This window comes from Puma concolor, chromosome F2, assembly GCF_028749965.1.
Source record: "Puma concolor isolate L17-30 chromosome F2, mPumCon1.1.hap2, whole genome shotgun sequence".
Lineage (NCBI taxonomy): Eukaryota > Metazoa > Chordata > Mammalia > Carnivora > Felidae > Puma > Puma concolor.
In genome coordinates, this window is record NC_141684.1 from 22,767,501 (window position 1) to 22,911,679 (window position 144,179).

The 144,179-nt window shown below is 38.3% G+C and overlaps 2 protein-coding genes across 2 annotated transcripts; one reads left to right on the forward strand and one right to left on the reverse strand.

Annotated features, from left to right (window-relative positions):
• Nucleotides 1-3,624: 3,624 nt before the first annotated feature.
• Nucleotides 3,625-9,238, reverse strand: UTP23 (UTP23 small subunit processome component). The gene is made up of 3 exons (XM_086694920.1): nt 8,951-9,238; nt 5,017-5,191; nt 3,625-4,108 (listed from the first exon to the last, which is right to left on the reverse strand). The coding sequence occupies exons 1-3, from the start codon at nt 9,136-9,138 to the stop codon at nt 3,728-3,730; spliced, it is 744 nt and encodes a 247-aa protein (XP_086551046.1). The 5' UTR covers nt 9,139-9,238; the 3' UTR covers nt 3,625-3,727.
• Nucleotides 9,239-19,833: 10,595 nt separating this feature from the next.
• EIF3H (eukaryotic translation initiation factor 3 subunit H) lies at nt 19,834-120,079 on the forward strand. The gene is made up of 8 exons (XM_025922487.2): nt 19,834-19,999; nt 43,085-43,241; nt 105,592-105,759; nt 107,272-107,371; nt 108,597-108,746; nt 116,174-116,294; nt 118,320-118,452; nt 119,860-120,079. The coding sequence occupies exons 1-8, from the start codon at nt 19,868-19,870 to the stop codon at nt 119,955-119,957; spliced, it is 1,059 nt and encodes a 352-aa protein (XP_025778272.1). The 5' UTR covers nt 19,834-19,867; the 3' UTR covers nt 119,958-120,079.
• The last annotated feature ends 24,100 nt before the right edge of the window (nt 120,080-144,179 follow it).

Here is a 144,179-nt window from a genome sequence, read left to right on the forward strand (position 1 = left end):
TCCATTCAATTAATTTGCTAGAGTGACTCACAGAACCCAGAAAAACATTTTACTTACTGCAAGTTCATTATAAAAGGCTATGAACTCAGAAGCAGCCAGATGGAAGAGATGTATAGGGAAAAGTACGGGGAAAGGACCTTGCAAGCCCCCTCCAGGTGGGTCACTCTCCCCAATCTCCACCTGTTTATTAACCCAGAGCTCTCCAAACCCTGTCCTTGTGGGGTTTTATAGAGGCTTTATTACATAAGCACGATTGATTGAATCAGTGGCCATTCTCCTCTCTCTCCCCTCCCCAAAGGTTGGGGGTGGGGTGGAGACTTAAAGTTCCAACCTTCCCATCACAGGATTGGCTCCAAAGGTAACCAGATGCCATCCTTATATGTTTTCCAAAACCATCTCATTAACATAAAAGACACCTTTAAGTTCTCATTACTTAGGAAGTTCCAACGGTTTTTGGGAGCTGTGAGTCTGGAACCATGAATAAAAAAACAAATATATATGTACTTATTATTAATAACAATATCACATTAAGCTTTGTTAAAAAGAGAAATACCTAATAGTTATGCATTTTAGCATATTGAAAATATCATCATTTCACCTGCTTTATCACTTTGTCTACATTTGACCCAGTAATCCTATCATTGTTGATGAATTTTTTTCTTCTTCACAGGAACTATACAGCTATATTCACTTTTTCCCAGTATCTTTGCCTTCTTTTTAAAAAATGTTCCTGTTAAGAAAAAACAGAAACATGAAAGGACAACCCAAGCACTAAGCTAGCTTGCCTACCCCCGTGTGTTGTTCCTACTGTAGTTAAGGCTAGAACTTCACTGTCGATCCAGAAAAGCATCTCTGAATTCAACTGAGAATATTTCTGTAGAAAAATTTAAATGGTCTCAAATTTAAGAGCAGTTATTTTAGTCATTAACAAGAATTTATTCATGATGTACTTCATACCTGATCATGACACTCTAACAATACAGGTTAAGAACCGCTACTCAGAGGTGTCACAGGCAGCACAAAGTCAGGGGCTAATGGGCAGATCCCACCTTTTCCATATTATACTTCAAGATCTCAGCACAGAAACACTGTAATTTTGGTCTGATGGATGATTAAAACACTTGAGAAAAGGGCTGAAAAAGATGACTTGGTTATTCAATTCCTAATAGAATCGGCCCTTAAAACATTTTATAAACAAAATACAAAATGTATTTACTACATAATCTGTTATTTTAAATTCTGGTGACCCTTTAGACACCTTTTTAAAAAAATTTTTTTAATGTTTACTTTTGAGAGAGAGACAGAGTGTGAGTGGGGGAGGAACAGAGGGAGAGGGAGACACAGAATCTGAAGCAGCCTCCAGGCTCTGTCAGCACAGAGCCCGATGCAGGGCTCGAACTCACAAAATGTAAGATCATGACCTGAGCTGAAGTCGGATGCTCAGCAACTGAGCCACCCAGGCGCCCTCCTCTTTAGACACGTTTTATTTATTTATTTATTTATTTATTTATTTATTTATTTATTTATTTATTTTTAAAGTTTATTCATTTAAAAAAATTTTTTTTAACATTTATTTATTTTTGAGACAGAGAGAGACAGAGCATGAATGGGGGAGGGTCAGAGAGAGAGGGAGACACAGAATCCGACAGGCTCCAGGCTCTGAGCAGTCAGCACAGAGCCCCACGCGGGGCTCGAACTCAAGGACCGCAAGATCATGACCTGAGCTGAAGTCGGATGTTTAACAGACTGAGCCACCCAGAAGCTGCTAGACACGTTTTAAATCAGATATTCATAGTCCATCTTAAAGAGAGTGTTATTTTGGATTTTTTACTCTTGAATTTAATATTTGCTTTAAAAGAAAATCACCCTCCCTGTTGGACAAATGAAACTCAAATCTGTTTGCTTCCCCTAGGGCCTTATAAACAATTAAGAGACTCCAGGGGAATTAAGTGAAATGATCTTCAATCAAGAATTATCGGGGCGCCTGGGTGGCGCAGTCGTTTAAGCGTCCGACTTCAGCCAGGTCACGATCTCGTGGTCCGGGAGTTCGAGCCCTGCGTCGGGCTCTGGGCTGATGGCTCAGAACCTGGAGGCTGTTTCCAATTCTGTGTCTCCCTCTCTCTCTGCCCCTCCCCCGTTCATGCTTTGTCTCTCTCTGTCCCAAAAATAAATAAAAAAAAAGTTGAAAAAAAAATTAAAAAAAAAAGAATTATCTTACTAGGGTGCCTGGCTGGCTCAGTTGGTAGAGCACACAACTCTTAATCTTGGGGTCATCAGTTTGAGCCCCCACGTTGGCTTAAAAAATTTTAAAGAGAGAATTATATTGCTAGATTAATGCAACAAATATGAGGGTAAACACCTGTGGAACCTCACAAAATGTACTTCCTACACACTCCATGCTTCACTACAGCAAAAAAGAAAACTGAGAGGAAAACAAAGAATCTAAGAAACAAAGTAAATTTCTGGATAAAGGCAAGAAATGTCTGGATGACAGCTGAGAAACATACTTTGAAAACTTCCACATTGGAGGACAGAGGGCTGTAGAAGTATCTCCAGGGGTGAGGAATTACCTGGTATTATATAGAAAATTGTAAGTTCTAGGGCAGCTGGGTTAAGCATCCAACCTTGGCTCAGGTCATGATATCACAGTTCATGGGTTCGAGCAACGTGTCATGCTCTGTGCTGACAGCTCAGAGCCTGGAACCTGCTTCAGAGTCTGTGTCTCCCTCTCTCTCTGCCCCTCCCCCACTCATGCGCACACGCGCGCGCTCTCTCTCTCTCAAAAATAAACATTAAAAAAAGAAGAAAATTCTAAGTTCCTTTAACAGAGTTATTAGAGAATGTGGCAAGACCCAGTCAGATGCTAAAAGAAAATGAGGACATTATTTTTTTTAAATTTTTTTTTTTCAACGTTTATTTATTTTTGGGACAGAGAGAAACAAAGCATGAACGGGGGAGGGGGCAGAGACAGAGGGAGACACAGAATAGGAAACAGGCTCCAGGCTCCGAACCATCAGCCCAGAGCCTGACGCGGGGCTCGAACTCACAGACCGCGAGTTCGTGACCTGGCTGAAGTCGGACGCTTAACCGACTGCGCCACCCAGGCGCCCCGAAAATGAGGACATTATTAACTTTGGAATAACAACATAGCGTAAGAAATAAATTCAATCATAGCATGCTACTTGGGTCAGTGGTGAACAAAGTTTATAGTCATAATAAAAAATACTTTGAGATGTATAAAGATTGAAATAATATATTAGAAAAATGAAGGAGTAATATAAGTAAGCAAAATTTCCACTTTCTGGTAGAAAGTCAAATAATGGATGGACCAAAAGACAGCACCATATTCATATTATTTGAGAATATAAATTCTACAACCACTGCATGAATGAGGAATGTTCCACTGTAAATGTGAAAAGGGACGCCCACTTTTTTTTGTCACAAGCCTTTTGTACGATTTGATTTTTTTACATGATTTGCATATCCTGGGGGTACAGGGCCAATGGTGAGATAGAAAAAAGACAAGATTTTTACATTGAAGAACAATCTCCAAAATGCGTAAACCCATCCACTCTGAGTTGTTGTTTTTATGAATAATTTTAGGTAAAGGCCTATGAGTCGATATTTATTTACAAAAATAATAGTCTTTTATTGTAAGTACTTCCACAGTTTTAAAAAGAAATTTATTTTTCACATTTAAATGTCTTTAAAAGTATTCAAAGGATTATCATTCTGCATTCTTCTTTTCAGAAAGTACTTTTGAGGTAGATCTATTCCGGATTCTTTTTCTTTTTCTCTTCTTTTCAGAGGCAGATGATTTTGTATCCTGTGCTCTTTTCTTTTTCTTCAAACAGCTAAGAGGATTGGGGCCACTTACTTTCTTGTGTTTTTTCTTTCTCCTCTGTTCAGGGTTTTTCACTAAACCCTTTTCTTCTTTGAGTTGCTTGATACTTTGTTTCTCGCGCACTGAGACAAGCTGACCTGACTCTACTGCTTTAACAAAAGCAATTGTTTTGGGAGAAGGTTTGTCCAAGACAATAGTGTTCTGAATAATAAACATGAGAGGGACTCCAGGCTTTTTCTTCACTTTCATAGACAAATTCTGATCCTATTAAAAAGAAAAATAGCACTATTCAGTTCAAATATGTCAATTAAATAAGATGCCTTAAGTGGAAAAAATAGAAGAGATCACAAGTTTTACTTTTCAAATTGGTATGTCTCACTAATAGAGTAAATTTTATGATAAAAAAAAGGAAGATAAACAAGAAATCTGAGCACAAAGAGATAAGTGGCAACAATGTGACACTGGATCTATCAAGATTCTACAACCAGGAATTACAAACTGTCACAAAGGTAAGAATGTTAGGCAATGCCCCACTTTCTACTCTAAGACATGCTTCAAAAAGGGTCAAGAATGTTCAGAGGTTGAAGGGATAGAAATAAAATAAGAATTCATGGACTCAGATTCTAGATTCAGCTCTGCATCTAATTTAGTGATTTTATAATTCTAAAAGAATATGTAACCAAATCTGTATGTATGTGAACTTCTTTGTTAATATCAACCCTGAAAGTCTCTCCTTCCCCTCCTGGTCTTGAAAAGCCAGAAACAGTTCTATACTGGAGGTACAATTTCAAATAATGTACAACATGACTTTTTGAGAACTAGTATAAAATACAGGAACATGCAAAAACACTATGAACACAGAATGTAAAATATTTGTTCCACTTCTCTTCAAGAATGCTGACACATATCATCACATCTTTTTGTCAATAACTATTAAAAATACTTCAGTAATTAAGAAGAAAAATCAATATGCTTAAGGTTCTCTCCTCAAATTCTCTAATGGCATGACAACTGCTTTTATTGACTGCAAATCAACTTAAAAGCCTGTATTTTAAAAAGTTGAAACATTCTATCAAACCACTTCCATCTAATTTTTTCTGATTATAAGCAGCTCCATATGAAATAGAAACAGAAATGATTAAAATTGACTCTAATTTTAAAAGCAGTATCACCTGTGTTGCCACAAAATAATGATGAGGATTTCCCTCTTCAACCATGGAGAGCAGACATTCTGATCCACTCACTGGATTCTTGAAATGGGGACAATTTCGGACTTGGCATTTTTGTGCAATCAGTTTTGCCCCATATAAGTCTTTTCCCAATGTTTCTAACTCTTTTAACACACACCTGAAAAAAAAATGTTATTAGCAGCTCACAATTACAACATACATTTCAGTGTTCACATAAGTATAGAAAAAGTCAAGTTTTTACGAAATTTAAACTATACCATCACGATCTGAATGTGTTATGTGTTGGCCCCAATCATATGGTAGCCGTATCACTCTTTAAAAACCTGGAAAATATTTGGGGCACTTGGGTGGCTCAGTTGGTTAAGTGTCTGACTCTTGATTTTGGCTCAGGTCATGATCTCACAGTATATCCGGGGTGTGGGCATAGGAGTGGGGTGACAGCGCACGGGGCCTGCTTGGGATTCTCTCTCTCTCTCTATACCTCTCCCCCCACTCTTTCTCAAAATAAATCAACATTTAAAAAATAAACAAAAACCTGGAAAACACAAACACCAAGTTGAAGGAAAAACAGTTAAATCTACTGAGCACTTATTATGTGTCAGGCAGCATGCTAATTGCTCTTTACATAAATTCTTGCTTCAATCTCAAAACAGCCCTATCAGGCACCTAACTTGAAAGTTATCCTTATTTTAGAGTACCTCACTCTGAGAGATTCCAAGTAACATGCTGAAACACAGCTCATAAGGGGTAGAGTCGAAATGTGAATCCAAGTAGTTGACAACAGATACATTGCCCCAACCTTAGCGCTAGATGCTTCTACTTCAAGTACAAATTGGTACACCTTTAAACGATTCTCAGTACAGAGAAGTAAAAATTTAAGTCATCGGTTTAATAACAATCACAACTTCCTTTTTCTCTCTGCGTTTTCATATTAATATAAGCCAATGTTTTTTAAAATGTCAGCTATAAACTACCCATATCAAAATGACACAGTGATAACAAATTCTATTAATTTCTACTCCTTTTCACATCCCCATTTCTGCACCTCTTGAGGAGTCAAATGTCAGCATTTTAATAAGCTCTCCGGGCACTTCTTCTATCACACTAAAGAAAAAATAAAATAAAAAATTATGAGAACTACTTAGTCAAAGATTTCTGAAACTCCAGGCAGCCCTTGCCAGACTCTACCTTGCCTCACTCCCTTTATCATCCATTTAGTTTTGTTTAAGACAAGAGATTTTGCTTTCTATTAATCAGTTTTGAACTTTTTGGAGTTTCGGGCCCAAACTCCCATGTATTTACTGGATATTTCCTACGGACGTACACCATCTCTTCAAATTCGTGTCTAAAATCATGAAGATTTAGATCACGAAGCTCCTGGGTGTAAGTCAGAAATCCTAACTGACCTTTTCTTCCTCACCCATAACCCTACCCCATCGGCTGTTGGTATCTGTCTCAGGAATGCCTCTTTGTAGAGCCCTTGGGCTCCAGCCTTTCTTCTCTGAAGTTTAGGCTCCCATTATTTCTTGACTGGACAACCACAAAACGAGTCCGCCGGTCTTCACGAACTTCTTGCTTCTCCAACTCAGCCCTCACACTGTTACAATCAGCTTCTCCAAAAGACAGTTATCAGGTCTGATAGCATTTATCTCTTCATGATGCACACCAAGAACCGACACAATACTATGCTTTAAAATAAGCATAGTAGGGGCGCCTGGGTGGCTCAGTCGGTTAAGCAGCCGACTTCGGCTCAGGTCATGATCTCGCGGTCCGTGAGTTCGAGCCCCGCGTCAGGCTCTATGCTGACCGCTCAGAGCCTGGAGCCTGTTTCGGATTCTGTGCCTCCCTCTCTCTCTGACGCTCCCCCGTTCATGCTCTCTGTCTCAAAAATAAATAAATGTTAAAAAAAAATTAAAAAAATAAAATAAAATAAGCATAGTATATATGTATATATATTATATATCATATATAGTATATTTTATATAGTATATTATATACATATACATATATATACATATATATATATATACACACATACATATATATATATATATATATGTATATATATATAAAATAAGGTGGGAGGGTGGATAAGGGAAACAAGATTGGCCATTTCAAGAATTCCCAGAGCTGGGTGACACACAATTATACTAGTCTGTTGTGTATGAATAAAATATTCTGGAAGTTAAAATAAATTCTTTAGGGAAAAAATGCTACAGAACATAATTCCATATAGCACTTGCCAGACTTTTTTGTTACAGCACCATGTTAAAAACGTTGGTATTTCTATGGCACAGGGATTAAGGGACAGGTGGTATGTAGCCAGGAGGGATGAACTCAGGGGCACAAGCTAACTAAGGACTTGTCTGGCAGTGCTGAAGGCTAGGGGTAACAAATTGTGGGGTACCTACAACCATTGTGAGGCACTACTTGACTATGGAAAGCAGTTCATGGAGTGGTATTATGTGCGAAAAGCAAGCCAATAATACTGTATTCCCAGTAGAGCCCATTCCTTTGTGTGCATGTGCAGGTCTAAAGAACTGGATGGATGGTACAGCACGTTAACAGTGGTCACGGGGTGGTATTACGGGTCATTTACATTTTCTTTTTTTACTTTGTTTTAAAATATAATTTATTGCCAAATTGGTTTCCACACAACACCCAATGCTTATCCCAACCAGTGCCCTCCCCCATGCCCATCTCCCACTCTTTTTTTTACTTTTTTAAAGTAAATAATCTACAAGGGGAACAACAAAACCCTTAAGTTTCTTTTTTTTTTTTATTTTTTTTAACGTTTTATTTATTTTTGAGACAGAGCATGAACGGGGGAGGGGCAGAGAGAGAGGGAGACACAGAATCGGAAGCAGGCTCCAGGCTCTGAGCCATCGGCCCAGAGCCCGACGCGGGGCTCGAACTCACGGACCGCGAGATCGTGACCTGAGCTGAAGTCGGACGCTTAACCAACTGAGCCACCCAGGCGCCCCGAAACCCTTAAGTTTCTTAATAGTTCCTGTCGTAGGTTCGATTTCCCTTCTTCCCAGCGTCATTTCCAATTACACCCTGTGCTCTCATCTCTTTTTCAGGCATTTTACAACTCCATTTCTTCATTTAGGAGGTCTTTATCTCTTGTCTGTCACCCAAACTAGTCCTTCCCCTCAGAACTGAAAGGTGTCTGGGCTCAAAAGTGACCTCCTCTATGAAACCTTCCATGATTCCATCTCCCCACCCCCACCCCCGGGAGGTTCCCAGGCTGAGGAAGTCACAACACACACGAGTCAAAACGCGCCCGGAAGGTTGGCCGTTTGTCCTGTTCACCAAGTTATCCTCAGTGGCTACAGCCGGGCCTGGCATGGGGCTGGTACTTAATAAAGACAGTTCAATAAATAAATGACCATGGGCAAGGCTCTTAGCCTCGAGCTGTGAATTATCTTTCTGGGATTCGGAGATGTTAGCTCGCAGGGCAGCTGTGACGCTTGAAAACTTTTCATTTCCACTAGAAACAGCTATGCGAATAAGAGCAACCACTTGAAGCGGGTAGATTTTGGATACCAGCAAGTGCTCTCCACACGTCTGATCCTTAAAGCAACCTTATTAGTTCACGGTCTTTTCCTTACAGATGAGAAATCCCAGGCTCACAGAGATTAACTTGCCGGAAGCCACAAAGCTGGCAGGACTGGGACCAAGACTCGAAGCCAGATCGCACTACATAAAGCACGGGTCTCATTCGCCGGGCCAACCACGCGAAGATTCGCAGTGCACTGTACTTTCTACCTACGTGGTAGACACTCGCCTGACCTCCTCAGTGCCTCCACTTCACTGTCAACTCCTCGTGGGTGGAGCGTTTTGCACGTCGTGGCCTCGTCTCTACCACACCCGCAGGATCCCCGGGCCTCCTCCCCGGACCCGCCGGGCCCACCTGGTGGTGCACAGCTGCGTCTCCCCCATGAGGTAGCGGGGCAGCTGCTCCCGCAGCTGGATCCGGCCGCGCAGCGCCGCCTGACAGAAGGTACCGTCCAGCAGGATCTGGTACGGCTCGCGGACTCCGAAGTTATTGCGGAAGAAGCCGAGATGCTTCTTGGCGTGTTTCTGCCTCGTGATCTTCATGCCTGGCTTACCGGGACCGAGACCGAGACCAGGGCACCAGAAGCCCGTAGGAAACGCTTGCCCTACAGCCCGCGCCTCCCGGAAATAATGCACCCTTTGCCCCCGGAAGTAAACGCCCCCACTTGTTGGGCACGCCCACTGGTTGCGCCACGCTCAGAGGAGCGCGCGCTTCGCTCCTGGTGCCCGCGCTTTAAGATGCGCGCCCTCCCGGCAATGCGTAAGCTTACTGCGTTATCGTGCGTGCAGTCAGCCTCTCAGAGATAGGCAGTGTGATGATAATCAACGATAATGTTGAAGCTTACTATGCTGCAGGCAGTATTCTAAGTAATTTACCATATATTAAGCCCTTTAATGTTGATAATTTTCAAGTGGGGAAAGGAAAGGGATTGGAGTATACTGGACAACTATGGGCAGGTTTGTACTAGTTGCCCTCCCTCAAAGAAGTTAGGCACGTTTGCTAAGGGCACGTGGTTCTATAGTGTTAGAACTGTCACTGGAAGCCAGGACTGAAGTTAAAAGCCGCCTGTGGTTCAAATGATCTGGCTACCCACCAGTACCCATCTCCGCCCCCCCCCCCCCCCCGCCCGCCGAGGAACTACTGTCACTGAGAGCCAAACTTAGGAAAGAAGATAGCCTAACCCTTCGTTAATCAAGAGTTAATCAGAAAATTTTGTTCCCTAGCAGCTAATTGCCAAGCATCCACTTCAATTCAGAACAAGCTAATCAGAGAATGGGGAGAATAGAATTTTGCATTTTTGTCCCAGGTCCTCGAATCTGTCCCAGATCTAGTTCTGGCTAACTATTGAGAGAAAGAAACAACACAGAAAATTGATGTGCAAAGTGATGGAGATGTATTATTTGTATTGGGGTTTTTATTTGAAGATATAGGTTTATGGAATTGGAACTAAGAATTTCTATAATGTGTGCCCTGACCTGATTCCCAGCCCATCACTTAGATGGCTGCTTTTATTTCACTGAAAATTAATTTAGGAATTGGAAGCTATAAAATGTTATTATGGGATTGGATGCATGGTTCTTAAGTATAATTGCTCACTGCTTTCCAGGTTGATTCCTCTTTATCTCTGTATGCCAACTCCTTACCCCAGCTATACTCCCACCACAGAAATTATACCACCCCAGCCTTGCAAAAACAATTAAAATATTTTTAAAAAATAGATTGACAGATTTATCTACCACCACCATTCCATTGGATCATATTTCACTTATGATAATTAATAAAGGGAAACCTCACTATAATGGAGATGGGAGCTGGGTAGAGGGAGCTCTCACACCCCACTACTCTTATTCAATAACAGACCCCACAAAGAAGAGACAGACCTTGTAGATGGATACCACTTTACTACCCCAGCAGTAGGAAAGAAGACTTTTCTTATCCAATCCCACCAACAGCCCAGCCAATGAGATACAGTCACAACTTAGCCAATGAGAAGCCACTATACTTCAGGTTTTCAGTTTACTCCAGTGGACGTTTTGTTTATATCAGCCTTCCCAACCTCTAGATTACATCTATAAAAGAGCAGTACCTCTTCTTTGTTCCCCAGACTTGCCTATGGTTTTGGTGTATCTCACTTGTCTGGTACTGTAATTGTTTGCTATTGCTGAATAAAACCATGCTTTTTTTCTTGGTGAAATAACGGGCTTAAAATAACTGGTTTGATTTTTAAGGTTAACTAATGAGAAAAATGTGGTGCAGGACTAGGGCTTTGAGTCCGAGTTGTTTTTTGTGTTTTTTTTTTATTTTTTCAATTTTTTTTTAACTTACTAAACTATAGCATAATTATTTTTCAAACTCTATGTGTATGACAGTGCCATTTGCATACTGGATCCTTATTTCACAAACATGAAGACGGTTTACAATGGTGATTAGCAAGTTTAAAACAGAGTTTTCTACTATAGCAGTGTTTCTCAAAACATAATCCCGGGATATGCAGAAAAAGCTCTTAGGATGCTTGTTTAAAATGCCCATTTCTGATTCTGAACAAGTATTGAAGGATAGGGATACTATTCAAAAAGGAATTGCCTTTAATTACAATCTTCCCAAGTCATTATTATGCATATTAATGTTCCTGAAGGTTGGTTTGCAGTAGAGCATCACTGTTCATCCAATAGGACATTTTCAGTAGGTAGTTCACCGAACACTTTCTGGTCTGAGGGTCAATGACCTAATATTAGAACATCAATATTTGGGCACAACCTAGGCACAAGACAAATATTGCCGTTATTTGTTGAACTAGTAAAGATTCTTAAATTATCTTATATCATCTTAAAGTATTCTTATAATATCTTTGCTAAAAATTTTAATAGCCATTGAAAATAATTTTGACCTTATGGTGCTGGAACAATAACGTCTCAGCATTGCTGGCTGCTAGCTCTTTTCTTAGGTCACTTTACTGGACATTTTCCATGCCAAATAGCCATTCAGCTCAGGTAGGGAATTAATTTATTTTTCTTTATTTATTTCATGCTCTTCATCTTCTTTATTATGTCTGGATCAAATATAATTTATAGTGCGATTTGTTGTACATGATTTTGAAGATTTTTCTTCATGAAATTTTGATGAAGCCAAGTTGACAGAATGATTTATTTTTGCAAGGTGTGACTAATTCCCAAACAAGACTTTTTCATGAAAGATTCATGGCCTAAATGGAATTAAGTAGGTAAACATTAAATACAATTCATAAAGGTTATTTTGTTTAATTTCATAAATGTTAGTATTCCAGATAATTCACAGAGATTTCTATTGTGAAATTATTCTGCCTTACAATCACATTTAAATATTTATAAACATTTGTTAACACCCACTAGTTCAAAAAGAATACAATATTCTAACATTATGTAGCTAACATATGCTCTAAATAGGTAATTTCCCTAAATAAATCATTTAAAACAACTTAGGTAAACTGGTTTGTATTGAGGGCCTACTAAGTCCTTCAGTAGGATCCCCTATGATAGACTCCATCCTCGACTTGCTTACTGTGAATTTTCATACATGGCAGGCAGGCAGTGTTTTGAAGTTCGGATCCAGAGGCCTCTCCTCCTTTTAAAACATGTTTTATGTTTTTCAAAGTACAAAAATGCCTTTTATAACAAGTGCAACAATGGAACAACACAAAGATATTCATCCCTTCTCTCCTTGCTCACATAACGCACTAACAACCTGCTGTCCTTCAGCCATTTCCCATATTCATATACTTTATACATCATTTGCATACATACATGGAGAGATTTTTGCTACTTATGTTATTCAAAAATGGCATCATATTTTGTCACTTCTATACATTTTGCTTTTCTCACCCAACAATCCTTGTGGAAATTCTTCCTGCCTCTACACCCCAAGTCAATTGGCATAGTTCTCATTCATTATTTTTAATGGCTGACTGACATTCCCCACAAAATCATCACATATAACATGATGTGGCACAGACTGTGAATCGTCACTCAATATCTCTTCTCTCTCTCTCTCTCTTTTTTTTTTTAGTAATAGAAATTTGATTTTATTCTGGACATTAATGTGCCCATGGAAAAGAATCTATTTCCCAGCCTTCTGTGTAGCTAAGTATAGTCATATGGTTAAGTTCTAGCCAAGGCTACATAAGTATAAATGTTACAAAGATCTTCTGGGAAGGCTGTTTAAAAGACACCAACTTGGCTCAGCAATTGGCACTTTTGTTTTTTTCCACTTTCTTCCTTCCTACTCTCTGGAATTTGGATGTGATGAATGGAACACTAGACGCCTATTTTAGTCCATGAGGTAACCTGGAGGATGGAGGCTATGTGCTAAGCTGGAAAGCAGATAAAGGAAGGAATCTGTGTCATTTCCAAATCTAGACTTTCTATGTCTGGACTTGTTTTACATGAGAAGAAAAACAAACTTTTACCTTGGTTTAAAAAATATTATTTTAAGTTTTTTCCCCACTTTTGAGACTTTATTTATTTTAAAGCAGCAGTAGGATTACAACAAAATTAAAAAGAAGATACAGAGATTCCCCATATACCTCCAGCCTCTACACATACACAGCCTCCCTCATTACCAACACCACTCACCAGAATGTTTTTGTTGTTGTTGTTGTTTGGTTGGTTGGTTGGTTGGTTTTTTTACCTGAGGGTGAACCTACAATGGCACATTCAGTTTATTTTATATGCAGCCGAACCCACTCCTAACTGATAAAGTTAAAACTACTTGCCAGAATTTTCTTTTGACAGATGTCTTTGATGAAACTTTGATGTTGCTTGGTGTTTGCCAATACAATTACCCTTTCTTTGAACAGGTTCAAAATCTCAGTTTCATATTTTCTGTAAAAGGTAGACTTTTTCCAAAGTAAAATAAATTAAATCCTTTTTACTTGCTATAAAAGCTATCTTGACATTTGTTTCTTTTGAAAGTATAAACAATTTGATTTGAACTGGATATGTCAGTGGGATGAATCTCCTGTTGAATAAAGTTAGTTAAATATGAAGAACCCCAACTGCTTGGGCAAGAAATACCAAGGAAATGTTAATGTCAACGTACTTGTCAATGAAAGCAAGCAAGCAGGATTTCTGTCTGTTGGCCCAGCTAGTACCAGTGAGCTCTCCCTCCAGGGTAAATGACAATAAAGAAACTGTCTCTTAGGAAAAAGTTTCAAGGGATTTCTGTTTGTCAAGGATATTTTTAAACCAGACAGTAATCAGGAAGTATCCACCATTGGTTATCAGATGGCCATAAAATTAGGCTAGCAAATTTGCTTGCTATAATAAATAGTCTCTTTGAATGAAATCATACAGAGAACACATATTGCCATGTGAATTAAAGTGAAAGGAATTTTCAACTTTTTACCGTTAACAGATCTGAATAGTGCTCTACATTGGGATGTTACTATAAAATGTTTAATGATTGTAATGAAAGTGGTAAAACCAAAAACTGGTAGAGAGGAGGAAAAGTTAAAAAGTGGCAGCAATGTGCAAACTGTTTTACTTTGATGCATAACAAACTGCCATTTGAAATTTAATTAAATCATAACTGAAAGTGGTAGAGAAGTTTGTACCGTACAGGGTCTTTCATTTTAACTTATCAAAGCATTTTAGATTAATGAATCCTTGTAAAATTACTCTAGGTAAACAAATATTATTACTGTTACTTAAAGGAGTTTAAAGGTCAAAAATTACGTCAGATTATAGCATTAAAAGGATTTTCTAAAAACACGATTTATTTACATTAAACCAAATGCTGAAGACAACCATTTTGCTCATGCTTTGGTATATATTTTTATGCAGCAGGAGGACTTCACAGCAGAAACTGAACTACTGGTGGCAAGAAATTAAACAAACTTTCAATAATGCAGTAGAATATTATTTCAAAGTCTCATATTTATAATTAAATCACATCAATACAAGGTATTAATTACATGATGTTATACAAAGTAAAAGTCACTCTTAGAATCCGTGCAAATGTTTTCAATACTAGATCACTTTGTTTTAATATTAGTTGGTAATTCATAAATCAAAATACTGAAATGAGAAAGTCAAATGTTGTTTCTAAAATTATTATTCTAGCAAACGTACAGAAAATGCCCACATGCTGGGTCTTATGTATAAATGAATATTATTTTCTTTTTATTGGCTCTCTCTTTACCCTTTCTATTGTTCCTTTCATAGTACTGAACAAATCACTTAGCTCTTCAAACAATAGGCTCACAGTTTCATTCCACATGTACACAGAAGGAAGCATATGATTTAAATTGATTCCAATAAGACTAAAGAGAAAGACCTTTTTTGGGGGGCGCCTGGTTGCCTCAGTCAGTCGAGTGTCCAACTTCGGCTCAGGTCATGATCTCAGGGTTGGTGAGTTTGAGCCCCGCGTCAGGCTCTGTGCTAATAGCTCAGAGTGTAGAGCCTGTTTTGGATTCTGTATCTCCCTCTCTCTCTGCTCCTCCCCTGCTCGTGCTCTGTCTCTCTCTCCCAAAAATATAAACATTAAAAAGAGAGAGAGAGAGAGAACTTTCTACCCCCTTGGTTGGGGAGAGGTTTTCTTTTTCTTGCAATAAACATTTAAAAAAATGAAGTGCATTGTGTCCATTGCTACTGGCAGCAGTTTTGAGTTTATAGGTAGCCAGTCTGTGGACAGAACTAAAACATGTCAGAAGCCAGAGTCAAGAGAATCATAATGACATGGAACTGGAGACTCTATGCTACTTTATTTGGAATATGTATTCCCAACCTAGACATTTACTTACATGATAGAGTACATTTCCTTCTTGTTTAAAATAATTAAATTGTTTTTTGGTGTGTACTTGTTTTTTGTTACTTGCAGCCCCAAGTGACCTAACTGATGTTTATTTGTTAAATCCAGGCCCCCCAAAAATGTATTTTAAAAGAAAAATGACACACGGGCACCTGACTGGCTCAGTTGGTAGAGCATGTGACTCTTGGTCTCAGAGTTGTGAATTTGAGCCCCATGTTGGGTGTAGAGCTTACTTTAAAAAATAAATAAGTAAAAGGAAAAATGATAGCATTACCTGTATAATACCTTGCTTTAAAGAAATTTAAGATGTTCTGCATATGTTCTTATTTTATCCTGGACAACACCATGAAGAGGCTGGGATGTGGAAATAACTGTTGCTATTAGCTGCTTTCAACATCTCCCAAAGGCATCTTTTCCACTCTAGTTAAATATTAAGCAAAGTGTTTTGTGTTTTAAGCCCGATGATTTTCTCTGGCCTAATGAATATTTGTGGACTTCTAAACAGTATACTAGCTTAATCCAGAACTTTAGTTTTTCCCTATTTATTTATAATATTTATATGTTGTTTTTTATATAATTTTGTATTGTAGACCTGGCTTGTTAATTATAATGGCACCATATAGTCTCTTGTGGAGGGGTAGAAACTTCCCTTTCCTCCCATTTCTGTAGAATAGGGGGTTTCTGATCCCTTCCTCATGAGTGTCGTTGGAGGTAGGCCCCTCTGTTTCTCTCCATTCTGTTACTTGTGACTCCTGAAAGAAGGAAGGGCTAATGTGATATTTTTGGAGATCTCATAACCATCACATAATCACATCTTCTTCCCAAGGGAAAAAAGATCTCTGTGCTTCTTTCCTAGAAAATAATGTATACAGAAGAGGTAAGAACATACGTTCTTTACAGAATTCTTGGCTGAAAGCTTTGCCTGAAATTTTCCTTGCTTCTTTGTTTCTAATGGACACTAGAAGAGGACAACCCCTGAGCTGTGCATCATGAATATACAGTTACTTCTGAGAGGGGCAGTAAATAGAAAGATCAGATTACTTTCTACCCTCTTCCTTCACACCAAAGCTAGAACAAAAGCTAGGTTGGTCCTATAGAGGTTATCTGTGAGCCCCGAGCAGGCGCAGACACAGAGCCTGCTCTCTCTGCCTATCTACTCCGTGACCAAGGGCACTGCTCAGCTCAGAACCCAAGACTTGTCAGATGATCAAAGGAAGCTTCTTTCCATAGAGGTCTGGAAGCAGGCACCAACTGAATAGGAATATATTTACATTTTAAAAAATGTTTTGGCTCCTCTGTATACCAAATAGGAATAAAGTGTCATTTAAAAAAATCCTTTGACTCATCTTTGGTGTCTTGACTGTCATTTCACACATTGAAAGGGATTTAAGAAAGCCTTTGCCAAGTGAGGGAAAGCGGCTCCAACACTGGCTGGTTCTGAGGCACGGACTGGTCACAGTCTGACATTCACTGGGCTGTGTTTTCCTAGTGGGTAGAGTTACTATGCCACAAAGGCAGAACCAGTCAGACTGTTTATTTTTTCATTTTTTCATTCAGGTATGACAGGCTATTCTTTGCTTCCTGTCCCTAGGTGGTAGTCACCCATGGGCACAGTCCACAGCTTGCTTTGGAAGGCCCTCACCATCCTCTCTCTTTTTGCTTCTGACTAAATTTGAAATATTTCCAGCAAATATAGAAGTATGCTAAAAACTTTAGTCCCTTTGACAGAAAAAACGAAGAACGTATTGCTAGGGATACAGGGTAAATTTATTTTCTCTGGTAAATGAATAGCCACAATAACTTAATACTCACAATATCAAACTGCTTTTGGCAGGGTGTGGGCAGAAACACAACTTAATGATTGCGACCAACCTTCTTTGGGTGATCAGTACAGAATATCCTGTGTTCTGCTGCAATCTGTTATTTAATATTTTCTGCAGGCTTTAGGTTTATTTTGCTCTTATTTTTCTAGTATCTTGAGGAGGGAGCTTTCGTTATCGATTTGAGATATTTCCTCTTTCAGAATGTATGCATTTAGCTATAAACTTTTCTCTGAGCACTGAGGTAGCTGTGTCTCACAGATTTTGACATTTTACATTTTCGTATTCATTCAGTTCAATGTGTGTGTGTTTTTAAAGTTCCCTCAAGACTTCCTCTTTGATCCATGGGTTATTAGAAGCGTGTTGTTTAGTTTCCAAGTACTGTATTTGGAAAATTTTCTGTTACCTTTTTGTTTGAATCCATTGTGGTTGGAAAACATACTCTGTGTGATTTCAATTCTTTTAAATTTTTCAAGTTTTGTTCATGGTTCAGGATATGGTTTATATGTTCCATGGGCATTTGGAAAGAACAAAATGAATGTGTATTCTGTTGTTGGGTGGAATGTTTTATAAATGTTGATTAGATCCTGTTGATGGTATTGCTGAGTTCCTTTATATTCTAGCTAGTTTTCTCTCTAGTTTTTCCATCAATTGTTGAGAGAGGGGACTTGATGTCTCTAAGTATGAGTGTGTATTTGTCTATTTGTCCTTTGAGTTCTAGGAATTTTTTTCTTTATGTAACCTCAGCTTTGTTGCTAGGGAATACACAATTAGAATTGCTATGTGTTATTGGTGATTGGCCATTTTATCATTATATGTCTCCTTCTGTCTCTGGTTATTTTCTTTGCTCCAAATTCTCCTTTATTTGATTTTAATATAGTCACTCCTGTTTTCTTTTGCTTAATGTTTGAGTGATATATTTTTTCCATCATTTTACTTTCAATATGCCTATATCATTATATTTGAAATGAGTTTCTTTTAGACAGTCTATAGTTGGGTGGACTGTGGTGGGTTTGTACTATATCAACTTAGCTAAGCTGGAATCATACTTTTTAGAATTCCCTTTTCTGTATAGTTCTGAGCTAGGGTTGGCTGTAGGGGTGTGAGGGAAACAGAGAAGTCAGAGATGACTCCAAGGCTTTTGGTCTAATCAACTGGAAGAATCGAGCTGTCTTTAAATCAGATGGGGAAGACCAAGGAGGGGAGGCAGTGTTTGGAGCTGTGGGTAGGTTAAGTTGCAGGTGCATGTTGAACATATAGTGGAGGTGTTGCATAGGCAGATGTGCATGCTGGTGTTGACTTCAGTTGAGAGATCTAGGGAAAAAAATTTTGGGAATCATCAGTTCTGCATAGACATCTATGGAATGAGTAAACATTTGAAAAATAAGCAATAGGCAAAGTTTGAAGCATAGAAAGAATGTCTTAAATTCCTTATATAAAATGATTTTTGACAGCTGTCAAGTATTGTTTTAAAGACTTGAGTTCTATATTTGAGAGAACTATGTTATAGGTCAACATGATTTTTTTTTAAATTTTTTTAACGTTTTTATTTATTTTTGAGACAGGGAGAGACAGAGCATGAACAGGGGAGGGTCAAAGAGAGGGAGACACAGAATCTGAAACAGGCTCCAGGCTCTGAGCGGTCAGCCCAGAGCCCGACACGGGGCTCGAACTCATGGACTGCGAGATCATGACCTGAGCTGAAGTCGGCCGCTTAACCGACTAAGCCACCCAGGCGCCCCTAGGTCAACATGATTTTTAAGGAGTGTTCTACATCATCCTGGAACACTGTACATAAAAATAACTTATTTGTACATTACTCATGTAAATCCTGTATGATTTACATAGCAGCAAAGGGCTATCAGTTCTGATAATTCTGATCAAAGTTCCCATGTTTTAATTAATTTCTGCATAATCTAAGTGGTTAGAGACTGCTATATAAAATTACATAAGACAAATAGCAATACCAGCTTGCCACTAATTAACAGAATGACGTTGGACAAATCATGTCTCAGCTTCCAAGCACGTGTGATGGGACTTAGTACAGCTCTTCATAGTTTTCAAGATCGGGAGTGGGTATTAATAAAAATGAAAAGTGAGGGGCGCCTGGGTGGCTCAGTCGGTTAGGCGTCCGACTTCAGCTCAGGTAATGATCTCGCGGTGAGTTCCAGCCCCGCATTGGGCTTTGTGCTGACAGCTCAGAGCCTGGAGCCTGCTTCAGATTCTGTGTCTCCCTCGCTCTCTGCCCCTCACCTGCTCATGCTCTGTCTCTCTCTGTCTCAAAAATAAATAAAAACATTAAAAAAAAAAAAAAGAAAAATGATTAGGCGAGACGCTACATAAAATGTGAAATAAAATGCTGTTATGATCAACTTACTTGACTAATGGACACTGACTAAACATAAGGTGCAAAATATTCTAAAAAGTCTACTTCTGTCTTGCAGCATTCAAACAGAAAGAAAAAGCCTCAAACACATAGCGCACATGCGCAGAGGATTACTTCGGCGAAGGAGGTGAGGCTGGAAAAGGAAAAGAGAGGCGGAGCCCCACTCCAGTTTTTCCTCTCAGCTCCGCCCCTCGAGCCCCGGACTGTGCATGACGTCACGTAAAGCGCGTACTTCCGCTTCCGGTCACTCACGTTTCTCTTTTTTCCTGTCTGTCTGGAAAGATGGCGTCCCGCAAGGAAGGCACCGGCTCCGCCGCCGCTTCTTCCAGCTCCACCACCGGCCCGGCGGGGAAAGGCAAAAGCAAAGGCGGGTCCGGAGATTCGGCCGTGAAACAAGTGCAGATAGATGGCTTGGTGAGTGGGGTTCCGTTTCCCCAGGCCCACGTGGGCAGCTCAGTTCTTAGTCCAGTCCTGCCCGACGTGCTGCTTGGCAGCCTCGCCACTGGGCCTGGTGAGACTGGGACAAGGTTTTCCCCTTGGACCTTTCTCTTTCGTCTTTACTTTTTGTTGGGAGGCGCGACAGCTTTCTCTGCCATCCATCGGGGGAGTTGAGGTCTGAGATAGGGAATAGAAACTAGGGGTGAGTGTGACAGATCTTTGAGGTCTTGAGATGCTTGGATTTGGAGAAGGACTCTTCGGGGAGACAAATAGGTGAAGGAGGTGTCCAGAAGGATCTAGGAATCTAGGGCTTTTGGAAGATAAAGTAAACTCCATTGCTTCCCTGCTGGGACCTGACATCTGTAACTTGCTAAGTGGAGATTTACTTTGTAGACACTTCTGAGTTTGTGGCTCAGCGTTTACCTGAAACCATGCAGTGGGAATGAACATCTTTTGTGTTGGCGTCTCCTTTCTTCATCTGTGAATGTTGGAGTTCCTCAGGATTTGCGTTTAGGCATCATTCTATCAGGTCTATGCCTGAGATAGTGTAACAAAGTAGGTAATAGCACACTGCTGGAGCCAGACTGCTTGGGTTTGAGTCTTACCTCCAAAATTAGCTGAATAATATTGGCCAAGTTAACCTCTTTATACTTATTTTCCTCATTTTAGTTGTTTTGAGGATTAAAATTGGCCGAAAAATGTGTCAATAACTAGAACAGTCTCTGGGACATTGTAAGTTACCATTTCATCGTAGTTGCTTAATTATTACCTGTGTTACAAAAAGTTACAGTAGTAGACACTCCTTAAGTTCCTTTCTTGTGGCTTTAAATATTACTTGTATTCTGATTTATAATTTTTGCCAGACTTGGTTTTTGAATGCCACGCTTGAATACCTTACTGCCTGCTTGACATCGCTATTTGGCTATTTTATAGGCATCTCAAATTTAACTTGTCCAAAATAAGATTATTGCTATCTCCCGTTCCTTACCCTCTCCCCCTCCTTGGTCTTACCTCAGTCTCTCCCATATTAGTAAATGGGATTACTATCTACCCATTTGAACAAATCGGAAAACTTCGGCATTAACCTATATTTGTTCTCCCCCCAACCGCCAGCATTCAGTCTCAGCACGTCCTGTTGGTTCCATCTCCAAAATATATCAAATTCATTTGCTTCTCATCTATATGCCATCAACCACATTCACCTGCAATAAAATACAGACTTCTTTATTTATTTATTTATTTATTTTTTTTAAATTTTTTTTCAACGTTTTTATTTATTTTTGGGGCAGAGAGAGACAGAGCATGAACGGGGGAGGGGCAGAGAGAGAGGGAGACACAGAATCGGAAACAGGCTCCAGGCTCCGAGCCATCAGCCCAGAGCCCGACGCGGGACTCGAACTCACGGACCGCGAGATCGTGACCTGGCTGAAGTCGGACGCTTAACCGACTGCGCCACCCAGGCGCCCCTATATAAAATACAGACTTCTTACCACATCCTTCAAGGTCCTGCTATTCTTGTGTCTTTCTCCAAGCTCCCCTCATTCTTTTTTCTAGGCTGCATTCACAGTGACATTTTAGTTCATTGTTTTCTCTTCCTGAAATACTTCAAGTATTTCTTCCTACTTGGTGGCTTCTTTTGTTCCTTTAGGTTGTTGACTTAAATGCCCCGTTTTAAGAAAGGTCTTACCTACCAACCCTGTCAAATGTTCCCTCCGCATCATCCTCCATCACACCACTCTGTTTCATAGCATTTTCCACTGCCTGTAACTGTCTTGTTTGCTTTCTTGTCTCCCCCACAGAAATGTAAGCTACTGAGGGCAGGCTAGGGACTGTGTTTATGTGGTATATTCTCAATACAGAACCTTTTAACCAACATAGACAGGATGAATGAATGAATACAATATTTCATTTTATTCTTATACTATTCCTAGTTCATGTTCTGATACCTTTTACAGATTATTTTAGTGGTATCTCGAGTTGTTCTCCTAGTCCTCTTCAGTCCATCTTTTGTACTTTCATTAAAACATTCACTTAATGTGAAAGTTTAGATCTTGTTAGCTTCCTTCCTGAAATGTTTTCAGTGATGTTGCCCTTGCTTTGTGTTCAGGTTAATTTTCCAAGCCTCTTAGTAAGTGTACATTCCAGCCACACAGGACTATGATTGACCTCATGTTTAATCACATTTGTTCTTGGCATTTTGTTAATGGACAAGACCAATTTTTCTTCTTGTATTGAACCCTTCCTTCCCTTCCTTTGCTCCTGTTTCATCAAATCTTCTGTATCTTTAATATTACCTTCCCCTTAACATGTAAATGTTGTCAGGACTCTCCTGACTTTTTCATTTAACAGTCTGTGCTCCATTCTTAGTCCCCACTTTTTTCCCTCTTGAAGTCAATGGTTAAAGAATTGTCTATAGTTGTATTTTTCCATTTTTGCTTCAACTCACTGTTGTTAGAATCTCTACTACTACTAATTCCCTGATTCAGTTTTCAGAAAAATCATTGATAGCATTAGCAAAGAACTATAAAAAATATCAAAATATATCATACGTGAAAAACAGTGCTTATAATACACAATTTAAATAATCACAAAATAAACATCCAGTTACCTGCCATTCAATGTGAGAAATAGGACATTACGAAAATCCTTGAAGCCTATTCCCTTATTTCATCCTTTCCTCCCATCCCTTCTTTGCATCCTGTAATCACTTTTGTGAACTTTGTTTCAGTGATTGTGTTTTCTTTATAGCTTCACCATAGAGTATTCCTAAATAATCTGTTTAGTTTTGCCTGTGTATATTAATAAAATGAATGAAATATGAATTAAATCATAGTACATGTTCTCCCATGTCCTGAGTCATATATATGTATATCTCACATTGTTTTTGAGATTAGTCCATTCTAGACTAAGTGACAGTAATTCATTTCCATTACTATAGAACATCTCATTGTATGAATGTGATGTAATTGTCCTCATCTGACTGATAATGGACAGCTATAGATGGCTTATTTTCCTTGTGTGAAATGATATCTCTCAAGAATCTTTTAATCATCCGTTCCATTAGACTTGTCAGTTTGACTTTTACTGTACCCTGCACAGAGTTGGTGCTAAGTGAATCCTCCGGGAATGGAAGAGTGGATTTTTATTGCAGTCAGGTGATCTCATTGTTCCTAGAAAAGATCAAACTAATTGTTCCTGTTGAACTTTTCCTGTAAAAGCTACCTTGTTCCCCCAGACCAGTTTGAATCTTTCCATGGGCCAGCAAGACCAGTGGAATTGCGCTTACCTGGTACCTTGTTAGAAATGCAGAAATACAGTATTTCAGAATCTCAGGGCCCCTTCTTGATCTACTGTATAGAATCTTAATGTTTGAAAAGTATTGTTCTTGTTCACATTGATCTCTTCCTTTATCTGAACTTTTTATGACAGTTTGTATCTCTCATCCTGGCACGTGAGCATAGACTGTTAATTGATAGTTTATTGTTTATTTTTCCTTTCTCACTGAGATGATCATTTGAAGGTAAAATTGTAAAATACTTGTACTTTTCATAGTTCTGGTGCTTAAAAGTGATTACCACTGAAATTTACTTCCTTTCAAATTTTGTTTTTCTGTTTTATGCAAAAAGTTACCTTATTTAAAGTTGTTGGCTACCTCATTTCTCTTTTATTGGAAGTAAGGTAGAGGATGTTACTAGTAAATGAAAAAGTAAGAGTTCTGTATCCTTTGTCATTCAGGTGTCAGCTCAGATGTTACCTCACAGGTACTTTCTGACTACTCTAAAGAGGCTACATCAGTTCATTGACCCTTTTATCTGATTTTTAGGCCCTTGTTACTGTTGAAAGTCTCTTATTTATTTGTTGCTTGTTTGTCTTCTCACACTAAAAAAATACACTAAAATACCAGCTTCTGGAGAGCAGGACCAATGTCAGGCTTATTCACTGCAATATTTACAAGTGTCTAGAACAGTGACCGACCCATAGAAAGCACTCAGATATTGTGAGTGGATTAATACAGTTCTGTGGTACAAGAAATTTTCTTGAAAATAAATCATGAGGAAACTGGGTCAGTAAATACTTTGTAGAGATTAATGGTGTGTTGGTGAGAAACACGGGAGTGAGACCAGTGAACTTTATAAACTTGCCCATATTTCTTCCTCTTTTTAAGCATCAGTGTCTTACCTATAAGAAAAATCTCTAATGTTTTTTGAGCACCTGCTATTTACAAGACCCTGTGAAGGAAGGTTTGGTGAGACTATGTCTGATTCTCACAACAGCTTTAAGGGTTGATGTTATCTGCCTTATTTACCTGGTGGTGATTCAGATCTAATGAGAAAATGTTGGTGGAAGTGCTATGTGAACTGAAATGAATAATTCAAATTTGTAAAGGGCTTGTACTGTGCTATGACATGTATGTCTGTACGTTGTGTGTGTGTGTGTGTGTGTGTGTGGGAGACTACATGAAGTTATAAAGACTAGATAACAGTTTGTTAAACTATGAAATGGAAGCTCTTGTCTAAAGTCCATGGCTCAAGTAAAACACAGTTTGACCCCCCAAAAATTGTGTGGCTCTTGGCTTCTTCTTTCAGTTTTCTGACTTTAGTAAAGAATAAATAAGTTGCTTTTTATGTATATATTTCAGCCAGATAACTTGAAAGTCTTTCAAGCACCAAAATGTTTACATTTTAGACATTTTAATTATAAATCTTTTTGCAGTGTATTACGTAAATTTCTGACTCTTTAGTCAGAATAGTGAATGTGGCTTGTATCACTTAGCCATGTTTTGATGACTTAGTAGTATCATTAAAAACATAATTTATTGCCCCATACTGGACAGTAGTCCTCCAGAATCCCTGTGGGTATTCACATGTGTTTATTTCTGTGATGTCCCCTGTTTTTGAATTTTAGGTGCCTTGAGTAATTTATCTTTCTAATTGGCTGCATTTTTTTTTTTTGGTTTTGTTTTTGTTTTTAAACTTGTATGGCTTTTACCCTTTTTATTTCCAGCTTCTCATTTGCTACAATGGAAAACCAGATAAGCAGTCTTGTTAGCATTATTTAAAAAAAATTTTTTTTTTTTTTTAATGTTTATTCATTTTTGAGAGACAGAGAGAAACAGAGCATGAGTGTGAAAGAGGCAGAGAAAGGGAGACACAGAATCTGAAACAGGCTCCAGGCTCTGAGCTGTCAGCACAGAGCCCGATGCGGGGCTCGAACTCACGAACTGTGAGATCCTGACTTGAGCTGAAGTTAGACGCTCAACCGACTGAGCCACCCAGGCGCCCCAGCATTATTTTTAAAGTGAGACCAAACACACACTCTGAATGAGATTCAATTAAGTGTGCAGTCTGACATTTTGACCACTTAGTTGTATTTTTGCTTTGGCAAGTAAGGTGTTCCTAATAGAAAGCAATAGCTTTTTATAGTAGATAAAAAATTTGACATACATTATTATATTTTAGGAACTCCAGGAGCTGATAGAACCAGGATTAGCTGGATTATACATATGATTTAGTCACTCATAGAAACTGAGTGGCTTTTCAAGAGCATACAGTGAATTTATTCTAGAGCTTGGACCCATATCACAAATTGGCATCTTTGACGCATTTTGCTTTCCATTATTACAACTACTTCATACGTTGTAAGGACTCAGTAGATGTTTGCTCTTATGTGCCAGGTACTATTTAAAGTACTTTATATTACAGCATTGAAGCCCTGTAACAACTCTGATTTGGGAACCATTATTATCCCTGTTTTACAAATGAGGAAGCTCATATACATATAGATTATGTGACTTGATGAATGTCAGGATAAGGGGAAATAGAAATACAGTGTTCACAATATAATGAATCTAGTGTTCCTGCTCAAGCATCAGGAAGTGTATTTTCTAAAACTTGGGTCTCTTACAGACTTAAAACGCACAAGAAAGCTAATGTATTGGAATCTTTAGATTTAATAATCTGTCATATATATATATATATATATACATTTTTAATGTTTACTTTTGAGAGAAAGAGAGACAGAGCATGAGCAGGGAAGGGGCAGAGAGAGAGAGAGGGAGACACAATCTAAAGCATGCTCCAGGCTCTGAGCTGTCAGCACAGAGCCCGACATGGGGCTCGAACCGACAAACCGTGAGATCATGACCTGAGCCGAAGTCAAAACGCTTAACCGGCTGAGCCACCCAGATGCCCCAATAATCTGTCATATTTGAGGAGATAATTTGTAGCTAAAAGAAGTCAACTTAGTAAATAGTCTTGTTTGGAAAAAGGCAGTCTTTAGCCAACCAGTCACACAGACTTAAGACATTGGGGAATCAACACTGAAGAAAACAGGAGGAATGTTAAAGAGAATTGAGAGGAGTGTTGGTAGGTATTCCTAAGTAAGGTAGTTTACTTTCCTTAGGGTAGGCAGATCGAAGCCTGACTTCTCAGGATGCTTTTAAGATTTAGATAATCTTGCAGACATCCTGGACTTTTGTTCCTTTCCCTTCAGGTCCCAGGGCTTATTGAAATCCATGTTCTTTTTGAAAAAACTTTCTGACCATGATTTCTTAGCTTATGGTGTATACATTAGTGATAACAAGCTGTATTAATGTTGTTTCTTGTAGCTGCCTTGGGATAGTTTAAGGAGCCCAGCTTACATGGTATTTCTCATGGAGGTGATCCATGAGATCGCCTGATTTAATAACTCATTTAATAAATGAGCATCTCTGGGCCTTAATTTCTTCTTTAATATGAGGATAACACATGGCTTTCTTACTGTAATAAATAGCAGCTTAATATATATAATTTCCTATTGATGTTTAATTATTGCTAGTGACAGTTTTTGTAGTTGGTATTGATTTAAATAGTTGGTAGTAGTTACAGTGGGATTCCAAACTCCATGTGTTACCAAGTAATGGAAGATAAAAGATTTTAACTTCAGTTGTAGCATATCTGGCCCAGATGAGATGGCATATGTTAACTCTTCAAATGCCTGTTTTGACATTAATTTTTTTTTTTCAACGTTTTTATTTATTTTTGGGACAGAGAGAGACAGAGCATGAACGGGGGAGGGGCAGAGAGAGAGGGAGACACAGAATCGGAAACAGGCTCCAGGCTCTGAGCCATCAGCCCAGAGCCTGACGCGGGGCTCGAACTCACGGACCGCGAGATTGTGACCTGGCTGAAGTCGGACGCTTAACCGACTGCGCCACCCAGGCGCCCCATGCCTGTTTTGACATTAAAAGGCTGTGGGTGCACAATATTTACTGGTTTTTCATCTTTTGTTTTCTTGTCACCTTTGGCTCCAGCTAGCCCCTATATAATTATAAATTCTGATCTTCAGCTTAATATCCGAGATTTCAAGAGCTTTGCTGAGCAACACCAGGTATTTTAAGTCTCGGCAACATTTTTCTGGGCTTTTAGCTCAATCCTAGTCTTCATACTGGGGAGACAAGCCTCTACAAAGCATTAGGCTTTGGTGAGGGTCTTTGCCACTCTTATTTTGTGGTCAGATATTCTCACCTGTACTTTACCAAGTCTACCTTAGTTTCTTAAGATGAAAGCTTCTGACTTCAGCACTTAACATGAAAACTTGGTGGTATTTGCTTTTCTCTTGGACATTAGTTCATAAATGTTTTTTGTAAAATATCATTTAAATTATGGTACTTGGATATTATTTCCTTGGGCAAGATATAAGAAAATATACTTAAAGAGAAAATAGCCTTAGTTGTTCCCATAAAGGACTGTTATACTGTAAAATGGTTATATCCCGTAAAGATTAGATTTAATAGGAAAAGTACAGTGTAATGTACATCTCCATCTACATGGTGACAAACTGTATTTGTTTCAATAAAACTGAAAGGGCTGAAATGGAGACTGGCTTATGCCAGAGTAGTACCCTGTATTTTTGTTAACGTTGGTACCAAGCCCAAAAATAGAAGAGAAAAAATTGATTTAGTAAAATAGTGGTAATTCAGTATTAACTTAGTCAAAATATAAAACTTTTACTGTTTGAGTCTGAATAGCCACTGTATTTTGGCATAAAATTTTATTTTTTACCCCAAATAGTACCTAAACATCACAGGTATTCATTGTGTCCTGATGATAAATAAGAAATTTTTTTTCTCAGTACCTTCTATACTTCTATCCTTGTCCCCAACTAGCTTCATTTGATGTAAGTAGAAAATGTTTGTTTATCCATGGGACAATAGTAATGTGCTAAACTATGATTATTTTAACCAAAAACTGTATATATTCGTTGTAAGGGAAGTTTGGAGAAATTACACACAAAGAAAACCCAGAAAGAAAATTACTCCGTTTATAAGCTCATAATATGAGTATAGGTAGCACTGTTAGGATTTTGGGGTTTACTTTTCTAGTGTTTTTCCTGTGCTTTAATAAATACCTGGAGCTGAAGTTAATGGCTTGAAGGTTATGCATGATTTTAAAGCATGTTGCCAAATTATTCCAGAATAGTTGTATAGTACAGTTTCTTTTCCCATGTACAGAGTATTGGAGTGCTGCTTCTTGGCACTGTTACTAATGGAAAGTTAAGAGTTTTACAGATCTTAGTCTTTATTTTTAAAATTAAGTGTGCAAATTAAGTGTGCATGTTAGTATGCTAACATACTTGTTACTATGATTCAAGTCAATAAAATACTTCCTGTTGTCTGTTAGTGCCATCACCATCTGCCCAAGTCACCCAGGCTTCTGGTATCATCTTTGATTGCTCTGTAGGCTTTCCCTCGGATTCTCTTAAGATCACTCACTTACATAGTGAGTCTGTAACTGTGTTGTCTGCACTATTCATTTCTCACTTTCCTTTCTGAATTACTGCAAAACTCTCATGTGACAGGTCTTAAAGAATCTATTTTGTACTTGGCCATCACACACAATAATGCTGAGTAGGTAAAGGATAGTAATGCAAAAACCCTTTGGAAAATCCCCATTACAAAATAAAATCCAAGTTGATAGCCTGACTATTAAGATCTTCTTTACCTTTTGTTGTTAGCCTCCAAATGAGGGCTTGTAGTACTGTTTTCAAATTTGGTTTAAGAGTAGCCTTTAAAACAGTTAAAACCAAAATCTTTTCTTTTTGGATAGAAGAAAACCCCTGTTTTATATTTTGTATAGAAATGCATAATCTTCAGTTCAGTTCTGAGAGACCTCTTGAGAAAGAAGGTGAATAATCACCTTCTCCTGGTATCACTGTGGTGTATTTTTTATACTGGAACACTGAAGTCCTTTTAATATATTAAGCGTATTTAATTAAACAGCCATTTGGGTGCATATGGTATACAAATTAAAAGACAAAAAGAGTATGTAGTAAAAGAAGCTCTCACTTTTCATTCCTATCTTCAACCACCCTCTTTGCAGAGGCAGTCACAGTTACTCTTTTTAGTGTTTCCTTCTCAACTTGTTTTAGCCAGCACTGCCTCCTGTTAAGGAAGCAGAAATAGATAGTAATCCAGGTGCCCCTAGATCACTTAAAGGCCTTCTAATTAAACTGTGGTTTCTGCTCCCCAGGATAACAAACGTAAATGTGTTAGGAAGTAGAGAACAGTTTTGAAATTTTTTGGTTTGTTTTGTATGTGAGAAGACATAAGTTTATTCTAGCTTAGCTTTTTTATCACTCATTTTACTTTGGAAAAACTCCTTTCCAGCTACACGTGGGAAAATTTGCAGATCAGTTATGTATATTGAGTTGGTAAAGTATAAACTTAATGTTAAAAATAAAACCTCATCATTTAACATTTAATTGTGATTATACTTTTGTATGTTTGATTACATCATTGTACTCTTCTCATGAGTAATTTTTGTGAGGAGAGCAGTGTTACTCTGCTAAAATTCTTGAGACTGCTTTGCCCTTCTCCCCCTTTTCCCAAGTTATTAGATTTAACTTCAAAACTGTGGACCATCGATGAACATTAGATCCAAGAGAATAATAATGAAGTATGCTCTTTCAACTGAAATATTATAGAGGTGATATTGATTAAGTGTTTTGGAGCATTGCAACTAATCCCATATATATCAGGAGCAAAAAAAAAATTTTTTTTTTTTTTTTTGCTATTGAAGTTACTTAAATTTCTTTCACATCAAAACTGAACAGCAGTGATTTAAATCCTATTTATTATTTGACTCAGCCAGTTATGAAATGGAACCCCTATCCCACTTGAGCCATAAAATGTGTTAAATTTAAGACTAATGCTGCTTTCTGCTTTTTGAATTTACATTTTGGCAGTAACTACCTTCTTTGTTCAGTGTTAGAAAAAAATGATCTAGGCTTAACCAAATAAGAAAACTGCCAAGTTCACAGGTCAGTCAGTGAAAGAAGCCAGAATTAAATGAAAGTCTAGTTATTGACTTTACAGAATATGCTAAGGGGAGATTCTGTGGCATTACAGTTTCTTTGAGACTAAAATTCTTCTATGGTACTAGCTGTTCTTTGACAGTGATTGATGTGAGTAATTCAGGCTGTGGACCTTACCTCCCAGAATCTATAAAACTGGAATAAAGCCAGCCTAGGAACGCCTGACCTCTTCTCCAAATGGCCAGCAACTGGTGCAGTTGGGCCTTGCCTTTCTATTTCAGACCTAAGAAACTCTTATGGAGGGGATCTAGTCCTTACTTTTAGCAGGATAGTGATTTTTTTTTTAATTAAAAAAATTTTTTTTAATGTTTATTATTTATTGAGAGTGAGAGAGAAAGTGTGCATGGGGGGAGGGGCAGAGAGGGTGAGACACTGAATCCAAAGCAAGTTCCAGGCTCTGAGCTGTCAGCACAGAGCCCATGCGGTGCTCGAACCCACAAGTGGTAAGGTCATGGCCGGAGCCCAAGTTTGTTGCTTAACTGACTGAGCCACCCAGGCGGCCCCACGGATAATGATGTTTTTAAGGGAACCTCTGTACATAAACACATGCATGCACCGTTTCTTTTTTTTTAATTTTTTAAAAATGTTTTTATTTATTTTTGAGACAGAGAGAGACAGAGCTTGAGCAGAGAAGGGGCAGAGAGAGAGGGAGACACAGAATCTGAAGCAGGCTCCAGGCTCTGAGCTGTCAGCACAGAGCCCGAAGCCGGGCTCGAACTCACACACTGCGAGAACAAGACCTGAGCCGAAGTCGGACGCTCAACCAGCTGAGCCAGCCAGGTGCCCCAACATGCACCGCTGTTTCAAATAAGTCAATTTACTCTTACCTTCGCCTTTTTAAAGCAGATTTCAAAAAATCTTCTTTTGAAACCTTGTGGTATATACAGATAGCTCTAGATCAAGATGACTGATAAGTCAACAGAATTAGAACTTTGTTGTCAGGTAGTTGATTTTTAATGAGCTATATTTACATCTTACTAGACTGAAAGAAGATCTCAGGAATAAACTGAACAGTCTGGGGAAACCAGTGTCAGTGCCATGAAGATACCTTGCATGTTCTAGTCACTAAATATTTGTGGGATAGGTGGATGAGTGAATGGGTTAGGTGAAATGTTTATTATAGTAGTTGAAGCAGTAGCTAACAAGTTTTACCGAGAATTTGCTAGGCCTGTGGGCTGGGTACTTTGGGTGTATTGTTTTTTAATCCTTGCAGCAGTGCTGTGAGATGGGCACTGACTGACTGACTTATCTCCCCAGGAGGTAGGTGATCCTATCTAGTTAACTTGCCTAAGGCCACAGAGCTGGCACTCAGACTTTGAGTTCTAGTGCCCCAGCCTCTCAACTGTGCTATATGATTTTTCTGTTTGTACAGACCAGAGGTTCACATTTGTGTATACATTGATACGAATGAATTTTTAAGCTTTTACTAAAGTTTTCTCTCTCACTTGAACATTTTTTTTTGAAAGAAATAAAGGTTAGTTTTAGAGTTACTTTGTACAACAAATGGAAGATAGCAAATCAAGTGTGAATGTCGGGGCTTCAGCTGGGCACAGTCTCTGGGTAATTTACTTTCTTTTGTCTTATAGAGCTTACGATTGAAAGTGGGCTCCTGCTGCTGAAATAGATTTGTTTTTACCCCTGTTAGAAATATATTGTTCAGAGTGGAATCAGAACTGAGAGAATAGTGGTTTGACGCCTGTTCTCTCCTATAGAAGCAGCATGGAGTGGTAGAGAAACTATGGGTTTGATAGCCACACAGTTTGGAGTTCCCATCTGTTGGAATACTGTCATATTTTGAGAGGCTTCATATCAGTGACATAAATTAAGAAGTGTTTGGTTATAAAGTCTGAATTTCCAGCTTCTGGAGTTAGGAGGAAATGGTCTATCTTCCTAATGTTACCTCCTCTGTAAACCCAGTGCTACCTAAAGTAAGAGTATGGTTTGTGAACTGTTTGTGGTTTGTGTGAGATAAGCACAGGATTGGGATTGTTTCGAAACTTGTATCGCAGCATGATGTTGCTGTGATAGCCAGAGTATGATCCTTGGGCTTGTATTTTCTGTGGCTTTGTTTAAAATGTCACTTTCCGGGGCGCCTGGGTGGCGCAGTCGGTTAAGCGTCCGACTTCAGCCAGGTCACAATCTCGCGGTCCGTGAGTTCGAGCCCCACGAGTTCGAGCCCCGCGTCAGGCTCTGGGCTGATTGCTCAGAGCCTGGAGCCTGTTTCCGATTCTGTGTCTCCCTCTCTCTCTGCCCCTCCCCCGTTCATGCTCTGTCTCTCTCTGTCCCAAAAATAAATAAACGTTGATAAAATGTCACTTTCCTTACAAGTTTTATTTTTTTACTACAGTATTGGTCTGTGAGGGACTGGAGGAAGATGAGTTCTTCACCACCAATTGCCTGAGAAGCCCTGTTACAAACGATTTGCATACCTATTTTATTTAGCTAATAGCATCTTCCTATAACCAGAGTCTAATTTATTTAATAGTACTGTAGCTAAAATACTACTGTGATTATTAAATACCACTAGCTGTTTAAAAGATGAACTAGTGGATTTAGTGTTTTCTTATTCTAGGTACACATAATAGAGTTTGCAGCCTGTGAACATTCCTTATGAACTTAACTTTATAAAGGAAGGTTAAACATGATGGTATAGTTCTAACAATTTAAAACTCCTTATGTCCCTAATTCTAGCTGAACTTTAAACAGATCCTTTTGATGTCTACTCCAGGGACAGTGGGAAACATGCTGCTTTTCTTGGTGAAGCTTTATTGCTATTTGCTCAAAGTTTGAATTGATAGTTTGCTGATTTGTAATTGGTTTACATTAGGTTTCTCTTAAACAGATCTGCTTGTTGAAAACCAGTCTGTATATCCAGAAGTTACTTCTTTCACTTTGATGGTGTGTGTATATGCATATTGTCCAGTCATTTGTGTATGTGAGTGCAATGGCATCTGTGAATAGAGTTGAAGTGTAACCATATCAGCAAGAGATTAGAATTTAAAGTCAGCAGGTGCTCAGGCTTTATAGTGTGTATTTTTTCATCTTCTTTCAAAGCCACTTATTCAGCCCAACTCCCTCCCTTTTTAACATACCTAAAAAAATATACTTAAATCAAGATGTGTCCATATTGTGTCAACTCAGTAGCACTGTCAAAAAGAAATTAGGTTTCTTTGGTGAGACTTCATGTAGTAAATTGCAGTGACTGCTGGATTTTAAAGTCTTTTCTGTTAACTTTTTCTTTATTTGATGTTTTTTGAATTGAAAACAAATGCATGCTTATTATAAGTAAGTAAGCAGTAACAGAAATTCATAAGAAAAGATACGTCCTTCCACACCATTCTTGTTGATGCAAACATAAAAGCATAACTGCATGTATATAATACCTTTTTAATTAATTTTGAAAACTCTAACTCTTTGTGTGTCATGGGCATCTTTGGGAGTATGATGAATGCCACAGACCTTCCTTCCAGGAAAATGCCTTAAATATGTAGAAAATATCTCTTAAATACCTAATTAATCTCATTAAATTTCAAAATATTTTAAAATAGTGGGAAAATTTTAAATATTATACTTTTTTGGCTTCTAAAACAGTACAGTTTAATTCTTGATTGCCTGGGCTTATTGTAAACATGAGTTGTTATAAACTTGAGTTTATATATAGTTATATAAAACTTATACATAATGCAGGGATATAGCAGTGGTTTTTAACCTAGCTCCTTATAAGCATTTCAGGGGATCTTTGAACTCTAAATTGAGAAAAAATTAGTAGTGGGTCATATGAATTGTTTCTTCATCAGACTTTTACAAATGTGTACAGGTTTCTAAAGTTAAGGTATTATTTATGCAGAATAAAATCCACTTATTTTAGGTGTATAGTGTGATGAACTTTTGTAGCTGTAAACAACTACATAGTCCCCACCACATCAAGGTGTGAAATAGTTACTTCACCCTAAAGAGTGTGTCCTTTGGCAGTCAGTATCCTTCCCTTCACCTTGGCCTCAGGCGATTAACTACCTAGGGGTTTTGTTTTGCCTTTTCCAGAATTCCATAAAAATGAATCTTACAGTACATAGCATTTTGTTTGACTTCTTTCATTTCATATAATGTTTTTGAGATTCCTCTGTATTGTACTGATCTTTTGCTGTTTTGTTTTGCTGAGTAGTAGTACATAGAATGGATATATTGGAATTTGTTTATCTAAGTTTGGTGGGCTTTTGGGTTGCTTTCAGTTTTTAGCTGTTATGAGTAATGCTGTTATGAACAGTTGTGGACATATCTTTGTGTGGATGTGTTTTTATTTCTCTTGAATTCCTAGGAATAGGAATTTGGGTTATGTAGCAAGTAGTAAGTTTATATTTAACTATAAGATAACTGCAGTTACTGTTTTCTACCTTTCCACCAGTACTTTGTCATGGAGCTATAACTGTTTGGAAAGGTCTTGGTTTCCACTTTCCTGACTTGGAAGTTCAGGACACCATCTTACGATCCAGGACAGAGGTTGGATTGCAATTCAGCTCCTAGCTCTTGGGTATTAGACCTAGGTCTGATGCACCTTTGGGCACTCCTGTGTTAACTCACAGGTTAATGCTCTGGTTGTTGATTTCTTTGTCTCACTTGGTTGGTTATTTACACTTTTTTAGAAATATAGCATATTTAACATTTCTACATATCTTTCATGTACTCAAATTGGCATATTCAGGTTCTTCAAATTGGCATATTGCAAGGCCTAACAGTTCCAGATATAGTTCTTAAGTAGTTTACTTTTTGACCCTGAACTTTCTTAGAGTTGCTACCTTTGACAGAGGAATTTTGTGTGGTAGCTTCATAGACAATAATTTTACCAGGTAAAGATCACCTCTGACACTGGTATTATAAATATTGCTGATTAAAGTCTTGGTAATATTTCTTGAAAGGATTTTGTTAATATATTGTTTTATAATTAACAAAAATTAATTGAAATTGCTCATCTTGAAGTATGTAATGGTATCTTAAGACATAGCTGTTTGGGTTTATTATTTATATGCCAGTGCTTTTGGTAAAAACACGCAAGCGTGCTACTACAGTGCTAGTGTTCATCCATCTCTGGGCCTTTTTGTTCTGCTGAAGTATGACTTGTGTGCTTCATGAAAAGTAAATATTAGCATTTCTGTTTAAACTATTATTTAAAATCCATAGCTCGCAAATATTGGCTTCACCCAAGCTCACTTGCTTGTTCTTCAGTTTTCTCTGCTCAGGTGTCATCTCAGAGAGGCCTGTCCTGGACCATGCTCTTTAAGGTTACCTACCTTTTACTCTCCTTTTTATTTTCTTCAGAGTGCAATTCACAATCTGTAATCACATTCACCTTAATGGTTGTTCTGGTTCTTAAAGTGGGGGAAGCCCCTACACTTTTATATAGAGGGCCTCTGAAGTCTAAACTATTTTCATAGTAATATTTAAACATTATTTGTCATTTTTACTCTCACTCTTGAATGAGTGTTTAATGGAAGTTTCTGGATGCTACATGATGTGTGATATTAAAAGATTGAATGCAGAAGCAGATATGAGAATCTTGTTGTCTTTTATTAAACTAGACATTAATAGGATTCACAAGAAATGTGAAACAATGTTGTTCTTCTATCCTGATTAAAATTTCTTTTTGAAAATGTGAATGTTACACAGAAATGTGAAACTGTCATTTTTTATATCCCGATTGCTTTTATTTTGGAAAAGTTATTTTTCTAACAAATGTATTCTGTAATAGCATGTAATACATTTGTTATTGTTGTTTTTATTTATTATTATTTTCTAAAAATTTTTTAATGTTTATTTATTTCTGAGACAGAGACAGAGCATGAGTGGGGAAGGGGCAGAGAGAGAGGGAGACACAGAATCCGGAGCAGGCTACAGGCTCTGAGCTGTCAGCACAGCCTGATGTGGGGCTCGGAACTCATGAGCTATGAGATCATGACTTGAGCCGAAGTTGGTCGCTCAACTGACTGAGCCACCCAGGCGCCCCGTTATTGTTTTTAAGTGAATAAATTATTTTGAACATTTTTCATTTTGAATTTCTAATATGTAAATATCAACGTAAAAATTCTTTCGGGTCCTCAGTAATTTCTAAGAGTGTTAAAAGGAACTTTAGGATTAAAAACTTTTGAGATTTGCTATTCCAAAATATAAACCCTATCAAAGTAAATACTTTTTTATGTGTTTGATTTTAGTTTCATTTTCCCAGTTGGCCTGTCAGAGGTAACTGGCCTGTAGAAGTCATTCAGCACATACCTAGGTGAATGGATAAATGAGTGAATGAAAGAAGCCCAAAATAACAATTCTGGTAATTCTGTGCACAGCTTCCAAATCTGTCTGTAGTAACTGGTCTTTGCAGATATCATATTTGATAGAAAATTACTCTAATTCATCAGACAGCATAATCTTTATTTTGGTCAGATTTAAATTGTTCCCTGGTATGAAATTGAGTTTGGTAAGATTTTGATGGGTCTTAGAGATTGTGCTAAATGTTTCTTTTCAGGGAGGATGGAAGATTTTATCCATCATACTTATTACTCAGATTTTAGGTTTGTGGGCTTCTGGTATAATTAATTTATTTGCATATTTTAGATTGTTCATATTTTATCCTATAATATTGAGAATACTTTGTTGTGTATAACATTTTGGGCAGAGTTAGGTTTTTATTTTTTTAGAAAGCTAGACACTTTAAATTTTTTTTTTTTTCAACGTTTATTTATTTTTGGGACAGAGAGAGAGCATGAACGGGGGAGGGGCAGAGAGAGAGGGAGACACAGAATCGGAAACAGGCTCCAGGCTCCGAGCCATCAGCCCAGAGCCTGACGCGGGGCTCGAACTCACGGACCGCGAGATCGTGACCTGGCTGAAGTCGGACGCTTAACCGACTGCGCCACCCAGGCGCCCCGAAAGCTAGACACTTTAAAAGTTAGTATTGTGTTCATTAGAGATGATGAAGTAGTTTACTTTGCTCTTTCAAATTATCTTCACTGAATAATAAACAATAGTAGAAAAAATGTTTCCTCTAGGGTAATTTCAGCAGACGAGACATCTGTTTACTATCTTGCAAGTTGAGATTCCTTTCTAAGATCCACCCAGCTTGAGAATGTGCAAACCTCAGAAAGCTGGGAGACCCATTCTAGGGAGAGTTGTCATATTCAGAGACCAGTACTTACTTCGCAGGGCAAATCAAGTAGGTTATTAAACACTTAGACCCAGAGTATGGCAAAGTTTGGGGGTGTAGAAGAATTTGGTAATTCTACTGGCCAATATGTTTCCATCCTTTAGACTTAATTTGTAGGAAAATTTTTATTTACCCATGAATTTATAGGATAAACAAACCTGGTCAACAATAGCCCATAAGCAGGGTTTTTGTTTTTCGTTTGCTTTTTTTTTTAAGTTAGTTTATTTATTTTGAGAGAGATGGAGACTGTATGAGTGAGGGAGGGGCAGAGAGAGAGCGAGAGAGAATCCCAAGCAGGCTCCGCTGCAGGCGACAGAGCCCTGTGTGGGGCCCGAACCCACAAACCTCCAGATCATGACCTGAGCTGAAACCTAGAGTCAGACTCTTAACCAACTGAGCCACCCAGGCGTCCCAGTTCATATGCAGTTTTAAGTATGGGGCATAGGTCTTAGAGAACACTTGATACTTCTTGCATGGATTGTTGGCATTACCTTCCTTCCTTCTCATCTCTGTGCTGTAGAGATTCTTCCAAGTAGGGCTTGAGTTCCTCTTATTGGGAGGATATTTCTCCTTTTTATATTTGTATTTATAATTTATATAATTTATATATTTATATAATTTATGATTTATATGTATAAATATATATGTATTTATAAAATATATTTATATTTTATATTTCTGCTTTTATAAATAAAATGTTCACTTTTGGGTCTGTGTTTCTCAGTATTCTCACTGTTTATCAACACAGGGAGTCTTAAAACAGGAAAGGAAACTTTGTTTTAACCAGTTGTGTGCATTTCAGTCTTCTGAGGAACTAAAAAGAGGAAGCCTGGCCCATACTTCCACATTAAAAGTTAGAATGAAGTAGGATGTTAGAATCACCTGGAGAATCTAAAACAAAACCATAAAGAAACAAAATCCCCACAAATCAATATATGAATCTCAGCCCAGATCAGTTAACTCAGAGGCTGGATTCAGGCATCAGCTTTTTGTGTCTGTGGTGGTTTTTGTTTTTGTTTTTTTTTTGTTTTGTTCTGTGTTTAATACTGACGGCTCTAATATGTAGCCAGGGTGAAGACTTCTCTTCATTTATTTAAAAAAAAAAAAAACCTCACGGGCCATTTTGGTAAGCTAAGAACAAGTGATAATAGAGCTCTTGAGTATGTGGGGTCATTTGTGAACACTTAATAAACAAAATATAGGAGTATGTTTTTGTTTTGGAGAATATTAAGCTTTCATGTATCTGTTTTTAAAAGTAAGAGGAAGCATGACAAACAGGGTTAATTAAAAATATACCAGCACTGTTTTAGGGACAGAGGCATATGGTTTGGTTGGAGTGCAAGGAAGTGAAAGGGGGATGAGCTTGACTGAAACAGGACTTTTGTGGTAGAACATTCCCATCTTGTGGCTTGTGAGAATAGTGCTGCTAAAGATTAGAAGCTGTATTGCATTCTAGCAACTAATGGCGGTTTCCTGTTGATGCTACTTCTAGTGATCAGGGCACAAAACATTTGACCTCTAACACCATTCTTTTAGAGTCTTTTTGCTGCCTGACCCTGTAACCTGACACTGAACTTTTCTACTTCTTGCACAAAACTCTGCTTCTGCAAGGGGGTTCCTCAAGGGGCTTCCTCAAGGCTGTTGCCCCTGCATTCTGTCTGTTTCAGCCTCGTTACTACAAAGTTACTCACTTATTATGAAGTAATTAAAAGTACCTTGAAATTCGAAATCCTATCTCCTCTCCCTGATTTAATAATTTTGTGTCAGAATATCTGTTTCCTCATCTGTCAAATAAATGAAGAAATATTACTGACTTCATAGAGTACTTTTAGGGATCGAGTCATTGCATGTAAGACACTGACTGGAGTGTTTGATAGAAGTGATTGATAAATGTTCAGCATTCAGTCCTTCAGCAGATCTTTTTGAGTTATCTTTTATGTGCCAGTACCTGTTTGGATGTTGAAGATGGGCGAATAAAACGTCTCTTCATTTTTATGAGAATATTTAAGAGGGGAGACCATGAGCAGAACATGGATTTTTGTGTTGTAAATACCAAAAATCTATGCAACATTTTTATTTAAACAGTAAATTCTTGTTATTTCTGTAGAATATCAAAAGCTTGTATGTAAATTTGTATGAATTTGCTGCTTCTGATCAGGGATTTCCTTTTGACATCTCCTCTCAAGTTTGAATTGCAAGTCCATTACATTATTTTTTGAACTAAAGAATTGAGATTTTAGCATGTGTATAGGAAATAAGAGCAAAAAATGTCAAAGTGGAAAATGAGTTAGCTTAGTTTTGATAAAATTTTTTTTTTTTTTAATTTTTGAATGCTCTCTTTTAGGAGATTATATTACAGTGGCAAGATGACAGATACTAGAGTTGGAAATTACTTTAGTGATCACCAAGCCTTTCCTTAAGTCTTTTCATTTTGGATAACCTTAAATGTTAGAGAGAATTCACCCTTAAAATTTAAGTCTTGTTTCCTGATACTGTCATCTGTGGCCCTTATTTTGCCTTTCAAACTAAGACACATCCTCTAGTGCCTCACTGTTTAGAAAGTGCTCTTTGTGATTGTCCCTGCTGTGGAGAGAGATTTGAATTTATTGAAGTAGTTCTCATCACAGGGTTTTAAGCTTTCTCTCTTAGAATACCCCTTCCTGTGTACACTTACTTATGTTGATCATCTTTAGCAGGTAGTTAAACCATGTGCTTCTCCTTTCTCTCAGTTGGATACTATTACTGTAAATTTTCTCTCTGATCATATAGAGAAGTGAATAGAATAGGTCAGTGATGCTGAAAAGAGATGATAGTTTCTCTTAGTTGGAGCACTGTGCTTCTGTTGATGCTGTATGAAGTTGCATTGACTCTTTGGCCAGGCATATCAAGCTGCTGTGCTGTTTGGTTACATTGCCCTCCTACCCCCCATCCCTTTATAGTTCATTATTATTAGCGTTAAGTCAGTGTTACAGTATAAGTTATTTTTTAACTGTGATAACTCATTTTCAATTATAATAATAATTTTTTCACATCCCAGTTTTATTTGTAAAAGGAAATAAGGTTGTTTTGGCTTGGCTTCTTTGTGAAACTGCTGGGTACTTGTCAGCAACACTCCTTTTTGCACACACACGAGCACCAGCTGTTTAGGAATCAGCTCTGGAGTTTGTCCAAACATCTACATTAAGCTTTGCAGTCTTCTAGCATCTCTCATTTACTTTGATTTCAACAGTGATTCAGCGATCTCATTAATAGGATTAAGTGTCTACAACCTAGGCAACCTAGACAAGTTGGTAGGTGTGTTTATAATAACTTTTTATTAGTTCTCTTTATCCCTTCTTGGTCATCTGTGTTTCTTTTTTAAGTGTGACAATAATTGTAGCCAAGAGGTAAGTTGAATAGGAGTTAAATAGTTCTCCTTTTTTTTTTTTTATTTTTTATTTTTAATGTTTAGTTTTGAGAGAGAGAGAGCACGCACATGAGCAGGGGAGGGGCAGAGAGAGACACACACACACATAGAATCAGCTTCAGCCTCTGAGCTGTCAGTACAGCTGGGGCTCGAACCTAGGAACCATGAGGTCATGACCTGAGCCGAAGTCAGATGCTTAACCAGCTGAGCCACCCAGGAGCCCCATAGTTCTGCTTTTTTTTTTTTTTTTTTTTTTTGACAAAAATCAATAATATTGATCATTTATTACATGTCAGACCCTGTGTGAAGTATTTACTATACATTATCTCATTTTTAATGGTGTCAGTATTGCTTTGGACAGCTCCATGTTGCAAATTAGAAATCAAAGACTTAGGAAGAATAAATAGCTTTTGCAACATGACAGCCAGTAAGTGTTGGAGCTGGAACTCCTACCCATACCTGCACGACTCTCAAAGCTCATTTTGTGCCTTTTAAGTAGAGAGGTCTTTTCTAAAAGAATGTGTAAAATTGTGCACTTTCTTCATTTCATACTCTTGAAGGTCTTAATCAGTTGAGGTTCTTCCACATTAAATTCTTTTCGCTCCTAGGGCGCCTGGGTGGCTCATTCGGTTGAGCATCTGACTTCGGCTCAGGTCATGATCTCACGGTTTGTGAGTTCGAGCCCCACGTTGGGCTCTGTGCTGACAGCTCAGAGCCTGGAGCCTGCTTCGGATTCTGTGTCTCCCTCTCTCTGTGCCCCTCCTCCACTTGTGCTCTGTCTCTATCTCTCAAAAATGAATAAATGTAAAAAAAAATAATAATAATAAGAAAAACCTCTTCTCCCTCCTGCTTGCGATCCTTAAGAGGTCTGGATCTTGTTGATATGGTACCTTTATGGGGTCTGTTCATCACAAAGTCTATGACTAATCCATTGTTTTAATTACTGAATTATTGCTATGAACATAAGTCTCCTTGTGATTAAAGTTAAAATACACAGCTTTGGAGTTTGACTTGGTTTAAATCTTGGCTCTTCCACTTCCTGGATGTGTGACCTTTAGCTATTTCTATTTTTGTATTCTTATTTGTAAAATGATTATAGTCCTTTCTCCTAACATAATTGTGGGAATTACTTTCTAAGAGTTATTATTAATGATTACTGATACTGTGAACCTTTAAATTAATTGCCTGTCTAACCTTGCATTGTTACCTCTTTATCTTTATGGAAATGTTAAAGGAGAGAGTAATGCAAGAGCCAGTATTCTATTAGAGGCTATTTGGTATATCCTTCTGGTTGAGGAAAATTAGGTAGTGCTGGAGTCTGGGTTCTCTTTGATTTTTCTGTTACCAAACAGATCCTTCTTGGATACATGTTCCCATTGTTGCTTCCCTTGACTTAATGAGATGTTTTGTTCAGGAACCATCTTGAGAATTTAAGAAATTGTCAAGGGAGTGGCCTGCTTTCAGGTTTTCAGGTAATTGAGGACTTCATCTCTATGTTATTGATGGTTTTATCATCTGTGTCAGGAAATTATCTTCCTGTTAACAAAAGTTAATAGGATCACTTCCTCTATAATGACCTTGAATTGAGGTGATACTGTTTGAAGCTGCTCCTGGATTCCAGACCTTTCGGAGCGATGACCTGAAGTCAAAAATGGACATTTTGGACATGTCTTCAGACTCCAGGAGTTTCAGGTGTACGTTTAGATTATGTGAGCTTATTATTTGTGTCAGAGTAAGAATTGATTTGTAAGAAAATTGGTTCTATTATATAATTCTGTGTTTTTTGCAAACCTACTTGTATGGTTCATTTTTTTCCCCTTGAAATAAAGGAAATAAAAACTGTAAGGATGATTTTTGAAAAAAGTTTTTTAATGTTTTTTAATTTTTGAGACAGAGAGAGACAGAGCATGAACAGGGGAGGGGCAGAGAGAGGGAGACACAGAGTCTGAAGCAGGCTCCAGGCTCTGAGCTAGCAGCACCGAGCCCGATGCGGGGTTAGAACTCACGGACCGTGAGATCATGACCTGAGCCGAAGTCGGATGCTTAACCGACTAAGCCACCCAGGCGCCCCTGTAAGGATGATTTTTCAGCTCACTTCTGTATTTTCTTTTAGGTGGTATTAAAAATAATCAAACATTATCAAGAAGAAGGACAAGGAACTGAAGTGGTTCAGGGAGTGCTTTTGGGCTTGGTTGTAGAAGATCGTCTTGAAATTACCAACTGCTTTCCTTTCCCTCAACACACAGAAGATGATGCTGATTTTGATGAAGGTAAGGGTACTCATTTCAAAAATCTTTGCAGTGCACACAAATGATTTTTAACACATTTCTCAGCATAACCTTTCATTATCTCTTACTGCAAGTCTATCAGGCCAGTCTAGTTCGCTTGATTTCAGAGTTTCTTGAAAAAATTAGGCAAATTTGGGGCACCTGGGTAGCTCAGTTGGTTAAGCATTCAACTTCTGCTCAGGTCATGATCTCATGGTTCGAGCCCCGAATTGGTCTCTGTGCTGACAGCTCAGAGCCTGGAGCCTGCTTCAGATTCTGTGTCTCCCTCTCCCTCTGCCCGTCCCCCACTCATGCTTTTTCTCACTCAAAAATAAATAAACATTAACAGATTATGCAAATTCTTTGAAATGAGGATTTATATCAAAAGATTCATTAGTTTGGCCTTGTTTATAATTTGAGATTCTGATTTTAGTAATTTGGGTAGAAACTGTGTTGTTGTTAAACTTTCCCATTATGAAATCAGCTTGCAAGTAACTTACATCGTGAAGGGCAAGGATCATCATTATGTGTCCAGTATCCATTTTCTTCTGTAGTATTTTGATTTAATGTTTGAGAAGATGAACTTAGCTATATATTTCAGAAAGAAGATACTCCTTAAGCATTTCAGGAGGTTTTTGGGGTTTTTTTGGTGCTACAGGTATAATAGCTTTGTTAGCAAAAGCCAGTAGTAGATAAAACTTACACCAAAGGCCAAGGTCAATAACCTGAAAGATTAAAAAAAAATCTAGTTGAAAGTAATTTCTCACTTGTCTCAACACTCAGGGATCATTTTCTACATAACTTTTTTTTATTATGATAAGAACAAGTAGCAAAATTTACCATTTTGAGTATATAGAGTGTTAACTGTGTGCAGGTGTCATGGAACAGATCTGTAGTACTTTTTCGTCTTGGAAAAACTAAAACTCTATATTCGTTGACCAGTTGCACTTTTCCCCTTTGCCAGCCTCTGGCAACCATCCTTCTGCTTTCTGTTTCTGAGAGTTTGACTTCTTTATATCTCATATAAGTGAAATTAGCAGTATTTGGCTTTTGGCTTTTTTGAGACTGATTTATCTCACATAACTTAATGTTCTCCAGGTTCGTGCATGTTATAGCATATGACAGGATATCATTTTTTAAGGCTGAGTAATATTCTATTGTATGTAATGCCACTTTTTCCTTATCCATTCAACTGTTGATAAATAGATTGTTTCTGCGTCTTGACTGTTTTGAATAATGCTCAGCTATCTCTTCAGGGTCTTGTTTTCAGTTCTCTTGGATATATTCCCAGAAGTGGGATTTGGTGGATCATATATTAATTCTATATTTAATTTTTTGAGGAACTTCCATACTGCCTTTTAAGTGGTGACACCAGTTTACATTCTCCACCAATAGTTTGCAGGGGTTGCAACGTCTTCACATTCTCACCAACATTTGTTATTTTCTAGTTATTTATTTTTTTGATGGTGATAGCAACTGTACTAACAGATGTGAGGTGATATTGTGGTTTTGATTTTCATTTCCCTTATAGCAATGTTGAGTATCTTTTATATGCTTATTGTCTGTATGTATTCTTTGAAGAAATGTCTATTAAGGTATGTTGTCCATTTTTAAGGATTGTTGTTCAGTTGGAGAAGTTCTTTGTATATTCTGGATATTAACCCCTTATCATATGTATGATTTGCAGACATTTTCTTCCATTCCATAGGTTACTTTTTACTTTTTCACTCTATTGATTTGTTTCCTTTGCTGAAGCTTTTTAGTTTGATGTAATCCATATTGTCTGTTTTTGCTTTTGTTGCTGGTACTTTTGGTATAACATCCAAGAGATTATTGTCAAGACCAATGTTAGGAAGCTCCTTCCTTATATTGTCTTCTAGGAATTTTATGCTAGTACCATTCTGCTTTGATTACTGTTGTTTTGTAATATGTTTCGAAATCAAGATGTGTGAGGCATCCAGCTTTGTTTTTCTTTCTCAAGATTTTGGCTATTTAAGGTCCTTTGAAATTTCATATGAATTTTAGTATTTTTTTTTTCCTATTTCCGTAAAAATACCATTGGGATTTTGGTAGGGATTACATTGAATCTGTAGGTCAGTTTGAGTAGTACATTTTAACAATATTAAATCTTCCTAGCTATGAATAAATGCCTTTCCATTTATTTGTATTGTCTTAACTTTCTTCCAACTGTTTTATAGTTATCAGTGTACAAGTTATTCCCAATTGTTTTTATTCATTTTGATGCTGTTGTAAAATTTTTAAAATATTTCCTTTTTTGTCATTTTTTTCTATGTAACTTTAAACTGATGACTTTTCACTTGGATAAAATGTTATGTAACATTTCATATACTCATGGTACCTTGAAGATATTAATAGACACCAAATATAACCTTGCTAAGGTTAGTACCTTGATATTGCAATTTGGTCGACAAAAATCCTTTTTTTCATTAAAGTAATACCTTTAGAAACCAACCAAGGCTATTTTATTCTAGGCACTTGAGTATTTGTGCAGTATGTGTCTTTTTTTTTTTTTTTTTAAAGCTGACTGAGCTTTCCTTGTTTCATCTGAACTACTATAAAATTTTTTTTTTTTCAACGTTTATTTATTTTTGGGACAGAGAGAGACAGAGCATGAACGGGGGAGGGGCAGAGAGAGAGGGAGACACAGAATCGGAAACAGGCTCCAGGCTCCGAGCCATCAGCCCAGAGCCCGACGCGGGGCTCGAACTCACGGACCGCGAGATCGTGACCTGGCTGAAGTCGGACGCTTAACCGACTGCGCCACCCAGGTGCCCCGTCATCTGAACTACTATAAAATACTGGATTACGGTTGGAGATTCTCTGCAGTAGTAGATATCTCAGTTCCTCTCTTTACCAGCATATCTGGAGGGTGCTTAATTACATTGCAGTCATAACTTTTTATTTTTTTATTTTTAATTATGTTTATTTATTTAGAGAGAGAGAGAGAGAATGCACGTGCATGCAAGCTCCAGGGAGGGGCAGAGAGAGAGGAGGGAGAGAATCCCAGGCAGACTCTGAGTTGTCATTATGGAGCCCAATTTGGGGTTTGAACCCATGAACCATGAGATCATGGCCTGAATTAAGATCAAGAGTTGGATGTTTAACTAACTGAGTCACCCAGGCTCTCCTACAGTAATAACTCTTTTAGAGCTGGAAGACCAGGGGAGAAGACAAAAGGATTGTTAACATAGTTTTTTTGGTTTGCAAGTGAGGAGTCTGAGAGGTTCACTTGAAGTGACATACTCAAGTTACTGTGTTAGTGGCACAATTGGGAATAGAATCCATTCCTGTAGAGTTTATACTGTCACATAGTTTTCGCAGGTAATTTATTTTGTCTTATAAAATTCTCAGTTTTATGTGCAAGGAATAATCAGTGCAATTATGGTAGATGAACAAAGCAAAATATTAATTTTAGATCTTGATCATTGGATGCTGACTTCTCTTATGGGCTTTCAGGTAATTGACCAATATGCTATTTCATTAACATGTACTTTAAGAAGCTCATTAAAAGTTATGTTAACAACCTGGAGATAAGAAATTTCAATTTAGCGTCAAATAATAAAAAATTTGTTGGGAATTGTGTGCTGTGTACTGTATGTACATTGCCTGTAATTAGTTGTTACTCTGCACATTTGAAGGTTTTATCAGTCTCATTTTCTAAATTAAGAAACTGATGCTCAGTAAGACAAAGAACTTGTCCAAAATCATTTAACTGGGAATTTATAGAATAGGGATTGAAATCTTTGGCTGTCTGGTTCCAAGTCTCATGATTTTCCTGCTGTATGTTGTTGCTTTTGGACACTTAGTGAAGTGGAAGCCAGTGATTAAAAGGGTGTAGAGTGGGGAGCATCATTACTTTATGTCTGAAATCTGCTTTTTGGATAAAACAATTAAATTTGTTTTTCTTGATTTATCTTTAGAAGCTGGTAGGATTTCCCATTTTTCTTATATGTATGAAAAGTCTTAAGATAATACTTTATATTTCTGCCTAGCCTTGTATAGGCAGTCTTGAATTTTAGGTTCTCTCACATAATTCATTTAATTATCTGAATAGGCATTAGTATGTAGTCACCATTAGATTTTTATCATACCTAGATACAAGCTAAGTTTTTTCATTTTATGGATGTGTCTTGGAATAGAATTGTCCTGAGTATTATTTTAAATCTTTAAATCTTTCTAAACATCCATTGTTTTGCTTCTGTTGTTGTTATTTTTTGCCTACTAAAACTAATATCTAGGGAAAGATCTTTTCTTCTGCCCTTCACCCTTTGGAAGTAAAGTACTCACAAAATATTTCATAATTTTAATGGTTACATATTTTGAGTTGCTTAGGTGTTTGTTTGTTTCTGTGTTTTTATTTGGTGCCTTATGTAAAGTGGAGAGTTTTAATCTGTGGTCTAATGTGAAATGTTTTAAATTAGGGGCTGGCAAGCTACAATCTGTGGGCCTGCTTTTGCATGTAAAGTTTTATTGGAACACTGCCATGCCCATTCATTTATGTATTTTCTTCTGTGGTTGTGTTCCTGCTACAGTGGCATAGTTGGGTAGTTGTGACAGAGACCATATGGGCACCAAACCTGAATTTTTTTTTAAACTGTTTGGCCCCTTAAGAAAGTCTGACCACTTCCTTCATACACACACACACACACACACACACACACGAATATATATTCATTCATATATGTGTGTATATATGTACATATACACACACGTGCATCATATATGAATATATAGTCGCATATATTCATACATATGTATATGTATACATATATACACACATACATATACACACATACTTTTTTTGTTATTTTTTTCTGTCATAAGGTTAAAGAATAAGGTAGTAAATAGTACTCTCTTTCCATCATAAATAGATGACTTTTTTTTGTTGCTTATTCCTTCTAGATACTGCTCTTAACATTGACTCTTAAGTCTAGAATGTATTATGAGCACTGTAATAAAAACGTTGATGGGGTGCCTGGGTGGCTCAGTTGGTTAGGTGGCTGACTTCAGCTCAGGTCATGATCTCATGGTTCATGGGTTCAAGCCCCTTGTCGGGTTCTGTGCTGACAGCTCGGAGCCTGGAGCCTGCTTTGGAATCTATGACTCCCCACCTGTCTCTGTCCCCTTCCCAGCTCATGCTCTGTCTCTCAAAAAATAAATAAACGTTAAAAAAATTAAACAAACAAACAAACAAACGTTGATATTATTAGGTATTTGTTTGTGCATCTGGAAAGTACCAGAAAATGTAGTGTTTCCTTTATTTTAACGCAGAGTACTCCCCCCGCCATACCGAGCTCTTGGTGTTTAGGGGAACTGTGTATAGATACTGGGAAGAAAGACATTCAGTTCACGGTTGTAGACTTGTGAATCAGGTACAGGTTTCCGCGAAAGTGGAGTGTTTCTGTGAAACCTTTGTCACAAAACGAAGAAGCAGTTACCATTAATTTAGATGGAAAAAATTTTGAGCATTCCCAGACCCCAAAAATAACCTCTCTTAGGCTTTTCTGATACCTGTATCAGAAAAGGCTTTTCTGATCTGTATCCTTGCTAATGGATACACAGAATAAATGAAGATGAAGCACAGATGCTCACACAGTTCTAAGCCATGGCGACTTGGTGCTTGGGGAGGATTGGCGGGGCCACTCTCACTGCTTGCCTTGTATGCTGCCTCTAACAGTTCACTGCGAAACAAATACTGAAAGTTGTTTTCACTTTTCGCCATTTAAAAGTGGAAACTGTCTTTGGATTTCTTTCATTCAGTCTTTTGTAAAAGTGAAGTGGTGTACTGTCTGGAACTGTGAACTTCCAAAAGCAGGGTATGCCGGTATTACGGAAAGGTAATGAATGGTATGAGGCCAGAAAACTTGGGTGGGAACCTCAGCTCTGTAGAGATCTGTGTGACGCTGAGTGACTTTAGTTCTGAATTAGTTTTTTCCTGACTGTGTACTATCTTTTAGCACATATTAATTGCTCACTTATTGAGTACTAGAAACATAGCTGAAGGATAATTTCTTTATGAGATTAATGCCACCTTGGATTATGTTACAGTAGCATGATTCAAAACCAAGAAAACTTGTGGCATGAAGTTTTTCTTTTTTGTTTCTTTCCATGAATTCACCTTTTTTTTCACATGTGATAACTTTTCCTTTAAGTGGCTTAAATCTTGATATACTTTTATATTACAGGATTAATTTTCTAGTTAAAAGTGAGGTAACTCACTCTCACCAGAGAACATAAGCTTTTTAAAAATTGAGTGGAAAGGCTCATATTAAAATTCCCATTAGGGGGCACTATTATCAAGCTTAGGAGAACTGGAGACTAATTTGTTTTCTTAGACATGCAACCCGAGGCTTGCTAAAAGGGAAAAATATTTTCATCTGATAAGATTCAGATACTGTTTTATACAACCGAATTCCTTAAATATGTTATAAAGTGCACTGAATTAAACACAGATCCAATAACTCACTGTCTTGTTTTTTAGCCGACTAAATCAGTTTAATATTGCAGGTGATATAAGAAGCTTACTTTTTTTCTGCTTCAGAGCCAAATCCATAATTTTCATATTTGGAGTGGACAAATTTTTTATTTTGCTCTCTTTAAGTCCAAAGGATGATCCTTGGACTTCAAATAAGTTTCTTTCAAAAGCGAAGCATGAAGACTGTGTTGTACTACTAAAATGCAGTTAGGGGAATGAAATGATGCCTAATTTACTCAGATAGTATGAACATGTGCAGCTTGCATAATTTCTGAAGTAATTCCACACATTGACGTGATATTATATACACACAGATAGCTTATGGCTTTTTTGTTCATTTTCAGGTACTTGAAAATTATTTTTTATTACTCATGTTTGGTGTTAGAGCAAGAAATATTGCTTTAGACTGTTACACATAATTATTTTGTTATCATTAGCCTCCAAAAGAAAAGCAGTGGTGTAGAGTATTAAACAGACTTTTCAAAGGCTAAATAGGAATTGGCAAAAATGTAATTACAGTAAAACGCATTGGGAATAATTTTTCACTGCATAGGTAATATTTTTGTACCACTGGGTTCAGAGAGAGTAGGTTTTGTCTAACTACATTATTTGCAACACTTTCCACATAACTAAACCATAGTTTGCATTGGAGAAAATCTCTGTTTAATCACTTGCTTCCTGAACTCTCACCTTCCTTCTCTTTCTTCTTAGTTTGCCTGCAGCCCACACCCAGGGCAAAACTGCTTGAAACGTCCTCCATAATTACTGTTTTGGCCTTGTATTGCTTTTGAGTTCAGGGAAGAGTTGAGTCAGGGTAGAAAAAAACTTTCATCTTTTTTTTTTTTTTTTTTTTTAAATAAGATGGGGACATTGTGTGACAAGACTGATATTTATTATTTTGTATTATCTTCTCTCTGTGTGAATAATCAGTGATCATTGTGATCTGTTCGACAGATTCATTTTTTAAGAAACCCTATTTCTTTTACTGCATTTTTCCTAAGGAGCTTTCCTTGGTGCAGATCTGGGAAATATATACAGACAGTTTTGGAGGGTGTTTTGAAACTTATTGGAGAAGTAGGAGCATGTTTACTTTGTGACCTCAAATCATTAAGAGGTATCATAAAATGTTTCAAATATCTCAGGAAAAAAATTAGTTCTTAGTAATTCATTTCAGCATTTATTGAGCAAATTACATTGAATGGTTGGTGGAAAAGATCCAAAGATAGGAAATCCTGGTTACTGCTTTGAAAGATTTTAAGTGGGAGAGAAATATGTAAAGAATTGTGAAACAGAATTGATGAGTCTAGAGTGAGGAACGACAAAAAGTGATGGGAACACTCAGATATGAGCTACTAATTCCTTTTGGGGGATGACTTAACAGGAGAGGTGAAGCTTGATTTTGTAGATGGGTATTGCTTGTATTTTAAGTAATTTTTAAGGAAGTTAATGTCTTGTGAATTTGTTCTAATTATTGACATTTCTGGGCCCTCGTAAATAACACAAGCATCTCTAGAAATAAAGAACAAATTATTTAGTAGGTATTCAGCTTGGCATCTTTATTGTTCAGTGACAGTTATGTTGCTTGACAATATTTTTCAAATTTTGTTGCTGATTCTATATCCAGGTATAGAAGCTGTTTTTGACATCTAGACTCTTCTGATACATAAAGGATTCCTGATGATAATTTCGTGCCATGTTTATAGAAATCTGGGACCCATGCTGCACTTAGCTCTGTTTAAAATAATAAATGTTTAAATGTGCTATTTAATGAATTTTAAATATTTAATAAAAACATTTCATGTATGTTTCGTTTTATTTTTTTTAAATTTTTTTTTTCAACGTTTATTTATTTTTGGGACAGAGAGAGACAGAGCATGAACGGGGGAGGGACAGAGAGAGAGGGAGACACAGAATCGGAAACAGGCTCCAGGCTCTGAGCCATCAGCCCAGAGCCTGACGCGGGGCTCGAACTCCCAGACCGCGAGATCGTGACCTGGCTGAAGTCGGACGCTTAACCGACTGCGCCACCCAGGCGCCCCTTATGTTTTGTTTTAAATGAAACTAGGTATAGGTAGGTAACTAGAGAGAATCTATACACTGAATTATGATATAATTCTCCTGGGTACTCATCTCTTTGTTGTTATTCATGGTAGTATTTTGAAAATGTTAAACCATTCACATTTAATGGCTTATCACTGAATCTTCAGGGCAATGAACTTTAGGTTATTGCTTGCTTAAATTATTTTGATTGCTCAGAAAGCCTATGGTTTGTGATTTGAAACTAACTTGAGAATCTTACTTTATAGGTTTAGTCTTTGGTTTACTAAAGTGATTAGAATATGAGCCATACAATCCAGATATGAAGCCTCAATTCCAGTGTTTTTATGCCCTTTTTGTTCTTTTCGTTTGGATATTTCAAGATATTAAATATAAGAGGATAAAGTCTAGCTTCATTTTAAAAGTTTGACGAAATTTTGCTCATTTGTTTAATGTTTCAAAATTTAGGTTTTTTTCCCTTTTAAATGAGTTGAGGAACTCTTACGTATGGAAGGATATATACTATTGAAAATGTGGTCAAGGTAAAAGATTTTTCTGCTTAAAGAAATTAAAGTGCTTTACACTATACCCTCCCTTGGTCCCTAAAGTGTAAGTGCTATGGTTTGGAAAGGAGCCAAGTAAAACGTGTTCAAATTTTGTGCAGACTTAAAGTAATACTTTAAGATTTGAAAATTACAGGTGGATACAGTACTTAAATAGTATTTAAAATTCCTAAGTTTCCCAAGTCTAAAAGTGTAATCCTTAAATTACTATTCCCAGTGGTTTACATTTTAATTAAATAAGAATTGTCTTACTTTTGAACCCAGCAACTTTAGGTATAGATATTTGAATTTATTACTGAACTTTAAGGTAGTAACCATTAAAAATGAACTGTTTGGGCACTAATTAAAATGTCAAAAATCTACAGTTACAGTGTGTAACCAAAGACCCTTGCTCTTTCTATTTTTCCAAAAATTATCCTAAGCAACACAGTTCAGGCTTGCTTCCTATCTTGCCCAGAAGTGCTAACTAGCTTCCGGCCCCAATTAAATATATTATGCCTGATTTGCAAGTTTTATAGAATGATAGATTAATTATAATTAGATTTGATGTTTTGGTGCTAATGCTGAGTTTTCCAAACTGCCCTTTATATTAGAAGAGTGGTATCGTCATCATGCCGTGCTGTTTTACGTTTGTCTGTGTAGGTGAAATTTTCATAATTTTCATACACCTTGAAACTTTTACTCTTCATGACTTACGTTATTACCACTTTCAGAGTGGTGTTCTCCTACCTTTATCTATTCCCACCTTGAGGGTTATTTGCTGCTGCTTTTTTTTTTTAAGTAGTAATTTTCACTGAGTGCATTTTAGATACTTTCTGATATATTTGAAAACAAAGGTAATCTTTATTTTGGCGTAAGTAACCATAATAGTATAAGTTTATAATGCAACCCTACATTTCCCCACTACCCTCACTCCCAGACACATTCACCCTTTGTTTTCTCTAATGTCGAACCTACAGACATTTTATTATACCGTATAGACAACCTTTCTTCCCTGCTTGATTGGTGAGAAGATCACAAAATTATTCCAGTGGTCTTTGCAGAAATATATCTGTCAAATGCCTGTTTTGTAGAATTGGACAGTGCTGACCTCAAAGAGGAAGTTTTTGATGGCAGGACCCCTCCACTAGCAGCAGTGGCTGTGGGAGTCCGGCAGCACAGAGGCGTAGGTGGGGCTCTTTGGGCTTGCAGCAGCCTGCCGAGGAGAACCCAGCAGGCAGCAGCAGCCCTGTCCGCAAGCCGCTGGGGCTTCCAGGCTCCTCTGCTCTCACTTTACCTTCTCCTTTTTTTGTCTTTATCCCTTTGTTATTCATTCATCAAATCAGTATTGCTTTGGGAACTATGTGCCAGGCATGTCCACCGGCTGTTGTGTACTTCTGCTAAGGATGTTTTCTGAAGTGATCATTGTTTAAAGAATTTAACTATTCTAAGCAGTATGTTTGACCTAAAGCATGGGAAGATTTGTTAGCACGTTTTTTTAGGGAATTGGATTATTAGTATAAAGTCTAGATTATGTTACTATTCGGGTGAAAGTATCCAGAAGATATTTTTGTGTAGTTGGAGAATGACTTGGGTTTACAAGTATGTATCTGCAAATCTGTACATCTCCAGGTTTGCAACTCAGAGATTCTGTTGCTTTGTTACAGTAATTTTGTTCCTAAAAATGTGTAAGTCATCATGTATTTTTTACTTTCATAGTAGAAATATATATATATATATATATATATATATATATATATATATATTAAATCTCAGTAGTGACTCCCAAGATTTTAGATGAAAGTTTTTCTGTCAATAATTTTAATCTATAAATAAATGTATGTGGTTTTAAAAGTCTGTTACCGAGACTCTTTTGGTAATGTGAGTTACTTCTCCTTAGTTTTAAAATTTCTTCTTCTCCTATCACTCCCATCACCACTCCTGTCCTGAAAATATAGTAAGTTAAGACAAAACACTAAAAAAATTTAGTACTAGAAGAGAGTGAAAGGCTTTATGAAGAGAATTAACCATTTTCTGTGATGATCACAAGAGGAATGGGATGGTGTGGACATAATGTGAAATATTAAGATCGCTGTAAGCTGTATCTGGGTTGTTTCTGTGCTCCTTTAGGAGATATTTGACATAACTAACAGTGAGACTATGTTGTTTTGTCAGAATCCAGGCTTGAATTTCTTTTGAATTGTCTGTTTGTCCTGTTGGGAGCCTGGTAAAAAATTTTGTAGCCAGTTTCACATATGTGGAAATGATGTGTGCACACATAAATACCATTATAGTCTTAGTTGAGAGAATTCCTAAAATCATTTATAGACAGATCTTGCAAACTTTTCTGAAGGGGATAGAAGGAAGGACATTTAGACTGAGTTCTGGCTAAAGTTTTGGTAAAGTTCTGGCTTACTACTAATTGAAGTCATGGGTCTCTCTAGCCTCAGTTTTCCCATTTACAGAGTGGATCACAACAGGAACTTTTGTAATTCTTTTAACAGATGAGAAACTGAGACTCAGACCCAACTCTAAAATTAGTGGCAAATTCAGAACTAGAAACCCCAAAATGAAATGTGTAATCCACTGCAATTTGGGAGTGTTGTCAGTAATCTGAGTATTTTGTCAAAACCACTATGAATAAATGATATAGGTGCCTGCAATTGTGACTTGTAAGCATGATGTATTTACTTAAAAGTTTACTTCTTGGTGTTATCAGTTAATGTTAACACTACTGGAATCAAATGATTGTTGAATTTAACACTGAACATCAGAGTTTCCCAAGTTTGTGTTCGTATACTCAGTATTAAATAAAAATAAAGGGCAATTCTAATCTTCAGGTCAACAGAAAGTTAATGGTGGTTTGATATATCCACTCAGCTCGGACACTGGAAACCCATTTAAATACTGAAAGTACAACTTCTAATATTTTGTTACATGGAATGAAGAAAGTAAGTATAGATTAATCTGGGTAGATTAAGGGACACAAATGTGTTCTTATGAAATGCCACTGAATGCAGTTACAAACAATAGGTTGAATAGATAGTTTAATTTGACTTAGGAAATCAGTGTTGACTGACACAGGAAAACTTTCTAGAATACATTGCTTCTTTGCAGATGACTTAAACAGACAGGAGTGATAAAGACTGTCATGTGAATTTCCTTCTTTACTGAGTACACAGCATTGTTAAGTGGTATATTGTGCGATGTTTCCAATCTGCTGTAACTGCCATCTGCACAAGCGGAATGAAAGACAAGAGAACATGGAAAGGAAATGGATCAGTTAGTTGTAAGGAATCTGTGTGAACGCTGGGTGCCACTCATGAAACACTGAGCAGTTAGTGGTTTTCCTTTGTAACCAGTGCAACTAGCTGTCTGTAAACTGGAGTTGTGCACCACGTGCAGCTCTCACAGTTCACCTTTTGGATGTCCTGGTGTGCACCTGTGGTTGAGAGCAACTAGGAAATCCAGGACTGTAACTGTGCTCATGCTACCCTTTTCTTATTCTTTATCTTTGGATGTAATCTTTTTGCTGCTTTGGTGTTTGGTACCACTGTTGAGGTAGATGTAATAATCCTAGAATGTTTACTGTACCTAAATAGAATTTTTTTAGAAACAAATTATGCTGTAAGACATGTTTCCTGAGAAACATTTAAGTACTTCTGAAAAAAGTAAGACCTATAGATAAGAAAACAGCTTCAAAATCTTACAAGTTATAAGCAACAGAGAACCATGTGAATGATGGAGAGGTTTTGTATGGGTGAGAGGAACTGACTGGTAGAATCTAACCTGTGTGCCTATGTAAGTGGATAAATCTCTTATTTGAATCTGAGGTTTATAACTTGTAAACAGTTCTTTTTATGTCTGTATGGTTACCTTTTTGATGTAAACATGTGAGCTCTTATAGTTAGTTATGAGTCATCTGGTACCTACTTAGGAATTAACATATACTTATATAGATGACTAATAATACAAAGCCACCGTGGTTTCTGTGGTTCTGTGGAACCAACCATGGTTCCAGTTCTAAAACATTTAAAATGAGACTGCTGTCTCTTTTTAAATTTTTTTGGACAAAGAGTTGTCTTATCAGAAAACTGCAGTAACTTAAGCAGATCCATAACTGGGGGGGATTAATAACAGAAAGTTTTTGTTGACACCAGGAAGTAGATTAAATAGTGCAATTGTGGTAATGAGTACCATATATGATAAGCCTGAGCCACCTGGGTTTTATTAGGCTGCTTGATACTTTGATCACAATATTATTTCAAGGCTTGTCTATTTAAATTGCTAAGGTTTCTTGTCATCTTTGTGATTTAGACCATAATTTCTTTCACTGTGAAGAGATTTTTTTTTTTTTTTTAAAAGAAAGACTACTCAAGCCAAAATTGTAGGGAAGTGCAAGTTCAACAGCTAAGCAAGCTATAGAATGAGAAAACCTGTTAAACATAAGATTAAAAGCTTAAAAGTATAGCAGTTGAATATCAGGTTCATCTGACCTTGCTTTTCTTTAGCTTTTCGCTTGGATCATAATTACACTTTTGTTTATCATATATGGTAGTGGAGTATTATAAGGACATTTGGCATAATTAAATTAATTATTGTTTGGTATAAATATGTGCATTTAAAATACATGTTTCATGCTTTGAGAATGTGGTACTGCTATCTTTTTTCCTTAGATGATAGTAAGTGGTTTTGATGAACATCTTTGAGAATTTATGGAAAGATTTTAACTACTTCACCCAAATGAATGAATTATATAATAATCACAGAATTTAATTTGTTTGATAAATTATCTTGTTTTGTCTTTGAACTTGAAATTTTAAACTTTATAGTCTGATACAGATGAAAGAAATTTTTCGTTACCACAATCAACAGACTTTCCATCTACTAATTTTCTTTACCATAGAAATAGTCTTTCATAGGTATTTAGTGGTATCTTTCTTTTGTATTTAAGCAAATATTTTGGCTTGGGAAAATAAATACTCATTTTGACTAGTAAAGGGAAAGGACAGGGATGATACAGTAATTTAAGATATTGTTGTTCTTAGCTTCATATAGAATAATCATTATTAAGTACCATTTTGGAAATTTACATTTAAAATGCTTTATACGTGTATTCATTAATTTTCACTGTTTGCTTTTTGAATACTCTTAAAACTGTTGTAATTTGGCCTGAAGTTTCCATGTCCCAGTGTAACTTTTAAGCCTGGCTAAGGGCACTTAAGAATATAATGGTCTTCTTTTAATATATCTGATTTGCCTTTGGCAGCGAAAGGAGTATATGGAAGTGGCAATTAACAGCCTTTTTCTTTTCCTTGATAAGACAAAGGAGCAAAGTATTAAAAATAGGAAAAAGATGTGAACGTAGGAAGAGTTGCTTACCAGGAGTTTGTAACATTCTTATTTTTGGAAAATAAGGGAGGTACTTGTAAGTTTTAAGGATATGTGACTCATTGATTTGGGAAAGGTGAACTCATATAAGAAGCAGAGAGGCAGGAACAGGCATGTGATAACAGGCTTAGAAAAATGAGAAGGTCTGTCAATTAGAGCAAAAACTTATTTCAGGGCAATAGTATGAAATAATAGATAGGGTCAGATTATGAAAGACTGAATGCTTGAAAAAGAAGCATAGACATGAAGCAGCTGTTACTCATTCTAGGTTCCCCAGCAGAGGTATGATAGTATAACATCAATATTTTATGGCTTGAGGCAGGAAAAACAGATGGATAATGAGGGTTTGAATGAAATATGGGCAGTAGCAGTAAGAATGGAAAAGTGAATACTAAAGAGATGGAAGAAATGGCAAATGATTGAGATCAAGGGTATACACACATTTTGAGGATTTGACTTCAGGTACCAAATAACTTTAATATCTGACATATTCTAGAACTAAATTTCTTATCGTCATCCCTTTCCTTCTTGCATAGTTTGTAAAAAGCACTAGTTCTGTGATAATGGTACGTTTGACAGAGCAGATGGGTATAGTAAATGTAAGCCGTTGTTAGCCAGCAGGGGGATTTCTGCTCTTATTATAATTATTATTGCTATATTTAACATTACTAAAATATTAAATAAGATTTTTCAGTTGAGAGAGTTGTTTGGTCCATTTTGAAAGTACATACATTGTTTGGAGTAGTCAGTGTGAGATAAATGTGAAATGATATTTTTAGTTCTGTCTTAATGTAACCTTAACCAACATGAGTTTGCTCTTTAGTGAGTCACGGGTAAAAACTACACCAGGTGGAGTTGTCGCACAAAGGAAACTTTATTTGCGTCAAATAAGGAGATCACGGGGAATAACTTTCAAAGTCATGACTCCCTGAGCAAGGGTGAATGGGTTCATTTTATTTAGGATTAGGATGAATATTTAGATAGAGAATCCTTGCCATCATGTAGAGATGGGCATGAGGCTGCGCCTGCGCCATAAGGAAACGTGCCTATACGTATATTGTGTGTTATGTAGGAAAAGCTTATGCTCCTCCTCAGGCAGAGATTTTAGTATTAGATGAGGTAAAGGTAGTTGTCTGTCATTCTAGAAGTCACTTCATGGTCCATCTCTGCAGGTGTGAATTAGGGTTTTACCCTCAAACTGGTCTGGGCCAACTGGTGGGAGGTCGTTTAAGGGCGGTCGCTATCACTTGAGGTGTGGGTTTGGTTTCCATTTGTCTGTTAAGAAATTAGCTGGAAAGAAAAGCTTAAGGAAAAATGTGGGACAAAGGTCACTTTGTTAAAGCAGGTGGGCAGTAAAGGTCAGGTCTAGGAGTCTAGCTGGTGACATTGAGAGGATTGATCTTTTTTATTATAAAGATCCAATGGACAACTAAGATCTACTAAGATCAACTAAAAATAGAAATAAAGTAAATCTACTTCACTCTTTAAACAGAACAGTTCATTCATGGGATGGGATTCCTTAGACAGTTGTGCTCTGACTTAATGATAGCTTTGTAACTTGTTGGGTTCATTCATTTAACAGATATTTACTGGGTGCTAGCTATCTCAGGAGCTTTGCCAGATATTGAGGAATAAAAAAAATGAACAAGTGGAGGAGAAAGACATTATTAGTCTAATTACAAATAATTACAAGTTGTGCTAAGTACCATGGAAGGAATAAACAGATGCTTTAATGGGTGGTGTCCCACCTTAAACGGGCCTCTGCAAAGAGTCTCTGATATGGAGGTAAATTCAACTGAAGGATAAAGTATATTCAGTTGAGGTGAAGGATAAGGAGGAGCTAGCCGGGTGAAGAGCCTGGAGTAGAGGAAAGCCAAGTGCAAAGGCCACACCTGAGGTGGGAGTGAGCTTAGCATTGTCCAGCAACTCTCCAAAAGCTAGTGTGCCTGAATAAATCCTGCTAAATGAGAAGCAAGGGGCTATGTCATTGAGAGCCTTTTAGGAGTTTGGGTTTTATTAATTAAGCAGCAAGAGGCTATTGAATTGAAGATTCTTAAGTATATGCAGTAATCTAGTTGAATTGATGATTATCATATTCTTTGTAATTCTGTGACCTAATCAAGACTTTCAGTACTGCGTTTGAAATATTTGTGGAAACATAGCTTTGTGACTGGATTCATTAGTGATAGTGTTTATTCCAAGAAAGTTTATCCATGGCTACTAGATAACCTTCACAAACATAAAATACAAAGATAGTCTGCAGTCTTTATGTTTTATTAAAATTTGCATTTTGGAATAGTTTTCGATATACTAGAAAGTTTCAAAGATAGTGCAAAGAGCTCCTCTGTAGCCCTCAACCAGGCTTCCCTAAAGTTATCATCTTACATTACTGTGGCACATTAATCTAGTTAAGAAACCAAGATACGTAAGATACATTACTGTTAACTAAACTCCAGATTTTATCCAGATTTCACCAGTTTTTTCCCTTTAGTCATGTCCTGTTAGTACCCTCTGGTCTGTGACCATTTCTCAATCTTTCTTTGTTTTTCATGATCTGGGTAGCTTTGAGGCATACCCTGCAAGTGTTCTGTAGAACGTCCCTCAGTTTGAGTTTGTTGCATATGTTTTTTTTTGTTTTTTTGTTTTTAATTTTTTTTCAATGTTTTTATTTATTTTTGGGACAGAGAGAGACAGAGCATGAACGGGGGAGGGGCAGAGAGAGAGGGAGACACAGAATCGGAAACAGGCTCCAGGCTCCGAGCCATCAGCCCAGAGCCTGACGCGGGGCTCGAACTCACGGACCGCGAGATCGTGACCTGGCTGAAGTCGGACGCTTAACCGACTGCGCCACCCAGGCGCCCCTGTTGCGTATGTTTTTATGGCTAGACTAGAGTTACAGGTTTTGAGGGAAAACCCCACAGCGATTAAGTGCCCTTCTCATTACATTCTGTTAGAGGGGAGAAGGATACCCACCCGACACCACTGGTGATGCTAACTTTGATCTCGTGGTAAGGTGGTATTTGACATCTTTTTTGAATTATACTGTCTTGGAAGTCTGTATAACTTAAGGAATAATCAAAACACAAATGTTTTGGTTGAAAAATCAGAGTTTCTCTCTTGGAAGAAATAGCTTGAATAATTTTCCTCCTTATAGTGTATTGCTAATAGTTTAATATTTAAACAACATGGGTGAATGTTATATGTTATGTGCCTTACTATGTAATTTTTCACAGGGATCAGATGAAAATTTTGCTTGTATACTATACCATCTTGGACATACTGTTGGGTATCTAACTTCGTACAGGTGGGTTAGGATCTTTCTCTGACTGAATCTGAATTAGATGTTGGAGAACATTCCTTGTATCTTATCAGCACTTCCATATCAGGAATAGTTGATAGCAGCAATTAACAGTTCCCATTTCTCATGCTACAGAGTGTTATTGGCATAGTTTGTTTCCACTGTACGCTGCCTTTTATACAAACGAACTCTCCGGAGGTTTGCATTTGGGGTAAATATACCTAGACGCTGTCCTAGAGTATACTACCAACGTGAGAGGTACACACTGGCATACAATATGAGAAAGTAAGAGATGAAGAAAAAAATGCTTGAAATAGTTTGCTTAAAAATAGCCTTAAATAGCTTCATGTTTCTTTCTTGGATATTTAAAACATTTCAACTTTTTAAATTCTTAAAAGTTAAAAAAATAGGAAAGGATATATTGAAGTTTTAGGGACATCCTTTGGTTTCCTTTTATGCAGTTCTTAAACTTTTATTTGGTCTCTCTTCATATTTGTTGATTAACCTTACTCTTCAATGTATGGAATAAGACAGCAACTGTACATCCAAATTTTATTTGTTAGTAAAGCAGAAATTTTTTATTAGCTATCAGTAAGAACATAACAGTAAGGAACTTTCTTTTCCCTCTTTTTAACCGGGAAAGTAACAGGCTTGAAAGGTGGTGGTGGGGAGGCGGTAATCTTTGAATGTTGTCATCGTCGTCATCATTACCGTTATTGTACATGTCAGCCACATTGTAATTCCTCACATTTATCGAGCACTTGTCATGTGCTAAGCATTGTGTCGGGCACTTGGCATTCCTTCATTTAATCCCTGTGGCTGCTTTATGAAGTAAGTACTGTGCGGTTGTTCCCAGGCAATACATGGTGGCTGGTATAGGGAAAGATTTCAGAAGAGGAAGAGTCCTCAGCACTAGTTTGAACAGTGGGATGAAGCTCGTGCTTGAAGATAGGTGACTTCTGCTTCTCTCTCTGACCTTATTTCCTGGCACTACCTTTCACCCTCCCCCCCATTAAGCCAGCTGTACTAAACCACTCCTTTCCCACCCAAACCAAATATCTATCTTGTTGCTGTTGCCGGATAATCCATTATCCTGTTTTGTCCATTGTCTTTACCACCCTAGCTGATTAACTTCTTGTATTTCAGGACTCAGTTTAGACATTTTCCTCAGATCCCATACATATCCCTGAGACAGAACCTGGCTGCATATTCTCATAGGTCATATGTTTATTCCCTGTAAAACTTATTAGACTTTCGTGTATTTAAGCCTCTTACTTGGAAATGATTTCAGTTGCAGTTGTATACCCTTCATCAGTTTCCCTTAATATTAACATCTTATATAACCATGGTGTATTTATCAAAACTAAAAATTGATACAGATTTTATTTAGATTTCTTCAGTTTTCCTCCTCGTGTTTTCTGTTCTAGGATTCGACCCAGGATACCATGTGCTAGTTGTCCTGTCTCTTTAGTCTCCTCCAATCTGTATCTTTTCCTTGTTTTTCCTGACTTTGACATTTTTGAAAAGTACTCTTAGCTGTTCTGTTGTCTGTCATTTTGAGTTTGTCTGATGTTTTCTCATGATCAGATTAAGATTTTGAATTTTGAGGAAGAATACATGTCAAGTTCCTTTTTCATCTTATCATAATAGGGGGTACATTAACTCCACATGTCTTAGTACTGATGATATTAACCTTGGTTATTTGGTTTAGGTGGTGACTGGCAGGTTTCTCTACTGACAATAGTGTTTCCCCTAGAATGAATCCTAAGTCCAGTCCATACTCAAGAGGAGGGGAGTTCCACCCCCCAATTGGAGGAGTATCAGAATTTCTGGAGTATGTGAAAAGCACCCCAGTAATTAACAAATATTATGAGGACTGTCACACTATATCTTTTTTTTTTTAATTTTTTTTTTTAACGTTTTATTTATTTTTGAGACAGGGAGAGACAGAGCATGAACAGGGGAGGGTCAGAGAGAGGGAGACACAGAATCCGAAACAGGCTCCAGGCTCTGAGCGGTCAGCACAGAGCCCGACGCGGGGCTCAAACTCACGGACCTCGAGATCATGACCTGAGCCGAAGTCGGCCGCTTAACCGACTGAGCCACCCAGGCGCCCCTGTCACACTATATCTTAATTATCTTTTCAGTTACTATTATTTTTACCGATCTGGCTGCTCATCGATGTATTGTTTCCCTTGAAGGTAGAACAGTGGCATGTGGTAAATAGTAAAATCTTTGTTGGATGGCTAGAACTGAAACAGGGAGTTTGTGAATTGCTTACAAAGCTGAAGTAGTTAAGCTTGATCATGTAAGTAGTGAGCGGAGCAGTTTAACAGTATTTGAATGATGTGATAAAAAAAATTCGTTCTTATTTCCTTTATTTTAATTTTGTTTGTGATTAGGGAATGTATTCTTCCCTAATTTTAACGTATTTAGAAAAAGGTATTTTTTCTTCTTAGCTTTGAAGGAATACTGATTAGAGTAAAGCAATTTAACAAAATAAATTTAGACCAGAAGTCTTATTTTATGATTAAAGGTACCAGTTGAATGTTTTCACCATACCCTATGTTTAGAAGGGTGGACTTAACTTGGGAAAGCATATAATTCTAAGTAAATTAGCAGTGATAGAAAAATCCCTTCCCATTTCTCAAAAAAGGTGTTTAGAAGTACCAATGTTATGTTTAACCTAGCTTTTGCATTCAAAATGGACTCTGAACCCTAAACATGCTAAATTTAACTTCCATATTGGATGGAAGTTAACTTCCATATTGGATAGTTTTACTTATGGATGCCTTTCTAGGTTCCTTTCAAACTGTCTAAATCTTTGTGTGTTTTTTTTCCTTCTGGTTTTAAAAAGAATGTTGGTCAATCCACTAGAAACCAGAACAGTAAGCCATGCTTGCATTTGACCATTGGCGTTTTTGCTAAATGGTAGCTAAAGAATGAAGAGTAACTTGAAAGCGTTAGGAGATTGACAGTTGGCTTTAATCTTTTGTTTCAGCTGCTGTTGCCACTACCCCACCGGGATGAGTGTTCTCTTTTCTCTAGGAAGTTAAGCAGTTCTTGCTCTAGGGCCAGATTATCAATGGCTGTTTAAGATTGTTCAAATCTGAGCCTTCGTGGCTCAGTTGGATGAGCATTAAGTGAGGACTCTTGATTTGGGCTCAGGTCAAGATTCCAGGGTTCTGGGATGGAGCCCCACCTCGGACTCCACGCTGAGCACATGGAGCCTGTTTAAGATCCTCTTCCCTGCTTGGCACGTGTGTGCACTCTCTTTTTCTAAAATTAAAAAAAAAAATTCTTCTACTTCATTATTGCCATTAGAAAAAAAATCTGCATGTCATTTGCAATTGACTCAAGGTCCTTACCTTTAAAAGAGAATGAATAATCAGCACCTGTGTGTTCCTTTAAATTAGCAATTTTTGTGAAAAATAAGGAAAAAGTTTGTGGAATTTAGAGGCATCAAATATCCAGTGTTACTGATGACAAAAGTTGGGAAATAGAACTGTGAAGTGGGTGGAAATGTAAATCGGTGCCATCAAATCATTATGATTTTTGTAATCCATAAAATGATACAGTTGGATGACTTAAGAATGGGGGACCTATAACTCATTTATATAACATATAAATGTGTGTATGTAAAATTTATATCTAAATTCTTAATAGCCATACCTCTGTTACTGATAACAAAAATGTCTTCTATCACTCAGTGCAAAAAATCTAAAAACAATGAAATTTAGGGGAAAACAGCATTAAAGAGGTAGGAATTAACATGAGAGATTAGGATTTCTCAAAATTGGGGAGAGGGAAGAGGTAAGTGGTGGGGAGCCTTTTGGAAATAGAGGCTGTTGCATGACCAAAGGCACTAAGTGATGCAGGATATGTACAAGTTAGTGCTTCAGTTTCTTCATTCGTAAAACGAAGACAGTCGATACCTATTAGTTGTGATCATTTTGCTCAACACTTTGGCCTTTATAACATTGAGAGTGGGCAACTATGAAGGCTTTTGAGTATTATGACAATGTTCATATCTGTTTTAAGAAAAAATATTAGAGTACAGGAAGATCAGTCAGAGTATTGGTAATGAGAATGAAGAGAAGGGATAGATATGAGAAATTTGATGTCTTCTGAGTTAAAAGGGGTAGTTTGTATTAGTGACTAATAGCTAACTTGATTTACAGGCTAGGCTTATGAGGATCTGGAATATTGTGGCTTAAACTTATTTTGAATGAAATGTGTATAGTTTAGTTCTTTGAATAATCAGCCTTGTCAAGTTTATTTTTATCAGAGTGATCAGTTTATTAAAGCTGTGGTAAAAATAGCTGCTATTATAGTTATTTGGTGTGTGAAATCATAGCTGCCTAGGTAGACATGATAGTGGCCCTCTGGTGGAGAGGTCAAGAAATAGGCTCTCCTGTTAAACAGACTGCATTTGAATCTGATCAAATCGAGTGTGATACCGTTTGCCATTCATGGTTGTTCTGGGGATTAAGTGAGAATGTGTGAGGGGCACCTGGCTGGCTCAGTCAGAAGAACATGTGACTCTTGATCTCAGGGTTCGTGAGTTGGAGCCTGACATGGGATGTGGACATTACTTAAATAACAAAATTAAAAAAAAAAAGATTCATGTAAAACATTAAGGTGCGGTACTTGGTTCCTGGTAAACAGTCAATGAGCAGTAGATATTGCTGTTACTTTTCACAATTGTGGGTACATTCGGGGCATGATTTTGGGTTCACTGTATGAAATACGTAGTATTTGTCTTCCTCCATAATTTAATTTAATCAGTTGAGATTCTGCTTATCAGATTTCAAGATCAAACCTTATTGAGTAGACTAATTTGCATTGTATAACATATAATACAAAGTAACCAGGGCAAGTTGAAATTTAGATTTTTAAACAGTATGATATTTAATAGGAACAAATAAAGGCTTAGACCCTAAGGGAAGAAACATAACTATTACTAATTCAGTGCGAGGAGGACAGGCTTCCCTAGAGGTTTCTGGTAAAGGGGGGTAAAAAAGTTTGTAACATAATGCAATGTGTACCTTTGTAGTGGCTTTACACCTTTTGTAGTGGCTTTTTAATAGGGACAATGGCTTGAGTACAGATGGGGAAGGTTGTGCCAGTTTAATTCACAGGCTCACTGGTGGAGTGAACTCCACTTTGTTCCCAGTGTGTGGGAAGATATTTATTGGTAGTAGAACAGAAGAGAACGGGGAGCAAATCTGTCAGCATTGGGGATGGCTGGTGAAGGCAACAAGTCTTCAGTATCCTGTATATTTGCAAAGAGGCCTGCATTTTTAAAAAATAAACTTTTCTAAAAATCTCTCCTTTCTTTTAAAAAAGTTTAATCTAGGCCCAGTATTTCCCTTGGGGTGATCTACAACCTGTTGGAAAAGCCATAGTGAGACTACTACTTCTGTGCCCTTACTATATGAATGTGTAATAATATAGGGAGGGTTGGTGTCCTAGCCTTTTTTGTTTGACTGCATGTACAATCTTAACTATTTTGTTTTGTTTGATTCTTTAAAAATTTTTTTTGGTCTCTGTGCTTTTCATTCTGTTTTTAGAGGGAGGCTGTTCTTTCTATATGTTTTTTAGTAAGATTTACATACCTCACAAATTACTTTGATTTTTGTTTCTCAAGAAGACTAAACATGATACAGGGATTAAATATTTGAGTATATAATAGTAATTCAGTATCATTCAAACAACAACAATACACTGAATTGTAAATATTCTGAAGCCCTAGTTTTGGAACCCTATATTTGAGACAGCAGTAACAAATTATTTCAGAAATAATTTCTGTAGTGCTTTGGAATCTAATCCTTGATGTAGTCATGAACTGTGCTTATTTTCTGTTAAATCTTAATCAGTATTCCTAATTATCAATTATAGTAGAACTAGCAAACTTTGAATAGTGTCAGGCAAGAACCATTTACTAGTATTTGGCTGAAGGTAAGGAGGGATATTTGGACACTTTGTCAGCATCCTATTTAAAAACTTTTCAATTTAATCATGTGTACTCATGGCTTCCTTTTTTATTCAGTGGGTTATTAGATGTTACTATCATTATTTATTTTGATGTTCATTTTATCACCAGTTTGATCAGCAGGATCCCGCTCAAGGTAGCTGTGGCCTTTTGCAATGTCTCCATCAATTATTTGAGCATCATTCCCTTGCTCTATGATATAACATGGTATTCCAGACTCATTTTGTACTTTTCCTGTCACAACTTTGAATTCAGTCAGTCTTTATTCTCCTTGAGAAGGATGGTATTTAGGTGAGAACGGGGCCCTGAGTGTGCTCATTGCTGCTGGAGTATCACTACTTTTATGCTGATGGAGTTAGGGAACGTATGTATTTAAGTACACAAGTAATGTACACATCAACACATTTAGATCTATACTTCTGTATTGATCTATATTGAAAACTATGCGTTCACACTGAAATGGCCCAACTCTAGTGTACTAATTTATACTCGTTTTCTCCCTTTCCATGTTTGTAATCCCTTCTCTGATAGTAAAAAATTGGCCTATGTTATTCTTAATACATTTACTTACCTGGTTAATTTCTCCTTTATGTAACTAATCTATCTCTGTTGTCATACCTTTTCCTGTGCAGATGTCCTCACCTTGCTCAGACTCTCACTGCACACACCATCTCCATCCCCCACACTCATGACACCTTCCTCACCTCCATTGGGCTCTGATACTGTATGCTAGATCACCCATCTGTGGGGTTTCCTGATCGGATGGGGCCACCAAATGTGGGGTGACCCAGTTGGGTAGAGGCCGGCAGTGCGGGCTGTGAAAGAATTCACTCAAAGCAGAGCAAAGGAGATAGAAATTTATTGAACACACTGTCAGAAGACCGTGGGCAGGATAGCAAAGCAAAAACTGTCTGCCACAAAGCGGTGGTGGGGGGCTCTAGCTAAAGGGGGAAGGTGAGGAGGTATGGGGACGTATAGAATTTTTCTTTTTTGGTACCTGTGTCTGGGTGTAGGTAACCCATTCCTTGGCTAGGGCTTGTGGATATTTTGAGGTGGGTCACCTATTGCCTGTTTGTATTCAGTCAGGGGTGTTGGGGGGGGGTGTCACCGTGGACCCTCTACCTTACTCAGGTTTCCATTGTTCAAGTTGGTTGCCTAAAAGTGGCCTCTGTACCATCTATGAGTTGCCTTGCCCTTCCTTTCCCTGCTCAGAAGTTGACTTTTTATGCTGTGTTTTCTACCATTTTCTACCCTCCTCACTTTACTGAGTCCCTCACACTCCATGTCAGCCATCCTCTTATGGGGCTGCTTTTTTTACCCTGTTTAGGCTTGGACACCCTCTTCACCTGCTTGGGCTGTAACACTCTGCCTAGGGCTATTGCACACCCCTCTGCCCCCAAGGTGTGGACTTTTTATTTAGAAAAAATGTACTGTGCACAGGTAAGCACAAAAATTTATGAGGTTGATCCTACCTTTTAAGGCCTTTGCATTAGATGGGATTTTCTTAGTGTTTAAAGATAGTGTGGCCATGATCGCGGGATGAATAGAGGAAGTATGGAGAGAAACTTTTATTTTCTCATTCCCTGTTACTATGTTGGAATACACCTCCATGAGTTAGTTTTAGCTCATACTTCTTTATTTGAATGACTAAGCTGTCTGCATCACATAGTATATTTCATCTGAACATAGTTTAGTTTTAAGAAAACTTTTAGGGAGAGGTAATAGAACTACTTCTCAAGAATAATTTACATATAGGCCAAAGATTTCAGTATAATAAAACAAAAAATAAAATCATGAAAGAACTAAGGAAAACATGAGTGAATTATTTAATATGCATTCTAAGATTAGATAAGGTCTTCCTGTGTATGACACAGAACCCAGAAGGCATAAAATTGGTAATTCAAAAAAGTAAAAATTAAAACATCTGTATGGCAAAGTAAAAATATTTATAGTTCAGCACTGACAAAAAGCTAATTTCTAAATTAAGTATAAATCACTTTTACAAATCAGATGGGTGGGGAGAAAGAAAACATGTAGATCCCTGGAAACAATGGGCCAAAGATGGTTCAGACAGTTCGCAGGAAAAGATTGCAAATAGCTTAACCTTATTTGTAATGTAAGAGATGCAATTTAAAATTACAGCGAAATGCCATTGTTCACCCTTCAGATTTCCAAAGATTAAAAAGTTTTGTAGCACACTGAGTTTGACAAGACTATGTAGGAAAACAGGCACACTTACATTGCCGATGTGGGTGTAAATTGACTGTATGAAGAGAAATTTGGCGGTGCAAGTTTTTCCCTCGTCTCAAAGTAGAGTGTTACATGAAACCTTTTGTAAGCCTAAATGATCTGAAGGGAAAAAGTAATTACCATTAATTTATATGGAAAAACCTCTGAGTGTTCCCATACCCAAAAAGTAATCTCTTAGGCTGTTTTGATACCTTAGGACACATCTTGCCAATGGATGCATAAAATCACGATATAGCCTAGATGCTCACACAGTTTAGAGCTAGGGCAGCTTGTTGCTGAGATGCTCCATATAGGTCCTGAGGAAGGAGCTTGGAGGTCCCACTCCTGCTGCTTGGAGTGCTTGCTGCAAAACAAATTCTGAGCGGTTTTTACTTTTTGCCTTTTTTCTGTAGAAGTGACAGTCTTCTTCAAATTTCTTTTAGTAGGTCTTTTGTAAAAGTGAATTGGTATAACATGAACTTTTGAAAAGTGGGGAATACCAGTATCAAAAATGGAAATATTTGCTCACAGTTCTTTACCTTGAAATATCCCTTAAAGGAATTTGGTTTACCTATTCCCTTACACATATGTGAAATGATTACATAAAAGAATATTTCATTATAGAAATGTGTAATATCAAAAGACTGAAAAATACTTTGTGTCCACCAGTAGGAGAATATTTAAAAATATTAGTTAAAATATTTGACATCCATTCAGTGGGATGTACAGAAGTAGGAAAAGCTTTATGAACAGGTGTAGAAAAAGTCTCTGAGACTTTTTTTTTTTTAAGAGAGACAGAAAGCGTGTGTGCATGCAGGAGTGTGGGAGAAAGGGGGTAGAGGGAGAGGGCTTGATCTCATGACTGTCTGAATGTGACCTGAGCTGAAATCAAGAGTTGGACACTTAACCATAAACTGAGCCACCCTGAGACATATTTTTATTTTTATTTATTTATTTTCTTTTAAATTTTTTTTTTTCAACGTTTATTTATTTTTGGGACAGAGAGAGACAGAGCATGAACGGGGGAGGGTCAGAGAGAGGGAGACACAGAATCGGAAACAGGCTCCAGGCTCTGAGCCATCAGCCCAGAGCCTGACGCGGGGCTCGAACTCACGGACCGTGAGATCGTGACCTGGCTGAAGTCGGACGCTTAACCGACTGCGCCACCCAGGCGCCCCTACATATTTTTAAAGGAATAGTTTGGAAGGCTCTTTTTGGTGGTATGCCACCATTTGTATTGAAAATATATGAATTTAGTATCCTTATGAGTAATAGGCTTGTATAAACATAGACTGCCCCTATAAGGATATATACACTGGAAAGAAGGTGAAGTTCGAATGAGGGGCATAGGAGCATGAGGAGGACCTAACTTTTCACTTTGTACGTACTGAATTTTGAAAGATAGGCATGTGTTATTTAGGGGAAGACTACAGAATTAATATAGTGGGCAAATAATTTTACGTTGACTTATTCTGATGTTGATGCTTGCATGCTGTTTCCTTGGTAAGTTATTGCCTAGTGTCTATCTTAAGTGTAGATGACTTTGCGTTTGTTGGTTGAACCTCTTTATTTTTTTGAATCTGTGTCTTGGGAAGAGGTTTAATAGATAAAACAAATTTATGTAAAAAATAAATAATTCTTCCATCATGGGTTCAAGGTGATTTAGTGAATTCTCATAGCAGGCTGCCCAGTTTAGTATTCAGCATCCACTTATCAATGCTGCAATGTGATTCTCTGCTCATTATCATGTTGTGGATGATACCATTTGAAAAGCATTACAACTTTGTTTCTTTCTAGAAAAATGGCTCTAAAATAGTCATCCCTTACTCTTTAGGGAGCCTGTTCTATTAAGCCATCACTTATAATTATGAACAGTTACTGAAGTTTGCTGATATAAATGATGTTAATGTATTTACATTTAGTTTTCCACAAACTAAACATTCACTATATTTTTAGATATACTTTACCTCTATTTGGTTATGTACCATAACCAAATTTGTTATTTTGACTTCCCAATAAATTCTTGCATCATTATTACTGATGCCAAAAACTTACCTAGCTTTCAGGATACATAACATTTTGGTTTAATTGCATGCTTTTCTGGGCATGAACTTTGAATATTTAAAGATTTGGGCCTTAAGGAATCTTCTTTACAAAGTTGGTTATGTTGGCATATACATTAATTTCACTTTATTCCCAAGTAGAAAGAGGTAAGAAGGAATTATGGTGTTGATGTAAGGATAACATTAATTTAAGCTTTATACCAGATAGAAGAATTTGGTATTTATTAAGAAGAGATGGTAGAAACCAGTTGAAGACTTGCTACTCTCTCAATGTCTCTTAAATTTGATATTGAACTATTTTATTTTAATACTTTACCTCAATAAATTTATTAAATACATTATCATAAACAGTATTTCTAAGTAAATGTCCATCACAATATAAAATGAAAATGCAGTGAGAGTGTCAGGAAAAAGGTTTCTTTTCTGAAGAACAGATTGTATTTTTTCCTGAGTGCTCCTTAATTGTGTTTAATTCTTACTGTTGTACTGAAACATTCTGTAAATGTTTTGCCTAAGTTGGAGTTAGGCTAAATGTTAAAACAATATTTTTTTTGGTCAAAGGTAATAAGCTAGGTGGTCTTTTGTATGAATCATTAAATTGGTCTTTACTGATGGTTTAAAAAATATATATGTGTGTGTGTGTGTGTATGTGGTCTTAAAATATATATTTGTACTTTTGTAAATTTCATGGTATTTTAAAATGTACTGAGAATTTGCTGATAAGGAATCTCGGGTAAGTCTTTATGAAGTGAATGATTTGTTTCCCTCAGTTTCTTAGTTTATTTCATGTTATTGAAATCAGTTGAACTTTCATTAGATTTTTTTTTTTAACTTTTATTAGATTTAAGGAGCCTTTCAGAGTGCTTGCAAAATTGTGTGTAAATGTTTCTATTCTTATCATTGTAGTCTGTTAGATATAGTTTACTCCAGTAGGTAAAATACATGGTGCTAGAGTGGGATCCCAGGGAGGATTCATAGGAGGTTGTTAGTCTAGAAAGCAAGATCTTATCCACCAGTGTAAAACAGTGAGCACTGGGAAAAGGAAATTCATATTCGTGATTTCACTAGTTATGAATAAACTTCTCATCCAAGAGGAATATTATAGAAATTGTTGTTTGTTCTTATATCAGATGAAATAGACTTTAATACTGTAATAAAAGAAGGACACTAAATAATCACAAAGGGAACATTCCAACCAGAAGATAACAGTTGTAACAAAGGAATAAATCCAAATCAGCCAGGAGGAAGTCAAACTTTAACTCTTTGCAGATGGCATGATACTCTATATGGAAAACCCAAAAGATTCCACCAAAAAACTGCTAGAACTGATCCATGAATTCAGCAAAGTCACAGGGTGTAAAATCAATGCAAAGAAATCGGTTGCGTTCCTATTCACTAGTAATGAAGCAACAGAAAGAGAAATCAAGGAATCGATCCCATTTACAATTACACCAAAACCCATAAAATACTTAGGAATAAACATAACTAAAGAGGTGAAAAATGTATACGCTGAAAACTATAGAAAGCTTATGAAAGAAATTGAAGAATACACAAAGAAATGGAAAAATATTCCGTGCTCCTGGATTGGAAGAACAAACACTGTTAAAATGTCAATATTACTCAAAGCAATCTACATATTCAGTGCAACATCTATCAAAATAAAACCAGCATTCTTCACAGAGCTAGAACAAACAATCCCAAAATTTGCATGGAACCAGAAAAGAACCCGAACAGCCAAAGCAATCTTGAAAAAGAAAACCGAAGCTGGAGGCATCACACTCCCGGACTTGAAGACATTACAAAGTTGTAATCATCAAGACAGTTATGGTACGGGCACAAAAACAGACACTCAGATCAATGGAACAGAATAGAGAACCCAGAAATGGACCCACAAACTTATGGTCAACTAATCTTTGACAAAGCAGGAAAGAATATCCAATGGAATAGAGTCCTTCAGCAAATGGTGCTGGGGAAACTGGACAGCGACATATGGAAAAATGAACCGGGACCACTTTCTTACATCAAGCACAAAAATAAACTCAAAATGGATGAAAGACTTAAGACAGGACGCTATCAAAATCCTCGAGGAGAAAGCAGGCAAAAATCTCTTTGATCTTGGCCGCAGCAACTTCTTACTCAACATGTCTCCAGAGGCAAAGGAAACAAAAGCAAAAATGAACTATTGGGTCCTCATCAAAATAAAAAGCTTCTGCACACCGAAGGAAACAATCAGCAAAACTAAAAGGCAACCAACGAAATGGGAGAAGATACTCGCCAATGACATATAGGATAAAGGGTTAGTATCCAAAATCTATAAAGAACTTATCAAACTCAACACCCAAAAAACAAATAATCCAGTGAAGAAATGGGCAAAAGACATGAATAGACACTTCTCCAAAGAAGACATCCAGATGGTGAACAGACACATGAAAAAATGCTTAACATCACTCATAATCAGGGAAATACAAATCAAAACCACAATGAGATACCACCTCACACCTGTCAGAATGGCTAACATTAATAACTCAGGCAACAACAGATGTGGGCGAGGATGCGGAGAAAGAGGATCTCTTTTGCATTGTTGGTGGGAATGCAAGCTGGTGCAGCCACTCTGGAAAACAGTATGGAGGTTCCTCAAAAAATTAAAAAGAGAACTACCCTATGACCCAGCAATTGCACTACTAGGTATTTATCCAAGGGATATAGGTGTGCTGTTTCGAAGGGGCACATGCACCCCAATGTTTATAGCAACACTGTCAACAATAGCCAAAGTTTGGAAAGAGCCCGGTTGTCTGTTGATGGATGAATGGATAAAGAAGATGTGATATATATACACATACACACACACACAATGGAGTATTATTTGGCAATCAAAAAGAATGAAATCTTGCCATTTGCAACTACACGGATGGAACTATGCTAAACGAAATTAGAGAAAGACAAATATATGACTTCATTCATATGAGGAATTTAAGATGCAAAACAGATGAACAATAGGGAAAGGAAGCAGAAAATAATATAAAACAGGGAGGAGGACAAAACATAAAAGACTCTTAAATATAGAGAACAAACAGAGGGTTATTGGAGAGGTTTGGGAGGGGGGGATGGTCTGAATGGGTAAGGGGCATTAAGGAATCTACTCCTGAAATCATTGTTGCACCATATGCTAACTTGGATGTAAATTAAACAATAAATAATAATAATAAAAAGAATATAATAGTTGTAAATAATTATGCACCCAACATGGGAGCACACAGATACAAAAAAGCAGTTAGTAACAAACATGAAATAATTGACAGTAATACAATGCTGGTAGGGAACTTTAAGACCTCACTTACATCCGTGGGTAGCAGAAAATCAGGAAACAGTGGCTTTGAATGACACATGGAGCAGTTGATCTAGCAGAACATTCCCTCCTAAAACAGTAGAATACTCCCTCTTTTCAAGTGCACATGGAACATTCTCCAGAATAGACCACTTATTAGGCCACAGAATTAGTTTCAACATTTGACTGGAACACTATGAAACTAGAAATCAACCACAAGAAAAAATCTGGAATATCACAAATATATGGAGTTAAATAACATGCTATTAAACAGTGAATGGGTCAACCAAGAAATCAGAGTGGATATCAAATATATGGAGACAAATGAAAATGAAAAACAATGGTCCAAAATCTGTGGGATGCAGCAAAAGTGGTTCTAAGAGGGAAGTTCATACAATACAGGCCTACCTCGAAAAGCAAGAAAAATCTCAAATAAAGAATCTAACCTTACACCTAAAGGAGCTAGAAAGAGAAGAACAAACAAAACCCCAAACCAGGAGAAGGAAGGAAATAATAAAGATTCAAGCAGAAATAAATGAAATAGAAACTTTAAAAATATAGATGAAACCAGGAGATGTTACTTGGGAAAGATCAACAAAATTGATAAACTTTTAGCCAGACTCAAAAAAAAAAAAAAAAAGAAAAAAAAGAAAAAAAAAGTCAGGGTGCCTGGGTGGCTCAGTCAGTTAAGCATCCTACTTTGGCTCATGTCATGATCTCGCATTTTGTGAGTTCGAGCCCCGTGTTGGGCTCTGTGCTGACAGCTTAGAGCCTGGAGCCTGCTTCGAATTCTGTGTCTCTTCCTCTCTCTGCCCCTCCCATGCTCATGCTCTGTCTCTCTGTTTTTTAATAATAAACATAAAAAAAAAAAAAAAGAAAAAGAAAAGAGACTCAAACCAAACTAGAAATGAGAGAAGAGAAATAACAACACCAAAGAAATACAAAGGTTTATAGAAAATATTATGAAAAATTTACATGGCAGCAAATTGGACAACCAAGAAGAAATGGATAAATTCCTAGAAACCTACAGCCTCCCAAAACTGGAGGAGGAAGAAATAGAAAATTTGAATGGACCAGTTACCAGCAGTGAACTTGAATCAATAATCAAAAAACCCCAACAGAAGTCCAGGACCAGACAGCTTCTTAGGTAAATTCTAAAGATTTGAAGAAGAGTTAATACCTATTATTCTCAAACAATTTCAGAAAATAGAAGAGGAAAGAAACCTTCCAAATTTATTCTGTGAGGCCAATATTACCTTGATACCAGAATCTGATAAAGACACTACACAAAAGGAGAACTACAGGTCCATCTCTCTGATGAACAACATATATGCAAAAATCCTCAATAAAATGTTAGCAATCTGAATCCAACAATACATTAAAAACATTATTCACCATGATCAAGTGGGATTTCTTCCTGGGATGCAAGGTGGTTCAATATTTGCAAATCAGTGAATGTTACGCATCACATCAACAGGAGAAAGGATAAAAAAACCATATGATCATTTCAAGAGATACAGAAAAAGCATTTGACAGAAGTACAACATCCACTTGTGATAAAAACCCTCAACAAAGTAGGTTTAGAGGGAACATCCTTCAACATAAAAAGGCCAACATAGGAAAAACGCATAGCTGACATCATACTCAATGGGGAAAAGCTCAGGAACAAGACAAAGATCACTCTTCTTCAGTAAGTTTGCAGGCTACAAAATCAATACACAGAAATCCATTGCCTTTCTATACACTAATAATGAAACATCAGAAAGAAATTAGGAAAACTATCCCATTAACAATTGCACCCAAAATAATAAAATACGGAGGAGTAAACTGCACCAAGGAGGTGAAAAGACCTGTACTCTGAAAAGTATAAAACTTTGATGAAGGAAATTGAAGATACAAATAAATGGAAAGATGCTCATGGATTGGAAGAATTAATGTTGTTAAAATGTCTATACTGCCCCTATCAAAGCAGTCTACAGATTTAATGCAATCCCTATCAAAATACCAGTAGCATTTTTCACAGAACTAGAACAATCTTAATTAAACTTTGTGTGGACCCACGAAAGACCCCAAATAGCCAAAGCAGTCTTGTAAAAAAAGAACAAAAGTGGATGTGTCATAATCACAGATTTGAAGTTATACTACAAAACTGCAGAAGTCAAAACAGTATGATACTGGTACAAAAATAGACATATAGATCTATGGAACGGAATAGAGAGCCCAGAAATAAACCAACAGATATATGGCCAATTAATCTTCAACAAAGCAGGAAACAATATGCAATCTGGAAAAGACAGTTTCTTCAACAAAAGGTGTTGGGAAAACTGGACTACATGCAAAAGAATGAAACTGGACCACTTTATTACACCATACACAAAAATACACTCAAAATGGATTAGGGACCTAAATATGAGACTTGGAATCATCAAAATCCTGGAAGAGAGCACAGGCAGTAATTTCTCTGACCTTGGCCATAGCGGCATTTTTTCTAGATATGTCTCTTAAGGCAAGGGAAACAAGCAAAAATCAACTATTGACTACATCAAAATAAAAAACTTTCATACAGTGAAGGAAACTGTCAGTAAAACTAAAAGCCTACAGAATGGGAGAAGACATTGGGTTAGCATCCCAAATATATAAAGAACTTAAACAACTTGACACCCAAAAAAGCAAGTAATTCAGTTGAAAAATGGGCAGAAGACATGAGCAGACATTTCTCCAAAGAAGACATCCAGATGCTCAACAGACACATGAAAAGATGCTCAGCATCAGTAATCATCAGAGAAATGCAAATCAAAACCACACTGAGCTATTACCTAACACCTTTCAGAATGGCTAAAATTAAAAAACAAAAGAAACAAGGTTGATGAGGACATGGAGGAAAAGGAACCCTTCCTTGAGCACTGTTGGTGGGAATGCAAGCTGGTACAGCCACTGTGGAAAACAGTATGGAGATTCCTCAAAAAGTTAAAAATAGTACTACCCTGTAATCCAGTAATTGCACTACTGGGTATGTACCCACAAAATACAAAAATTAATTCAAAGAGATACATACACCCCTATATTTATTGCAGCATTATTTACAGTAGACAAATTCTGAAGCAGCCCAGTGTCCATCAATAATAGATGAATAAATAAAGAAGGGGTGTTTTATATACATACATACATATATGCGTGCATGTGTGTGTATGTATATGTATATGTATACGTTACTGAGCCATATAGATGAATGAACTCTTGCCATTTGCAACAACATGGATGGATCTAGAGAGTATAATGTTAAATAAAATAGGGCAGTCAGAGTAAGACAAATACCACAAGCTTTTACTCCTGGAATTTAAGAAAAACAACTGAAGAAAAAAGATAAAAAAAAAAAAGATACAAACCAAAAAACAGACTCTTAATTATAGAGAACAGACTGTTGGTTACCAGAGAGAGGGGAGGTGGATGAGGGATGGGTGAAATAGGTAGAGATTAAGAGTATACTTGCTTAATGAGCAGAGTAATGTATAAAATTATTGAATCACTGTATTGTGCACCTGAAGCTAATATAACACTGTATGTTAACTGTACTGGATTTAAAATAAAAGAAAAAAATGTACTGTGCCTAATCTATTGAACCGTAAATTTCAAAATAGAAACTGTATACACCTCCCCACTTTTAAGATGGGTATTTCTTTTGTAATCTTTTGATTTATTACTTTTTATGTTTCGGAGAGCCTGGGTGGCTCAGTTGGTTGAGCATCTGACTTTGCCACAGGTTGTGATCTCATGTTTTGTGAGGTTTGTGAGTTGAGCCCCACATCAGGCTTGCTGCTGTCAGCCCAGAGCCTGCTTCAGATCCTCTGTCCCCCTCTGTCCCCCTCTGTCTCTGCCTCTTCCCTGCTTGCACTCTCTCTCTAAAAAAAAAATCAACATTAAAAAATTAAAAAAAAAAAAAGTTTTAGTAGGTAGGGCTTCCTAGTAGTAGTGTTTTGAGGGAAAATTTAAACAGTTGAAGAATATAATGTGGTAGTCAGAAAATGAAAGTTTAGTACATGTAGAGCAACCAAAAGAAAGTAATGTAAGAGAGTACATACACTTGGAGTATTCTCACGTGTTTTAAACACACCTTCCCCCTACTGAAAACTAGGTTGGCAGAGAATGGGGAGTGAGTCAGAACTGAAAGGTGACATTTGGTCTTGAACCAGAGTCCATATTAGTGGCATTTCATTAAATGTATAGTATATATGTATATCATGGATAAAATGTGCAGATGGGTTGTTATTTATAAATGGAAAATGAAAGTTCTTATATTTCCTGAATTAGTTTAACCAAACGTTTGAACTCATTAGGAGTGTCCCATCAAACTTCTTAATGTAGTAAACTGTGTTTGCATCAGGGCTATTTTTCTTTGCTCTAACAGTGTTGGGAAACGGGCTGCCTGGATGGCTCAGTCAGTTAAGCATTGATTCTTTATTTTGGCTCAGGTCATGATCTCTTGGTTCGTGAGATTGAGCCCTGCATCAGGGTCTGTACTTTACAGCACGGAGCCTGCTTGGGATTCTCTCTTTCTTCCTCCCTCTCTGACCCTTCCCCACTTGTGCTCTTGCTCACAAGCTTTCCTTCTTTCTCCCTCTCAAAATAAGTAAGTAAACTTAAAACAAAAAAAAAAAAAGAATGCTGGGAAACAAAAAGTTTACCTGAATAATATGCATTGGGGTTGAATATATTCTCAGAGACACAACACTAATTTTGATGAAACCCGCTATGGACTTAGCCATGATACATATTCATATTGTTCTCACCTTTATTTGCTTCTCAGAGCCTTTAATGTGTTGAGAATAATGGATTTTGCATTCACTTGCTTCATGTAACAAATATACTTAAAACATTTTCTACCTGTGTTTTCACATTCTTTAAGATGAATGCAGAGAGCAGAACTAATCTTTGAGTATTTGCTTATCTAATTATATTAGACAGTTTTCTTCTATACGTTGAAAATTTGAAGAAAAGTAGGTAATGATTAAATCCCAATGTAAATCAATCTAGATAATGGTAGTTAGGATGAGAGTAATGTTTCAGCAGTCTGGAAGAGTTAATAAATCTAGTACTTCCTTTCCTGGGCTTATTAAATGTCTGCTACACAACCTTCAATAAGTTACTTCATCTTAGAACTTCTTTTCAAAATTCTTGTGCGCACCCCTCCCCCCCCCCCCATAATTCCATCAAGTGCTATTATTGGTGAGGTTGAGGGATGAAGGAAGAGAGGAGCTGTTTTTCTTTTTGATTGTTTAATTCAGAAATTTATAGTAATTTAAAAATATAATTAGGGTTATTCCATCATCTGCATTATTACCTCTAAACAGATGAGGCTAGAAAAATTGTTTTTGGCTATATTAATGGATTTTACTCATTTTTTTTTAATTTTTTTTTCAACGTTTATTTATTTTTGGGACAGAGAGAGACAGAGCATGAACGGGGGAGGGGCAGAGAGAGAGGGAGACACAGAATCGGAAACAGGCTCCAGGCTCTGAGCCATCAGCCCAGAGCCCGACGCGGGGCTCGAACTCACGGACCGCGGAATTTTACTCATTTTTATTTTATTTTATTTTTTTTTATAAATTTTTTTTTTCAACGTTTTTATTTATTTATGGGACAGACAGAGACAGAGCATGAACGGGGGAGGGGCAGAGAGAGAGGGAGACACAGAATCGGAAACAGGCTCCAGGCTCCGAGCCATCAGCCCAGAGCCTGACGCGGGGCTCGAACTCACGGACCGTGAGATCGTGACCTGGCTGAAGTCGGACGCTTAACCGACTGCGCCACCCAGGCGCCCCTCATTTTTAAAAACAACTTTTTTGGAGTATGATTCCTGTACCATACCATTCACCTATTTAAAGTGTACAATTCATTGTTTTTTTAGTATATCCACAGATGCGTGCAGCCATCACGACAGTTTTAGAACATTTTCATCACCTCACAAAGAAACCTTGTACCATTAGCTGTCACCTCCCTATCCCCAACCTTTCATCTCTAGCCTTAAGCAAACATTCATTTACTTTCTGTTTCTATATATGTCCCTGTTTTGTACATTTCATATGAATGGAATCATATTTTGTGTGGTCTTTTGTGATTGACTTCTTTCACTTAGCATGTTTTCAGGGTTCATCCCCATTGTATCATGTATTAGTACTTCAGTCTTTTTTTTTTTGCTATACATATTTTTAAATTGTAAAATGTACCTATGACTTGTCATTTAAACCATTTTTAAATTTTTTAATGTTTATTTTTGAGAGAGAGACACACAGCGCGAGTGAGGGAGGAGCAGAGAGAGAGGGAGACACAGAATCTGAAGCAGCCTCCAGGCTCTCAGCTGTCAGCACAGAGCCTGATGCTGCGCTCAAACCCACGAGCTGTGAGATAGTGACCTGAGCTGGAGTCTGATGCTTAACCCACTGAACCATCCAGGTGCCCCTGGGTGGCCTGTACATTTAAACTATTTTTAAATGTACAATTAAGTGACATTAATTATAGTCATTATATTGCACGGCCATTACCACTATTTATAAAACTTTGTCATCACTCCAGACAGAAACTCTACCTACTAAGCAATAACTTCTCATTCCTTTTCCCTGCAGCCCCTGATAACCTTTAATCTACTTTCTGTCTATATGAATTTGACTTTTCTGGCCACCTTCTATAAGTAGAATCATACAGTATTTGTCCATTTGTGTCTGGCTTTCAGCATCTTCAGCATTTTTTCATGTTCATATTGTAGCCTGTATCAGAACTTCATTCTTTATTATGGCTGAGTAATATTCCACATTTGTTTAATTATTAGTGGATGCACATTGGGCTGTTATGCTGCTATAAAAATTTGTATACAAGTTTCTGTGTGTACATTATGTAGTAATTTCTGTTGGGTATATACTTAGGAGGGAATTGCTGGGTTGTATGGTAACCATGTATAATCAATTGAGGAAGTATCAGACTTTTCTAAAGTGACTGGACCATTTACACATTATTATTTTTAAATCAAGGTATTCATTAATTTTGAGCTATTTGCCTCATTAAAATAATATTACTTCCCATATCCTATTTAACAGCATGTTTATTGGATAATATATTTACAGAAGGACATAAAACAAATGTGGTTTGATGAATGATTATAAAGCCATCATTCACATAACCACGACTTTGGTCAAGAAATAGAACATGGATTGCACACCAGATCTCCCTTAGTGTTATGGCCTGATTACATCTTCCTTGTGTTTTCCCCTAAGTAACTAGTATTCTGACTAATAGTTTTGCCAACTATGTTTATATGCATTATGCATTCAGTTTTGTTTGATTTTGAACTTTATAAATGTAATGACAGTGTGCATTTTCTTTGTCTTCTTTTACTCAGCATTATGTTTGTGAGGTTCATCGTCTGCAGTTTTTTCATTTTCCACTGCTGTCTTCCATTGTATGTTGTCAGAGCTAGTACTTGAGCATATTCAGAAGTATCTCACTACTATGTCTAATATGTTTGTGGTGAGTTTGACAGTAGTTGCTTGTTATAAAGTTTTTGGAACTTCCCCCTGTTATTCAAATGTTTCTTTAGTTTTTCCCAATGATATGAATATCATAGAGATAAAAGTGAGGGAAATAGGGAGTTACATTGGACTGGCTAAATATGGTATTTATCTTTATTTTTTATTGCTCTGCATGGACAGTAACATTTTGTTGTGTTGCATTTAAGCTGTGGTCAGGATGTGTCTCTTGGCCTTTTGAAGTACTTTATTTTTAACTATCCTTAACTTGTAAGAATATGTGGGTAGTAGTTAGACCTGATTCACTGTAGATTAGCGTCTTGGGCAGTGTAGGTTTCTTATTTGAATGAATGATTGCTTTTGTGACTAAATTTCTATTATAACTTTAAAAGGAATCATGAAATACATAAATAACTTAATGACCCTCATTGTTAGAAGTTTTTAAAAATTTAGGTGGTTTTCAATAGATTTGAAAGTTATTCCAGAAATGAAAGCAGCCATGGGAAAAACAGTTTGGAAATGATGTAGTTTTAAAACCCTATAAAAGTACTCCAGATTAAACAAATGTCTCCTGGTCCTCCTAACGTGAAAAAAAATAAATAAATAAGAGCCAAGTAGAAAACACTTCATAAAGCCTGTTAAATGGCTGTATTAATTTTTCTTGAATTCCTCTATTTGTCTTTAGATGATATAACAAAATAATGTAATTATAAATTGTAGCAGTTGTGTATTTGAAAACTTGCTGATTGCACTGTTGATTTGTGGATTTTATGATACCAGTTAGTGATTTGTGTCTCTTGCTAGAGCTCCAAGGTTAGGGCAGGCAGGATGTAGATTTGTAGTTCTTTTATTGTATGTAAATGTTGTTGATTCTTACTAATTAAAATTGTTTTGGGATAATTCTTTAATACAGTATACAACCTAAAATGCTTTTTGGAATTGATATTTTGTCAATGGCACACTTACTTTTTGCATGAGCCCCCCTTAAAGGTAACATGTGAAGTTGTTGAATGTATTCCATTTTTCATGTTAACTGCTCAGTCTGTCCACATACCTAACTTCAGGCCTTGCTTATCATGTCTGGCCTGAATTATTGCAGTAGCCTCATAATAGATTTCTTTGTCCAAGGCTTTTCTTTTCCTTTTTAGTCCATCTTCCACTCCAAAATGATGTTTTAAAACAGAAGTCCGAGAGTGTGTCACTATCCCCTGCCGCCTCCCCCCCCCCCCCCCCCCCCCCCCCCCCCGCCCTTTAAAACCCTTCTCTGGCACCTTCTTGCCTGCACGGCAATAAAGTCCAAGTCTCTCCCTGGCCTGTGGCCCTTTGAGATTCGTCTCAGGCCTATGTTTCTGCCTTATTTTCTGTTCTTTCTTCTCTGCACATTAGATGCTATGAGATTGTTTATAGAGTTCCCCCCAAATTCTGTATTTTTCACACTTCTCTCCCTTTGCATAGTGGTTTTTTCAGGCCAGAATACTGCTTTCACTTTTTCTGCCTGTGAAGCTCTTGCCCATCCTTCAGAAACCAGCACAGGTTTTGAACCTCTGTAAAGCCTTTTCTCATGCCCATCTTCCCATAGTCTCTTGTGCATTAATTCTGCACCCTGTGTTTCTATTGAATTTGTCACGGGGTGTCATTGATGTGGCTTTCTTACCTACCGTGAACTGCTTGAAGGCAAGGCTTGTGTCTCAGCTCAAGGCTGGCTGTCAGCTTTTACCGTAATGCCTAGAAATAGAGATGGGTGCTCAGAAAATACTGGTGGAAATCATCTGGAATTGGAGTTGGAACTCACTCTAATGATTTTGATTATCTTTTTCACATTCTCCTGTTTTTAATGTAGCACGGGTGATTTGAGCCCATTTGGTCACTCGTCTTTTATTTTCTAGGATATGTAGATTATTCTTTCTGATTAGTAGGTAGTCAAGATGTGCACAGAACCACCACACCATAAACAAAACTCACTCCACAGGGCTTATCATTGACTTTGAACTTGGTGTAAAATCACTTCCTGATGTCATGGTAAATGTTTTATATTTTAAGTAATGTGGTATTAATCCAGAATATGGAACCCAAAATAAGTTTCATAAGTCACACTTGTAAGCTATCCCCTAAGGCTTTTGTGATTAGTTCTTTAGTCCAGTAGTTAAGCGTCAGAAATGGATGTTAAGTATTCATTCCCTTCATTGATGACTTCCTGTGTTTAATAGTAGGATTAGTCTGTAATTGTATTCTCTTTTCTACTGTCGGTAAAGTTTATTATATTAAAATGCTGGGTAAAATGCAGTGTCTTTTTCATGGGTACTAATGGAAGTAGCTGATAGTGTGAGGTGATGGAAACATTTTATTTCTAAACACTTTTCAGTTTGCAGTTGATTTCTATTACTCTAGGGGACTGATCCTTCACAGCTGTTAGAAAATGTAAGTGGGTTCCTCTCCTGCTGTGCAGATCTTTCCTTGTTTGGGAACCTTTGATGGCACAGTAGGGGCTTTTAAAAGGTTCACAAATGTAAGACAATTTATACTGTAGTAAGCATAGAATTTTGTTGTTGCTTTTTATGGCAGAAAATTGAAAGTTAAAAGTAAATGGAGGAGAAAGCTGCTGAGCATGGTGTGCTTGTGAAAGCAGCCTTTTTTGAGTTAATAATGTCATCTCTTCTGATTATCTGGACTTTTTGGTTTTCCTTTCCTGCTTCTTCTACTCCAGATTCTCTTATTGGTGAATTGAAAATAAACGCAGGATAGATTGATGAATCACAGACAAGAATTAGCACACATCCTGTCTTGATTAATGCCTAGGTTAATGTACTGGGGGAGGATGTAATCAGCATTCGCACAGTAGAAGGAGTGTATTGAATAGGTATGTGTTTTGAACTGAAGTGTGTACTTATTACAGAAATATTTCTCCACGTACTCTGCGAGGCCTGGTTGTTAGCACATTGCTGAAAAAAAGAAAGCACTGTGGCTGAAGAAGGTGCTTCTTTATTTAGTACCTTTTTATTCTCATTTATGCCTTTACTACTTAACATGGAGATTAGAGCTATCACATCGGAATACTAACCTTAGCAACAGATGTGATCCTGAAGCACGTTATACATTTTACCAGATGTTCCATTTCTCTTTAGGGCAAACTTCTGGTTAGTTTCTTGTATCAAAAACACTGTAAGGAATCAGAATTTAAAGTTTATTTTAGACATACTCTGGTTGTTTATAAATAAGAGAAACAAAAGGCACAGTCTTTTATAACCTGAAAGACTGGGTGATTTGCATAACATCAAGTAAGTTGTGCTGGAGCTACATTTTGTAACTATTTTTCTAGTTGATATTGCGTCTGCTTTCTTTATGGAAAAGTTTGGGAAATATGTATATTTCAAGAAGTACCTCTTGTGAAACAAATAGTAAATTAGTATTCTTTGTTGATTGTGCTGCATGTATTTATGATTTGCATATTCCTTCAAAAGAACATTTGAAGCAGATAGGAGTTCTTGCTAATTTGACAATTTAAACAATTTATAATTGAACAAATTGTGGATATTCTTAATCATAACATCTGCAGGATGTTGATTTATAAACACTGTAAAATGCTGTGTTGTTTTCATGCTATGCATACTTCCTGTAGTGTATGCGTACAGTTCAAAAGAATTATTTTCTTATCTATTTCCTTCAATCTTTGAATTTTAGCACTAGTCATAATTTTGAGTCTAGAAAAGATTTTGTGATATTCCACATTTCTGTGTTTTTCCTTCCCATCAATAACGGTCTAGCAGTTTTATGTAACATTAAGGAGTGCTGTTTTATAAAAATAGCAGTAGCATCTAAGGAGAAACGTATCATCTTGTTTGGAAAGATAGGAATAAAATAGCCGCAGAGTAATTTTAAAATGTGTATTAATTGAGAAAAGGGAAGAACCACACTGTCTTTTCTTTTGGAAATTTTGCTTTATTTGTGTTCATTGTACATCTTCACTTTAGGGGGAAATTCAGCAAGAATAGTTTTAAAGTAGATGTATTATTTCAGAAGATACACACTCTGTTCTTTCACTTGGAATCAAATATTTTGGAAAAAGCCCTCATGGCTGCAAGACTTCCATCTGGTGAGAACTTGATCCTTTCCTCCTAGTTTTATCTTGGCTCTCTCCAGTGGTTGTAGCATAAGAGCTTCTCTTTGAGATTAAAACAGAACAAAGGTAGGCTTTTGTTAATAATCAAATGAAAGTTTATAGATTTGTGATTAGTTCTTTGTCCAGATAGGAAGTTATTAGAGACCAGTCATACTTTACATGTTTAAACTCTATTTTACAGTTGTACTTACACTAGTGGACAATTGCTTATACTTTCCTTGTCTATAAAATGGGAATAATAACAGTATCCACGTCATAGAACTGTTGGGAGGATTATCACAAATATATGTGAAGTATGTAAGCTACCAAAAAATATGGGCTATTACTAGTCATCTTGTGGCTTAAAAAAAATAAATACAGATAGCTAAAATTAGAAACAGTCCAGCATATGTAACCTGCATGGTTATATAAATCACTCAGTGCAGGTATGATCTTAGCATTTATAAAACAGCAACTTCACTATAGCCAGAGATTATGTTTCTGCTTTTGTCCAATTTTTGGTATTGTTTTCTTATAGCCTTTTCTGTGAATATTGATGTCAGTCATTTTCTAATTAAAAAAAAATTGTATGATTTAAATAAACATTTTTAGATTATGTCTTCCATTCCTGTCCACACACACCATTGCCAAATTGAGAAAGTTAAGTAGAAATTGTTATGGGCTAACAAATTTTATATGTTGTTTGTGTCCTCTAAATTTTATTTGTTGAAGCCCTAACCCCCAATCTGATGGTATTTGGAGATACGAGCTTTGGGAGGTAACTAGAGTCAAATGAAATCCTGAGGCTAGGATCACAGTCTGATATGATTCAAGTCCTTACAAGAAGAGATATTGGAGAACTTGTGCACTCATTCTCTCCACCATGTGAGGACACAGGGAGAAGTAGGGCAAGCCAGGAAGAAGGCTCTTACCGGGAACTGAAAGAGCTGACACTTTGATCCTTGGACTTCTCAGCCTCCAGATCTGTGAGAAAATAAATTTCTATTGTTTAAGCCGTCTGGTGTGTGGCATTTTGTTATGGCTGCCCAAGCAAAATAATATATAAAGAAGTGAAGCTCAAAATTGGAGTAAACAGGTATGAAGTAGGGTAATCTCTCATACTAAGGAGATAGAAAGGGCATTGGGACAATGAAAGGGCATTCTGTTTACTGTTTGGGGTATGGCTCTATCTGCTTTTATTTCTGATAGAGCAGATGTCTACTGATGTTTTTGTTTTATGATGCCATCTGTAAAAGTTATTGTTTAGTAGATGGTAGGTACTGTGAGATCTTTTGACCTTAAATATTCATGCAAGTTTAATTTCTCTGGACAAGCATTTAATGTACTAGTCATAATTCAGTGTCACATGATTATCGTCTGAACAGGTCTCTTTGGAAAAGTTCATGCATCACACCTATAGCAAACAACATATCATATCATTTCATTTTTGTAGATCCTTGATCAGGTTGTTGAATAGAAGTAATAGGCGATTGGAAGGTTAAGATTTTCTTCCCAAGAAATCAAATATCTCCTGCTCAAGTGGCTTCATACCGCTCTGCAAATCATTAGTAGATTCCATTTTAATTTTGTAGGGAAGGTAAATTTATTAGGTACAAACACTTAGAATATTTTTTACCTTTTACATATTGTGAGTAATTTAACCAGAGTATGCACCTTCTACTTTCTTGAAATGTGACCTGCGAAATGTTTTGTGAGGGCATTTGATGTGTGCTGCCTCTGGAGACAAGAATTTTTTTTTTTTTTAATTTTTTTTAATGTTTATTTTTGAGAGAGAGAGAGACAGAGACAGAGCATGAGTAGGGGAGGAACAGAGAGAGAGGGAGACACAGAATCTCAAGCAGGCTCCAGGCTCTGAGCTGTTAGCACGGAGCTTGATGTGGGGCTTGAACCCACAAACTGTGAGATCATGACCTGAGCTGAAGTCCGATGCTCAACTGACTGAACCACCCAGGTGTCCCAACAGGAATTCATCTTTTTAAGGAGTTTTTGTTGTCTGGTTTTGAGAAGTCCTTGGAGAAAGTGTCTCAAACATTGCCTAATCTATATAAAAGTAAAGCAGGAGAGAGATGCTTGGAAAGAAAGACATGGTGGAATTGAAATCAAATAAAGTGGCTATTTGCTAATTATCGTTACTAACTTTTTACAGCTTCAAATGAGACACTGTTCACTTAAATTATGCTTTTGACCTCTGTGTTTCAACCTGATTGCTAAACTTCCTTTTCCCAGTGAAATGCTTGAGAAGCACTCTTCTCATCTTTCCAGTACTTTCTTACTCAACAACCTTTGACTGATTTTAATTTTGCATTTTGCTGAGAGCTTAGTGTAGCTTGATCCCTTCAGTGTAATGGACAATTCTGTAGTAAATGGACCCTACTTTATGCTCTTTGATCTGAATATAGCCTTTGACATTATGAATTTCTGTCTTCTGGATCCTCTGCTGCAGTTCCATAGGAACATCTGGTTTACCTCTTGAAATGCTTCTGTTACTGAACTCCTCAAATTCTTGTATCTCTTTTGCTTTTTCTCTCCCTATCTTATCTGTATCTTTAAACTTAACTATCACTTTCGTGAGCATGTGAATTTTGTTATGAATTGAAGAACAGAATGTACTCTGTTTGAACTTTTAGCTCTTGCTAATGTCTTTCTTTTTAAATGTTTTTTTGAATTATAAAATTTATGGAATAATTTTTTAGAGAATTTGGAAAACAGGAAAAGGTATTCTTCTTGTATCTCTAATAGTGATTGTTAATGATTTGGTATATTTCCTTCAACTTAGAATGTTTTTTAAAATTTAAAGAGCTTAAAAATTTTAATTTTAGCGTTTTTACCTTTTGTGTCTGTTTTATATTACAGCACATAAAGTGATCTTGAATGATCTTCATTGTTGTTAAAGCTGTACTGTGAAAACTCTTAAAGGCATGAAGGTATCACAGTTAAATCTTCCTTTCACCAGAAATATTAAGTAGTTTCTAATTTTTGATGGCCACTTAATAGCGTAACTTTTTTTGTTTTTCAAAATTTGAATTATCTTACCACTGATTTCTAGCAGAGGAATCAGTTACAGGGCGTAAATATTTTTATGGCATATTGAAAAGAATGTGAGTTTGTTACCTGGGAAAGGCAGCTTTGAGTCCTGGTGGTTACCTTTTTTTTAAAAAACATTTTTTTTTCAACGTTTATTTATTTTTGGGACAGAGAGAGACAGAGCATGAACGGGGGAGGGGCAGAGAGAGAGGGAGACACAGAATCGGAAACAGGCTCCAGGCTCTGAGCCATCAGCCCAGAGCCTGACGCGGGGCTCGAACTCACGGACCGCGAGATCGTGACCTGGCTGAAGTCGGACGCTTAACCGACTGCGCCACCCAGGCGCCCCAGGTGGTTACCTTTTTTATGAACAAGTTACTCATGGGACAAATGGAAACACTAATACCTACCTTAATATGAAATATGGGGAGTATCTGACTTAATCATTGAAATTTAATAGGTGCTCAGTAAGTAATTAGGAATTACCATGAGACAACTATTATTACTGTGACTGCCTGAAAGTAGGTTTTATTGACTTCTTTTTTTTTAAGTAGAGAAAGGGAGCGAGCAAGTGGGAGAGAGGGCAGAGGGAGGGATAGAGAGAATCCTAAGCAGGCTCCCCACTCAGTGCAGAACCCAACATGGGGCTTGATCCCACAACCCTGGAATCATGACTTGAGCTGAAATCAAGAGTCCGATGCTCAACCTCATGAGCCACCCAGGTGCCCCTTATTGACTTCTTGTGCCATTTTCCCCTTTTCCTCGAAGTTTTTGGTCATTCATAAAACTTTTTCAAGTGGTGGCATCATGTCATCAAAACATTAGTGTATATAAAAATATATGGTGACTTTTTTTTTTTTTTGGTAAATCGATAGTTTTTCCAGGACAGATTTGAAATAATACTTTCCGAAGAATTATTTCCAAAAATAATGTATTTTGTAACTAAAAATGGTCAATTCCCAACTGCCAGAGCTTCATTGATAGTACTGCTTTTTGTTTTTTAATGTTTATTTTTTTACTTTTTTTGAGAGAGAGCAAGTGGAGGAGGGACACAGAGAGAGGGAGACAGAGACTCCAAAGTGGGCTCAGTGAGGTCAGCGACATGGAGCTCAAACTCACAAACCATGAGATCATGACCTGAGCTGAAATCTGGAGTCAGATGTTTAACTGGCTAAGCCACCCAGGCACCCCACTTTCTTACTCTTTTTAAAGCACAACCAAGCAGATGTCACACTATTAAGGGAACCTTGTAAAACAGCCGCAAAGGTAATGGTAAACACTGTGTTTGGGGAGAATGCAGGGTAGCTGTGTTGTTTCTTTTACAAAATGACTGTTAAATAATACTGCCTAATATCGATTAGGCATTTACTGTTAAATGTGCATGCTACTATATATTCAGCTTCACAGTTGATTGCAATTGATGTGCAAAGAAGCATTCCTTCTTAGCCTGTATACTGTTCTTATATAAAAGAGAAGTGGTAGGTAATTTTCTTCTTCATTATGGAAAACCCATGGTTAAACAGGAGAGAGTTTTTATTTAACAGTTATTTTGTGAACTGTAATATAGACAGGAAAAAGTGTGTTAGGATCAGTACTAGTAGAGTATAGTTGTGTTTTCAGCAGGAAAAGGGTGTTGCTACCACAGTGCCCACCCACACACTTCTTTATTTACAGGAAGACGCTTCATTGGTTTTAGAATTTTTCTTCCATGCCCTCCTTTTTTGGTACCTGAACATCTATGAAAGTGGGTTGCAGTTTTTGACTCCATGGTGTCTTATTATTAAAATTGCCAGCCCTCTTTCCTTCTTTTTTTATACTCAGAATTTTAGACTTCATGAAATAATGTTACTTCCTTTCTAATTTTAATTTGGTACAGAGGAAAATAGTGAAAATAATAAAATTAAAATTTCAATCTGAGTGTTTACCTTCAGGATATGCTGAATGAAAAAAAATCTCACCATGCTTTTCTAGTACTGCCTATGAGGAGAAAGATGTCTGCATGAATCTTTGACATTAGAGAAGAGATTACATTTTTATGCCTTCTTTATGACACAGTCAATGCCAATGAAAGCTATTGCCATTCCTTCAAATAATTTGCTAAAGTGGCATGTTTTAGCTAAACATATAGTATTCCAAGTAGCTTTACAGTGTTAGTTGTGAGTAAAATCACAATTTTTAACATGGAGATTGTGATAGTGGGATGAGTAAAGTGTTCCCACTTTACTAAGCCTTGATAATTGTAATTTGTTTGAGGAAGAAGTTGATGAGATTGCTGTGCATATTTTAAAAACTGAGTCTAAATATGGCAGTAGGTTATAAATAGATGCAGAGCTTAGTAACGTCAAGGGTTAGAATCTAGTTCCCAGAATTTCCCTAGTTGAAGTAGTAATTTTTAGGTGTAATGTGTTCCTCGGACAGAGGTTTATATATGTATGAATAAGAGCAGGCCTAGATGCAGGATCATCTGACAGTAACAAAATGCTTGTTGCTTTACCTTATGACCCTGCATAGGGTCTGCATAGGGAGCTTCTAATTTAGTAGAACTAGAACAAGAAAAGCAGCCCCTTAGAACACAGCCTATGACCCACGTCACCCTCCATCTGTACATTGTGTGTTAAAGCCCTGGAGATTTTGAAAAACTTGAAACTCACGGACACCATGAGTGCCAGATGTCTGTTAAATGATCTGCAGATGATACAAATTTGAGAGACACACTTCATTGTCTGAAGTAAAATAAGGTTTGGGGGAGAAAATCTCATGACTTTTCAAACCTCCGCCTTCTTCGGGGTTAGTCTGAGGCCTTTTTTCTGTGTGGGGAACCCACATAGACTCATTAGTCTAGAACTCTTGTCCCTTCTTGAGCTGTGATCCTTGTTACTGCCCTTACTCTCTGACCACACTTGTTGTTAGGTTTCTAGTCCATAATTTTTAGTGAAACTGACGTTTTTCATTTATCTCTGTAGAATATTCGTACCTACAAGCACAATAGAGATTAATGATTCCAATTTCAAAACTTAGCAAAGAAACATGTAAAATTTTATTCGTGGAAGATTTTTATCTGGTCCTCACTAAAACTCTTTATTATAATTACTGTGTTATAAGCATTAAACCAAATCATTTTTTCATTTGAGATAAAGTCTAGATGATTTTAAAACTCTATTTATAAGGGCAGTTTGGTTGTTTGGATGCTTTCCTCTGCTTTATATTATTGTATTTAATGGCAGAGCCAAAATAGCAATTCAGGTCTCCTGTTTTCTCAGCCAGTGACTATTCTTTTGCACTGCATTCTTTGGCAAGGTAGGAAGTCAGGTCTTTGACTCCCAAACTTGATTTCCTGGTTGTTATTAACAGAGATAGTTTGTTCATTTAAAAAATGCAGAGAACTGTATAGGATTGCCCAGATTCTTCCTTTAGGGATCATTTCAGCATTTGTGTATGCTCAGGAACGCCGACTGTCATCCTGTGTGTCTTACCTGCTCTTCTCCACTAGAATGTCAGCTGCAAGAACCTCTTTCTGTCTTCCTCTCCCAGTGCTGGACAGCACCTAAAAGTCTGGCATATTATAGATTGGAATAAATTGTGTGACTATGTGAAAGAATGAATGCATGAATTCACGGTTTAAGATTTTTCTCCCCCAAAATATGAGGAGGAAGCATCTGTAAGCCATTTGTAATGCCTTTATCTAACAGAGTATTGTAATCTTCTCTGTGAGGTGGGGGGAAATACATACATCCTTTGGGGATAAAGGAGAGTTTGTTGTTGTTGTTGTTGTTGTTGTTGTTAAGGTGATGCTACCTGGTTTGAAAATGCTTTCAAACATTGCAAATACTCTGATTAAACTCAGCTTTTAAAGCAGATACTGTTTGGTTTGCTTTTGGCACAATTTCAAAAGCCTTGGCATAAGCTGCTGGCTCAGTATCTATGGACATTGCTGTGAGGGACAACCTTTTTTTTTTTTTTTTTTTTTTTTTTTTTTTTTTTTATGAGGTGGGAGAAATAATCTGAAATAAGTTCAGGGAAAGTAAAACAAAGATAGCCCTTCCCTAGATAGTTATTTATGCTTCCCTAGATATTTATTTATATATAGTTAGGCAGTTTATTTCTATCAGTGTAGCCCACAGAGGTTAATTCTATTTCAGACATCTGGCAGGATCCTTCCTGCCAATGGCAGAAGAGAATTATTTGGTCTGCTTTGTAGCCTTCTAGTATCTTTCTGTAGTAATTTTCTTGCCTTTCAATGACTTTTTACTCCCCCCCTACACATGGTATTTCATCTTTCTTTCTAATCCAAGAGGCTGTCCATAGGAACACATCTTTAGGAGCTTCAGATTACATAGTGACAGCTGATTAGACATGTCTCAGTAATGGCTTCTAGAGATCTCTGTAAAAACTGTAAAAGATAACAGGGTTACTGAGTTGCTTGAGGATGGTGTTACTCTGTGTCTTTAGAGCTGTGTACCTCCAAGGTGCATTTGTAACATAGCAGAATGCGACTTGTGCTAAGTGTATTTTTATATTTTTGGTAAAGACCAGCCTTTCCCCAAAATGTGTATTCTTCTCAAATAGAGAAGGGATCTCTCTCTATTAGAATCACAACTCCCTCCTTGCCTTTACAACAGTCTTAGCTTACAATCCCCATTCATTATCACCTTGTGGATAAGGGCATATGTTTTCTCCTACCCGCTTTGGGGATTACTAGTCTTGGACACAGAGTAGTTTAGGTGAAGCCTGCATCCAGCTTTCCTCATGACCGACTTCCTGGTCTTGGTAGGATAGGGTAAGAGTGACATTCTGTTGTGTATCTTAGTGAAAGCTGGGCTTTCCTCGCTGGTCCTTGGGCCTGTCATTCTTACTCTTCCTGATAGTGTTGTTACCTTTAGTGATCTCAGTGCTGTCCTGCTACTCTTTGGCTATCCCTGAAGTGAATTGATTATTGCTTCACACCTTGTCTCTCCTCCTTTCCCCCTCCCCTCTCCCCTCTCCCCATATACATACAGAGGAATGAATCCCTAAATGGGACCACATTGGCTTGTTCTCTACTGCGTCTCAGTACTTGTTACTCTCTTTTCCCTCTTGATCCCCTTTGAGAATTTGGTGAAGGCTTTAGACCGTCTCTGCCCAAAAGTGCAGATGCATGTGGTTTTGGGATAAGGAGACTTTAAGGGGAAAGGTAACATGGCCTTGTTAAAAACAAGCCACAGGTTTTCTAAACCTCAGATTTATTGTGGCTGCTATAAGGATTTCTGCTTGATGATTTTCTCAGCATAGAACTCTGTATTCCTTATCCTATAAAAATAAGTTTGGACAAAGCAGAGCAAGTAGGGTAAGAGGCGGGGGACAAAAAAGGGGGTGAATGGACAGTATGGTTATAAGTACTTCTGTTTCTCTGTTTTAAGTAATATATAGGAAATTATTTTCCCTTCCTAACCTTTCCTTTAAGTCTGGTCATTTGCCATTCTTGCCAGCTGTCCCGTCTTTAGTTTATAGTTATTCTTGAAAGATCGTGTCTCTTTGACTTTCTTCTTACAGCATCTTTAATACTATTTTCTCATCTAACTTGTCCTGATGTTTGAAGGTAAAGGAAACTGTCTTTGGACAGATGAGGCTGCTAGAGTGGATCCAGTAGGGGCGTGTTGTAAAGCTGTTCGCTGTATCTGATTGAATTCAGCTATTTTCCTTTGGGGTGGCAGTTTTCCCAGTGACCTTTATCTAGTCTCCATATAAGCTGGCATTACTGCTCACTCCTCCCCATCCCGACCCTCATCCTCAGTGTTGTTTTTAAAGTCACCCGTTGGGAGGGGACAGGGAGTTGATTTCCTTTCTTTGGGAGAGTTATAAATGGAATCAGGAGAAAGAAACTTCTGTAGTACAATGCAATTATAGTGTTACATGCATAGTAATAATAGGACACCCAAGATTACCTTTTCTTGAAATCTAATTTCTGTAGCTTGTCTCTTTCTTTATTGAATCTGTTCTTTATCGTACTGAATATAATTAGCTTATAGTTATAGTATGTAAGAAGTATTTTTTTTTATTTTGTCATCCTTTTTCATGCTAGATTGGTTTTTGATCATATTCATATTTGGACAGAAGAATTCGGTTTCATGAAATGGATGTTACAGATTCATAGACTTTCTTTTTTGTAGTCATACAACCTCTAATCCCCTTCTCTGTTCTGATTCCCCCCTACTCCCATATGGAGATGGGCACGGAGAGTTTATACAACACTTGGTGACCAAGTTAATCAAATCCAGTTTTCCAAAAACTTGGACATTGATCGAGATAAATGCCATACGTGACTTCTGGATTCTAAATTGCATTTCTGAAGAACAGGTGACGGTAAAGACCTGTTGAGTTTTTCTTGAGATTATTTAGTACACAGAGCTCTTGCTGTAAATGAGTTCATTTAATCCTCTTTTAATACTTTCTGAAGTAGGTAGTGTTTTTCTTCTCATTTTATAACAGAGGAGACCTAGGCCAAAATAATTTTGCTGTAGATTACACAACTAATAACGTGATGAAGATGGTATCTTGGCTTGGGCTGCCGTAACAAAACACAGTAGACTGGGTGGTTTAAACAACAGGAATTTATTTCTCACAGTTTTGGAGACTAGAAGTCCAAGATTAAGGTGCCAGCAGGGTTGGCACTTTTCACTGTGTCTTTACATGGCCCAAAGTACTCAGTACTGCCTGTGGATGGAGAGAGAGAAAGAGTGAGAGTGCGCGTGAGCACATAGGAGCAGGCTCTGCGATATCTCTTCTTATGTGGTGTCTAAAGGGCACTAATCTCATCGTGAAGACCCTACTCTCATGGCCTCAACTGAATCTAATTACTTTCCAAAGGCCTCATCTCTAAATACCGTAACATTTGGGGTTAGGGCTTTAACATAAGAATTGGGGTGGGTCATAATCAGTCTATAGCAGATGGTATTCAGACCAGATTGGCTACTTCAGATTCTGATAGCCTGGTACCCTGTTCTGTTCCCTGCTCCCAGGAGTGCTGGTATCTAGGTTATTTGGTGACCATGGCAAATGCTGGCAAGTTAGTATCAGTAGAACATTCTATTGATATGTATGTACACACTTCTTTAAGATTATATTTATTGCACAATTCTTCTGCCAAAAATCATGGAAAACAAGGGCAAGCATAGGTAAGAAAACAAGTCATACACAGTATCACTCCCTGGAGAACTATTGCCATTACCATTTTAGCATATTTCTTTCTAGTCTTTCTCCTTACAGAGAGGGAGCAACCCAGGTTGTTTACATATTGGCATTTATATGGTTTATAGTTTTATATATCTGCTTTTTTTAGTAGCATCTCATGAGCATTTTCCCATGCCATTTAGAGATTTTTTAGAAGCATTCTAAATGCCTTGGGGAAAATAAATTTGAGACCAGTTCAGAACGTAGATAGATGACTGTGAGTTGAGTGTGGAAGATGACTCAAAGTGCCCCATATAGGGAGGAAACATGCAAGTAGTAGGGTTTGAGGGCAGGATGGATAAAGGCAGTGTATCCCTTTATAGTGTGTAGAATCTATGGGCCTTTCCCCTGAAAATGCTCAGTAAGCACAGAGCCATGTGGATGGAAGGTAAATTTTTTAAATTGCCATCATCATATGGTTGGAAGTGGAAATCACCATTTTCCAGCTGGGGAAATTAAAGCTCAGAGAGATGAATGTATTAACTACCACCAACTTGTTGGGCAGCCATATTGAAGAGGCCACTTTTTAGAAGATGGTGTCACTATAACTTGTTGAGGCTCCCAGCACAGGTGGTTCTCAGAAAATGGTTTCAGAACGAACAGTTTTGTTTGTACACTGCAAATAGTACCTCCCCAAATTTGTTCTCTATTTTGAATATTTACTGCTTACTGCTAATGCATCTCATTCTAATTTTTGAACAACCGGAGTTTGAATTGATAGGGGATGAACTTTTTAATTCATTTTGGCAGCCCTTCTTTTTTTTGATAACTTGTACAGACTATTTTGTGTGTTATAAAAAACACTCATGAGGCCATTCTTTCTTTGTTTTACCTTAAAAATGTAGATTTATAGGAAAGGTAAACCAAGTGTGATTATTCTATTATGGAAATGTCTCCTGTTTCTCAAAAAATTACATAGGAATTTTGCTTTGAAACCTTACATGAAAACTTTATATTAGGGTTAAGTACTAGAGAAAGTCTTAACCTACTATGAGATCTGATGTTTTTCTCCCTTTGGATAATATAAATAACCATGTTTGCCTTGTTGCTTTGATTGTCAGGATTCTCAGAGCCAAATTTGTGTATTTTAATAAAAATATCTATGGCTTGCTTTATTTTGTTCAGGTCTCTGCCTCACCTGCAATTTCTTCTTTCTATATTCTAATTTATACTTTGCCTAGTCCCGATTTACTGATGATTTTTTGTGTTTTAAAGCAGGCTACTTCCTGTCCTTTGTGATCCATAGTAAGATATATATATAATTTCCTAATAATTGTGACCTTTCTAGTACATTAACAGCAATCATGTTTTTGAAATATTCCATTTTTTTTCCCTGAATACGTTGAGGACTTAACTTTGGGCTGGCATTAAAGTAGTGCCTGATGTATTGCTGTAAATATGACAGAGGTGTTCCCTGTCCTTATGAAAAAGCCTGTAACCTAGAATGAAATACATGATTTTCTAAATCTCCTTTGATCTTCTAACATATCATGATCTTAATTGTAGAAGAGTTAGCATTGGCCAATAGGCTGTTCTTCAAGAGAGAATTCTTCATGGTGATGGATGAGAAGGTCTATAGCCTTTGGTCCTGTCGAGGTGAATTCACTTTGTATAAATAGATCTTAGATGACATACAGTGAACTTGTGCTCTCTATTACCTGCTTACCTGCATGTGTTTTCATGACCAAGGGCATGCATATATATATTTCCATGCCTACGTGTGTGTGTATGTGTATATATATATTTGCATGCATATGTGTATGTGTATATATGCATGTATATGTATATATGTGTGTATATATATATATATATATGTATATATATAAATTCTCATAACCTCAAAGAAATAGGATCTCTTGGCTGTGTTTCATGATTTGGTTAGGAGGGTAACTATATGAAATTGTTACAGGATGTACATGTTATTTTCTGTAAAGAGTCCAGTTTATTTCATAAAAGACTTTTTGAGACATATTAAAACCTCAAAAAACCTGATTTCCCCTAATTTTCAGAGCTCTTACTAGTTTTAAAAGAGTCACCCCCCCCCCACTTCCCTTATCTTCAGGTTGGCATTTAGAAGGAATTATTGGTCAGAATTCATAAATACTCTAAAGAAGAAATTAAACCACCCAAGGCAAATGAACTATTTAAAAAAACATTTCTGTAAGATTATAAAGAAAGGCAGTATTTTTCTTATTTCTTTTACAAATAAAACAGATTAGTTTTTAAGTAGAGTAGAATATATATCAGGCACTTAATGTGAAAAACGAACTGTTACCAAAATCCTTAAGCATTCACAGGGGTGGCCTTAATAACAGATGTTTTAACTGAAAAAAAAAAAAAAAAAAGAATTAATATATGATACAGACTTGGGTGAAGAGAATATGGAAGTTTTAAGACACATGTACCCCATAGTTCTCTCCACCCAAAGTCGACTCTTATTTAAGTCTTTTTTCAAATGCACATTCTGTTTGCTTAAATCTGCATCTGCTACTGGCTTCGAACACTTCCTGCAACGTATGTGCAGCTTGGCAGAAAGTCTGATATGCAGAGGAAAGCACAGAGTAGTTGGTCTTATTAAATACTGAGGTAAATACCTTCAGAGTTCATAGCTTGTCGGTGCTTACTGGTGTCCCATGGTCCTGCTGGGAAAGAGGCTTATAATTATTTTCTTAAAAGTCTTAAAAGTAGCAGTCTGCATCTGCTACTGGCTTCGAACACTTCCTGCAACGTATGTGCAGCTTGGCAGAAAGTCTGATATGCAGAGGAAAGCACAGAGTAGTTGGTCTTATTAAATACTGAGGTAAATACCTTCAGAGTTCATAGCTTGTCGGTGCTTACTGGTGTCCCATGGTCCTGCTGGGAAAGAGGCTTATAATTATTTTCTTTTAGCCCTCATGCTAAAACAGATAGGAAGTTTTGATGTGTTCCACTTCCCTGTCATGTTTGTTGAAATCATTGAGCTCTGCTCAGAGTTGTGGGCTTTTGTTTGCTTGCTTGCTTTAAAGCCATTTGTATCTCTTGATTGAGCTTAGTAGTTTTCTTTGCTGCCAAGAGCATGTGCTGCATCTGGTCTGTGTCCCCCTACTTGTGCTGTGTGAGTCATCTTTGATCCAAGCCACCTCTTAGTTACAAAGTAGCATTGGCATAAGTTTCAAATAGTGACATAGAATGCAGTGTTTTTAGAAGTTTGATTACGTATTTGTGATAACTACAGGCTTTGACATTTAAAAACTTTTGAAGGTAGTTTTATCACTTAACATCTTACTGGTATTGCTAAATTATTGGTTGATTTAGTGGTCAGACATGTATGAACTGTGTTTTCTCAAAACCTAGAAATTGAGTATTTCTGTTGTGTTTTGTGTGTTGTGCTTTATTGGCTCAGAAATAATTTACACTTTATGAATAAGAAGAGATGAAATTCTGTAAGTGGGTGGTTGCCTGGGCTTTGGAGTCGCAGAGTCTGAAGTCGGATTGAGTCCTGCCACTTTATAGTTTTTCTAAGAGGATTTCAGTAATGGTGATTAGCTCATTAGAGTTCCTGTGAGGAATATGGTCAGAGAACATATGTGGACCACTTAGTGGGAAGTCTGACATAATAAGTGCTCACTAAGTGCTAGTTTCTCTCCTGGGGTTTAGCTCTGCCCGTTCCCTCCAGCCTATATATATGGATATTTTTAATATAGTTCTCTGACAATATATTTTAAAATAATTTGGATTCATTCGATATAGTATTAAGTCACTAAATGAGACAGTACGTCCATTAAGTTGTCTTTAATTTCTAAAGTTTAAATTAGGTTATTTTGTCGTTTCAAAGTTAATAAGACATCTATAAAACACTTTTTTTCCCCTTAATCTGACAGACATTAAACTATGCTACCTACAGATTTAACTTTCTGCTTTCAGTCATCCCAACTAGCCAACTGTGGTAGTTCTTTGTTCTTGTTTTTCACCGAGAGGTTATCTTTTAATAGGGTTCACTTCAAATAATAAAATAAAAAAGATGATTTTAAAGACAAGGGTGAGGAATTGAAGGGGAAAGAATGCTGGCTACTTATTCTACTGAACTAAAAAGCTTCTAATCCATTCATTGTCCTTCTCAGTGATCTTCAGGAGAACTCATATCTCAAGCTTGTTTGTTGTTTGCCGGCATAACTCCAGATATAGCATTTAAATATAAAACAACATTATTTTCAGTGTTTTCATACTTGGAGATAAAAACAAGAGAAAGCTTAACAAATGTGGTGGATTTTTGAAAGGAATAGTTATTGGGCAGCCTGCCTCAGTTAAGATAGTTTTAGCCCCCGGCAATTTAAAATCGACTGTTTTGCAAAGAGGATATCTGGAAAAAGTGAATATGAATATCCTGGTGCCAGACTTTGAACAGTTATTCAGTATTGTAAACCAGGCTCTCCTTTGCTTGGGAGAGGCTTAACCAATTAAGACAATTGTAAAGATTGAAGAGACTACGGGGCGCCTGGGTGGCTCAGTCAGTTAAGCGGCCGACTTCGGCTCAGGTCATGATCTCGCGGTCCGTGAGTTCGAGCCCCATGTCGGGCTCTGTGCTGACAGCTCAGAGCCTGGAGCCTGTGTCAGATTCTGTGTCTCCCTCTCTCTGACCCTCCCCCGTTCATACTCTGTCTCTCTCTGTCTCAAAAATAAATAAATGTTAAAAAAAAAAAAGATTGAAGAGACTATAAAACTTCAGCTCATTTTGATAATCCTTCCAAATTTTGTAGCACTACCTCAACTGCATTTTATGTATAGCTTTTGTATTAGTAATGGGAGTTGGCTTAATGGTAGCTGTCAGTTTGTTTTTGAAATTCATTTGCTGTGCTCTGTATCTCCTCATTCTGTAAAGTGTTTGCTTTTTAAGCTAAGAATGCTTAAAAAGTTCTTTCTTAAACTTTTCAGTATACAATTCTGAGCTTTCTGTTGGATATTACCGTGATTTAAAAATAGTCGTCCCCTGCCCCCCTCCAAAACAGTTTTCCTCTTTCTATTCATCTTTGGGAACTACCCGAGGAATATTTGGTTATATTAACTCAGAAGTGAGTATCATTGGATCAAATTGCTATTTGGGCTTCTTTCTGTTAAATAAGAGAATTTTAGAACAAAAGTGAGAGCGTGCCTAACCCTGGACCAATTCTGCAAAGATGCCTTTAAATGTCAATTTCATTGACCTGCATTAACTCTGCAGTAAGGAGTTTGTGGTATCAAGGAGCCTTATTTTTTTTCTTTTCCTTCTCTTTTTTTCCTTTTGTTTCTTCTGTTGTGATTCTCTTTGTTCTGAGGTGTGAGGCACTCCTTAAATAGGAGTGAACTTTATCTCTGCCTGGGCACATCTTGTATGCTCTCCTGTTAAAACTCCAGCCCAGTAAAGTGAGTCCAGCTGGGCATAAGAAGGCAAACATAGTTCTACCTCCCACTCACCCAGAGTCTGTGGGCTGGAACAAGGCATCATCACAGCCACTTCCCGAAAGCATGAGCTTCCTCCCCTTCCCTGTTACCTTTGTGTTGTAGCTACATTGGGTCTCTTGCGTGTGCCTTAAGCACCCACCTTGTTATGACTCCCTAGAGAAACTAGCATAGCCACAAAAGCAACAATGGCATTCACCTGGAAGGTTAGCATCTGCCGGGACCATTCTTTATTTCCTGTGTAGAATTCCCTCGCACGTCACCTTTTCACGATTTTTTCCCTCGTGTCTTTCGTAGTCCAGAGGGGTGAAAGGTGTGAGCTGGTGTGGCAGCTCAGATCAGTTGAGTGGTGGTAGCTGCCAGGAGCATGGTTTTGAGACCATTTAAAGGACGGTCTGCTTGCATTTCTTATCCCTACTTAAGTTTACCAGGGTACTTCTGCAGGGTTTGGTTTTGTGCTTTTTGAAAATGTGGGTGGGAGGAAGAGGAAAGGAAACACTGCGTGGGTGAAGGGAGATAAGAGTCACGCGTCTGTGTCAACATTAGAGGGAGGACACAGATCTAAAAGTCTGCAGAGAAAGCAATTCACTTGGCTGGCTGTGAGTTTTTTCTTGTTCCTCAGCTTGTATATAATAGAAAAAATGTCACTTAAACATTCTTTCTGTTGAATCCAATGTACCTCTTTGTGTACTGCAGGCTCATGTGAGTAGTCCTGGTGAGGACTAGGCCTCAGTGTACCCAGCTTTGCTTGGAAGCCCCAGCTCCACCCCTGTGCTCATCTTTTCACGGATCCCTCGCAGTCCTTTTAGATCTTTCTTTCTGGGTGTGACGCCTCCAGGAGGACATTCTTTAAGTTGTGGTTTTTAATTTTTAAAGTTGAGGTAGTAAGTCCAAACCCAAATAGAGACTATCCAGAAATTTCACACAGAATAGGCCCAGAATGTATTTTTTGTATAATAGTGAAATTCCGGTGCCTTGTAGATTTTGAACAGCAGTTTTATCAACTTACCTGTCTTGTTCATACCCCTTACATTTTAATATTTATTTGCCATATTTAGGTCATGTGAAAACGCTTATGATTTTAAAAATACGTTTTTATTAGGGGCGCCTGGGTGGCTCAGTTGATTAAGTATACAACTCTTGATTTTGGTCCAGGTCATGATCTCAGGGTTCGTGAGTTTGAGCCCCTCATTGGGATCCACGCTGATGGTGCGAAGTCAGCTTGTGATTCTCTCTCCCTTTCTCTCTGCCCCTTCAATGTGTGCACTCTTTCTCAGTCTCAAAATAAATAAATACTTGTAAAAAAATAAGTTTTTATTAGAGCTTTGCAAAATCTTGTGTGTCATGATTTTCTAAGCTATAGAATGGCAAAGTGGAAGTGGTCTCCTCACTCACCAACTCTCTCTCCCCCTGCCCCAAGTTCTACCAGCATAGAAGCTGTCTCTCCACTTCTCAGTTCTCAGAATTAAATACATTGGAGCAGTGTTAACTCTGTAGGGCTACAAGCCGCCTATTCCTCAGTCTCTTCCTAGCTAAAAGGAACACTTATTTTCATTTTTGTCCAAGGGGCTTAAAGTAGGTAAGATTCCGGATGAAGAAGGAATTTGGAGGCTTGCTACTGTTCATAGAGGTTTTTTGTTTGTTTGTTTGTTTTTACCCCCTGCATCCTGAAAATACTATTATAAAAGCTATTGTATTCAGGCTATTTGGGGAGAGACTTAGTAAGATTACAGACTGCTTTTCAGAGAAATTCATTTTTAAGTATTAATGCATGCTGGAGGCTATGCTTTAGTCTATGGAAAAATTATTACTTATAATTAGCATATTCAGTGAACAATGTGGAGTCACAACATTTTCACTGTGATGAGCTCTTAGATCTTTCTGGAGATGGGAAAGTTAAGCATCAGAAAAAAGTCATTACCTGGATGGCAGGACTCCCCATGGGAAAAATCGAAGCACTGGTATGAGAACCTAGATCTCAAGATTCCAAGTCTTTTCTTTTTTTCTACTGTTGCCAATTGAATCTAATTTCTCCTTATATTGTAGCTAAATTGTACATTGACTGATATTTTGGAAGTACTGACTTAAAGAAATCATCCTATCCAGTCATGTGTTGACAATTGTCAATTGCTTGTTAGTCTCTCCCCATCTTCTCCTTGTCCCTTTAAAATGAATGGTAAATTTAGTCTGGCTCCTATTTTGTTTGTGATATTAGAACTTTTAACTGTGATTAAATCTCATTTGCCAAGTTAGTGATTTTAATTTAAAAGAGGGAATTTTAAAGCAGAGAGAGACCATAGCAGTAATTCTATGCCGTATTTATGTGTTTGATATGAATCTGTTCAACTAGCTGGGAAGGAAGTCTGTTATGTGCCAGAGATACAAAAATTTAAGATAAAAGATAAATTGATATAAGATTGTCATATTTATCTCATACTTCTTCTTGAGGCCATCATATTGTATGTAAAAAGAAAAACTAAAAAACATAATTCTTGAATAATTACAAGTTGACAGCCATATTTTATCATGAGAAATAGAACTTTCCTTGAAATTAAGCAGATTTGTAATTTCTTTGCCTAGTAACAAATGTTGAAAAGTAAGATTGTGCCCATCTGAGGAAGGTTCTTTTGTATTTTATGATCCTGAATCCTGTTTGCTTTATAAAACCATAGTGCTATAACCAAGGAAATGACAAACATATAACTTTACATTTGCTAAAATCTGATTAAGAGTTTTAAAAATGAAATGATTAGATTCTGAGTTAAGCAAATATATTTATTCCACATAGTTGTGCATTCATTATAATAGAAATAGCCTGGATGGTAGGTTGACTATAAAATTTTCTCCTGTATTACCTATTTGCTACTCATTTTTGGGCTACATTGCTTTTAAAGGTTTTAATCTTTTATTTATTATATTCTCAGTTTGCACCTATTTTTCTAATACTGCTTTAAGTTAATAATGCACATTATAGTTATTAATTTGAAGGGAGTAAAAGTCTTTCAACCTTTTCATTCTACACATGGTGATTAACTTATAACTCTAATGAAAAATTAATATCTATTAGTTAACACAAAAGAACACACAAGAAAAGAGTTCTTTTTAAAATTTAGCATATGCAGCAGGGGGCACCAAATGAAGGCAAAAATGAATTCTTATATTTTAAATCAGCTACAGCTTGTATTCTGTTCGTATTTAAATAATGTGGTAGTTAATTGTTTCCCCATTCATTTTCCTGATGATCTTAACTTCACAGTTCTAAAATCTGTGTTGAAGAAGACATTGATAACTATTCTCACTTACTAATTCAAATGAAATTTCTTAAAACCAACCAGTATAGCAAATACACAAATTGTTTTCTTAAACATTGACTATTTTTAAGAGTTTTGAGAAGGGAGTGGAAACCACATTTAATAATTTCATTTTTAGAACAAGGCATTATTATTGTGATTTTAGTAACTTTTCTACAACATGTTATTTCATCAATGAAAAAAAGAAAGCTTCGGGGATTTGAAATGATTTGAAAGCTTAAATTCATTTTCTTTATATGTGAACTGAATGAATTTTAAATCTGGAAACCTGTTCCCTGTAGCTAATAAGTTGTTGTGTAACAACTCATTTCCAAAAAGGCTTGTTTTTAATATTTATGGCGTCATTAAATAGATTTTCTTTTACCCCCTCCTCTCTATATCGTCTAGTCCAATATCAGATGGAAATGATGCGCAGCCTTCGCCATGTCAACATCGATCATCTCCACGTGGGCTGGTATCAGTCCACATACTATGGCTCGTTCGTCACCCGAGCACTCCTGGATTCTCAGTTCAGTTACCAGCATGCCATTGAGGAATCTGTCGTTCTCATTTACGGTTAGTAGGAGTTTCCTTTATTATTCTTTTCTTCCCTTAATGTTATTACTACTATTTTTGCTTTCTGTCTTTTTGCCTCTAAGAGCAGCCTGGCAGGCCTTCTCAAGTAAATACCAACCCTGTTTCTGCAGCAGGCTCAGCAGCAGCTAAGTCTAGACAGGGTTTCCTTCTCTCTGTTTATTTTTCTTGCTATCAGAGCCCTGATGTGTACATTTTGGAATGCTGGAGTAGCTGCTTCATTTTTATTCCTCCGTCTCCCCTCCCTCATTTGAAGGGGCTGGTGGAACTCGACCAGATGTCTAACAAACCCCAATTGCTAGAGTGTCTGGCTCTGTACGTGACTGACCAATCCTAACACAGTGTGCCAAGTTTTTTTTTATACCTCTGACAGCAGCGTACAAAACCTGGACTGTTTCTTAGCACAAAGATTTTTTTCTTTTCGGCCTATTTAATGGTGTTTCCTCAAGCTCTCCAGACCAGATGTTCTGTGCTGTATCAGAACTGTAGGCAATTTAACAGCTTTATAGCCTTCCCCCTCCCCAAACACTCACAGTTTGCCATATCTGGCAGACTTGCATATAGTTTCCAGCTGAGAAGTAAATGTAACGTCCTGAGTATCTGTCAGAAAAAATACTAATGAATACGATCAATCTTATGAGCTGCCCCAAAATTGTTTCAGTATGTTAACAATTGGATTACAGTAAAGAACAAGTTGTTAAAGTGTACTTATATTGGCTGGAAACATTGCATCATCAGACCTTGATGAATTTTCCACTTGTTTCAATCTATTTTGGTTTTCATTTTATCACCTATTGCTAAAAGTTTCACTGTGTTAAGTTTCAGACAACATGAATGTTAACACAGGTTTTAGGCGAATATTGGCGTGCCGGAGCCGTTATCATGCAGCAAGTGCTAAGCTCCCTTACTCAGGGAGTATTTAAGCAGCTAGTTTTTGACAAAATTAGTTCCTCTGAAACTAAAAAGACACTTTTGTGATAGCACTTTTTTGTTGTTTTGTTTTTAGAATCTGTTTTACTAAACTTGGGCAGTGATTCTTAGGATGGATACATTTCGTTTGCAGGTTATTCATTTAAATTAGTCGACCGAACTGCACAAGTGCATGCAGTGTATTTTCATATTTAATATTCATTAGTATTTTTCTTGTCATAGGGGATGAATGTAAGGTATAGAACATATGAGATGTTTACTTTTCATCAAGAATACTTGTTCAAGCTGAGGAATAGATACGAGAATCGCTTCGTTTTGAATCCTTTATTTTTACTTCAGGGAGGAAGTTCCTCTCCCAATTACAAGTAGGACGATAGGGTTCCTACATTTTCACTTAACTATTTGCTGGTTCCAATCTGCTTCATGATGCGTTCTGATCATTTATTTTGATCTTCATTTTGCAAAGATTGTATGGTAAGTGACAATGTGCCTAGAACCAGTGTCATTCAAGCACTGGTAGTAACAAAATTTCTAGTAAATTTCTTTCTCTTTTCCTTATTTGAGATCCCATAAAAACTGCCCAAGGGTCCCTCTCGCTGAAAGCATACCGACTGACTCCTAAACTGATGGAAGTTTGTAAAGAGAAGGATTTTTCTCCTGAAGCGTAAGTGTTTGGGGGCCTGTGAGGCATATGGTAAAGCATTGGCTGTTTTTTCTTTTAAGGTTTTAGTTTGCCACATTTATTGAATCCGTGGTGGTGGTGGCGTGGTAATGCTTCTGCCGTGTGGACGGGAGATGTCTTTTGCATGGCCGAGTGCCACTTGATCTCTCCCTTTCCATGTTTAAACTGTTCTGTATGGAATGTCTCGTCTGTTCTCACTATGGGTGAATTCATTTGGAGTGGGAATTAATTAGCTACTGGATTTGAGGAAATAAATGATTAATAAAGGGAGGTTAGATGAGTGACCGGTGGCTGTCAGAGTATGAGCTCTGTGTCAGGAGGACTGTGAGATGTAGGTCTTACTTTGTGAACTCCTGTTTTGTGGGGCTGGGGGCTGGGGGTTGGGGGTGGGGAAGATACAAACAGTTTAAGGTATCCATAAGGAATGTGGGTTTTTGGAAATTTTATGGTTGATGGTATGAACAGAATTAATTAGTACAGCTGTTTTATGATCTTACATATGGCATTGGAATATTCACATTAAAATTAAAAAAAATTCAGAATTCTTTCATTTCCTGTTAATTATGGGAATTTTGATTTCTTATTAAAGTTAGTAGCTTTAACTTCATTTAGCACAGGTAGTTTTTTTTTTTTTTTGCTGGTTTCCTAATACTTCTAAAGAAATTAAGGCAAAAAATGTTAAAAGCTAACTCATGAACAATTCCTGGGAGTGGTGGTTATAACTAAATTATGAGAAATGGCATTTTTGCTGTGTTCTGAACCATTGTATATAGGATATCCTGTGAGTGTTCTGCTAGTGGTGAATTTAGTTGTTCAGTAGGCTTTTAAAATGAACTTTCCAGCTACTAGAGTATTTCCCTTTTCTAGGGAAATGTTTTAGATATAGATTATATAGCTTTACTTCCCATGGCATTTACATTTTAGTATCAATGAAATTTTGAAGATACTTGATTACGGAGAAAAAATAGTTTATTTTGCCATGAATCTTGTTTTCTGAGCTTTATAACTCAAACTTGGATCGTTTTCAGTGTTATTCAAATCATTCGACTTATGCTGGACTCTGAAACTTGTTTCTCTCCTTTTTTAAAAGAGTGCTAATGAAACAGAGATCCTGGAGAGGGCCTGTAATTAGGGAAAATGTATGAAATAGTCAATTTAACACTTACTTCTGACCACCAGATTAAAGTATTTTTAACATGCTTCACAGATTGAAAAAGGGAAATATCACCTTTGAGCACATGTTTGAAGAAGTGCCGATTGTAATTAAAAATTCACATCTGATCAACGTCCTAATGTGGGAGCTTGAGAAGAAGTCAGCTGTAGCAGATAAACATGAATTGCTCAGTCTTGCTAGCAGGTAAGTGGCCCTGTCTCATGAAAAGTCCCTTTTTATCACTTTCTGCAGAAGATTCTTTCACTCAGAATTTAATCCATGAATCAAGAAAAAAATTAAGACATAACAACATGTAGTATTTATCCAGCCCTGCTAAGATCCCAGGAAAAAGGCCAAACTGATCAAATGAAAGTGTTTGAATACTAATAATTCCTATTATAAGAATGCTTTGATGCCTTTGCTGTATCATTTTTACTTTGATATGGTAAATGCTCATGGGAGAGGAGTTTGTTTGTCTGTTTGTTTCTTCTGGGGCTTAGCTTTATTTATTGTACACTGTCCTTAGAGGCTTATGGTATTATGTCTGGATATTTAATAATACTCAGGAGGAAAACAAAAATGCTTATTTGTTTTACTGGTGGCACTTGCCCTTGTTCAGATACAGACTGTATTAGTAGTGAATTTCCAGTGTGGATTTTCAACTAAAATTAGAATTTTCCAAACATGACCCTGGCTTTTGCTGTCCTAGACAGTGGTGACATCATCTCCTCCATTGTGACTCCTTTAGCTATCTAGTTGCTAGGTATTTATTGTGTTGGTAAAGTACTCACTGAGGTGTTCCAAACACATTATTTCTTTTATGGAATTAATGTTTCTTTTCCTATCATTTATTGCTCTTAACAGAAATATAAGCGGAATCATCTATGTAGCTCCTCTTAAATGCCCTTTAAGCTTGATGTTGGGGTTGTTTTGTGGTGGGAGGGTGCTAGCAGCAGACCTGTAGAAATTAAATAGGCCGAGTAGGTACTCAATCAGTATGTATTTGTTGAATGACCACAAAGTGTGTTTTCTTAAGCACACAGTTTGGAACCGAAGCTCAGTTATTTTGTCGTATTTCTGTAACCCCTGGTAGAAGCTTGCGCAAAAGAACATACAGACCTTGTACTTCTTTGTTATAAGACGAGTGGGGTAAACCCGGGAGGACCAGAGAGCCCAGTATTCTCCATGCCCTGGAATGGATAGGACTGTGGTTGAATGGCCACTTCTATTGGATGAATCCATCATAGAGGCCACTAGAAAGCCTGTACAGAGGAAGGAGATGGAAACTGCGTGGTAAACGGAGTGTACAACCAGCTTACAAGGCTAATTTGGCACTAAAGAGTTACTGTGGACTGCAAACATATATTCAAAATAGTCCTTTAATTTGTCTCTCTTAGAAGGTCATACTTTTCTTTATTACTTTTACAAACACATTCAGCACACCTGTATTTAAAGCATTGCGCCAAGAACATTCTTTAGCATGCAAGGTTACAATTTGATACATTAAGTATATATGTAGTTACACAATAATTTTAAATTTATTATGTGAAAGCGTTTGCTCATATAATTTATGCCTTCACCCTTTCTCAAGCTTATTGAGCATACAAAACAAATATAGCCCTTTTGTGCTTTAACATTACCAGTGAGTTGGTCTGTAATGCCTGTTTATCCAGAACAGCATTTATAATAGCCAAGAAAATGCTCCCAGTTTGCCATAGCAACTAAGTTCTAGACAAATATTTTATTATAGTTTTATCTTCTGTATTTTATGTGAAATAGAGAGAGGGGTCCTTTTCTTTAAATGTGAAATTATTTAAAAGGTAAATTTATGTTCCTGTTGGAAGGGAAAAAAATGAAGCAACCCTGAGCAGTACCTGTACTAATGGACGGTTATATTCACCCAAACTGATAATACTGTTTTAACAGACTGAACTATAACCTTTGTACATCTCAAATTTTAATTTCTTTTTTTTTTTTTTTTAATGTCTTTATTTTTGAGACAGAGAGAGACAGAGCATGAGCAGGGGAGGGGCAGACAGAGAAGGAGACTCAGAATCCAAAGCAGGCTCCAGGCTCCTAGCTATTAGCACAGAGCCTGATGCGGGGCTCGAAATCATGAACCACGAGATCATGACCTGAGCTGAAGTCGGACGCTTAACCGACTGAGCCACCCAGGCGCCCCTCAGATTTTAATTTCTAACATTAATAGCATGCTGATGATAATCAGGTCAGTCGCCATGAAATTTTTTCTAAGAAACCACATCAGAAATCATGCTCTAGCAGCTCCTCAAACATTTTGCGTGGTCTTGCTTTTCACAACCCATATGTGGATACCACTTCTTTGGTTTACCTGATAATTGGTTCTAGGCTGTGAATAAAGCATACTGCATTTCCTTTCATTTAAAACAATTCTAATTTTTAATTTTAATTTTATTGGATGGAAGTTCTGGTAATGGCTGCCTCATAACAGCCTTCATTAATTTTTAAAAATGTGTTACACAAGCCTTCAGCTTTTCACACTTGAAAAAGTAATTATGTTATTTCCTCTTTAAAAAAGTAAACGAAGGTGGGCATTATACATTAAGGATAAAGATAAATTGATACTACAGCCAGAGCAGACTACAGCATATCTCTGCATGTGTTGGTTCACATCTGTTTAAGTGAGCTGTTTTCAGTTCTTTGTTTACCTTGACAATAAAAGAAAAGGCTATATTATTGAATTTCCTAATAATACCTCCCTGGTTCAGTATTCTAGTTGAACTGGTACTGAAGAAATCCCTGTACAGTTGCTCTTGGTAATGGACCTGATTTCCTGTGAATGTTATCTGTGAAATAGTTAGATATTATTTTAATTCCTTTTGCCCTTCAAGACCTGTTGTGCAGACTTTTGAGTATTTCTTATTGGATATATTTCTGAAGAACATTGTAGTAATATAAATGATATGAAATGTTTAGAGGCCACAGATCTGTGCTTGTGTTCTTTCACGAATTACATATACTTAACAATACGTAACATTAGTGCTTTATATTAAAGACCTGTTGGGGTAGAGAGGGCGAGTTTATTCCAGTAGAATTGCTCGAATCAGTGTAGTCATTCTTCAAGATTTAAGGTGTGGGAACAAATAATAGATCTCTCTTCATATGGCAATAACTCTCCCTTATGGTTTTCTCCAGTGTCATTACCCTTCCCGCCATCACCCAGTTAATAGGGTTTGTGGTGATCTTTCTCTTCTCTGAATTCCTTTTGCACTTAGCGTATAAATGACTTTTTTTTTTAAACAACTATTTGCATAGTTGATTGTAGCATTTCTTGTATTTGTTCTAGCTCTTTGGGCCTCAGTTCTTTCATTGGTGAAAATGGAAGGGTCAGTGCCCTCTTCCTGAGGGCTCTCCCATCCCTGTCCCTCCTGCCTTCTGGGGATCTGACTCCATTCTTCAGTTGCTCTGTGTGTTGTTTTCTGTTATTTGTTTATTTATTGACTTGTTTTTCCCATTAAAAAAAAAATTGACAATGTTCAAGTCCTCAGAAAAATGGAAAGAGTTAAATCTGATGAACACATGTAAACTTTTCACCTGGATTTACCAGTGGTATATCCTCCCACATTTGCACCTGCTCTCTTTTTATCTCTGTACATAAATGCATGGCTTGTTGTTTGTTTTTTGTTTTTTTTGTTTTCCTGAACGATTTGAAAGAATTGCTGGCAGGGCACCTGGGTGGCTCAGTCAGCTGAGCGTCAGACTGTGGCTCAGGCCATGATCTCACAGCTTGTGGGTTTGAGCCCCACGTCAGACTCTGTGCTCACAGCTCAGAGCCTGGAGTCTGCTTCAGATTCTGTGTCTCCCTCTCTCTCTCTGCCCCTCCCTTGCTCACACTCTGTCTCTCTCAAAAAAAATAAACATTAAAAAAATTTTTTTAAATAAAGAATTGCTGGCATGACTTTTAACCTCTAAATATTTGAACATACATCTCCTAAAAAGGACATTTAAACTTGTTTAAGTCTCCATCATCTTTTTTTTTTTTTAATAACATTTATTCATTTTTGAAAGACAGAGAGTATGAGCGGGGCAGGGACAGACAGAGAGGGAGATGCAGAATCTGAAGCAGGCTCCAGTCTCTGAGCTGTCAGCACAGAGCCCGACTCCGGGCTGGAACCCACAAACTGTGAGATCATGACCTGAGCTGAAGTTGGACGCTTAACCGACTGAGCCACCCAGGCGCCCCTAGGTCTCCATTATCTTAAGAAACAAAATTACAAAAAGAATGCTTTTTGACGTCATACCAGTATTATCCATTTCCTTTCACCTGTTGCTTCATACTCACTTGTTTTTATAGTCCTACTTAGTGTTCCATCTGTTCTTTGTTGTCAGGGCTGTCACTGAAGTCACAGAGGACTTCATCACTGTATTACTGGAGATTGTGGACACTTAAGTATTTTGTATGTTGATGTCCCCTTCTTCCTGAAATACTTTCTTTGGAGCCTCTGAAACTACAACTGTTCTAGGTTACTTCTCATTCTCCACAGTGAGCCTTCTTTGCTCAACCCTAAATTTCAGTGTTCTTCAGGGTCTGTCTTCCCCTTTGTGCACTCCTGGGGTGATTTCATTTTATCTCTGCGTCTTTTGCTACCTTAGGCCAGGGCCTCATTATTTCTATTCCTGATTACTTTCACAGTCTCTTAACTTCCTGCAAAACTTCCTATTCCTCTTTCATTGTAGTAATCTTGCTAAATGCAAATTGTACTCTCGTATTACTCCTTTGCTTAACTTTCTGGCTGGTTCCCCATTGGCCTTAGAATAGAATCCAAACGTACAGTCCTTGCTTCCAAGACTGTGCTGTGACCCTTGTCTGCCTCTTAGTTTCACTGCTCTCTTTTCCCAATCTCGCCCTCAGTGCAGTTCTTCAAAGGCATCATGCTTTTCATGCCAGAGTGTCTGAACATGTTGCCTGTGCCCAGTATCTTCAATGTCCCTTCCTGCCTTCCTTGTCTCCAACTCCTCTTCAGAAATTCAAAATTCAATTGTCACATTATCTGGAAAGTCTCCTCTCCTCCTACCAGACTATCTTGTATGCTTCTGTTACATCCCTGTGTTGTGTTTATCTGTTTACATTCCTGTCTTCTCACTAGGATGGGTGGAGAGCAACAATGTCTTTTACAGTTCAATACACAGCATCTGACAGGGTGACTGGCAAAATATGTATGTACTCAATAGTGTGTATTGAAAGAGTACATTTAGATGACAGAGTATTGTTAAATTTTAATCTTGACTGTATTTGGAACACTGTGTGACTGTATAATCAGTGGATGTGGACTAAGTACTCGGAGGAAAAAATGAATTAATTACTCACCTTGACCATTGGCCTAGACATTTAATTAGAGGTGACTTAGAATCAAGCTGTTAACTAATTAGAAGAAAACAGAAACAAATACTTATCTTGTTTCCAAAGAATAAGAAATATTTTAAAATTAAAAATGATTCACGAAATTAAAATGGGCGAAGATAAATATGAAATAAAATTTAATTTGATAAAAACACTTTTCAAAAAAGCAAAACATTTGAATGTTTTGAAAAAGCGTCATTAGGTCAACTGGGCTAAGGTTATGTAGGTAGTTCCAGACCTGGGATTAGAAGGTAAATTTATTTACACACACACACACACACACACACACACACACACCAGTTCTGTGTTCTTTCATTTAGGAAAGAGCCAAAACTTGGTAAAAAGAATTCAATATATCATGGCTTTTGCTATATTCGCCATGTTGTGCAAACATTTACTACTAATTCCAAATCATTTTCATCACCCCAAATAGTATCCATTAAGCAGTCATGTCACCCCTCCTTTTCCCATGCTCTGGCAGCCACTCATTATTTTCTGTCTCTATGGATTTCTTTATTCTGTACATTTCATGTAAATGGAACCATATAGCGAGAGGCCTTTTGTATCTAGGTTCTTTTACATGGTATATTGTTTTTAAGGTTTATGCATGTATCTGGACTTCATTCATTTTATGGCTCAATAGTATTCCATTGTATGGACATACCACAACTTATCCATTCATGTTTTGATAGACATTTGGTTTTTTTCCCACCTTTTGGCTTTTATGAATAATACAACTATTAACATACGTGCACAGTCTTCTGTGTGAGCTTATGTTTTTAGTTCTCTTGAATAAATATACCTATGAGTGGAATTGCTGGGTCATATGGTAACTTTTAACTTTTTGAGGAACCACCAAACTGTTTCCCATAGCAGCTGTACCACTTTACCTTTCCACCACAGTCTATGGGTGTTCCAGTTTCTCTACATCTTTGTCAACACACCACAATAGACTCTTTAACTAATCTCCTGGTTTGTACCCTCCAGTCTGTTCTCTGCATAGCAGCCAGAGTGGTCATTTTAAGATTTAAGGCAAAATACATCACAAACATGAACAACTCAACTCAAGGGCATCATTTAATTGGTGTTGAGGGGTCTCATTCACTTTAACTGTCATTAGTGTTTTGTGGTGCAGCTGATCACTTCCCGTGTGGGCTTGTCTGACCTCTGTGTTCCAGCCACGGCTGAGACCTCCTCTTTTTGTTGGCCTCGTTCTTGTGCATCACAGGCATTCAGCACTGATGCTGTCTTCTCCAGGAAGACTTTTGTTTGGCTGATTCCTTCTGATCGTTTGCTTTCAGCCTGTCATCTCCTCAAAGGGATAGTGCAACCGTACTATCCAAAGTGTCTCTACCTTCCCTTCCCCGCTTCCCCACACCTAATCATTTGTAGGCTCAGTGAAGATAGAGACCGTGAATGTCTCATTCATCATTGTCTCTATTTGCTAACACTGAAGTCGGAACATAATAGATGCTTAGTAAATACTTGTTTGAAATGAATGAGTGAATACTGTTTGTTAACTAGTTATTTTTAGAGTATGTGTATGCAGTAGTAGGCTTTACCATGGTAGGAGTTAGTTGCAGGCAGAAATCAATGAATATGGTGGTCATTTTACAAATCATGAGCATCATTTTCTAAGATGATTTTGGTAAATTAGCTGCAGTAGAAATTTCTGGAGAGGAAAAGAAGTGTGAATGACTGTACTACACATTCTAGGGAGGGCAAGGGGAAAGGAGCCCTCTTTCTTTCCTCATGTAGCTTTACAGAATAAATGCTGTTCTTTTAGAACCTGCTGGATAGAGAAATCATGTACCAGAAGTCTTAGTGTGTTTGCATGGTTCTTCCTTTCCATGCGTCCTGATTTAAATGCTCTGGAACACAGTTGGGAAGGGGGTGGTGCTAAGGGAAAAGGTGCAGGAGTGCTGAGCTTAGGTTAAACTTGGTTGTTCAGGAAATAAACATTATAGATCTCCTGCTAGATATGTTTAACAGCTTCTACTCTGATATATGTATGCTCTGACAGTAAGAAACTGAGCTATTTCAGGTGCTCTGGTGGTTACAGTGTGAGTTCAATATGAAAAGTTTAATAACAAGCTGATTCACATTCTTTCCTGGACCCTTGTTATGTGTATGTGTGCTCTCATTCTTTTAGCAAATAGCAGCGCAGTTTAATATCTCAGAAGTGTTTAGAGCAGTGGCAGAGCTATAACTTTAAAGTATGACATGCCAGTATATTTACTTTACATTTCAGCAATCATTTGGGGAAGAATCTACAGTTGCTGATGGACAGAGTGGATGAAATGAGCCAAGATATAGTTAAATATAACACATACATGAGGAACACGAGTAAACAGCAGCAGCAGAAACATCAGGTTGGTGTTATGGAAAAATTCAACAGACATGGAATTCATTCCTAAGTATGGTGCTGTAAGAGTTATATTCAAAACTATCGAAATTATATTTGATAACGCATTGACTATTAGCTGGTAACTATATCATATTTAAAAGGGTTATTCTTTATATAGTATGTTCCTCACATATTATTTCTAAGTTGTACTTTAAAATACCTGTCTTAAATAATGCTGGTGTATTAAGCTCAGATTGTGATGACAGTGTTATGCAAATAAGAGATACATTTATCGAGAAAATCAGAGGCAGAAGAGATTCTGGAGTGTCACAGCTCATTTCTTTACTAACTATAATTGGTTTGGTAGTGGCTCATTGCAGCATAGTTAGCAATCTTCAGTTCATTTGAAAAACTGAGCAATTGTGATTAAGAGCAAGCAATTTTGATAGGAAATAATAGACCAACCACTGTGAAATAGATAGTATAATACAGATAAAAACCCTAGAACTACCTGAATATTCTCACATGCACATACACACTGCTATGGCCATTTAGCCTTTCCTTTATTACTGTTGCTTGAAGGCCACATGATTCTCACAGTTCCTGGAATATTGTTTTTAGGACTGTATTGTTCTGAGGAGTTCTTATAGCACTTGATTCATAGATAAGTTGATTCCAGAATGTTCATCTGTGAAAGTGTTTGTATGTGACTACTGTGTTTTCATTAAAATGCACTTGAAACTCGGTGTTGTTAACTGTGTAATTCTCAGCACAAGTATAACTAAGGGGTTCTGAGAATATTACACTCAAACTTTTTTTTAATATCAGTTGTTCATATATAGTGAAATTTAAGTACTTTGTTTCTATTGTACTTAGAATTTTAAAAACACATACAAATCTATAAAGTATATACCTTTTAAAAGAAAAGATGATGGGTAGTAAAAATGGCGATGGTGAAACACTTATAAAGGGTAGCAGGGGACGACGACAGCAGAAAAGACCTAGCATGATTCTGTCCTCCTGCTGCTGCTTCCTGTAGGTGAAGGTTGCAGCCTGGAGTATCAAATTGTGAGACCGTTGATTCTGGAAACCAGTCTTACAGATATTTTTTACAATTCTAATATGTCTTAAAACTTTGCACTTGATGCTTATTTGTACCACCACCACCATTCATAACCCTTTTTAGATTTGTCTGACTTCTCTCAAATCCCCTAATGAGTATAGAAATCTTTGCAAAGGAAGGTACTCCCCCTTTTTAAGAATCCAACGACCTAAACTTTTTACTGGCCTGGCCCACCTTGGTTTTCATTACCTGACATTTTAAGGGCTACGTGTGGGATATTTTCCCTCTGCTGTTGTAAGCAACCCACAAGTGTTACCTCTTGATTATAATTTGCTCTGTGAGTTTGTAGTTAAGCCATACCTTTCGATGTATCTTCACCTTCTCTTCAGAGAATCACAGGAATCTTCGTTTGGAAAGTTTCTGAAGCGTTATCTAAGCTAATATTCATTCTTAGCTATAGGGCTAAAAGCACAGCTGATCAGTAGTGCTTACTACTGTAATAATAGCAGTGATGATGTTACAGTATTAACATCATCAGCATTATTGTTGTTTTGGTCAGTAGGGGTAAAGTTGAAAAAATTCCCCAATGTGATAGTTGATTCCTTTACTTACTACAGTTAAGATAAATGTTACTTGTAACGCCGTCATTTACCCTATTGTCATAAATGGTAAAATCACTCCCCAATTATTCACTCACCAATTATGAACTTCTTTATCTTTTAAGCCCCCAGTTTCCTGCATAACCAGTTTGCTTTTTGCATATCATTATAGACTCTCAGAGCGACACTTGAGTTTCCAACAAAGGCATTTTCTTTATTGCCATATTCGTTAGCTTCTTAGAAGCAGGAGTTACCATGGGTTACCATTTTTAAAACTGAAGTTTGAATTCAGAGCAATGGAGTTTTGCTGATCGCGTAATTGACAACGGGTCTCTTTTTCTCCTCAGGTAGGGACAAATAACCAAATAATTTCTCCTCTGAATTTTAGTATCAGCAGCGTCGCCAGCAGGAGAACATGCAGCGCCAGAGTCGAGGGGAGCCCCCACTGCCTGAGGAGGATCTGTCCAAGCTCTTCAAGCCACCCCAGCCGCCAGCCAGGATGGATTCTCTGCTCATTGCAGGTACTGTCAGCTGGTGCAAAACATGGCTACTCTTCTCTCTTCCTTAGGAAGCAGGAGACAAGATCTATAAACAGAAAAATACATCATAAGAGCTAGTGTATTTAAAATGGTTGAATGATGAATTTGAATCTAGCACATATACTCTCTGAAACTTATGAACATGTCAGTCTTTGTTATTTCTAAGTTTCTTTCTGCACTTCACTCCTTGTTTAAGCATTTTTTGAGATGGCATTATAAACTTTCTAAAGTGGAAAGGTTTTATTTGAGTCATCTTTCATAGAAACCAAGAAAAAAAATGTTTACCTTCTCATAATGCAGAAGATCATTTAACTCGAGCTGCTTACTTTTCATGTTCCAGTCCAGCACTGAGCCCATGTCTGTTTGTGGGTGTTTGAATTGAAAAGGATTTCCCTTAACTTTGACTGCTGTTGTAGCAACATGAATGCAATTCTGGATGTACTTTGTGTGGATGTACTTACCATTTAACACTGCCTTTCAGTGGTTGGTGGAGTCTTGTGTCCTTTGCTAGGACTTGATTGTGCTCTTATTTAGCCATGATAACCTGATTTCTGTGTAAATGCTGTTAAATACTGTTTGATTCGATCAGCTAGTTGCCTGTGAGAGATGTATTTGAGTAAGAATCCTACTCAAAAGACGATCTTCCACAATTTATTAATTCTGTTGGTACATTTTCAGTGTGGGGGGAAAATTCCAAATTCCTTAAGATTTTCTAGAATACATATAAGTTAAATTTGGGAAACTGGGACACGTTTTCCTTACTTAAGGTCCAATTCAAGCAGAGTTGTATTTATTATATTTTCAAAACACATTGCACAAATGTTGCATTAGATTAGATCATTAATTCTAAGACTTAAAGAGCAGTGATGTATTTCTTTCTTCACATGGGCTCTCTGCTTCTGCTCTATCTTGGGTTAGAAGAGGAAGAAACCCTTAGTATTTCCAGAGCACAGACTGAAAACTACTGTACTTGTTCATATCTGGGTCAGGTAGGTCCATTTAATTTGCAGTTCTGTGATTTGGTATCTGGATCTCTTTTGTGCCTGGCTAAGGAGAGCCAGTGCTGTTTTCTCACTTGTCTTAGTACAACGTGCGTCTGATCAACATTGTCAGTACCTTTTGATTGATAGCTAATATGTACTTAACTGCTGTTTTTCTTCATTCTCCGTGCAACCAGGAGTGGAAGATAGCCTATTTTCAAAAGAACTTACATTCTTCATTATAAGGATATGGACAAATGGAATTGATTCTTATAAACTCTTGATTCAGAACAAAACAAAACAAAACTCTGATGATCCTGCATTCTGATTTTCTTGCTTGACTAGTGTTTTAGGTCATTATAATTTATGGAACATTGTGACTCTCTTTCTCACTTTCCCAAATGCACAGGCCAGATTAACACTTACTGCCAGAACATCAAGGAGTTCACTGCCCAAAATTTAGGCAAACTCTTCATGGCCCAGGCTCTTCAGGAATACAACAACTGAGAAAAGGAAGTTTCCAGAAAAGGAGTTAACGTGGACTCTTGAGATCACATTGGGGCACTTCTTGGAAGAAATACACTTGCATATTGAAGTCTTTCCAGCTAATAATAAAATAATAAAACAACCTTGACTGCCTGCTCATTTGATTTTAGACATATCTAGCCTTTTATTTTTGTTTTGCTTATGCTGTTTGTCTCCAAAAGATAAAACAGATTTGATCAGAAGCTTCATCAGGCTCAGACCTGCAGGCTCCGTCACCTTTTCTACTACCTCTGAGGTGCCACATTTCAACATAGAGTCCGGTACTGCTTGTCCCAACTCCTGACCCAGAGGCCCTGGCACACTGTGAATTCTTGTGCTTCATTCTACCAAATTGGTGCCCCTGGAAGGCCAGGCCTTGTGTGCTTGCCCAGGCAGCCCTCATCCCCAAGCCTCAAACTGCTGGGCGTGCTTCTTATTGGTCTGTCGTTTCGTTTCCACAGGTGATGGTCTGCCAGTACCATTAATGCCAGGTCATTAATTGGCCACTAGAATTAAGGGGAAAAAAAATCACCAAAGGAACCGTATTTTGTATGAAAAAGAAATTCATTCTGTGTATTTATTTTTTGTTTAGGACTTCATGTTTATCTTTCCATACCATGAAGTATAATTCTGCTGACATGGTGTTTTATAAGTGGGGAAAGAAGAATTGGAAGAACAGTACTCCATGGGGGGAGGGGAGCTTTTAATCTCAGATTTGAAAGATAATCAGAAATCCTGCTGTGTGTAACACCAAAATCCGTGAGGGGTACAACTGGTGGAAGTGTGCCTGTGAGACTCTATTTAGTGATTTTCATCTTGAAGACATGGCGCATAGGAAGATGATCAGAGAGAACGGGTTAGGGATAAGGAGAGTTGAGAAGTCTTTTTTTTTTTTTTTTTTTTCCCCTGGCAGCATTGTTCTGGAGGTACTGCTGAGGCTCTGGGAGCAGGCAGCTGGATGGAAACCTGACCTTTTTCCCTCTGGGGTGTACTTAAACAAGTTGCTTAACCTCCATGTGCTTCACTTTCCTCATCCAAACAAGATGTGAAAAGGGGACAGGCATATTGCCCTGTGGGCGGGTGTGAATATTGAAGAAATTTACCGAAGATTCGGGTGAAGTGCACAGAATGTTCAGTGGTTGGTACGTAGTGGAGGCTCAGTATGGACTGTGATGACGGATGTACTCTCAAGTTCTCTGGGATGTTGGGTTGTTAGCAGGCCCTTGCTTTTAAAAAGCTGTGGCCCTTGAACATTCTAGAATTCAGGTACTTGCTCACATGAATTAATTTTTCTAGGATAAATTCCTAGAAGTGGACCTGCTGGTCAAAGATTATGTAAAATTCTAAGGCTTTTTAACTGTATTGCCAAATTACCTTCAAGCAGTTTGCACTCCTACCCATGCTGCTGCCTGATTGGAGTCAACCTGTACTTGAGTGTGGTCATATTAGATAGAGGAGAGGTATTGATAAACAAAACTGGTCCTGGTCTCTGTCCTTGTGGATTGTATACTCTGTTGGTTTATTTCCTTGCATTCAAGTTGCCCAGATTTGGAATTCTATTGTGAGTTAAACAAAGCACCCTTGAAGTATCAAAGAGCAAACTAAAAGGAAAGTCCTTTCAAACATAAACTTAATTACATGGTGTAAGATTAATGTAACAGGATTCAATTATATTCTTTAAAGGTGTGGTTATTTCTTACATTCCATATGATTATTTCGATACACATAACTGAGAGTAACACATAACTCAGAGTAACACACTTAATGGAAGATTTCAGTAGTTTTCGGGTTAGGAATTACTGTAGTGGGAAAAACTGTTTAGGGAAACATGTCAATGGAAATTAAATCTGCACAGTATGTAGTGTTAAGGAAGAGCTTCTGTTCGGCATTTGATTTGAGTGCTATATTCTGACATTTTTCAGGAACAAATACGTATGGTTCATCTTCTATAAATATTTGCAGTTTCTTCACGTTGAAATGAGAAAAGCTCATAAACTGAGTACCGGGTCTAATAAATCATTCACTTACCCAAGAACAAAAAGACAGAAAAAGCTAGCATGTTAATCTAATGGAAAATTAAATGTGACAAATCAGAAAAGTAAAATATACCTGAATTTGACCCCATAATCATTGATAATGCTTTGTAAGGTTCAAGTAGATATAGGACTATTTTTAATTGAAAATACCTGAGAGAATGAGTCTTTAGCCTACCCCAGATACCTTGTTTTTTAAAATACCGAGGTAAACGAAAATAAACTTTTCCTCCGTTTTTGGAAGCTTGGAAATACGGATGTGGTTATCTAATGTTAATTTAATTATTATTTTTTTTAATTTCAAATTTTAATGTTTTCTAAAATGTTTCTATGTTGTTCACACTGTGTTTTTGTAACACAGTCTTAGGAAAACCTAATTGAAACCTTCACTTTCAAACCATACTGGCATTGAATGCTGGAGTGGATGTTGGAGTGTTGTGAGAGAATTATTTGAATTTTAAACTCCATTTTATAACAAACATTTTCTCATTCATATTAGATGTATACCATTTATTAATTTTTTCCCTTAATCTCATTGGGCGTCTTTTTCTGTGATCTATCATAGAAATGGGGCAAGGGTGTTTAAAGAGAAAATACTAAACTGGGGTCAAGCCAGATGGTTGTAGGGCTTATTTTAGCAAATGACTCAAGCGCCCATCTGTAGAAAACATGATCAAGTCGTCAGTGCCTTGGACAGTGCTTTGGTCCTTCTCAACAGAGGATTCCTTCTGTTGTGACAGTGGTTAGTAGATAAGTAGGGGAAGAATGAAGATCCTGAGCCTCTTAAATTAATGTTTACAAAGATGAGAGAAAAGCAGTGGGTGGTTTCTGCATCCCATAGTCTAAGACTGCGCAGTGGGAAAGTTAGAAGTGGCTTACTGTGTGGTGACTTCCAAATTAGAATCTGAACCTCTTTGCATGGATTGGAACAGGGATATTCCAGATTCTTGAGACAGGGAGGGAGAGACTGGGGAGCCAGAGCTACCAGGAAATTACAGTTTGCTGGAGCAGACAGCTGTGGCCTGATACCCGTTGACTTGAGCTTTCTTTTTACGTAGAAAAAAAAAAGCCTGGTTGGCCTTACAGTAGAATACATACATAATGGCTGTACCAAAAGTTCAGTAGTGATTTTAGGGATAAAAATCCTGCAAGCAGAAATGGTTTCCAAGAGCCACCGCTACCAGTTTGGGGAGTTTGGGCCAATCCATAGGGGTTTGAGCTGTCCTAGACAATTCTTTGATTACCTGTATTCTTATTCTCAGAGGCTGTTAAGCCCTCGCATCTGCTGTCACATGATCAGTTTATTAGCGTCACAATTTGATTCAGTACGACTGATAATATCATTTGGATTTTCTTACAACTGTGGGTTAGGCAACCCATTTTCAATTCTTTGATTGAATTGATGGCAAGCAGTCTCCTAAAGATAGGATGTAGCCTCAGAGTCTTACTAATTTAAGTATCTCCTGGAACATTCGTGAATTGGGGATAGTAGATAGGGTACTGAATCCATCCTTACAGTAGGGCTTGCTGGAAGCCCTTTTCAGTAGGTTGCAGATACATACTTAGTTTTCTTTCTAAGTGTATCTTCTCCTTCAGGAAAAAAAAAAAAAAAAAAAAAACAACTATAAGAAAATTCTCATCCACTGGTGTTACACTATAAAAAAAGGTAAAAATGATGTTCTCTTCTTTTAATCCCCAAATTACTGTTTCTACATTTGGACAAAAGTGAAGGACTCTAGCACTTGTTCATCAGACTCGTAACAATACAGGGTGGCCTGTTTCTCCCTATTTAAAGTTTAGTTGATTGCAATAGGAAAATATTGCTTCTGGCATTTGTGTCAACCGCAAGACATAAACTCAGGTGTCACTTCTATTTCCTTCAGTAATATTTTTTTTCATTGACCCCTTTCCAGGGCACAGCCATTTCTGGCACCTTCCATCTTCCTTTGTGAACATGGAGGCAAAGGATTTGTTTAACTTTTCAGCAGTGTTTACCGCTTCTGATGGTAAATGGTCCTTGCCTTTTCTTCTTGGACTGTAGTCTCTGTTGCCAATGTTTTACTTTGTATGTATTGGAAACAGCTCTTATTTTGTCAGATCCCCTGAGTAATCTTTCCCCACCTTTGTTTATCTTGTCATTTGGCTTTCACTTGCTTAACTCATTCCTAGATTCAATCTGCCTGTGATTTGTTAGTTTTGATTCTTGCCCTTCTCCAGTTTGAGGTTTTTAAATTGCATTTTATTTTTTAAAATAGTCACAAAGATTTTAATTTTTCCTTGATCTGATCATGTATCTCTGAATGTTATAATCCTCCAATCAGGCAGGCAAGTGTCCCTGTAACCTCATCTCCTACATTACAATGGTGAGGGTCTATTTTTCTCTTTGATGCGTGCAGCTCCCATTATTGGTAATGAAAGGTCTTCATGTGCATTAAGGGGAAACTAGACCTCTAATGAGATACAGAGAGGAATTGCAGCTGATGATTTCCACTTCTAGCCCACTGTACTATAACAGAAACGCACTCTCAGGAGGCAATGGGCCAAAGAAATACAAAATGCATGTGCTGCCTACGTAGAATATCTAGTCTGGTCTTAATGGACGGGTGGTATTGTTTTGGTGTTTAGTCCATATTTGCCGAGGGGGACCTTTATTATGGAGGCAAAAGACTCAGATACTTGAAGAAAGTGAATAGACTAATTACAGTGCATTTGAAATAGCTTTTAAGGATGATCTCTTACATTAATATATTATTTTACAGTCCACAAAGTACTTGTATATTTTCTCATTTAGCATGGGAAAGGAGGACGCATTATGAAGCCAATGTGCTTGGTACTGAGAATCTGAAAATACTAAGGGACTGAGAAACAATATAATTCCTGCCTAAAGATGATAAAACCAAACCGAAAAGGTGACTGACTAAAGCAGACCAGCTCCTAGGTGGCAAGTGCTTGGCACAACTTGCCTTCTCAACACAGCTCAAGGAAAGTAGTTCTCATTTCAACATGGGTTCCCCTCTGTGGTGAACCACTCCCCTCCCTCCCCTCACCACTTTCAGGGAACTGTTTCACCCTCTACTGTGGTAATTCACCACACCCCCTAAGTTTATAGGCTCCCAGTGTCCATGTTTGTAATTGAACCCTTTCTGATTATGTACAAGACAATGAGAATCAGGGGTTCCAGTGTCCATTCAGGCTCATTTCTCGAGTAGAGCATATCTAACCTCTTGTAACCATTTGTGTTTTAAGGCTGAGTAGCAGAGCAGAGTGTAGGGGAAGAAGCCGAGAGGAGCAAAAATGAAAGCATGCTTCCATGTCCATAACACTTGGGTTTTCTGTTTGCAGTCCCTTTCTGTCCCTGTTTGCATTCCTGCCCTTGGGTCTCAAAAAGCATATTTGAATCTTCTTACTAACACTGCCTTTTTGTTTCTTCAGCACCTTAGAGTTGGTTTCTGTTGCTTTCAACCTCAAAAATACCTAACCCAAGTCATGTATATGCCAAGGCTTGTTTGCTATTAGGCCTAACCGATTTGAGAAGACACAACCTTAAGAGGTAACAGGAGAATAAAAGTAACTTGGCAAATACATTAATAGAATTTTAGAGCAGGAGGGCACCTAGCCTGATGTCACGGCCACCACAAACCTCCCATCCAGAGATGTGGAAACAGGCTCCAAGAGCTTTCAGTATTGTTTCCAAAATAGCCTAGATTGTTGACTCCTTTTTAGTGTTATTCTATGTGTCAGTATTTTTTCTTTCTTGATTTGATATTTGTATGTGTTGCAAAACGATCACCACAGTAAGTCTAGTTAACAGAATCTTTTTCTTGTGATGAAGACTTTGAAGATCCACTCTTCAGCATCTTTGGAATATGCAATATAGTCTGAACGATAGCCACCCCGCTGCACATTACATCCCCATGACTCATAACTGGAAGTTTATAACTTTAGGATTTCTTATACCCATTTTTGCTCACCCTGCAACCCCCGTCAGCATTTCTTAAGGAGCTCAAATGCCGCCCAGTGTACACTGAATCTTTCTGGTAGGGAGATGCTCTCTGATGACACCATGGAGTTGAGGTGTGTTTTCTACAACATTTGGAGCACAAAGGTTGCACATTCTCAAGAAGGAACAAGGAGTTAAGGGCTAATTAAAAACCTCTTGGATATCTGGGTCATCTTGACTGTTCCATCTGGGAAGTGGATGGAAGAGGTGAGTTTTTGCTTCTTTGCTGGAGATTGGTGGTGTCAGCAGGTGGTGGGGTATTCTAAATTTGGTCCGAGATGAAAACATTTCAGGCAAGTGAAACTAAGCTAGATTCTTTTGACAGTAAAGTTACTTCTTTAGAGATGCAGATGTCAGTTTTATTAAAGTACAAAGCAGCATTGCAAAAAAAAAAAAAAAATAGTTGAGGGTGTGTGTGTGTATGTGTTTTTAACAGCTACTCTTAACAGAACACTTTGGAAAAGTATAACTCACCTTTGCCTCTGCCTTCTAAACTTGAGATAGAATGCTGTGTAGAGTCCATTCCCTCCCGCTCCCAAACTTAGAGAAGGAGGGAAGCAAGAGCAATTTGTTAGGAACAAAGACATTTCCATCTGTGATGTTCACGTCATCCTGTTCATGCTTCTGTGAATTCACAAATGTACAGAAATTCAGAAATCATCTCTGGTAGGGGAGGAAGAAAGGAAAGGTGTTGATTTTGTTTTTTGACGAAGCCCTGATGTGGCAAATCTCAGATGACAATCTCTCATCTTGTTTCAACGGACTGTGGCAACCGTGGGGCGCTCTTCTGAAAGTGATTAGAGCTTGGCCATGCAAATCCTCCAAAGATTCTGAATAAATTCAGTGTTAGCAGTAAATCATTGCTCCCGATTTAAAGTGCACTTGGACAAAAAGATGATTTTCTCCTGATGTTTTCTAGTACTAGATGCTTGCCTCTCATTACCTTTCAGGAGAAAAGTCAACCAACCTACCAGCCAACCAGTAAGAGTGGCATTTTTCCTTAAAGAGAACTGAGTGCCACTTACCCTGTTGGTTTAGCACTTTTGAGTCTCTGTGTCGAACTCGCAACTGGGTTTTAGCTCTGCAAATGGAGAATTGTTGTGGGATGAAAGAATCATAAACTTAACACTTTCGAAAGGGTGTTCATTCAGCAGATAAATGTGCCAAATACTGTGTTCAATACTGTGAATGAAAGTGCACTAAGCCCTGACCCTCAAGGGTCTTAACCCAAGGGCAGTGGTTCTCTAAGTGTGGCCCCTGGGGTAGAATCACCCTGAGCTTGTTGGAAATGCAGATTCTCTGGCCTCGACCCAGACACACCGAATTAGGAGCTTCTTGGTTGGTGCCTCACAACCTGCGCTTTAACAGCCACCCTGGGTGATTCGGGTGCTTGCTGGTTTGTTCTGGAATAGTGGTTCCTGGATCTGGCTCTGTGTCATTAATGCCTGGAGAGTTTTTGAAAAGTTAGATCGTGAAATAAGGCCCGGGAATCTTTTGTTTTTCTGTTTTTGTTGTTTAAGTTGCCAGAGATGATTTTGGGAAGACATCGCAATCAAGTGACCACTTTTATTAGAAATTAGGAGTAATAGGTCGTGGAGAAGGAAAGGAATTCCAACAGAGCCAAAAGAACCCAGGCTTGCCGAGGAGGAAGCAAAGGCTGGATGGAGCCACAGGTCCAGGGGCTTGTGTGCCATGCCGGGGCGGTGGGGGGTGAGAGGGAGTCTCTGGCTCCCAGCAGTGCAGACCAGGTGTGCAGGGAGCCTGATACAATAGCGGGGCTTTGTTTACCCAACTGTGATTGCAGCAGCCACCTGCAAGCCGCGGTGTCATGTGCTACAACAGAAGGGACAGCAAGAGTGAGCCACTTCACAGCGTTGCACCGAACAAAGCCTTAGTGACATGAAATCTGTGTTGAATCTCAGCAGCAGGATGGAGAGGAATTGTGACAATCTGCCTCCTACCTTCACCCTCAGCTTCCCCTAACTAGGGTCAAGGAGCCGGATTTTTTAAAAAGGAAAAAAAGAAAAGGTTCAAATATGTATTGTTACTATTTCTTCTTTAGCAAAAATGTAATTGTTAAACACAAGACCTGTAATTTATGGCGAAAAGTATATTGATGTTGGAATAAAATCACCACACTGTTCTCTGCCTTTGTATTCAATCGAAATCACATGCAATTCTGTTTGAACTGATATCTCCAAAGTAGGACCCATTTAATCTTTGGAGAAGTTTCTTGTGCATTGAGCACCATTGGTAGTGTTAGACCAGAGCATGCAAAATGTTCGGCATTCAGGGAAGGGGTTTCTTGAGCACCTTTACAAAATTGGCAGGGAGAAATGCATTTTTAGCAAACTGCAAGATCTCAGCCTGAGATTCAGAGTAGAGGCTGCATGGACCGCCTGGGGGAAGCCATATCCGCATACCTGGAGGCAATCGAAACAAATCATTGGAGACATTAAAAATAGAGTTCTCTTTCTTACTGCCAATATTCCCTTTCTTCCTCTCTACTTCAATTTTTTTTTGGTAGTGTTTTCTGAAATGCTTTTTTTTAAGAAGCATATAGAAATTTAGATTTAATTTGTTACAGCTTGCATTTAAAACTGGAAAAATGAGAAATAATTGGAAGATAACAGTAGCAGCTGCCTAACCAGTTGTTTCAAAATATGGCAATAAAATATTAAACTTGAGACTTGCTATTTTTGTGCATGGATGTCTGTCATTGGTTATGATAGATTTCTAACCTCCCTACCAAGTTAATATTTTAGGAGGGGCTAGAGGAGGATGCTTATGACAAGTTGTGGACTTAAATATTATTCCTGGAGAAAATTTGTAATAAATGAGGCCCTGGCTGTAAACTTTACATATACTAGCAATTATTCTCTTTAAAGGGGGGAGGGGGGCGGTGCGGGGAGGGAAAACAGCCAAGCACATTGCTTAATTGACCTGGACTTAAAAAAAAAAAAGAAAAAAAAAGGCAGCCTCAGATTTTGGATACTACTATTGGAAAAGAGCCTGTGACTGATTCGGCACATAAATCCTAAGAACTTTGACTTAGAGGGAGAGTGAGCAGTTCTGATGGGAGACGCAGTTTATTTGCATTACAAATGGGAGGTATGGGATGCTTAACGTGTATTAAATGAACATCCAGTGCCATGTAAGGATGGAGTTTCATTATTCCTGTAAATGGAATTAGCCTGCAGCAGCAGCATGGACTATTCAGGTTATTTTAGCGAAAATGGAGTTTCATTTGCCCGTGGAGCAAGGTACAGTGAGTCTCAAATTGGGCATGCCCAGAGCAGTTGTGTGGCCGTTTGGAGGGGACAGGAGATGGTGGCAGTCAGGGAAACGGGGGACTGCAGTGCCTGTGAAGTGTTGCAACCTCTCAGGTGGGGATGGAGGGACTGGAGTGTTTCCCAAATGGGTCCCAAGGAAGACTAGTTTTGTGGGATATTTATAAGTGCTACTTGGGGTGGGGAAGAACCCCAAAAACTTTCCTGACCACATAACCTCGGGAAAAGTTTGCTTTAACAGCATTAAATTGGGTTCCTCAAGATTTGCACAACCTTTAATACCTAAAGCGAAGTATAAAGTTTTAAGCAGCAGTGGCTGCCCTACAGCTACAGCTGGGTAGCATCTGAGTACCTTCACTTAACTGTGTCGATATTTTCATATCTTTAAAATAGAAATTTCTAGGATTTGACCTACAATAAATGGCAATTTTATATGGTTCAGCCTAATTCCATTAGCATACCATGTGTGTATAATAATGTCCACCTTATATGATTGTGAGGAGAATTTAATAAGGTGACGTGTGTAAAATTTTCTGCACTCAAAGTAGCAAGCTGGTGGTTGTGTAGACTATGTTACCCAAACAATGACCAACAAGCCCTTGTCTCTAGCAGTAGCTCCTGGACGGTTATGGGATTCCAGGGAGTGTGGCTAAAGAGCTGGGGTCAGCAAACTTTTTTCTACAAAGAGCCACATGGTAAATACTTACGGCTTTGTGGATCATAAGGTCTCTAGCAAGTATTCTGCTCTGCTGTTCCAGTGGAAAAACAGCCACAGACAGTATGTAAGTAAATGGGTGTGGCTTGTGTTCCACTAAAACTTTATTTATAAGACTCTGGCGAAGGTCTGTATTTGGCCCATGGGCTGTAGTTTTCTGACTTACTTTAGACAGTGAGGAAAACAGTGAGTTGTAAAGATAAGACTGACTTGGGTATTTGGAGACCTCGGTTTTGTTTCCAGATCTGCTACTGCCTGTGAAGTTGACTCTTTTGAGTCTTACCTGGTTTATCAAGTGGCTTTGTATTTTGTGCTCTGATAGAGTTATAAACTAAGAGTAGCATGGAAGGAGATGCCATAAAGGCAGTTTGAAACTTACGCAACCATATAGCATTTTTCTAAGGCTATTATCTGTTCATTTATTCATCTGTTCAATAAGCTCTTTTTTAGTATCCTCTGTGGATCAGTACTTACATGTTTGTGAATAAGACAGATACTGCCCGTGTCCATGTGAAGCATATATTCTTCTCGGGTATTTATTTTTGGAACATTGTTAGGATTTAAGTGCTATAAGAATTGTTGATTATTCACCTTTTACGGAAAACCCTTTGCCCTGAGAAGAATAGAGCAAGGTAAATGAGAAGGTGAGTTCTTCAAATATAATGTTAGTCCAGAGAAGAGATTGACTTTTCCCAAGATACTAACTGAATAGGACTTAGGATGAAGTCAAGCTTAGTTGGTATTTGAGCTTTAGCTACAGTCTTGTGTATACGAATACTATATTCTGTTTATACAGCAGACTCTGCCTCTAGCCACAGATGTTTCCGGCACCTGGTTAATTTATCCAGGAAAGGCCAATGCTCATTAAGGCTCCCAAGTCCCAGAGCTAAGTTTTATGGGTGGGGAAACTGAGGTACTGAAATTGGTTATGGGATTGGCTCAGATCACAACTAGCTGGATGTAGGACTCTGGCCAACACAACTGGCAGGTCCTAGGAATGAGACCAAGGTCTCCCTCCCTGGGACTCCCTGACTTTCAAGAATAGCTGAGGCTTCTCAGACCCCGGTCTCCAATTAGGCTTACGAAATATTAGAGGGACTCAAGTGGAGACCCTGCCGGGAGAGAACCTGTTTTGACAAAGGAGAGGCTTGAATCAGGAAACCAGATGTGGCTTCAGGGCCAGAGAGCTCTGGCAGCATCGAAGCTGTGAGTCCTAGGCTGCAGTCTGTCAGGGACGTGCAGGACATGTGCAAACAGGGGCTCTCTTCTTCCTTTCGCTAGCTGCTTTCTAATGTCCCCTGAGTGGCCCATATCGAGGTTGCCTCTCGGTGGAGACCTATCCTGGAAGCAAAGTGGATTCCTGCCTAGATGGTTGTGATGTCATCTGCCACTTTCAGTTTTACTGAGCACGTGCAGAGGTGGAGCAAGATGTCTCACTCTTTCACCCAGTCGTGGTGGTGGTCAAGCCTGAGGGCGAACTAGAACCTCCCAAAGTGGCCCTGGGGGTTGGGAGGTTGGGAGTGTTAGGCATCGTTTGAATGAGCTTATTTAATACTAGGGTTTACTTTTATACCTTGGATGTGATAAAAAGAGAATCTGTTGGTTTTGTAGTTTGCCCATCTTGGCATTTGTCTAAGTGAACTACCAAAAGGGAAGCTCATTCACATTTTCTTGGCCACTTGGGGTAAGCAGTCATTCTAAAAATTGTTGGGAAGACTGGGAGATTTTAATGTTTATTAAGGAAAAAGAAGGAGACAAAAATAGACTCTTTTCTAGTTGCCTGGCCGAGACGAGCAGCCCAGAGCTGGGGATTCTGGACACAGTCACAGCAATAATGTGAAGACTGAAAATAATAAAGTGCTGTGTCTTCGAAAGGGGACCGTCCCAGCTTTCATCAGTGACAAGACTGGTTAGTGAGTAGGCTTTGCATTGTGCTTGGAAAGCCAACTGACTTGGGTTGGCCAGACCTGGTGAGAGCTGCAAATGTCAGAGCAGACCTGCTGCTGGGACCTAAGGTTCCCGAAGCTTAACTCCAGCAAGTAAATAAGTCATAGATGTTCCTGGGTGGTGTGAGGTCCAAGAGGCAGGGCCTCACCAGCTCTACATGTCAAGGTCACACTTAGCATCTGGCGCTGTTCAAAGGTTGTTTTGACTTTCTTTGAAAGGTTAGAAGGAGGTGCAAAACTCCTATTTACATACAATAGTTTTAAGCCACCAAGACTTAGGGTTTTTTGTCACCACAGCAAAACTTAAACTGTCCTGACTTACTAAGCTTCAATATCCTCATCTTAGAATGGAGTAAGATTAACCTCATACAGCTATTGTGAGAATTCAATTAATTAATGCTTATAAATTATATAGCCAATGCCTTACATGTACAAGGTACTCCATAAAAAGTAGCCATGTTGATGGGGCGCCTGGGTGGCGCAGTCGGTTAAGCATCCGACTTCAGCCAGGTCACGATCTCGCGGTCCGTGAGTTCGAGCCCCGTGTCGGGCTCTGGGCTGATGGCTCAGAGCCTGGAGCCTGTTTCCGATTCTGTGTTTCCCTCTCTCTCTGCCCCTCCCCCGTTCATGCTCTGTCTCTCTCTGTCCCAAAAATAAATAAACATTAAAAAAAATAAAAAAAATAAAGAAAGTAGCCATGTTGATACTGATGTTGCAGTGTTGAGAACAGTTTTTCCTTCAGCCATTGGCATGGTTACTTAAAATACAAAGGCTCTGAGGAATGGGGCATTGATACTGATTCTGTAGGGTATGTTCTTGGAGTTGATATTCCAGAAGTTGAGTTAGATTTGCTCTGCTTCATCCACACTCTTGCATGTCTGCAAGCATATATTCATTTTATGCATATTAATTGAGTACCTCTTACACACAAGGCCTTGTGACAGGCCCAGGAGAAGCAGTGGGGAATAAGTGGGAATTACTGCCCACATCAGCCTGAGTCCTCTGGGTCCTCAGGGAAGCAGATGCCCTTTGGGAGAAAAAGCAGAGGGACCTGGGGCGGAGGGAGGCAGAGAGAACCTTCAGATGGCCCCGCGAAGGAGAGAGAGTAGGGAGGAACATAGGTAGCGAGAGTCTCAGACAGCAGCCCTGTTCTAAGAAAGTTTTGGCCTGTGGGAGGAGCCCCACATCTGGCAGGAATGATCTGCATTCAGTGCTTATCCTAGGTTAGTGGCTGGGAATAGCCTATGGGAAGCAAGGACTTAGCACATCACTTTGGTGGGTTAAGGGCACAGCAGCTGGCACCAGTTGTCACTTACACCCAGGCCCCGCCCTGGGCAGCAGGAGACCTGAGTGGCAAATTTTTAGGGCCACCACACTGCCTTCATGGAGTTTACAGTTTGGAGCGGGAGATAGGTATTAAATAATCACGTAAACAATGAATGACTTACAGTTGTGATTAGAGCCATGGAAGGGAACTACAGGAGGCCACAAGATGGTATCACATAGAGCCTGCCATTGTGAAAGGTTGGGAAGCCATCCTGGAGGAAGGGATTTCTTGGGGCTGATGTTAGAAAGACAAGCAGGGTTGGGCCAGGTGAAGAGAGGCTGGAGGCATATTCCAGACAGAATGAGAGGCAGGAGCATTCCAGGGAGAAACCGAGAGATCGTAGAGTTGATGTCTAGCAAATTGTCATAGAAATTCTGGGGGATTGGGACACCTGGGTGGCTCAGTTGGTTAAGCATCCAACTCTTGATCTTGGCTCAGGTCATGATCACACGGTTCGTGAGATCAAGCCCCACTTTGGCCTCTGTGCTTACAGTACAGAGTCTGCTTGGGATTCTCTGTCTTCCTCTCTATTCTTCCCCTGCTCGTGCGTGCTCTCTCTCTCTTTCTCTCTCTCTCTCTCTCTCTCTCTCTTTTTCTATCTAAAATAAACATTAAAAAAATCTGGGGCCTTAAAAAAGGATCATTTCTATTCTTTCCTAATGTTCTTTCCTTTGGGATTCAATTGTTGTATTTTTTTCTGGGACGAAGAACTGGCCCCTTCCCCACCATGCATACATTCTTAAGAAGACCCAACTGAGACTCTTTACATCAAGTTTCAAAGAAGTCAGTGTTTATCTACTTCTTGGAGGATTGGGAATACTGGCTTTATTGATAAAGAATTTATCAGGCCATTGATACCAAGGACATCTCAATGTTGAGGAGAGGTCCCAATCATCTCCACTGTATTGGAAAATGATGAAATGCTAAAACAGGTTATAAAATTAGTCCTGTGAGTGCATCTCAAGTGCACAATATGTCATTTGAATGTTTGGAGATGGACAGCAAGAGTCTAAACATGAGGTTGATGGGACACCCCACACTGCCTCCTAGCTATAGGCTCTACTGAAATTTCTGTGTGTGGGTGGCTCTGTGCAGGTCATGGAGATGACAGAGGATGGCTTGTGTGCACCAACACAGATTCATGCAGGTCGATGTTGAGTGAGAGGGGCCAGGAGAGATCTAGATCTCCTGACTTTTCTATGAGCCTTTCCCTGAAATCCATCACTTTTCTTAAACACTAGAAACCTTAACTGACTTCTAAAATAGGCTAGTGTCCTTAAAACCTGTTTCCCTTCACCTGACTGCCCCAGCTGGACCCTCTGACCTGGATAATCAAGGACACCTGTCATAAGAGTGTCTCTGATGATTCCAGACTTTTCAGGACAGGAGACGTATCTTGAGTGCTGACATTGTTTCCATTTAGCTTCCGTGCCCCTGTTGGAGACTTTGTCTTTTCCACCTCTGCCTTAAATATATTACCACCATGTATATAACTCTCAGCACCCTTCTCATGGGAGAATAACATTTTTAATATTACTTAAATCGGCTCTGTGTGATGAAGCGTTCAATTCGGTTTTCTGCCAGTCTGTGCACCTGAAGAATGATTCTTATTAGATTACAACCTGTCTTAGGCTGTATTAACGTCTAGTGTTTTATCTGCTCTCTCTCATGAGAGGAATCCTCCCTCCCACACTCCCTCCATAGCTCATTTCCAAGTCTGTGCATTTCACTGTGCATCTGCTCTTGCTTTACCCAGGCCTGAGTAGCCGCTGACAGTGATTGGCAGAAAAGGGTTTCCAAGAATATTTTAAAAAGAAAAAAGAATGAAAGGGAAGAGGGAAGAAAGGAAGAAAAGCAAACCAAGTGAGAGAGAGAGGGAGAGAGAGAGAGAAGTTTGCTGAAGAATGACAAAGAACAAATAGGCCTCCTCTTGCTGTATGTGATTGATTGTGCAGACCAAGATGCTGGCCTTTTGAGTTACAGTTACCAGCTGGCACTCGCTGCATCACCCATATGACACCCTTATTTGGAACAGATAAATTCTGTATTTAAAGTGCTGACTGGGGTGTTTCTGGCTTGCATTTTCTCAGCGCCTACTTGCCTTAGAAGAACAAAAGTCTGGGGTTTGTAAGGGGAAGGAGGGTGAGTGTGGGGCCATCGTGGTTTCTGTGGCTCACCCCACCATGTAAATGGTGGTTTAGATAGAGTCTCGATCCAGAGAGGGTAGGTGGGCCACCTCTTCCCTCCGTTCACTTTGTTGTCTCTTTTCCCCTTCCTACTACCATTCCTTCTGGAAGGCAAGTCTTAGGTAGTGTCTCTGCACCAATAGAGAAACCATATGGAAAATGTAAGCCCCACAGAATAATTCTCTAGGTGGTGCAGGTAGATGCCTTTTATGACATGATCTTTCTGAAATGGAGCCCTCAAAATAACCCTCCCACTGCTGAAGATGTTCTGTCAACTCCCTACTGCCCTCTGGATATGCCCCACTTTGAACTCTGACTTTGCCCCCCTGCAATTTGGTAGGCAAGGAACTTTGAGAACTGGCCCCTGAGATACCCTTCAGCATCTTGTGCCGCTTCCCTCAGGCACACCTTCTGCACCATAGGAGGTAGCAAGCAGGGTCCAATCAGGAAAATAGTAACTCTGTGAGTGCTCACAACAGAAGGGATTGAATGCAGGGAATTAGCCAGGTAAAGGGGGGCTGAGAAGACAACAGGCGTTGATGTGGCTGTCAGATTAGCAAACAGAAAGGCATAGGTGTAGAGACAAAGGCCACAAATGGGGCCTTGGTCACCTGGCAGAGGCAGGGATCATGTAGGCCTTCCCTGCAGAAGTCATTGATGAGACAGAGCTGCCTAAGTCAGAGAATGAGAGAGAGAAATATTCTGGATTTTTCTTTCTCCTTCTTTCCTGTTTTGGTTAGCTCAGGCTGCCATAACAGAATACCACAGACTGGGTAGCTTAAACAACAGACATTTATTTCTCACAGTCCCGGAGGCTGGATGTCCAAGATCACCTGGCCTTTCCCCTGTGCATGGAGAGAGAGAGAGAGAGAGAGAGAGAGAGAGAGAGAGAGCACTCTTGGTGTCTCTTCCTCCTATGAGATCACCAGTTCTTTCAAATTAAAGTCCTGCACTTTTGATCTCAGTTAACCTTAATCACCTTTTTATCAACATTTATTTATTTTTGGGACAGAGAGAGACAGAGCATGAACAGGGGAGGGGCAGAGAGAGAGGGAGACACAGAATCGGAAACAGGCTCCAGGCTCTGAGCCATCAGCCCAGAGCCTGACGCGGGGCTCGAACTCACGGACCGCGAGATCGTGACCTGGCTGAAGTCGGACGCTCAACCGACTGCGCCACCCAGGCGCCCCTTTAATCACCTTTTTAAAGGCTCTGTCTCCGGATACAATCACACTGGGTGTTAGGGCTTCAATATCTGAATTTTGATGGGAAACACTTCAGTCCATAACACTTCCTATCCCCTACCAGGACCTCCCATTGGTCAAAGCAGTGGTTGATGTGGGAACCTGGGAAATGCAGCCTCCAGGGGTCAGGGCCTGTGTGATAAAGACAAAGCATAGGGTCAGTGTTGGGTTGAGTTGCATTGGGTGTGTGTGTACGTGAGTGGTGTTCATGTGCTCAAAATTGGGCTTCGAGTAGAAGGGGAGTGGAGAAATGGATGGTGGTTGGGTAACCAAAAGTGTCCAACCTCAGAGTGATACTGAATCTCAGTTTCTGGAACTGTGTTTCTTGCATGTTCATGTTTCCTCTGCCTGGAACCCTCCCCACCCCCTTTTTTGCTCTACAACCACTTTGCCTGGCTGACTTCTCACCAATGCCATTACATCTGTAGGTTATGTTCTTAACTGCCAGGCACTGTTCTAGGCTCTGGTAACATAAAGCCAGTCCAGTGTCCACCTTCATGGAACTTACAATCTGGTTGGGGGGAAGTGAGGGGCGAAAATAAAGAAATGAGCAAATAATAGTACTTCAGATGGGGATATAAGAAGTGGAGAAAAACAAAACAAGGTGGGGAAGACTGGGAATGCCAGACGAATCGGTGGTGTACCTGTATTTTATGCTACATTGGCCAAGAAGTCCTGAGAAATAAGTAGTGTCTAAGCAAAGAATTTAAGGACAGGAGTCCTGAGGGTTGCTAAATACCTAATAATGGCCCCCCAGATATGTCTACATCCTAATTTCTGCAATCTGTGACTATTTCCTTACATGATAAAGGGACTTTGCAGGTGTGATTATATTAAAGATTTGCAATGGGCAAATTACTTTGGATTCTCTTAGTGGGCCCAAGGCATCACAAGGATGCTTATAAGAGGGAGATAAAAAGGTCAGAGTCAGTAGTAGGAGATATTATGACCAAAGTAAGACGTTGCAATGATGTGAGGATGGGCATATAGGTGGCCCTTCTAGGAGTTGGTAAAGCAACAGTGGGAAGCCCGTACACAGGAATGGGAAGAATGTTCCAGACAGAGGGGCAGCAGGTGCAAGTGTCCTCTGGTAGGAGGTTCCTGGTATGTTGATTCTATCTCATGATCAGCACTTTTTGCCTCTCCACTCTCCCAACACCCAGGCCTTACCTCACTATTAAAATTGCTGGTTGGTTTGTGTTTCTCCCCCTCTGACTATAAACCCCTTGAAAACAGGGACCTAGAGTTTTTCATTGCTTTGTCCCCAGTGCTGGCACAAAGTGAATACTTAAAAAAAAATGCTTTATTTTAGAAGTTGAAATTCTAAAATTTCCAGGAAATTCCATGTGTGTGTACAAACCCATGGGACCACATGACGGCCTGTAGAGTGGTTTCTTGGGTATTTACGTACCCACTGTCATCTGGATCATGGACTGGGCAAAGAAAGATACATGATGGCGTACACAGACTGACTGTCCTCATGGGTTTGAGAGTACTGAGCCGAGGTAATGACATGGCTTCCCTCGTCATCTATGACGTGGTCACAGGCCTGTTCTTTGTGTGAGGGTATTTATTAGTGAGGGTCGCCCATTAACAGTGATGGGGGTCAAGAGATCACTGTTGTGGCTGGGGGACACCTAGGCCTTAAGGTCACCACCTCATTAAAGATTTTGCTGCTTAGTTCCTGTGTAATCCTTTCTGAGCCCAGCTGCCATGGTAACTGGGACGTTATCAAAGTCTGCAGGGCTGAGGATGTACTCTCCTGCCGCGCATCTCTCCCGGGTGGTTTCTGGCTCTCGTCTGCCTCCCAGCTCAAGCACAAGCCTTACCAGCTGGGGAGAGGCGTTTTCATCAGAGCCCTTGGAAGTTGTTCAGGGGGGGTCATACGCTGATTTTCAGGCCGTCTGCTCACCAGCGTCTTCATTATTTCACACTCCAAATACTTGAAACTGCCGTTGGGTCACCCTCAGCTCCCTGCAATTAACCATTGGCTTTGAAAATCCAGCTGTGCTCAGCATTTCACTGATGATTACAGATGCAGGGAAGGAGGTCGAGGCTCTTAAGTAAGACAGTTGTTGCCGGAGGAGGGAGAAAGGGAAGGTGTCAGAAGGAAGATGAGTGTCTGGGTGTGCGTGCAGGGGTCTGCGAAGTGCTAGGAAAGAGAGAGCCTACCTGAGAGAAAGCACACAGGTGAGAGGAAGATGGGGATGGTCTGTGCACTGGTCATTAGGATATGCCGGGAAGAAAGTGCTCACCAGGATGGGGAGGTGCTGTGAGAACCAGGGCGTGCACACACATGTTTGTGTGTTGGGGTTGCATTTAGAGATGGAGCAAGGTTGAGGGGATGTTTATGGAGTACCAGAGACAGAGCAAGGGCCTCTACCTCTGTTATCTCACTTAGACTTCACCTCAAATATACACGTGGCAGGCTTTATTACTCTCATTTGTATGACATGGGCGAATGAAGGCTAAGAAAGGCTACACCGCTTGCCAAAATGGCACAGGGCAAGGATGGCAAGGTCAGGATTCCAACCCAACTCAACCTGAATGCAGACCTTCGGCCCGCTCTACGATTTATCAGACATTTAAAAACATCACAAATGTCAGTGATACTGTCCCATGTCAGGCGATGATCTGCCCATTGGAGTTTCAGAGGCCTGAATAGGCTAGGTCATGCCATAGTGACGAGTGACCCCAGCTTGGTGACCTATGAGCTAGCGGTTTATCTTGCAGTCATGCTGCATGTTCATTGTGGTTGGCATCACCCCATGACCCAGGCTGATGGCACAGCCTCGACCTTGAGAGTTGTGTTGTTTGTAATGTAAGAGAAGCAGAGCACGGTGAACTCTAAGCTGACTTTTCTGCTTGGAAGTGTCACACATCTCTTCTGCTCATGTTTGTCTGGCAAAAATCAATTCCCATGGCCAAGGCTGCTGCCAGTGGGGCAAGGAAATAAATAGTCCTCCAAGAAGAGCATCAGATGCTTTTGAGTATCAGTATGGTTGACCACAGGCAGCTAGCAGGTATCCGTGAGGCTTACCACCCCGAGGACAGTTGTGGCCTGGGACATGGCACGTGCATGGCTGGTGCCTTGTGGTCTGTACTGGGGCAGGAGTATGCAGTAGTGAGATTAGGAGCTGTGTCACTGTGGGGTTACCTAGTCTCCATGACCTTGACTCCTCATTGGTAAAATGAAGGCAATAGTATCTTACTCTCACAGTTGTTGAGGATCAAGGGAGATTATAGACATATGGCTGTACATATCCAGCAGTCAGTACATGTTATATCGTTTCCCTTCCTCCTGAGTCAGAGTTATACTTTCCTCGATTTTCAGATCATATATTAAATTTGGATAAAACCATTGAGAGAAATGATATAATAACGAACCTGAGCTGTGTTCCATTAATTTTTTTTTTAAATAAGCACAAGGTGAAAATAAGCTCTTATGTTTCTTCACTGCATCTTCCCTTAGTTATACGTCTGCTTATTTGGAATGCTATCAGCCAGACCAAAGTGTTTTCCAACAGAAAAGAATTGAGGATTATATATTTCTTTTGTGCACAGGGTTATTTCACATGTGTTTTAGAGCAGATAGGGTGGAAGAATATTTAAGCTGTTATTGGGTGTGGTTGAAAACTACTGGCCCCAAGCAGAATAGTTATATATCAAAACTTCATTTGAAAATGAGTTAGATGAGGGTTTCCCAATATGGGCTCCACAAAATGCCAAGACCCGTTTACACGTATGGTGTGATATAGTAGAGGGTAAACACGGCCATAATTCTTTACTCCTCCCTGTATCATGTCCTTTGCAATGTGACTTTGCAGCTTCTGCCATCAAGAGATGAAATGTATTTTTCCCTGCTTTGAGCTTGCACCGACCGGCCTTCTGCTTCGCTTTGTGGTCCCTAGAATGCAGAAGAAGTGATACTGTCCCAGTCTTGAGCTTATGTCTCAAGAGGCCTGTCACGCTTCCATGTGCTCTATGGAACCCTGTCCAGTCACTGGCACTAGCTTCTTAGGAGATGAGAGATCACATGGAGGAAAGAAAAGTTGTTCCCACTGAGGCCAGCCTAGATCAACCAGCCACCTGCCCACCTGGCAGGTAACCACAGGCCCATGAACAAACTCAAGTGAGATGGGAACCATCCATGTAGGCCTACCCAAATTATTGATGTGCAGAATCTCCAGCCAAATCAATTGTTATTATTTAAAAATGATGCTTCAGGGGATGCCTGGATGGGTCTGACTCTTGATTTTGGCTCAGGTCATGATCTTGCGGTTGGTTAGCTCAAGCCCTGCATCTGGCCCTGTGCTGACAAGGCAGGGCTGCTTGGGATTCTCTCTCTCCCTCTCTCTCCCTGCCCCCATCTCCCTCTTTCTTTCTCTCAAAATAAATACATAAATATTTGTCTAAAATGTCACTTTGGTGGGGCGCCTGGGTGGCTCAGTCAGGTAAGCATCTGACTTCAGCTCAGGTCATGATCTCACGGTTCGTGGGTTTAAGCCCTGCATCAGGCTCTGTGCTGAACTCTTGCTCAGAGCCTGGATCCTGCTTTAGATTCTGTGTCTCTTTCTCTCTCTGCCCCTGCCCACCTTGCACTCTTTCTCTCACTGTCTCTCAAAAATAAGTAAACATTAAAAAAAAATTTTTTTTTAATGTCACTTCGGGGCACTAGGATGTCTCAGTTGGTTGAACATCTGACTCTTGATTTTGGCTCAGGTCATGGTCCCAGGGTCATGGAATTGAGCCCCTCTTTGGGCTCTGTGCTGAGCACAGAGCTTGCTTAAGATTCTCTTTCTCTCCCTCTGCCCCTCTCCCCTCTCACTCTCTCTCTCTAAAATAAATAAAATGAAAAAAGAGTTCTTAAAAAAATATACTAAAATTAAAATTAAGAAAATAAAAACGTCACTTCAGGGATGATTTGATATGCATCAAAAATTAACTGGCATTCAAGGGAAGAAGAGTTCCTTAGAGAAGTAAATGGGAAATATTGGATTAAACAAAGCAAAACCTATTTTGTTTCTATAACCCTTTTCGTGGGTTTTTATGCTACCCTATCGTGAGAAGCTCCAGGATGTTTATGATTATATCTTCCATGGAAAAATCGATCTTCCCACCTTTTTCATGTATTAAGATTTCAGGAAATATTTTTGAGATTGTAGATTTGAACAAATATATTGGGTTCATAGAGTGCTTTTAATCTTTTTTATTGAGTTATCAACATTTAAAAATCAGGAATTAGACACTAATATTTGGAAGTGTAAGCTCTCTGAGGGAAGATATCATCTGTCATGTACAGTGCTACATCCCTAGTTTCTAAAATCTAGGACATAGTAGTTGCTCAGTAAATACTTAGCAAAATAAAGAGTGAGAGAAAAATGGGGCTGTGAACAAAGGTAAATAAAATCATTGGGGTTTTCTGGGAGGGGCTATATGCCACAGAACAGAATAAGCACCTTGAGTGCAGAACCAAGCTATTTTCAGAACTAGCTTATCAAACTGTTATCTCTGGACCTGAGGTCGGGTCCTGTGCTATGAAGTAGGTGCTGTGGACTCAGATTGTACCTAGGGCTGGTTGGTAGCTACTGCCATTAAATCATAAATTGCTAACTGGTGCAGATGTGTGTTATTTTTTTCCAACTTTACTGAAGTATAATTGACAAATATAATTGTAAGACATTTAAAGCATACATTGTGGTGATTTGATATTCATATATATGGTAAAAGGATTCCCTCCATCTAGTTAATGAACACATCTATCATCTCACATATTTATATATTTTTTTCTAGATGTGTGTTATTTGATCTCCAAAATCCTTTTAAACCTTTGGACCTTGTCACAAGTATTTAAACATCAGGAGATGGCCCATAAGCACGTGGCTTCTCTTGGAACCTCAGAGGATTTGGCACCATCAGACCAGGAGACATTTCTGGCAGTGATGAGCTGGAGGTGAGCAGGAGCTACCTTCTTCAGTCAGGCACACATCTGCTTGCTTGCCACTGTCCTCATCTGTCCTGGTGCACTCTAATGTGTTTTGTTCCTGGCCTCTGCAGGACCACGGCAAACGTGATCCACCCAGGAGCTGCTAAAGTAGCAGGGTGATGATTTGTCTCCAGAAGGGAAGACTGTGCCTGGGTGGGTTAGCTGTCATCAGATCAGCATGGTCTGTCATACCTCAAAGGGGTCTGACATGTTCTGTTTCCCCAAGAGGCTGGTGGAGCCAGCCCAAGTGTGGGGCAGCGGGAGAGGCTGAGTGAGGCTCAAAACAACTAGCAGACGTGAGATATTTCCCAGAAACCTACTCCGTACCAAGCAAGGAGCTAGGGATATGAAGATGAGTAAGACACACAGAATCCCTCCCTCTAGGACTTCATTCAAGTCTATCTGGAAAGACAGAGCTAATTAGCACAGTTTTTAGAAGCTAAGGTAACTGCAAATAATAGCACACATTTCAGTGACACTCACCACTCACCAGCTCTGTTCTGAGCTCTCCACAGAGGGTAGCACATTTATTTCTTAAAACAACCCTGTGAGGTATGCATTGTTGTGTTATTGGGTCCAGAGGGCTGTGATGTTCTTTGGCTTAGTCGTCAGTATTTAAACTGAATCAAGCAGATGAGGAAACTGAGCCACAGAGGAGTGAAGTGACTCACCTATGGCCACACAGCTGGCCAGTCTCAAGGCTGGGACTCAGCCTAGGAGCTTGAGCGGTACAGTGTTTAGAGTCAACCATCCGTTCAGCCCAGCTCAGCCAAGACTTCTCAAGAGAGGCGGGGGTTGCATTTTGAAGGCGAAGGAGTTTGGCAGATGTACTAGCGACTGGAAGCCTTTGCAGGCAAGGATGTGAAACCGAAAGGAATTGAGGATTGGCGCTATCCAACAGTGGAGTCCGCAGCACCGTAGGTAATGTGGTGATCGTTGTAAGTGGCCATTTCTCATGCTGCAGAGCTGATGGTGCGTGGACAGCATGTGATGGGGGGTTCAAGGTGGAGGCCTCTTTTCAACTGTCACTTCGGTGAGGACAATTTGAAGCAGAAATAAAGTCACAGGAGACAATGGGAACTTGTATATAAATTCCTGACTCGGAGGAGAGCCCCAGGATTCGCTTTCTTTTGCACTGGGGTGGAGAGTCCCAGCATGCCAAGAGGCTCATCCTGGCAGTTCAGTGGAGCTTCTTTCACAGAACCCATGGTTTCTGGATCTATCTGAGGTCATCTGTAAGCTCTCAGCACAGTGTCTAATACAGAGTAAACCCTCAGTCATTGCTCCTTCCTCCTTCTCCATTATTTCTCTTCTTCCTCTTCTTTTCCTTTCCCTCCTCCCTTTTTCTTTGTTCCTCCTGCTTCTCTTCTTCCTCCCTCCCACCCTTCTTTTTCTCCTTATTATCATTTATTCTTAGAATTTGGTAGACATGACCCTGTATCAGACCTCTTTGTGGTTTCTTCTCCGCTCTAAAGAG

Coding starts and splice junctions, on each gene's coding strand:
- UTP23 (XM_086694920.1), bottom strand. CDS start 9,138: ATGAAGATCACGAGGCAGAAACACGCCAAGAAGCATCTCGGCTTCTTC. Junction 5,192..8,950: donor ACGCAGCTGTGCACCACCAG/GTGGGCCCGGCG, acceptor TTTTTTTTTCAG/GTGTGTGTTAAAAGAGTTAG. Junction 4,109..5,016: donor ATTATTTTGTGGCAACACAG/GTGATACTGCTT, acceptor TCTTTTTAATAG/GATCAGAATTTGTCTATGAA.
- EIF3H (XM_025922487.2), top strand. CDS start 19,868: ATGGCGTCCCGCAAGGAAGGCACCGGCTCCGCCGCCGCTTCTTCCAGC. Junction 20,000..43,084: donor AAGTGCAGATAGATGGCTTG/GTGAGTGGGGTT, acceptor ATTTTCTTTTAG/GTGGTATTAAAAATAATCAA. Junction 43,242..105,591: donor TGATGCTGATTTTGATGAAG/GTAAGGGTACTC, acceptor TATATCGTCTAG/TCCAATATCAGATGGAAATG.